A 121,896-nucleotide genomic window follows, 5' to 3' on the forward strand; every position below is an offset into this window, starting at 1 on the left:
CTGCATGAAACATTTAAATTTATACCAAACTCATACCAAAACACTACAAATTAAAAATGTGGATTTAAATGAGGTAATAGTTTAAAATCCATGGTACAAATTAATAGATGAAGTTATGTTTTGCCTTAACTAAAAACAGTAGAGACAAAAAAGAAGCAGATAAACTTCTAGTACATAGACTAAAACACAAATTTATGGTCAACTTCTGTTAATTCCTTCAAGGCTTTTCATATTAAAAATGCCTGGAAAGAGCACCTGGGAACCTGACTGAGTTTTGTAGAATTGGACCTAAAAGTGAGAAAAATGGTAAGTCCCAAAGCAGCAATGCATTTCCAGTAGAGTTTTATTTAAACTCTAACTAAATAACCTACAGGCTCTTCGATAAGCTTAATGAGGCCAAAAGAGCAGTATCTCACCTCTGACCAAGCAAGAGGTAACAGTATCTGTTACCCAGGCTAAGGAAAAGATCCTGCTGACTCTGCATGTTGGAAGCCCATTTCATTGATAAATTATGACATAATCATTCCTGCAAGAGCCTTACTCGTCAGCTGGAAGAAGTTATTGCTCAAATTATTCACATAAATCAGTCCAGATTCATTACATGTCAGCATTAGACAGACCACCCCAGGCCACTCATTGGTACAAGTATGATTTCACAGCACCCACAAGAACCTTTGGGGGCCTTTTTGCTAGAAACTTACCTTAGATTTGGCTGGGATATTCCCATCATTTCTTAATAGTCTGCAGTTTGGTGGCCACTGTTGATTAGAGTGGATTAAGCTGCTTTACACCTGTTCCTCTTGCCTGAGCGCTTACTTTCTTTGTTGTGAAGAAGCATCAGGCAGGACTGCTCCAGTCCTGCTGCTGCTGGCTCGGCACTGGTACCACTGAAATGAGCAGCCACGGGGCTTGGAGAGGGCAACGCAGAGTTCAAGCTGACCAAGTAAAATGACAGCAGTGGCAGACTGCATGTCTGGACCCATCTTGGTCTCCAGTCTCAGGTTCATAAAGCTCAGTGCCCAAAGTGTTGCACTACTTGGGTTCTCACCTGGAGATTGGATTGGGCTGGAAAAGGGACAGGCCTTTGGGGGGATTTCCAGTAGCTCTTCTGACTGAAGAAGCTATTTTGTACATCTAGGAATTAAAGTTTCTGGAAAATTAAAACATGTGCCTCACTTATCATACCAATCACTGATAAAAGAATTTTATCTCCGTAAAATTTCATAAAATCCTATTTAAGTGAAACTGTTGCCCAGACAGATCACATTTAAGCAACTCTACTACTGTGTTACACAGGCCAAGGCAGCCTTTCTCTTGTACTATGTTTTTCTTTTTGGGGAAAAACAAAAGAAAAAAAAAAAAAAAAGGAAAAAAAGAAGGGTAAGGAAGAGATCCTGCTACTGAAAGGACAACTGAAAGGCTGTGGACTAAGCATTAGATACAGTCCTCCAACCTCAAATCACCCTTTCTAGGGAAGAAAGCTTGCTCCCAGTGCCCATGGACCAACATCTTTCCAGAACAGGAAAATGTCCATATATCTTCATTTACAGAGACTATAACTACCAGCTAAGAAATGGCAGTTAAGATTCCCAGATATGAGGCAGCATTGTGGTGCCTGTGTAACTAGTTTGCTAGCTACACACTGCTTTCCAAGGACCTAGTCCTCTTAAGTCCCTGCTCCTAGTATTAGGTAAATATTGCAGCTTCAGACACAGCTTCAGCACACTGTGGAGATACATAATCTAGCTTTCACTTAACAGGTATGAATAGCAGAAGTAATAAACTCAACACAGTAACATGGAGGTCAGCATAGGCTATTCATTCTCACTGAATTGACTCCAACTCAAACTAGTTCTTCGGTGATAATGTATCAGATAGAGTCAATGAAACAGTGCTACTGCTAAATAAAGTCTGTATATAAATCCACATACCTTCATTCTCTCTGTCCTCATCCATTCTCCCCAGTCTCAGTCCTCTGTGTGGAGTTTGGGGCTGTGTCGATACTGAGATGTGTGGCTGTAGCACACACACCCTCACATGGGCCAGCCTGCATACGATGAGCTGGAAAAACACAGCAGGATGCACTTCAGCACAGTGTGCTTTCTGCTGCTTTGGGCTCAGTCCAGCTCAGGGGGCAACAGTCTATATTAAACACACCTGCACACACCCATGACACAGTTGAGCAGCCCACTGCATCCTCCCACCTCTGCCACCAGTGCCCTTTCCCTCTCCCTGTCAGCTGCTTCCTATTTCTGCAGCTGAAGCCACTGGGAACAATGAGAAACCAAGCACTGTACACACACTTTTCACCTTCTCTCATTTCTGATGCATAATATTTTGGCACTCAGAATTTGCTTGATTCAAAGTACTTGAACACATAATGTAGGAAAAAGCAAACAGAAATGAAATTGCTTCTTGGCTGAAAGTCCTGCAGTTTGTGAATCACTACAAGCTGACAGATACGTACAGAACTACCACAGTTTGCAGAGCACCATTTATCTGGAAGCAGATACTATCTTTATAACACAGTGTTCACAAACTTGTATCACACCTATGCAATTTCCTTAGAAATTTTTTCTCCTCTGCTATTTTTATCCATACTACTGCAGTTTATGTAAAAAGTTCTTTTTAAATACCTGCAGTTTGGGAAAAAAAAAAAAAAAAAAAAAAAAAAAAAAGGAGGAGGGAACCTCCATCGCCAAGGGCTTTGAGGGTGCTCCACCTACACCTTTAACTTGAGGTGAATTCCCCCCAAAATCTAAATGCCCTGCAAGCTTAAAACTTTATTTTAATTAGAGAATCAACAAAGCCAAACAACTTTCAAAGATACAGGAAACCAGGTATAAATTTGAACTTGTTAAGTGCACTTATCAAAACAATTGGTGCGACAGAAGAGAAATAAGAGGGCTGTAATCAAATCCCCACCACACTTGCTGCATCCTGAAGAGAGGTCCATGACTGCAGGCTTGCTTCCAGCCCAGCAGTACAGAGATGCAGACCATGCCCTCTGGTCCGCAGGGAATGCCTTTTTCTCTCAGTCACCTCTGAGCCCTGGCTCCATTGTCCCCTGCTCCTCCCCATGGATGTCCCAGCCCCCGGTACCCACCCCAGCCTCCAGAGTCCCTTGTCCCTAAGTAGGCTCACAGGAAGAAGCAGCCTTCTGCTCTCTCTGCCAAGGGTTTCCTCTGACCCTGTAAATCTCTTCATGCAGGACCATGACCCAACATAAAGCAAACACTCTATATACCAGCTTTGGTAACCCAGGTGCTGATCCTACAGGGCAAAAAGGCTCTGGGGCACAGTTGCAGTGACGGTTAAGAAGAGGAATGAAAAATATTATAAATGCTGTCAGATTATTTTCATTCTCTTTTCATTCCTCTGTTCCCTACTCATCTGCAGCTGGCAGCTCATAATACTGGGAGTAACAGACAACTCCCACAAATGGTAAAATTCATACACAGTTCAGTGGCAGAAGCGCTGAGCACCTCTGGTGAGCTTGATGCTTCTCCCACTTCAGAACAGAGCATGAACTTTTTCTGTTGAAGCTACAGCGAACTGAGAAAATTCATAATACCTGTAAAGTGCTCAGATATCATGGTGATAGCACCCATGCAAATAATTTGACAGATAGATTAATTCTCTTTTTCACAATTGAGATCCCCACTTAGCACACACTTCCTTTTACTCCAGTTGATAACGCTCAAATCACCCCTTTTAGCAGGCTCCTATCCTTAACCTCTCCACTTAAATTTATGTTTGGAAATAATAGAGCTGTATAAAAAAATATATTGCATTGTTCATCTTACTATAAGCCAGCTGGCATCCTACAGCCTGATTCCTCAGAGACCCCAGAGCAGGGGAACAGGGGCAGCATTTCTACATGTCCCACAAACAGGCAGCAGCCAGAAGAGAATGGCAGCTGCTGGAGTACTTTGCATGGTGCTTTTTGAGCAGATGCTGCCCCATCAAAGGGGCATTGCTAGATCCTCTTTTCTCTGCAGAGCAACCCTTCCAGCTGCACCACGGGCAGGAAGGGACCCGGGTAACCTTGTCGCCGCTGCACTGCTCTGCAGAAGTATGTGGAGTTGCATCTTCTCAACAACAAGGTTTTCTGTTTTACTTGCAACCTCACTCTCTGTTCCTGTACCTCTCCTACTAGGGATGGCCTGAACTGGTCCCTACCCTGTGGAGCTAGAAAAGCCTTGACATTCATTAAAAGTTTATTGCAGAATGGAAATGCCCTGGATGTGCCTCACACTTTCAGTGGTGGAGCAGAAGAGATGACAGAGTTGTCCTGGCAGATGACAGAAGAGTTTGTTAGTTGGGGGCCTCTCAGTCTCAGTGTTTTGGAAGAGTCTAATTTGCATAACTTCAGATTGTTCACGTCTTGTTACTTGGAATATATGTAGGCCTTTTAGGAGAATAACCAATTCTACTCATGCATACCAATATTAGAAAATGCTGTTGGTACAGTTAGCTTTGTTTCAATTCATAGGTGGAGATGAAAAAGGTAAGAACAAAGACAGCTTCCCATGGGCGTGTTATCGGGGCAGAGCCCTGACCTTTTTTGAAAACACAACTGGTGACAGCTGATGCAAGTTACAGTCTTTCAAACTATATTGTGAATAAAAGCAGAAATATGGCAGCTATATTTACAGAGGGGGCCTGGGTTTAAAGTGTTGTGGTTTTTTTTGTTTGTTTGTTTGTTTTAGATTTGAAGGCATCTACACAATATCAGTAGGAATTAATGCATACAAAGCAATGAGATGGATTTGCTCTTTACCAGTAAGCCTGTTCCAGAGAAAGCACATATTTCTGAAAAGAGTTAAGGTAATACAGAAGTACAGAAAGAATTTTTTTTTTTTTCTCTGCTACAAAGCAGTCATGACAACTTTTTTCTGTGTTCAGCAAGCCAATAACCCAAGTGTGTCTTGCAGCCCAAGAATACCTCCTAGTTGACCACAACAATGTGTCAGTAGCATGGATGGCTAGCAGTGTATCTACAACCTGCACAGTAGCAGAGGAAAAATCACTGAGGAGGAAAAAAAAATGGGTATCTAACTATTTCTGCACTTTCTAGTCAACCAAACATCCCATTAGGAAACGTTTCTGTTTTTCAGTTTTTGCCTGCTCCACACCATGTCTTTGATCCCACAAGTTGGATAACTCAGTGTTTGAAGGTGAAGACTAGAAAGTTGATGAGTTTATTCTGATTAAAAGACAACAAGGATCTGACTTCAGAGCTTCGCACGATTAAAATAAATGGAGTCACTGCACAAGATGACTGCCACCATGCTGGGCTTATGATTCTGGCAGTGACTTTCCTCCTATTAAGGAGGAAATAAGATGGCAGAGACCCTTCTATGCATACCAGACAGGCACTTTGAGCCTTTTGTTAACATTCAGGAAAGCTTCTGCATGGTACCAGAGGAGAGAACAAATGAGGATAGCATTATTTCTGTTGCAACTACATCAGTTGCTGCTAATAGCAGTGGCAGCGGAAAAGAAGAGTGACCTTACGCCTCTGCTTACTCAGCAGTTTAAAGGCCTAGAAAGGCTAAGATATAGCATGAGAAATCACATCACTATAGTCAGATCCAAAGGAAAGAAAGTACTATATTAGTATACGTCCCATTAGGCAAACTTTTATTAAACACTACTCATATGTGTTGTACATGAATTGTGGTGTGCTAATATGTATCAGCTAATATGAGTACATTTATTATTCCAGTTACTGTACCGCCAGAAGATACTAATTTGAGATCTAATAAGAATGGGATAAACAATTCTTTTGTTGAAATGATGATGAACCAAACTGGTGAACGTTGATTAAAATAAGCAGAAATAATTGCTTTTAAGTTTGGAGTTTTGTTTAATTCTTTGGGACAGCGAACACCCAGCTTACAGTCTTTCTAGCCCCAAGCAGAAGACATGAGAGAGAAAATCCTCAGCAGTTGTAATGCAACATGACCTTACTGGGGCTTTCCTACAGGGATGATAACACCAGTTTTTGATCATGACATGGCACCCTGCAAATATGCTAGTTAGCTAGGATCTGCTAAAAACTTTACATGTATGAGTGTGGCTTTTTTGTTATGGTGTTCCAATATCCCATGGAGTTGTTATTGAAATACTAGTGGGAGAATTGTAAAATATTTACTGGATCCCTGTAACACAAAACCTAGGCACAAAGAGAAAAAAAGAAAAAAGAAAAAAAAAAAAAGAAAAAAAAAAAGAAGAAAAAAAAAAAGAAAAAAGTACACATTGAATCCTGGGATTTTTTTTAAGGGAATAATGAACAGTTTAGCACCCAAATGCTGCTGAAAAGCAAAAGAAGTTTGGCATCCAAACCTGACTAGGTAGTTACAGGCTCTTTTAATTGCAGAGAAGCAGGAAGAGTCATAGATAAGCCTGAATCACAAATTAAATACCACAAGGATAATTTGCTCCACCTAGAGCTTTTGTTTTACTGTAAACAAACATCTCCCAGCCTGCTCTGCCTATTTTAAGACAAAGACTGTGCGGTGAGAAGTGCCAGTGTGACAGAGTGCTGTTCCTAAGATACTCATACCTCTGGGAGCAATGCTGCAAATATACACCATGTACATCAACTATGACAGGGAGGAACTGCCACAGAGCTCGAAACATGGTAGGGTCAGCACAGTGACCTGCACTGCTCGCAGGACACGCGGGAAAAGCCGGCAGCATTTGCTCCACATCATGTAAGCTCATCCGCAGGAGCTCTCAGTACTGCTACAGTAACAGATAAACTGTCAGACAAGTCAGGGAAATGATTTCAGGCCAGCTCTAGTGGCGTTTTTCTTTAGAAATTTGCCTACGGAGTGAAAGCGGCGACTGGCTGCTTTCTAACAGGCAGCTGATGCAACAAGTAGAGTTCAGCTGAAAGGGGCTTCTTGGGGAGGGAGCGCTGATGTGCTGTCACCCTAAAAGCCGTGCTGGGAGAGCAACTTTCCCATAAAAGGGAACACCGCAGCTCGGAGATTTTGCAGGGAGATTTTGTGACGTGCCTGGCACGGCTTCTGCAACGGTCCGTTCCCAGTGGCAAAGCAGCCCTGGTGGCTACCAGCACGGTCAAAATTCAGCTGGGTGGCTCAGAAGTAGCAGAACAGCCCCGCTCTCTAGCTCTTAGTTCAGTTCACCACACAGCCTGCACTTCGGAGAGATTACTTTGCACTTTAGAAGCAACTACCGAATACAGAAGCAGCATTCGCCTCCTTAATTGATGTGGAGCCTTTGTACATGTCATTTTTCATGGCAAGGTTTCGGATCCCTGAATAGAGCTCACCTCTTTTCACTGTAATATTCCTGATCTTCTCTTTTTCTATTGATTATGCCTCTACTCCTTGCAGATTTCAAAGAGGAGAAACGCACAGCCAGTTTTCCCCTTGTGAAGCATCTGAGAAAAGAAATGGAAGAATCTCGTAAATCCCAAACCAAGGCAGCATAAGCTAGTGAGTGCAAAGGGAGAAAAAAAAATAAAAAAAAGCTGTAATGTTCTGGAGATAAAATGCAAAGGTAAGAAAAGGCTCCTGTGTGTGTTCTGTCCTCCTAACGCACATAAGAGTCGTTGCAGCCTTTAATTGCTGGTGGAGGTGGAGAAAATAGAAGGGTTGAAGATGAGCACCAGGGAAAAAATAATGGAAACCTGACCAGTGACAGGAGCTGATTACTGTTGGCAGACCATCGAGGTTTCAGGCTCACGCTGTGACTTAGGAAATAAGTCCTGGCCGGGATGCATTTTTCTGGAATATCCCTAAGGAATATCTATCAGTGATTCATCTAAGCAGCCACTGGATATCATTACTGCTCTACCAAAAATGAAGATAAAATAACAATCTGGAAGAAATAAAAGAAACAAGTGCCCCAGATTTTCTCTCAAACTGTAGCAAAGAGATCATAAGGGTGGGTAAGGAAAGGAGGGGGGAAGGAAGAGAGGGCTGAACTTTTCATCTGTACGTCCTCAATTTGCCTTTAAGCTGTGCACATTGAGTTTACTCTTGTCAGAAGCTACCACCACTGTACTTTGTAGCTCTTAAAGAAAGAGATAATTGCCTTTTTCTCCAGTCACATGCTCACTAATATAGAACTTTATTTTTTTTCCCCAGCCCTACACAGTAGGACCTCCATCACTCAAAATAACATAAGCTTTGCTAGAGATGTTAATACACTATCCAAAGCAAACACAATGCAGAGGCTCTGACAGGTTCACATTTTGAAGTCCCTTTTGAACTCAGAATTTCTCTTTTTTGTCTGATGAACAGTAGCCAATTATAAATTATATCTCTTTCCTAATGCCCCACCCCAACAGTTCCTATGGGTGAAATTCCTACTGGGGTGTGTGCTGCATTAGGTTGTTTTTATATCTCTGAATAGTTGGGTATTTTCCCTATCATGTTGTTTAGCTGATACATAGCTACATAGCCAGTCATATGGGAGAAAAGAGAATTAATTCTAGAAAGAAAGAACATTATGAATCTATGAGCTTTTTTTTTTCCTTGTTTTTCCTTTCCTTTTTTTTTTTTTTTTTTTTTAACAAAGACAAGCCAAGAAACCTATTTTAAACTGTAGCATCAGATACTCAGCTGGACTTCTAACAATGGTTCACTAATTTACATCAGATGCCCCATAGGGTCTATTTGACTCGCAAGTTTAAATAGAAGATTGTTATTGAAATCAGTGTTCTTATATATAAACATATAGCCAATCCAAGGAGAATGTAAATATCTACCACAAACCAAACCCAGCCTAGATTCTCTGAACCTTGTAGGAATTAATTGCAAGAATTACACTTTGGAGCTTTTAAAGGAAGAGATAATTGCCTCTTTTTCTGTCATGGGCTTGCTAATACAGAACTTTAGTTTTTCCAAATCCTCCACAGTGGGACCTCCATAAGTCAAAGTAATGTAAACTGTGTGAGAGATGCTAATGTTAAGCACTAGAAAAATATTCAAATTGGCTATACAGTATTTCAAGTGTGAAAAAAAGCCTGTGGGTTCAGGAAATATTTCCTCACCCAGTTCAAGGAGAACATGTAAATAGGATTTTTTTAACCCTCCATCGTCCACAGGGGGCTTGCTGCAGTGCTAATCCCCATCACATCTCAACCCCTGATTCAAAGATGCAAACCAGACATCCCAGCCTCGGGGGAACTCAGGTGCCCAAAGTTCAGCCTGTTGCTAATTAACTTGCAGAGCTGCAACACGGGTCAATAAACCAACATTTCAGTCACAGATAAACTTATCATCCCTTGAGCATGGACATCTCACGCTTGCCAGGAATCCAAGAGCAGCAGCTGCCTTCCTCTGCTTTATCATGGGTGCTTGCTAGTCTACTCGTTTCCACTCAACTGCAAGATGGTCTGTTCTTACAAAAGCCCACTTGCATCGCTCTGATTCTTGCTGAAATGTTTCCCACCCTGCCAGAAGGCCCACTGAATAAGAAATTAGAAAGAGGATCAGGTAGAAGATGTTTAGCTCTCTCCTTTCAGTACAGTACCTATTAACAGGAACTAGGTAAAAACACTTCCTAAAATAGCTACAGGCAGAGGAGACAGTGAAATGCAGAAAACAGAGTGTTAATTCCCCCATGAATTACTATCACAGTTTGCTGCTAATTGAGAAAGTAAATAAAAAAGGTCCTGACAATACGATCTTTTCTAGTGGGGGCTATTCTCATTAAATGCAAAATAAAAGGTTGCCGCTTCTCCTCCTGACTGCAAATCCTTTACAGCGAAGCAAGTGTTTCTTCTCATTTAAGGAAAAAAGACCTAAAATTACATTAATACCAGGCTGAGAAGCCAGCTGCATTATGCAGTTTCAATATTTTCGTTGCACTTCATGGCAACCTGCAGCGAGATGCCACATCCATAGGGATTGTACTCTAAATGTCGCCTGTACATGTAGGTAGAGTTGTGCAATTCCGTATGAAAGGAGACATAAAATATTCTGCCAAGGGTTTGGATCCTTGTTCCTACAGGTTACCTGAAAGGAGCAGGGCTTGTGCAGAGAGAGAATGCAGGATGACTGGGCAACCACTTGTACAACCCAAAGGGTTAGAAGGAGGGAGTACAGGCAACCAGCATGGAAGCAGAAGAGATGGAAATTTTCAAAAGGCTGCAGCCTCCTAAGGAAACTATGTGTATTTACAAATGCTGCACAAGTATCCCTAGCCTTTTGGCTGCAATCACACCTTCATCTAAATTGTGGACATCTGCTTGAATTCACTATGTTCCTGCCTTCTTAAGATGCAGGCTCGGATTAGCGTCACCCTCTTACAGGAGCAAGACTTTTACACCCACAAGAGATAGGGACGAGGTATCTATTAAAATATACTGGTCACTGGACTCCAAAAACTGGGATCACTAGGAGGTCTCTGATGACTGGCTCATCTGGCGGCTTGAAGCCAGGCACAAGGAGCTGCAGTGTCCGTTCTTCAGATGAAGGTTCCTGGGAGGAAGCAGATGAGAGGAATTCCAAAAAAGAAGGAAGCAGAAGAAAGACCTATTGTGGAGAACAGTAAAACAGCCCACATAAACTTCATTGTTGAGAATCTTGCTAGCCCTTTGCCTTCAGCCAAACATCAGGAATACTGAGTTATAGCACTTATATAAAGTGTCATGCACAGGGCCCTCGTGGTGTACAGGGTGTTTGTTTTCGCTGGGATGACAATATCACTCGGCAAGCAGGAAGGGCGGCAGCAGATTTGCTGATTAGCTCACATAAATGCTCATGCAAACCTCTAGCTCATTTTGCAAATTCTGTACATAGCTAGCTATTCTAGAGAAGTATCTTGGGGACTTTTCATCATTTTCATTGCTATGCTGCTGTATAATTTCTCCTGAAAAGGAAATGTACCTTTTAATGTGCAATCTGACATTACTTTTTTTTTTTTTTCCAATGACATTGTCATTTAAGAAGTTCCCCAACCTCCGCATACACTTGAATGTATGTATGTATATATGTATATACGCATATATATGCATGCATGTACATGTATGTATGTACATGTGTGTATATACATACAGTTGTTCACCATTTCCTCATATTTTACACTGCAACAGATGACTCAAATATTTAAGCTAAAAATGACATTAGCCAAACTTAGTTTTCCAATGACACCAACTTCTGTGACTGATCATACAGCACATGCCACAGGTGGTTTTGGTGACAGAAGTCTGGAGAGAAGTGAATTGTGACAGGCAGGAGCAACTTGACCCTGGGTTGAAGAGGGAAAAGTGACATAAGCGACTTTGTTAATAAAAATATAATGTGGATTTAAAACCTCAGTGTAAGGTGTATGGTAGAGAATTCAGCTCTAGTGTAATCCCACAGATGACTGCGGTCAACCAAGGTTATAGGAATCAAAAAGTAGAGGAGTTGAGGGAAAGAAAAACACCACTTTTTAGAAAACTACTCCAAACTGACCCAGTACTGCCTGTGTGGATGAACTAACCACACACAAGCAGGTATACGAGTGAATAGTGTTATCAGGAGAGATGAAGATTTGGAATAAGTCATAATCCTGAGAAGGAAGAATTGATCAGCTGAGGAGGGAATGACCTGTGGTTTTCAGCAGGACTTATCTGAGACATGAGAAAGATATGTCTGGACTGAAACCTTTGGTAGGAGTCAGATGTGGCAGGCACTGTGAATAGGAGGATAAGACACTGGTGTGAGCTGGAGTGGAGCAGGAATCAGGTTTGGATTTCATCCCCAGATCTAAACCAACCTGCTGCGTGAAGCTTAACTCACTTCATCTCTTCATTTTCCTTTTCAGCACTTGCCTTTTGGCTCAATTTAGGTAACAAACCCTTTGGGCTGGGAAGTCTGTGAGTGGATGTGTGCGCGTGTGTACTACTGAAAAATACACATGGATTCTGATGTATTAATTATTTGCATCACCTTTTTAGTGCTTTTTGTCCCATTGTGCTAGGTGCTGTGCAAGCACAGACTGCAAAGACAGTCAATTCTCCAGAGGTTATTAAAATATAAAGTATGTTCATGGTAGACTCACAAGCAAGTTATTACTGCACAGCGAGTAGCCTGCATCAGCTGAAGCATAGACACTGTTCATATAGGCACACTTAGCCAGGAACAAATGGAAGATAATTTCTTTTAGCCGAGTCCACAGTGAACAGGAACAACAAAGTCAAATTATGTGGTGTTCCCTACCATCCGAGAGTACACACAGACAGCTACCGTGGCTCTGGCAGGGAGGAGAAACTGGTTAAGCCAGGGTAACTTACACAGAAAGTTTGATCCCTAGAAGAAGAGAGAATTGATGAATATAAACAGACTGGGGACTGCCAAGAATGCAAGCTTCACAGAAATAAATAATAGCATTCACAGCCCAAGTGGTGCACTTTCATAGCAAATGCAGCCCTGCAGACGCGTGCTGTGAGTTCCACAACAAATTAGAGGGAGTTTTCCAAGAAAATGAAGCATGTCTTGAAAAACGCTTCTGTGCATTTTTAAAAATATTCCCAAAACACCCAAAGCTTTGACAGAGCGGCCAAACAGCACTGGCTTCTAATATTACTGCTGTATCCTTGCATGTGGAAAGGAGTAATGTCTACAGACTTTGCCCAGTGCCCATGACTAACACCTCCTACGACAGCAGCATCAGAAGATCACTGATAACATTTCTTATCAGTTACAGGGAAGCCATCAAGATTCAGAGTGTGCCCAAATGACCTACAGTGAAACGTGGTCTTGAACTGATCTCACTGTGTAGCATTTGTTCAGCTGAAGGGACACAATCTGATTTTCCATTTGCTACTAGCCCATGCATGCAGATGTGCATTGGCTCCTCACTTATCCCAATCTGCAAGCTTTTGGTTTTAAAGACCATACTGGTTATGATGTATTTATTGCCATGGTGTTTCAAATGGAAGAAGTTTCTGCCCTTTCAGGCCTTTTCTATGGGAAGCAGAAGTGCTAACTGCTCGTGGGAGTGCTGATTAGAGCAATTATAACCTGTTGAGGCAACGAAACTCCCAATGCATTAGCTGCTATTTACATGTCCTATTTGTCTATGCTCACATTTTTATGCTTCTGTCAGGAATGATCAGTCAGGCATATTGGTAATGCTGAGGCGAAGGACTCCTTACCATCACGCTTAAAAGAGGAGTTTCCTTGTGGTTTGCAACGAATCTGGGCTGAACCCTGAAGTTGAATGGTTCAGTCCTGCTGAACAGAACTGAATTGGATATATGTGAGATGTATCTGCTATCCTTTAGCTTGTTGCTTTCACAACACAATTCTGTAATTACCGACTCCGTAAGCAACATAACAACAGCTGTTCTTGTGATATTTCAATACCACTGGAATTAGGAGAGGCAAGAAATTTGGAGGTGTGTGACAGCTTTGAAAATATCTGTTTCAGTATGAGTTTCACTGAAACAGAGCTTGTTTTTACCATCCACGGGCAAGAGACCAGAGGAAAAACTGGGGGAGGGCCATGATAGTCAGGACTATTCAATTTGAAAGTAATAGCCATTTCTTAAAGAAAAATTGTGTTGTTTTGTACAGTTCAGAGGTGCACAGAGCAGCAGAGAAATAGACAGCATGTTAGAAAATTGAATTTCCAGAACGCTTTTTAAAATAAATTCTCATCTTCAACTAAAAGTTCAACCAGAAGTTCCACGCTGTTAAAAGGAGAAAACAAAGGAGAAAAAAAAATTGTTATAATTTTCTAATTACCTTCATCTCCTGACTTTCACTACTGAAATTGCAAAAGACAGATGCTCAAGAAACCATCAAATTTGAGAACTCAGAGAATTTGGAGTTCCAGGTTCCCTACTTGGGTGGCAGCTGAGAGGTTCAGAGAACAAGCTACAAGAAACCAGGCAGATTTCATAATGTTTCCATGAAAAGAGCAAAGGATGATGAAAATTTTGTTTCTTTATTCATTTGTACCTTGCAATTGGAAGCTTTTTTGCTGTAAAATATCTATGGCATAGGTAGAAGTGGAGTACTTCCTTACATGGCTTATGAAGCCACAAATCAAGCTATCACATACTTTTCTTCACATACTTTACGCTTCTTGAAGGCAGTAAAAAATCCAACAAACTCAAATTAGAATGAGGAATTTAGATTTTTTGGAATAACCTCTTCTGTTTCGGGAGCCTGATTGGAAGAAGGATGTCATCAAGAACAAAACTATTCAAAGAAAAACATGCAACAGGTGGTTGTGTGCAATCACTGGGATTCATCTAGCAAACCATTACCTCTCCAGTGGTCCAGCAGACCATAGGTATGTGCAGAAGAGGACAGGAAAGTGGTTGAAACTAGCTGGTTTCCTTTGTATTTGCAAAGGATTGGGATTAGAAACACACACAGGGTCATGTTCAGTACTGTGAGAAGCTTGTATGGCTTGAGGGATCTTGGCCTCATACAATTGTCTGGCTGATCCTTGATCCCTGCACGTAGATCTACAGGACAGGGTATAGAGACTTAGAAAACATGTAGCATTCAACCTTGGGGAGGCAAAAAATGAAAACAATTTGGATTCTAGTAGCAAGAATAAATTGAAAAGAAAAAAAAAATACATGGTTTAAGCTATCCAGGAGCTCACTGTTTTCTTGATACTTAATATAAACTGACATTGCAATTAAAAGGCTATAAATACAAAGCAAACAAACATAAAAGACACATTTATACCTATATGGTTCACCTGTGGAACTCATTATCACAGAAGGTCAGAAGTGTTAAACTGTGGATTTTTAAAGATTTGCATGGTGACCATGCATTGCATCTGTAATGATGTGACACCAAGTTAATAATTTATTCTACCTTAAAATTTTTGGCATCAGCCTATTGCTTACCAGCTTAAATACAATTTTCTTTCCTGCTCTTGCAGTGAAGAAAAATTGTAATTTGGGGAGAGGGGGAGAGGGGGATTTTTTTTTGTCTTCATCTGGAAAATAAAAAGAAAAAGAAAGAGTGAGGAGAAGTTCTGTTACATTGAGGTTTCCCCTTCACCAAGTCAGAAGATCCCTTCACATTTTTGAAAAATAAATAGGGCTGTGAAAACTCTGAAGTGTCTTGTTCATGTGTGAATTTACAAAGTGAGACCTTCAGATTGTTTCACAGATACTGCAGCTTGTAGTGAACCGCAGGTAGCTTTTCAGTGGCTTCAGAAAGTTTCTTTCTAGTCCTTAAGCCCCACATAAAAATCTTCCATTGTTTAGAAATGGGATCTCTCCTGAATAGCTTAGAGGAAAATATCACATATTCCTAGCTCACACTGTATTTTGTTTTTTTGCACTGATGAGCCTCATAGACATTTTGGTCACAGTTTGGGTATTCCACAGAGACCACAGAGGCAGACGTCGCCACTTTGGATCTTCATTCTCACCAGTTCAGTGCTGTGTCTATCCATGGGCAGAAACAGTTGCTTCAGAAAACAGCCACAGGCGACGTGGGTGTGTGATGATATGTTTTACATGGAGTACTCATCCTTATTTCCAAATATTAGATGGGTTCAACAGCAGATAAAAATATGTTTAATCTACTTTCCAGTTTTGTGTTTTTGTTTTTTTTTGTTTTTTTTTTTTTTTTTGTTTTTATAAGTATTAAGTGTAACAACTCTGACCACTGCAAGCTGGACACATAGCCAGCCAGTCCTTCTTTGAACCTTCTTAAATTCTCCACCTCATGTCAGGGCAGAAGATTTCAACCGATGTTGATTTTGATTAATTTTCACATGCCTAGCTGAACATTTCACTCAGCTGACGTGTCAGGTACAGGACACTTCATGGCCTAATGGCTTGATCCAGTCTGGGAATTCTAATATCATTATAGCTGTCAACAGGAGAGGGTTGAAGAGGAAGGGCATCACCTTGACAATGTCCGTCAAAAATGAAAACAAGTCTTCTTCACACAGCTATGGACTTAAAATTGTCAACCGCAAATTGATATAATTAATGAGAAAACAAAAACCCCAAGCAGATGCTTTGGAGAACACAACAGTTCCCATGCTAATCTTCCCTTCTTGACGAAAATACAGAAGTCCATCTAGGACATAAATAGCCCTGTCCTGACTGAGGAAATAATGCCAAGAAAAAGAAAAAGAAAAAGAAAAAAAAAAAAAAGCCTGGAGCAGCCTTATTAAAGCTAACTAGAATGAGACACATCCAGGAATGAATAATGCCCAAGGAGACCTCAGGGTCAGAGTGGGCAGTGAATCAGACATTGACAATGCAATATGGCAGGGAAAAAGGAAGCCTGCAAATGTGGTCTGTCATAAGGGAGAGCGAGACAGTGTCCAGGAGGGACCCTCGGGAATACTCCACAAATACTCCTGACCCATCAATGCCAAAAAAACTGCTAATGAGAGGACCAGGGGAAGTTCAAAGAAGAGCCAGCAGAATGATCTGCACGCTGCAACAAGCCAGCCTCGTGGAAAGGCGACGTGGCCAGCAAGAGCCATGCCACCTCGGTGGCTTTTTGGGGCCATCTGCATTAGGAGGGCTTGCAACCAGACGGCAGGCAGAAAATGGCCTCTTTCCAGTGCCTTGGCGATGGGAGGCATCACGCGGAGTCCGATTTTGTGCTGAGGAAGGGCTCTGCCAGCACAGCCACTGCAGGGAACAGCTCGGGGGCAGCCTTAAGGAGCCCAGGCCCTATGTGGGGGATGAGGGCCGTGCTGCGGAGCTGCTGCAGCACCGCGGGAGGGACAGCACGGGCAGCAGGAGAGTTACCTGAACTCGTGGTGCTCGCAGCGCTTAAATCACGCTAAAAAGCCTTGAAACGGTCCAGGAGCGGGAGGACACAAAGGTGGCTTAGAGCCAGCGCAGAGCCATCCTTAAGACGTTCAGAGCCAGCGCAGATTGCGGGAGGTGGGATGAAGAAGGGAGGGAAAAAAAAAATATATACCCGAAGGCTTACGGTGGGCTAGCAAGGGAGGCGAGGAGACGATAAAGGTCAAACCTAAGGCCGGGGAGAGGCGCTGGGAGGCGAGGAGCGCAAAGCCGCACTTGGGGCGACATTTGCAGTGCGTCTTGCGGGGACCGAGCGCAGCTCAGCCGCCCGGGGCTCCTTTTTTTTTGGGTGCAAACGGTGCCGGCAGGCAGCCGCCACCCCGTCCTGCGACCCCTTTCTTCCAGCCCCCGGCGGCCGGGGTCCCCCTGCGCCCCCTGCCCGCCGCACTCGTCCCCGCGGGGGACCCGGAGCCGCTCGGGGGGCTGGAAAAAAGGGGGGGCGGCAGGGCAGGACCCCCTTGCGCCCCTCGCAGAGCCCGTCCCGCTCCGAGCACCCCGGCCCCGGGGCGGCGGCTCCGGCATCCGCAGCGCTGGGGGTGCGGGTGTGTGTGTCCGTGTGTCCGTGTGTCTGTGTGTGTGTGCATGCGGGTGTGCGCCTGCCGGGGAGGCAGGCAGGGAGGGAGGAGTTTGCCTTTTTTTTTTTTTTTTCTTTCCCTCCCATCCCTCTCCCCCTCCCTCCTCTCTCTCCCTCTCTCTCTCTCTCTTTTTTTTTTTTTTTTTTTTTTTTTTTTTTTTTTTTTTTTTTTATTAATCAGGAGCACTGAATGGAAACCAATCAGATGGAGAGCCCCCTCGGCTCGGGCTGCCTGCATGCTGGAGTTAAAAAGTGCTGCCGGCCGAGCGGCAGCCCCAGAGAGAGGCGGGCGGGCTGAGCGCCGCCGAGCAGGGGCCGGGGAGCCGCCGCCGCTGCGTGCCGGTAAGGAGCGGGGGCTCCGCGCAACTTTCCGCCCTCTCCTGCCAGCCGCCTTCCCCTTTTTCCTGCCCTTTCCCTGCGCTTATTGGGAACGCAAATTCAAGGATTTGGGGGGTGGGGAGGGGGGGAGCACTTATGCTGCAAAGTTGGCTGTAGGGTGGCGAGGGGCTCCTACCCCCACCCCCCATCCTCCATCCCAACCCCAACCCTCCATCCCAACCCCAACCTTCCATCCCAATCCCAATCCTCCATCCCAAACCCAATCGTCCATCCCAACCCCAACCCTCCATCCCAGCCCCGGGGCTGTGCCGGGTGGGCTGGGGGCGGGCGGGGGGCACGGCGCTGTCACCGCAAGCCGGGCGAAGGGATGCGGCGTGTCCCCGCTGGGCAGCGAGGGGCTGGGGGCGAGGGAAGGTGGGGAGGGCAGGAGGAGGGTGGCGTGCCTTTGGAACAATGGTGGGAACGCTAAAAACAAGAATAAGAGCACGAATAACGCCGGGAGAGGAGATGCGGTAGAAGAACTTAAAAAAAATTAAAAGAGAAGAAAAAAAAAAAAAAAAAAAAAAAAAGAAAAAACTGTCCTGGCTTTTTGGCACCGCCGAGTCGCAGGGAAATGGATACAGGGCAACTCCCCCCCCCTCCCCGGATCGGAAGCAAAAGGCGAGGCAAAGTGCGGAGCTGAACGGGGAGCCCGGCTGAAGCGAGGCGCTCCCTCGGTGCCAGGAAGGGGCCGAGGGGGCAGATGTGGGGACGCTGCCGGCACCCACAAACGTGAATGCCTGCCTTCATCTGAGGAAGGCACGGGCTGGGGAGCGATGGAGCTGGGGGAAGAGAGCGGGTAGGCGTAGCGGCGTTTTACAGGAGAGAAGTTGGATAATTACAGAAAGAAAGTGCTGAATCTGGTTGTTGTCAGTGTTTCTAAGGAGCTGGCAACATGCTTCGTGTGTCAGATAGATTGAACTGTTTCTATATTCATGTGCATGCAACACCCACATGCACGCACTCCGGCACACGGTGCGGATACTCTCTGCGTGTATTCTCGTGCAGAAGGTTGAGCCAAGAGATAAGCAGTAGCGGTAGAGGTCAGTGGCTGTGGGAAGAAGTCCTGTCACTGCTGCAATAAAATCCATATTTTATGGCGAGTTAAACGCAGTACTTTGTAAGTGCAAGTGGATGGTCACCTAAGTAACTCCTGATGACATTCAAGGATCAAGAAGCTTAATGACCAAAATTACTCCCAGTGTGATGGCACAGCTGCTACTTTTATACAAATCCAGAGGCTGGGGCATCTTTTTCCTTCTACTTCTGCACGATGTGAGGTTTCAAAGTTCGCTTAGCACTGCATGGGGAGGCTGTGCAGCAAAAATTACTTGCCGAGCGTAAGGTCAGTCCTCTCGCTGATTGACCCTTCTTCTGGCACAGCCAGAGCACAGGGGAAAGCTGTGCCCGGCTCCCCAGGAATCAGCGAGGGCAGCATACATGTCCACATGTGCACTTCACAGGCTGTGTGTGCAAACACATGTGCAAGGAGAATGGTACGACCAAGAGCAAGGTTATTTTCTTTGCCTTTTGTAATAGGGCCGTGTGTAATAGCACCCGGGAAATAAAATACTTCGGGGGGAAATAAAATTGCTCGAACGTGCAGACCTCTTTGGTTTTAAGCAAAATAGGCATAATTCTCCCTGTCAAGATAAAGGCTTATCTCATGTATGTGCTGGGCTGCAATCTCTATTACGCAGCCAGTTCTGTGCAGAAGTGCTTGCATATTACTTAAAGCATTCCATAAAATTGATTAACATCTGTTCCTGAGCAATATAATGCCATGGGTAATGGTGCAGCCCTATTCATTTCTTTTTTCTTTTTTCTTTTTTTTTTTTTTTTTCTAATTCCTGTTTAAAGGTAATAAGTTTGCATGTCACAGGAGAGCCGGGTCGGGCTTGGAGGCTTGTGATCAAGATCAAGTAGATTCCTTTATCATGGATATATACAGTTTTAGAGGCCTGGCAGCAATGGCACAATTGGATAGCTCCTTTAAACAGCCCAAACATGCTAATAAAGACTGCAGGGCTGAATCCCTTTTTCCTCTCCTCTCCTCTCAGATGTTATCTGACACGGCACCGGTAAATATATAATCTCATATGCTTCTGGCTTTCAGCTGCACCATAATCTTTCTGGACATATTTCTAGTGGCTTGCAGTTGACTTTTGAGGTGGAGGAGGCAGGGGGGCAGGCAGTCAGTCCTTGCAGAGCAATGTAATCAGAGGCAGCAATACATTTTTTATTTTTATTTTATTTATTTATTTTTTTTCAGGGCAAGTGGCATTGATTCAGTCCTGTTGTAGTTCTCTGCAATTATCCTTTGCAGCCGTTTAAGGACCTGGCAAACTGGGGTCCCCATGGGGACTTATTAGTCCCTCTAGGTATTTTAGCTTTCACACCAGTTCACAGCTCTTACATATTGCCATGCCAGCACTCCAAAGAGCACATTTATAGACATGGTCGTCATTTTCCAACCAAGTTGTTCTGCTAGAAATATGCATCTTAACTTCTGACTCCTTTCTCCCTCCCTCCCTTGCACAGCTTTCCCCTGCAAGCAGTAACCTGCCGCTCAAGGCAGCCTTCCCTTTCACAAAGTTTGCGTTTTGCCATCTGCTGTTTCAAAAATATTTAGCTGAGAGACTTCCTTGAAAGCAAAACACATGCATTAAAAAAAAAAATGCTTCCTCCCCCCGGCTCCTTTCTGCTGAAGATCTTGAACTCAATGTTAACTTGGTGGAAGTTGTGCTCGTGCCTGTGCTGCTCCCCAGCCGAGATCCGACCTGAGCTCCTCCGCTCGGCAACCCAAGGGCACGCAGGGTCCCTCGGGCAGGATCATCCCCCCCCGGGTCTGCTCCACGATTTTGGCTTTGGCAGAAGATTTCAGCTCACTGACCTGCTTGGCGTTGTAGACTCCAAAAATTGGGGTTGGGAAGGAATCGCTGTTGGGTTTCCAGCAGGTGCCCGTGCTTTTTGCAGTGGATGAACAGATCCGGAGGGCGTCGTCACTTCTCTGCAGTTAAATGGTGGCATCCATCTCTTGCTTAACTTTTTAGCATGCTGCCTGCCCTTCGTTGACTACTTTTAAACTCTGCTCAGTTGCTAGTGCAGTCTCGTAGCAGTATGGCTCAAGATGGGCAGGAAATTGCTTATGGATCTCCTTGGAAATGGTGGCTAATTACTGGAATGAAAGGTAGCTGAAATCTATAAGAACGAGTGGGTAAAATCCGCTGGAAACAGCAGGCCCCACTGCGATGGTGCCTCATCCTGCATAATGGTTGCAATTCCTCTGGTGGCTCCGCTGCAATTATACCAGAATAAAACAGAATTGGTTTTCAGTATCTTTTGATTATTGTGCACGTGTGGGAAATGCCACAGAGAGGCCCCGCGTTGGGAGCTAGGTGTCAGGGAGACTTCTTCATTAACCCCTTCAAGACACCGCTAGCCGCAGCAACCGTGCTGCTTTCTTCAAAGGCTTGGAGTCATTGGGGGTTTTGCTTCTTTCTGCTTTGTTTCTAAATAATTACTTCAGTTCCCAACTCTCAGAAACAAGGCAGATAACCGTAGCTGTGGTTATCCTCACCCCCGCCGGGGGCCAAATCCGGCTCCTTTCCAACAGAAACCTCAGAGGCAAGCCCCCCATCAGCAGACGGCTCCGCATGCTGCCGAACCCAATCTCTTCCGTGGACTCTATGCGGGGTTCAAGTTGCAGCCTAAGTGCCCGAATGTGCTCTGGTGGAGATAAAATCCGGCAGCAGCTGGCTTGCTGGTGCTGCTTGCTTAGTCATGGCAGCCCTTTCCAAGGGGGCTGGAGAAATGAGGAGAGGTGTCCTGACATCCCGGCTCCTTTCGTTCGGGATGGGGAGAGAAGAGATGCAGCAGGGACATTTAGCGTGATTAAACTCAGCTGCTTTCTGTCTCCGTTTGCTTAACAAAAGGTACAGGGCAGATCAGCAGTCCCTGTTTGAGTTTTAAAAACACCCTTGAAGAATGCATAATAAATGCAAAACACCAGCAGCCTTATGCTAACCAGGGAAGTGACAGAAAAAGTCATCCTCTCCGGGTCGCATTGTGAGTGACACTGCAGGAGAGCTAGGTGGAGAAAGTGCTGCATAAAAGTGTTTTTTAAGTCAGGGTTTTTCTGAGCGCTCCTCCTCACATCGGTGTGGGTTCTTCTTGCTGTACACCTCACCCTAAGAGCTTCTCTCACCCTTCCCAAACGACTGCCCCGTACCTGCTGGGGGCCCATCCAGCCTCAGGCTCCCTGGCTTCCCTAGGGCACTGCTGTGTGTCCCAATCCTCATCGCCCACCAGCGGCTTCCCCTCCCTAATTCAGGCAGCCTTCTCCAGCCTTGCACCCGTGATCGTCCCCGGTACTTACTCCAGGTGTGGCCGGCTGCCAACATTGTCTCTCACTTTAGTTATTTTCCTGGCCGTGTGCTTGGCGTTGAAAGGCCCGGACAAATATTGTGAATATTTGTATTTATGCTTTTGTTTGTTAACAGGGGCATTCCCTGAAGAAATCAGGATAACTGTAGTTCAGGACTCTTTTTAGAGCAATATGAATGAATGTGGCTGGTCAGTACGTCCCATCCCGTGGAGCTGCCCTTCCCTCTCAGTATTTCCCTCTTCTGAAGCAAACCAGAACAGTTTCCACAAGGCTGCAGCCCCCTTATAGCAGCAAGGGGCAATGCTGGTGGGGGAGAATGACTGTGCCTTTGTGGTGGGGAGCCCGTGTGCCCTGCCAGCATGGAAAAGGTGCATTTGGCATGGGGTTCCCCAGGAGTTATGGTGCTGGACCCCCAAAAAGAAGCTGGAAGCAATGCAGTGGTTGCTTAACTGTGACGGTGCCAGAGCCCTCAAAACTGCTGAGACGTCCACCATTGCACTGACAGGGCTTCATCTCACCCCAGCCACGAGAAGCAGTCCCTGTGCCGTCCTCTCCAACAAGTACACATGCAAAGAGCAGACACACTTCCCTCTGGTTGCGCTCAGGAACGGTGCCAACCTTGCTATGCTTTAAGTAACCTGCTCAATAACGGCATCATTCTGGCATTGCGGGCAGATATTTTATGGATTAATTAGCCTGCCTTGCCAGGATACACATATATATTTCTGTATATTCAGAAAGTGCTCAGTCATAGCCAGAATGTGACTATTTGATTTGATTTGCAACATAAACACCCATCGCGTCCCCACAGCCCTTCCCTGATGACACACCGCAGCACACAGAGGAGAGCACTTTATGAATGGGATCGGGTCCGTCCTATCTGGGTACCTTAATTCCTCCCAGCTAAACTAATTCCATTATCTTGCTGTAATGTTTACAGCCTCCTGCAAGATAATAGCTAGTGTTTCTTTCCCACTTCTGCATCTAATCACAGAACCAGAGCAGGAGCACCTAGGAGAAGGGTCAGCAGGAACTGGAAATTAGCACGGAAATTAAACACAAGTCGTTTCCCCAGGTACTGCAAGTGCGTGCTGGTCTGGGTGTGAGACAGAGCTGCCTTCTCCCTAACTGCTGCCTCTCAATTGTCAGCAAATAGCTCCTATAAGCAGAAAGGCTGCTCAAACAACACCATCATTAGCATCCAGCCCAGCTTTGGTGGGACCAGGCTCAAAGAAATACTTGCCTCTGATGGCAACCACGCACTGGGTCTTCAAAGGAGGTGGGAATCCAGCTCTGTTCTGCATGTGGGACAGGCAGCTGGTGGGAGACCACACGCCCCTGGGGGTCCCAGCAGGGCGAGGACACCGAGCAGCACAGGGACTGACCTCTGCACTGATGCTCTCACCCAAGGGAAAGCCCTCTCGCTTAGAAGGAAACCCACGTGTCCTCTTCCCCCCCAGTTCCACTACATTAACAAAAATAACAATTAAAAGCACGGTTGCTTTAAGTTTTGCCCTAAGCATTCAGGTGAAAACAGTTTCCTTGCTGAATTGATTCTCTTTGAGTGCTTGGTGGTTTGTAACTTTAGGGTGTCATTAGCCTGGCAATCATTATTTGACAAAAGCATCTTCACGGACAAAAAGAAAGCGAAATAGCTTATGGTATCATGTCACAAAAATAGCACTTTACCGTTGTGAGATGCTGTGTGGATGTCTGGTGGTCTTGCTCCACACAAGGGACAAGGCGTCGTCGATCTACATGGGGCCTTCACTCAGAAGCTATTTGAGTATTTCAGCGTCTCTAAAAATACACGTCTTCACCACGCGGCCCCCTGAGAGGCTGGCCTCTGCAGCTGGCCCTGTTTTACGGAGGGGGGAAGCAGAGCACAGCGGAGGTGAGTGGCTCGCCCAAGGTCATGCCAGGAGTCGGCAGCACAGCAGGGATGCTGAACCAGGATCTACAGCGAGTGCAGCTTGCAGTCAACCCTCCCGCTTCTCTGCTGCTCACTCAAGTCGTTGGAGCTGATCAAAGAATGGCTGGGGAAAAAAAAATCAGATTTGGGTCTCTTTTTTCATCCAGAAGAAAGCCAATTATTTTTCTCAAGGACTCCTTGCAGCCGCTTTGACGCTCTCTTCCCAAAGGACTTTCTGGATGTCTTTTGCTTGTTTGTTCAGTCGTGTTCTGCGCCGAGGGGAAGGGGGAGGCTGGGTAGCTCCGGAGCAGTCTGGGACAAGACTGAATATTTCATCCTCGGGGGACAGTAATCTGAGCTGTCCCTGAGCAAGGTGGAGATGACCTTCCTCTCCGCGTTGGCCTGGTTGGAGCAGCCACAGAGTTTCTTTGCCATTCCCTGCCTTGTCCATTCCCACCTACTTATGTGTGTGAGACAGGAGGGGATAAAGAAGTCTCATAAAAAGCTGCTTCTTCTGCATGCTGCTGCCTGTGGCTTGGGGCAGCCAGAGGTCACACTCCTCTCTCTTCTTCACCTCTGTGCCTGTAGGAATTCATTTCAAAGCACCCCTGCTTTGTAAACATCTAAGGAGCAGTATTCCTAGCGCATAGCTATGAAGGTGAGCCCAAGGAAAGCTACCTGAATAAGGACATGGCGTGCACCAACACCCCTGCCTTGGGTATTGATCCTGGAGTAAATAAATAGAGGGAGAGGCAGGAAGACATGCACACAAAAAAGACGCCTTGAATTTGCAAGTTATATGGTGGGGTCAGATCCAAAGAGCACCAGGCTCTGAGCTGCATGCAACCCACTGTGCCCTAATGCTTTTGGAGCTGGCCTTACAAACCGAGCGGCCACTGTAAGGATTCAAGAGAGCCTATTTCCTCATTTTCGCACTGCGAAGAGTGCTCTGGGAGATCACAGAGCAGGAATATATGGAGTTAGAATCCCTTTCAGAGAGCAAATTCCTTTTGTGAAATTGGTGCTCAATTTAGCTGTCACTGCTGAAAGGGAAAAAGATGCAGAAGCAACTTTTAAGTCCACCAGCCACATCCCTTTAAGCAATCCGTGCTGTGCCAACCAGTTTTATAAAAATCTGTATTTCATCTAAACTCCATTTAAGTCTAAATAATATGAATGTCCTGCTACTGTACTTCCCTTCTCACTGCTGATAATTGCCAAGTTATTTCTGCTATAAACAAGGCAGTGCTCTTCTCTCTCTCTGCCTTATCATACCTGGTCCCAGAGCAGAAAGCTGTTAAGGACATGTTTACTTTGAAACATACCACCACACTGCACTGAAGTCCACAAGACTGTTTGAATTCCTGAGTGCCTTCCTGGATCGAGATGTCAGGATCTTGCAAGGCAGTGTTTACAACTCCGCGATTAATTCAGTGCTGACCAAAGGGTGACCTCTGAAAATTTGTAAACTTGGTGTCCCTGAACAGAAGATGAGGAATAGTAGGAGTGGAAACCACTGAGTGGGGAATGATCATCATTTCCCACTGAACCCCTTCAGTAAGTAATATGGCCCTGGCTCGTTAGCACAGCATGGAGCTGGGTTCCCTGCTGTGCTGCTGCTTCCACCGGTGGCTAGGGGAAGTCGGGGAGGGATGCCAAGCAGGGCTGCTGAATGTGGCAGGAGCATCTTTCTTTTGCATGAGTGTTGCACCTCTAAAGCCAACACTTAGCTCAAACTCTTCCTTCAGGTGCCCGTGCCTTCAGGTTGTCTGTGCTTAAGAGAACATGCATGCACATCTGAAGCGAAAATGCTGGCCCAGTGCATCTTATTTATGAATATTTACAGCCATCAGCACAATTCCACAGACAATCTAATGTCAAGCAGCTTTGAAATTCAGCGCATTTCAGAGCAGCGTTTCCCGTCAGAAACAGAACGGCGTGCTCTGATTTGTAGAAAGGATTTCTCTTCCTCTTAACAAAAAAAAAAAAAAAAAAAAGCTCCCACTTTTCTCAGCACAGAATTTATATTGTTATTAAATGAAATGTATTATCATATTTTAACATTTTAGGCTGTCTTTTACAGGATTTCTAAAACGGCTCCCCATTAATCTCCTGCAATCCATTTGACAGATATCTCAAAGCTACTTGATATCACAGCTACTTTAAGGTATGATAGAGTTTTCCTTAGCAACAGGTTGTAATTTCAGCCAGGCTGGTAAATGTGAGGTCAGAAGCTGGTTGTTGCAAACCTAGGAGATTAAAATATACCGCACATCCTTGCTTCCTCTTGAAATACCATCCTGCATCTTGGAGGAGCAAAAGTAAATGCCGGGGTTACTGGGGGACAGCTTTTGTCCACTTGGAAAGGCTCGTTTAATTAAGCATATTTTGTATTTATTACAGAGGCATTTATGTTTGGCCAAACTGGCGTTAAAAGCAGCCTTCACGTGGTTCAGGCACTTCAGATGCAGATTTAGTTTCGAGCCCTCACCCCAGCAAGTATCAGTTACCTCTCTGGGTCACCGGGGACGGAGCTGCTGGAGCAGCAGTGCTGCCTGAAGAGGGAAAGGGATTTGTAGCAGCCCTCCTGACCCCAGCAGGCATCTGAGCTGCAGGAGACAACCAGAAAACTTTCTCCTGGAGGCTGAACCTAGGAACCGTGGGCACATAGACTGGAGGGCTACCAGAGGCCACAGCTTCAGTAAGTGGTTGGCCGGGGCCAGGTCAGCGTGATCCAAAACACTGGGGGTGTTTTGTTAACTCCCAAACTTAGTGGAGTTGGCTATGGTGGTGACAGAAGGCAGTATATTATGGCTGTGGCAACAGTTTTCAGCTCTGTGAATGGTGAGGTGAGCACGTGGAGGAGACGCTCAGCCAGCTGCTGCATAAAGTCCCATTCTTCACCTCCTTTGAAGGGGAAATGGATGAAGGTTTGTTGTGTTTTTTTATACATACCACTGATGGTAGTGTAAGACTCATGTTTATTCCAGCTCTGTTTATGGGATGTGCTGCATAAAGGGTGATGAGGACGTATTTCCAGGCACCACCCAACTTCCTATCTTCTCCTTCCCTTCCCTATTTCTGTTCTTCTCTCGGATTGTTTCATGCTCATCTGTAGTTCTATAACAAAATGATCCTTCGCCCAGCTCTCTGCATGTTGCCTCTGGGAAGACAAGACACATCAGGAAGCCAAAAGTTCAGGAGACATCAATGCGTTGGAAGTAGGTCTCTATCCTCACACGTTGTGTCACAGGGCTGGGCGAGCTTGCCCTGCACCTGCTGGTGTACCAATTGGGCTGTGACCGTCCGAGTGGAGCGGGGCCTAAGCAGGATTCAGCTGCAAGCTGGGATGGGATGAATTATTGTAAATAACTGAGCTGAGCCATTCAAAATAAGCTGCTAATGTAAGCAAGATTAACTTGATGTGCTGCCTGAAATGAGATATTAGAGATGATAGGGAGAGAGAGAAAACTTTTCATTTAGATGGAAACAGGACTGATTAATTAAGCAGTAACGAACAAGAAAGCTTGCCTTGAATTACTATGAGGCTTGCAGTGCTAATTTAACACAAAGTACAGCTCCCAATTTGTTATTAAATTAAAATGGCTTTTAAAATTGTTTACTTTTTTTTTTTCTTATCTGCTTCTGTGTGGCAAAATGATTATTCTGGCTAGTTAGAGAAACCAATCAGAGCAACAGAAAGTGCAGGTTGAAGGGGGAAAAGATTGTCCTGTTGTGTAATTAAGAAATATACACTAATATCCACGACATCATGAATAAGCACTTCAAAGTAGCATGTGTGCTCTGTGTTGCATATTAAACTAAACAATTAGCATGCTAACAAGCTGCTCTGGACATACAGGGAGAAAGCATCGCACTTAAGGATGTAACTGCTTTTTGCTTCTTTTTTTTTTGAGTCTAAAGATCTGTTCACCTGACTGACAAGTATTGATAAGGAGTAGAGAAGAAACGTTTCTCTTTCTTCTGCCTTTCCTCTTTCTTGTGATTTTCAGAATAGTTTTAATTTGGTAGACTTTGTGGTTACCCCGTACAAAGGAACTTTTGCTACCCCTATCAAAGTGTGTGATGGAAATGTGAAACACTGTGTGTGAGAGATCATGTGAAACAACAAGGGGAAGAACCTTCCAGTGACTTTGCTTTCTCAATCTCAGACAAGTTTTACTCTGACAGGAATGATTCCATGTAATTTATCATAGGATAGCTCAACAGTAGCAATTTGTCATCCATTGTGATGTAATTTGATGGGTTCATTTCTTAAGTGAATTATGGATTATGGATTACCTCTGTATATCAACAACAGAGCCGTATCTTTTATGTAAATATTCCCTCAACTTTTTCTTCCTCTTCCAATCCATTTTCCGTCATACAGAGATGGCTTCTCTTCCATCTAATCTTTCTACTAATAAGGTGTTTAATAATTGAGCAGCCTAAAAAATGAGCATATTTCAAAGGAGTTGGTATCAATAGTAGTATAAGAGCCTCAGGCTACAAAAATGTGGATGAAGCTACCAAAGTTTTAGAGTCAGGATCCCAACTGTCTTTGTGCTTCAGGCAGCTATTTTATTAAAGTTGGTATTAAACAACACCGCCTAGGGTCTGATTAACAATTTATGACTTCCTAAGAAGGATTAGCACAGGCCTATCATTTTTATATTTAAATCTTAATTTGCATCTAAGAGAAACCTTACCCAGGTTTACATTTTCATTATTAATTATTTTTATTATTACCATTGCTGGTTCAGAAACATTGCTTGTGTGAGCACCAGTTTGTTGTACTGATCTTTTCGTGCCTCATCCCCTCACACACGTCAGAGGAAAAGCTGGCCTCCTGTGTCATGTGATGGGTCTCATCCTGCAAAATGATGGATTTTGCCTCTCGCTGGGCTCATTTGCTTTTCACTGCTTTTCCTGAAGTCCATTGGGATGGAAGGGATTGGCACTTGGTAGAGTTAGGCTGAGATCTGCAAGCCTAAGAGCTGAACATTGTCCAGCTAATGCTACTTTAGAGGGTGAAATCCAGAGATACACGACTGAGGCTTGCCTGACATACCTTCTCAGAGAGAAGAATTTTCTTTTTTGACATTTATCTGATGCAACTAGTTGTATCTCTTTCTCAGTGATGTTTTTTGATGAGCCTCTCTGCCCTGCTTATTAGGTTACTGCTGGGCAGCCTCTGCTAGGAGAGAAGGCAGGGGGTGATCCTGCTGCTGTGTTCTGGGAAGCAGTGGAGCAGGAGCTGTCGATTTCTGCTGTAACAGAGGCAGCCCAGGAAGGAGGATGCCACCAGGTGGAAGGGAGTACATACCAGTATCTCTGCTGGCCAAACTTTGCTCACAAAGGCAGGCCAAAGACATGCACCTTAGTGGAACACAGTGGAATTCACTCCACCGCAGGCGAGGCTATTCTTATTTATTTATTTATTTTAATGTTCAAATAGAAAATAACAACAGCAGTCTGTTCTGTTATCTTTCTGTTTTCAAATTGACCTAATGTTCCCTTTGACTTTTTCCTCTCCAGGTTCGGCTGCTTCAGGAAATTGTATGGCATATCTTCTTCTTTTTCTTTTTTTTTTCTTTTTTTTTTTTTTTCCCTCTGTTTATTTCCATTTCTGTTACTCTTCAGCAGACTTAACACTCATTTCACCAAGGGTTAGATGTGGTGGTCATAGCCTGTAGAGCTAAGGGAAAAGATTGTCAACTAGGGGCTACGAGCTCCACTGGTTCACAGCAAGGAAGATGTGATTCTTGTCCTCTTGAGTTTCCCTAGTCAGTAAGACACTAAAAGGCTCAAAAGAAATGCTGATTATTTAAGCATCTTCATTGCTTTATTTGAACTCTCAACATCTCCATGGCTTTTCATTTAATCGATAGCTTAGTTTTTGTCTTGGACTCGAGGGCTTTAAGCTTTAAAATACTGGAGTCATAATCTGAAAAGAGCTGGTTCTTCAGAGCAAAAACGAGCACTAACACATTCAGAGGAAGATCTCTCATATGCCTGGCTTTTCAGGTTGTGACAAACTAACTTTCAGTTTTAGGGCTGTATTCACATTTCAAGGTGTTAGGAGAAGTGCAATCAGAACATTTTCCTGTGGCGCTTGCATTCAGCGTGTGCTTGTGGGCCATTACTGTCAGTGGGATTTAAGCAAATGCTCTAAAGATTGTGCTGAATCAGGGACTAAGCAGTATCTGTGAGGAGTAAGTCCCTTAGATTCGGGATTAGTGACACTCAAGGTTTCTATCCTTCATTTCTGGCTGAAATTTTAACTAGTCACATTCTCAGTCCAAAGAAGACAAATGAATATTATGCCTTTGACTTCTGGGGAGCTGTAATGATAAACATGAACTGAAAAACTGGTCCAAGAAAGCAAAAGAAAATCCATAAAAAATTATCAACAGTGGACATGCCCAGGAACAGAGAGCAGTGAGCTCCCTTCACTTTCTCCCATGAAAAATCCTCAACCATGCAGCCCAAGAGCAGAAGCAATGTCATGGGACTTCTGTGGGCAGTGACATAGCAAACAGCATGAGCAAACAGTTCATACTTAATCTGTGAAATTAATTATTTATCCAAAGTATTCTACAACAACATATTATTATTTATTGGTCTTACATTAGTCCCCACAGTTCTTAATTGCATGAAGCACTGCACTAACCTAATAGAGTCCCAGCTGGCAAATATGTTCGGAGAAATCAGTCTTGGTTGCAGGAGTATTTGACCAAACTGTGGCTAGCTTTGCAGCAAATCATATTAGAACAGAGTGGCTAAGCGAGTTCTACCCTGTTATAGGTGTGTAAATTAAACGTGTCAAATACGCTTTTGTCCAATTAAAGCACATTTATTATAAAAAAAAAAAAAAAAAAAAAAAAAAAAGAAAGAGCTGAATGCTTAGTATATCATTTATATATATTATGTGCTTAGTATATGTGAACCCTATAATCACTGGAATGATTTCAAAGTCTTCTGTGCATAGAATTTTCAGGTAAGATCAATGTGATTTTTTTCTCACAAAGATGGCTTCTTGGTTCCCTTATATGAATCAGACATGAAAAAAATGCAAGACATTGAAAGTAACACACAATAATATATTACATGAAGAAGCCTCAGTGGTCTTCTGGACAAATTCTGCCCTGTTTCACACATCTTTCTACTGTATTCACAGATGGAACTGTATCCAGAAAAAAAAAAAAAAAAAGAAAAAAAAAAAGCCCTTTGCTGTTTTATTTTGTTAATCGTCATTCCCCAGAGTGTATAAAACCCTATTTCATTCCTATTGTCTGTGTGCACAGTCTGAATTAGACAATAAAATGTCCAACCTCAGTCAGTAGGTATTTTATGGGTATACTGGGTTGCTTTCCACAGTAACAAAGTTTTGTAGGAAATGTTGACTTTGCTCTACGTCAATCTGCAGTAGAATGGCACAGTTTGCAGTCACAGACATGGTGTTTGGGTCAAAAGAACTGCTAGATGAAAAAAAAAAAAAAAAAAAAAGGAATGTTTCTTTTACACACCTCTCTAAATGTCTACTTTTAGATGCTGATTACTAATGAAGTTCTACCACACACCAGTGCACTTAAATTTTTCTCATGTGGATGTCATTTCCAGGAGAACATGTGGTTATCAGCCTGTGGTGGAGTGTCAGCTGGCCTGAATCCAAACCATAAAGTCAAATACCTTCAGACAATGAAGGTGTTTGGAGACTTGAACAGACGTCCATGTTGTGCAAGTGATTTCATCTTGACATGAATGAATGAATGAATGAATGAATGAATGAATGAATGAATGAATGAGGGAAATGCATGAAGTAGGTGACCTCTTAACATCTCCTCCTACCTTATTTTCTGAATCTCTTCAGAATGAGCATGGAGACAGCCCTGCATCCACACCCCAGCTTTAAATGGGTTACCGATACCCAGCTCTGCACTTTGCAGATTGAGTCTTTCTGCTGCTTCAAACCAGCTCTGAAATGTGTCCCTTCAGGTTAGCTTGCATAAACATAAAACCCCAAATTAGCATTGCAAGCAGTCATTGCCCTCAAAAACCAGTAGTTTGGCTGTGTTCAGTACATATTTGCCATCTGCTAATGCATTTAAAAAGACCAAAAAAACCCAAACCAATCTGGGCCAAGTCCTTAATTGGAGTAAATCCACGTGTATCTCAAGTAACTTTAAGGAACTGTCATCACCTTTACTATCTGATGAATTAGCCTCTGTGACCACAAGGCAGTGGATGCTTTGGAGCACTTGTGCTATGCGCTGCTTCTGCCTGGCTGAGCGGATGCCAAAGGCAGGAGTACATTTTCATGGAGGCAGCCTTCTGGTGGCTGTCTGCTGTGCAGAACAGGGTGCATACCTTCAAACTGCAAGCTTTCTGTCCTCCCGAGTACTTGGCTCTGGACACAACTCACATACCTTGCAATATAAATACTCAGCTTTGCTTTCTAAGCTCTAACCCTGATCATGCAAAGCCAGAAGCATGGATGCTGTGCTAAAAATAGGAGGCTGAACCCTAGGTCCTGCAGAAATGATCTCTTTAAAAGCCCTAAGCAAAGAGAGAAAAGGATGTGGAAGCATCTCTTACCAGAAGGGAAATTTTGATTGTGGGATTTTACCTCCATCAGGAAAAACAAAACAAAACAACAACAACAAACAGTTCTTTTGGGCACAGGAGTTTGCATTTTGACCTGTGTTCTGCTCAGGATGAGGAGCGTGTGACAGCCTGGCTCATGGTGCATGATTACCATGCAGGCCACTGGCACTTGAAAACAAAACAGGACTGTCAAGGAAAGAAATGTAGGATGAGACTGGTGGACCATATTAAATGGATTTATAAAGAATGTATTTCCTTCTAACAGCCTTTAAAATGCTTTCTTGCCTCTCTTTCTCTCTCTCTCTCTCTTTCTATTTCTTTCTTTCTTTCTTTCTTTCTTTCTTTCTTTCTTTCTTTCTTTCTTTCTTTCTTTCTTTCTTTCTTTCTTTCTTTCTTTCTTTCTTTCTTTCTTTCTTTCTTTCTTTCTTTCTTTCTTTCTTTCTTTCTTTCTTTCTTTCTTTCTTTCTTTCTTTCTTTCTTTCTTTCTTTCTTTCTTTCTTTCTTTCTTTCTTTCCTTCCTTCCTTCCTTCCTTCCTTCCTTCCTTCCTTCCTTTCCTTCCTTCCTTCCTTCCTTCCTTCCTTCCTTCCTTCCTTCCTTCCTTCCTTCCTTCCTTCCTTCCTTCCTTCCTTCCTTCTTCAAAAAGAAAGAGTCTGATAGCATTTATCCTTTCCCCTCAATGCTGTGGTTTAGTAGATGCCTCTGGGAGAGGGCTACAGGGGAACAGCACAGAACACTCTCCAAAAGCTTTTAACTAATGCTATTTGAAAAACATAATTCAGTGACAGTGTTTAAAAGGCCTTGCAAGAGAAATTTTGCATCTTTACTTCGCGGCTCACCCTCACATACCTGTCTCTTCCAATAAAACTATTACTCTGCCACTGGGAGCACCTGGCTTGCTGGCTGGTATCACACATCTTTCAGTATGTTGATATCAACATAGCTGGGATACCTCGGAGGATTGGCAAGCAAATGGGTTTTGAAAGCCCTCTACCTTCACGGCCCCTGCTCAAAACCCAGCTAGAACAGATGCCAGCAGTCTAAAGCACCATCAGTACCACCTAATGGCTCTTCAGAGGACTGTGTAAGCAAAACACGTAGTTTTCATTCCCTTTCATGGAGGGAAAATAAATAGGGGGGGTTGTATTAACAGCATAATCTCTTGCGACCTTCAGTGGCACTGGCCCATGAGCCAGTGGCAGAAGTGGCAGAGAGAGCAGCACTGGTAGCCAGCACACAGGCACGGTCCCTGCAGAACAGGTGTGAGGCTCCTTGTCGAGCTGCAGAACCTTTCTTTGCTGCTGTTTATCCACTATCTGTTCTCTGGATAAATAAAGGTCTTCAGCCTCCACAGCTGTCAAGTGTCTACACTGCAGAAGGACTGCATCAGTAACAAGATTGAAAAAAAAAAAAAAAAAAAAAGAAAAAGAATAAATGCTCATCCCAGAGTAACTCATCTGCCATGGAGTCAGGCAAGGAAAGGATTCCTGAACCTCTGGACCCCTGTACAATGCACTGAGTTACTCAGAGAGGCCATAGCTTTTGTTTTCTCATATCTGCAGAGAGCTACAGGCAGGGCAGCCTCTTATCTCAGGATGGAATTAACTTTTCGCACACTCTAGTCATGCACTGAAAGATCTGCAGTGATATACCCGATACATTCTGGCCACGTGCTTAAATTTTAAAACCTTGACTTGTGATATCTCCTGTGATGGAGGGGCAACAGAAAAGAGAGGACCGCATACATCCACAGTATCGCAACTACCCACTAGAGAATAGTTTCTGAAAAGGAACCGGATAACTTAAGCTTGAAGTATCAGTGTCCTTCTTTTCATAAGTAATTCTTACTCATGCTGAGTTCAATTTTTTTTTTTTTTACAAAGAGTATTGTATCACTAGCTTTTAAGGTCTTTGTACCCTGGAGCAGATCATTTGCTCAATTACAGTGGAGAAGTTATTTCATGAAGCCAATGATAACTCACTTAGATAGGAGTTTGCAGACCTGCACACTGGGGTTTGCAGAATCTGTATTTATGCTTTGTAGATGTGCACCTTAACAGAAACATAAGCTTGCAAAAGAGACCATGTGGCATACGTTCATAAACAGAATGGGTTTTATCCTCTTAGGAATAGATGTATACGAATCTAAAATGCATATAGCTGTTCATCTCACACAGACACCTCTTTCTTCCACTGAAGTCTAGGTTAGACATGAAATTCAGCCTGAAGTTTCATTTCATAAGACAGCCAAATCAGTATACCTCCAAGGGAAAAACAAAACAGAAACACGAAAATTATAACACCCGAGGACATGATCTAGTTTTCTGTCATTAAGACAGTCTGGTCAAATGACAGGTCCTACACTCGCTCTTATTTACATGGAAATGTTGCTCTTCCCTCTCCAGTGGAGAATCCTGGCAGCATTTTCAATGCAATCCCACGAGTTCGAGAAGCTGAGATTTTACCTGCAGATTTTAATGAAGTTATTCTTAGCTGATGTGAATGGTGGCAACGAATCAGACCCTTATATTTTAATTTTTGGTGGTGTTTGTTTCATTTCCAAATCCCCTGCATGCACCATTTCTTATTGTCCGCTCATTTTTCTTTAAGCTCTGACTTGGTAAGATAAAGATATTATTATACAGGGATTTTAATTTTCTCTAAAAAAAAAGTAAAAATTCTAACTCTTGGATATAAAGAAAGCTTTGAAAGCATAAACTCTACTGAGGGGAAAAGATAAAAGAATAATCATCTATTTTCAAGTCAATCCAACTCAAGATTTATTTGGAGACGTGGGATTGGCAATACAGTTAATTTAATCGCAATAATTTATTACTTTCTCATTAACTAGTAATTTATTAAATCACCAGAAAACTTACCTCTCAGCTTTCTGGAGCAAGGCAGATTTCAGGGCTCCGTCTCCCTGTTCCTGTGGTCTCACTGGCTTCATCCAGGTATAATCTGGCCAAAGACATGCCGACTCCTTGGTTGCAAGCAGCTAAATAAACCAGAAATGTATTAAGTAAAGGTGAATGGTAATGACTTAGCACTTACAGTGTTCCTTCGTGTCCAAGTGCTTCACAAGCAGAAACTAATTACGATACATTCAGTAGTAATGGTTCAGAGAGATACTAAATTGTGTTCTTACTGTAATAAATGGCTGGGCTGGGGTGGGAAATCACTAGATTACAAGACAGGAGGCAGCAGCTTTAGGATAATACCTGTGTAACCTCATGCACCCAGGTCCCTCACTGGAGACAGCACACATCTAGACTTCTGCACAAACACCTTGCTGTTTTTTTGCGGGGAGAGGTTTGCAGCTTGTCCATATTGTGCTTGCTTCAGCTCTACTGGTGCAAAAGGGCTGCAGGGCTGCCAGAACTTCTGCTGTTGTCTGTTCATGACCAGACACAGAAGAAGGGCTGGCAAAACACTTCTTAACTGCCACGGGTTTAAAGAAAGATGACTAACCCCTAAAGCATTTTCTGTTGAATATTGCAGAACAAGAAAGAAAAAAAAATCTCCTCTTTGCTGCTCTGCTGTAGCAGTCATCTTGTGTTTTCTCCTTGAAGTATGTGATGCCACAAAAAATTAATTACTTTAGCAAAAAGAAATAGGATTGTAGGGGAAAAACAGATTTGTAATATTATCCTGATTATAGCTACAGGTAAGAGATAATCTCCTGCTTTCGCTTGTGCAGGAAAAGATACTTTGTCTTAGGAACTTACTCAAAAAAATCCATTTTTTATGAGGTGTCTAGCTATAAAGAAAAGGAAAAGCATCATCTGTAGACTGCTGCATTTACTTATTTCTAGAAAAACTTTCAGGGGATAATTCACATTTTAATGTCTTGTAGCTTATTAGCTGCAGCCAATACCCCTTTCCAGGAATCCAGCTTGCTGCATGGTGGTGGCAAAAGCTCTGTAAGAGGCAAATTAATTGTGTAGGTTGTGCTTGTGCCTTGCTGAACTGAGCTCTCTCTGGACTCAGCGGGGCTGCCACAGAGCTGCTCCTCGGGACTGCCAGGATGCCGAGACTCAGTCTCTTTAAAACAGAATCGTTCTGGATGAGAGGGAGCTATTAACCAACAAAGTTTGAGACATTAAATGAACTTTGGAAACGAGCAGCTCATTCTGTTGATTTGGCCAAGCTCCCACACAACTAAAGTTCATGGCATTTCTGAGCTTGCCCAGCACACATCATTGAAGGTAATTTTGGCTGAAGCGATCTTACGCGGCTTTTCCTTGGGAGGAATGGCATACAGACCAGCTTCCCTCTCCTCCTTCAGGCAGAAGAGTTCATAAAAAGATATGTAGCTAATAAATGGCAGTGGTGGAAACCCTAGTTACTGGCAATGTTCAGGGTTATGGAACAACCCCCACCTCAACTTTAGTTTCTCAACATTAAAAATTTATAGTGAAATACCAGCCCTGTAAAATCCATTGATTACTTGTTCTAATGCAAGAGAGAGGGCATTTCTGAACCTCTTCAATGTTTATAATACAGATTTAATGACGGTGGATGCTGGCAGTTTCGTGGATGATAACAACCTGGGTTGTGTTCATTCGGCTGGTCAATGCGTAAGTGGCATTTGGTGGCAGTTTCCCCAGGCTAAGCTGCTGAACACCTTTTTTCTCCTCTCAGCTTTCTAAAAATTAAGTGTCATTCAACCCTTGTGAAACTTAGCCTGCAGATTACAAAACAGCCATAATTTCAGTTGGTGCTGATTTAAAGAGGGGATTATTCTTTTGTAAGAAATGCAAAATAAAAATTTGTTCCTTTCTTTTCTCCTCAACCTACTCTACATTCAGTAAATCCTATAAGGAGAATTCTGAAAGCAATTTTTACAGGTTTTAAAATGCAGTTTTACAACAGACAGACATGCTCATCCCTTCCCCTCTTCCTCACCCCCCCCCCCCCTTTTTTTTTTGGCAAAACCTTCCTATCACTATATCTCTTTGACCCAAGCTTTCATGGTTAGTAAAGCACCAAAAACATGGAAGATATAAGATTATTGGTAGAGTTCACATAGCCCATGAGGTATTTACCTAGAAGAGAGAGTTTATTTTCTAAAATGCTGTCTTAAGAAAACAATAGCAAACAGAAGGTGTTTACACTCAGAAGACTAGGGTAAAGCATTTATCAGAAGAAAAGCAACAAGACAGGGCTGAAAACAAACAAAGAAAAAAAAAAATCCCCAGCTATCCAAATAGGCTGTGGAAAATGGGAATGATTAAAAAAAAAAGTCTCTGATCAAAAAAACATCTGCATGCTAATCCTGGTGTTTTCAAGTGGAACAACAGAGTAAGAAGAAAAAAAACAACACATACATTTAAGAAGAAATATGAGAAGCAAACAAAAAATAATTATGAATGGAAAAAAATACATGAACAAGTTAGAAAAATATACAGAAAGAAACAGATTGAATCTGCGTGTTCTTTCACAATGGAGCTTTTGCTGGTGTGACTGCATATTCAGCAGTGTGAATATTATAATTAAAGAATGTTAGCTCAAGCAAAATGTTTTAAAACCTTCCTGTTAATAAACAGATAAACTGCCTAAAAGTACTGATTATTTTAGGAAAAAGTGAAGTGCTGGATTTTCGTGCCTCGATTCCTTTCATCTGATACAACCCATTTAGATAGCAGATGTCTCTCCCAGGCGGTGTTTGATAGCAGTGCTGTTGATTTCGATACCAAGGTGATGAGAATATCTTCACGGGGCGGTTTGGCACCATGCCACAGATCCCAGCGCTTGCTGGTTCCTGTGCCAGGGTCCAGCGTGGCACTGGGCAGGGGTCCCACCAAAGCAGCCGAGCAGCACCAGCCCCGTGCCACCTCCGGGCTGATGAACGCTGCCTATCAGCAGGATGAATTAGGCACGGTGCAGCACGGTGCTGGGGCAGCAGCTGGGAGGGCTGGGGGCTCTGCACGTTGCAGCCCGCTGCACAACCCCATGCTGCAGACAGAGCTTGACCCCCAGTGAAGGCAGGCAGCAAGCACTGAGCGCTGCTTTACGCCAGGCTCGGACCCCAGCAGGAGCTCGGGAGACAGCTCTCGAGCGCTGTCAAACCTGAGTGCTAGTTCAAGGCAAAGCTCCTTCTTCTCTGGTGTTTGGAAAAAAAAAAAAATCTCATTGAATTGCAACTAAACTTGCTGCTGCTTCTGGTAACAGCAAGACAAAGTTATCGGTATATTTAATAACAGTTGCAGTGGACTCCAGTTAGACCAGATGATCGCAATCCTGCAAATACTTATGCATGGGTGTATTTTTAGGGACACAAGTAGTCTCAAGCACTTACATGTGTAGCCACTCTGAGAATTTTGCTTATCATTCAGAAAGGCTTAAGGAAGATCCTATCATTGCGTGTAATGATCTTACGGAAGATTGTTACAACATACCTTGAAAACAACTCCTTTTTAGGTCTCTTTAAGATACTGTTCCAGCACAAATAACTCAAAGGTGGTTGAACCGTGAAAAATGGCAGCTGAAAAATAACCGTTGCTGTATATATTCATCCTGGGCTCCCAGGAAAACATTTGTCATTTGGAAAGCCACTCTGAGCTTGTTTTTTCAGCACCTGAAAGCATCAGAACATCTTAAGATTTTTGTCAGGCTTCGCCAGTGAGACTGCGGTGCACTTGTCCTCCCCATTACAGCCACGCTCTGCTTGGTGAGCAAGACAGTTTACCTGAGGTGTCATTACAAAGTGGGAGAAAATTGTGATCATAAATCATCAATGTGAAAAATAAATGCAGCCGTTGGGATTGCGGGATTTCGGCCAAAGTTTTTGCCTTGCTATGAGCTATCCTGTAATCTAGCGCTAGCTTTCTGTCTTTCTCAGTTGCTGAAGTGCTGCTGCACACTGCCAGGTTTCCAGAGGGTCACCATGGCAGTCAGACTGTCAACCCAACCCCGAAGAGCAAACAACAGCACAAGCAACAGTCTGGTTGTGAGTCTGTAAACATGACCTCATCTGTTTCAGAGAAATTTTAACTTTCTTCCCCATCCGAGGCGCAAACTTCCAGCTCCAACTGTTCAGACGTCAAAAACGCTAGACATTGTAAAATATAATTTCGAAAAATGTGGAGTAATAAAACACATAGCCGCGGCCTTTGTGAGACAGATGATTAGCTAATTTCGAGTCATTCAGAGACAAAACTGGATGCATTTCTCTCGCTGTATACATTCAGCTGTGCTCTCTATCGGAGCCTCGCAGAACACGACCAAACTTCCTAACGCGGCAGATGAGCAGGAAGGAGTCTGTCCCTCTGGGTTGCATGCCACAGGACCTGAGGCAGTATGAGGCACATCTAGACAAACAAAAGGCTTTGTGATTAGCAAACGGCACTTCAGGAGAGCAGCGTTTAATAGCGTTGATTCCCAATGTGATTTCATCCAGTTGTTGCCTCTTTGTGCTATAGCAGCTTTATGTTTTGCTGTCAGAGAATCATTCACCTCTGTGTTCGGGATCAGCCTCTCTTCGCTGCACAGCCCAGCTATAACCGTGCAGTTGCTATTTCTCGACGCACGTTATTTTGTTTTAGGCCACTTCATTGGAAATAGTTAATTGGCCTTGGTGTCTGATGGCAGGGAAAATAACGCTCTTAAACTGCGTTAAGCTCCCATAAATATTTCACTCCATGCTAATTTCCGTGCTTCCAGCTGAGCTGTTAAACGCACTCAAAAGAAATAGAAATAAAAATAATAATAATTAAAAAAAAAAAAAAAAGGAAAACTATTTATTTATTTATTTATTTTTGTAATTGTCACACTAAGCACATGCCTAGGAAGCGGTGAGGTGCTCGTAGCTTGCGGTAGCAGCAGCTTTGCGAAGCGTCTGCCAGCCACCGAGACCCTTTTCCCCCTCCCGGCCGCCGGGAGCCCGCCCAAGAGGTCGAGGCTGTGCCGTGCCCGGCCAGGCCGGGCCGGGCCGTGCCTCAGCCGAGCCTGCAGCGACCTCAAGCGGGGGCTGCCTGCAGCCGGGGCCACCGCCGGGAGCCGGGGCCCAGCCTTGGGCTGTTCCCCCCCGGCCGGGCACGGCCATGGGCCCCGGGGCTCCCCGCAGCCCGTGGGGCGCCGTGCAGGCCGCAGGCATGGGGGCCGTGCAAGCCCGGCCGTGCAGCCGGCACAAGGGCCGGTGGCAGCAAGTTTCTCCCAAGTTTTTCCTCATCCTTCTTTCCGTGTGGTTAATGAGGCTGCGTGCTTTTATCTGCTGCTTCCTGCAGCTCCCAGTTCATAGCCCGCTGATGGCGTGTCAAAAGCCCAGGTTCAACATCACACTCAAAAGCACAGCTCTTACTGACTCTCCCTCAGCATCCCACCCTTCCTTTACTTTTTACTATCCCCCAATAAAAGTCGTGAAGGAGCACGTTATCATACATTACACCCATGCTCAGAATCACAGGGCAGTAATTCAGGTACCATTTTGCTCATCTTCTCTCTAAGTTGCTTTCTAAATAGCTTGGTGAAGCACCCGTGCAGTTGAGTTGGTTACTGGAGACTGTAAATGGGTTAAGGTGTCGGCTTAATGAACAAAAACTCAGCTACCAAAAGCTCAGCCTCCAGACAGCTAGGTCACAAATATCAATCTTTAGCCTTAAATAAATCTGCTATTGTTAGTCCCTTTCCACGGCCTGACCCTATTTGCATTAGAGCAGATTGTCACTGTTCCTCCAGTATAAATCTGTCCTCAGCCTAAACTCAGCCCTGGAAAGCTTATCCCAAAATAGGTGAATTCACAGACTGAGTCAAGCTTTTCTAGCATTTATTTATTTAAATCACACTCTCTGCAGAGAATATAAGTCAGGGCTTGGTCTAAAATGTCCTTTATTGTCCTGGTGCATCCCTGCTGTGTTTAGCAGCTGGCACAACTTAAAATAGCCTTCAGGCTACTCTAAATATTGCCGAATTTCCTGGGAGCATAGCACTAAAAGGAATCATTTGGGGCACTGAGTCTAGTTTTCCCATAATCACAAGTCTCCCCATAATAGGCATCTAGTTTGCAGGAGTGCACAGCGCACTTCACCCTTTGCTACATCCTGTAGCCCACCTGAGACCCAGAGAACATGCAGAAGCAGCTTAAAAATGGCAAAACATTGCAGTAAGGGAAAGGAAGAGATCAAGGGTATGATCTGGCAGAAACTGAGTGAGGACTAGTGGTGTATGAGAAGGACTTAAAGCCACCTTTAACCTTACCTTTACTCCCCAAGCTGCTCTAAAGCCACTGCTTGGAATGAATCACACTCCCCTGCGCTCCCTTTGTGCAACGCCGACTTTGCAATCATTTCTAGAAGCACAAAGCATTGGCAGAAAGATTCGTGGCACTCATTTTAAAGCCCAAATGCTTTGCAACTCCGTAGGAGTTTGTACCATATGGTTTCTGCTGGATCATGTAACGTCATACTGAGGAGCTGAGAGATGCATGATAAAATAGTTTCACTTGATAGTGGCCAAAAGCAAGATATTGCTCATTGTGGTAATGTACTGCCCCAAGTCTTATGTCTTATGTCCCATCAATATATCCCCCTATAAAATACAGGCCTTTACAACTGAACGCTGCTCTACTATCGTTGTAATACACAAAAACAACAACTAAGGAATATATTGTCTCAAATTGGACCTTTTTTTTTTTTTCTTACTTTCTAATTACATTTCCACACTAAACCAAAACATAACAAAACAAACAAATGAGCAAAACCAGCAGAGTTAATATCTTGATTGCTTTTTAGGGCCCACTAAAAAGGATTGTGATCCTGTCAGTCATTCTGGTTTCTTTCGATGAATAATCAAAATCCTGAACGTGAAATAGACTCGGAAATGATTTTCAGGAGCTTGAATTTTATTAGCCACTCCTCACCCCTCCTGTTTTTTCTATTGTTTATTGGTTTGACAATTACAAGTTACTGCCCACCCAATAAATTTCTATGTGATACTGGACACCGTGGCAGGGCACCATGTTTCCCAAGAAAGGACTAATCTAAAAGCAATAATAATTGCTTTTCCTCAGAAGTCTATCTGTTTTCAGTAGTCTGGAAAACCCTAGCTATGTCCTAATTTCCCAGTGCATCTACAATTCTGTGCTGCAGCTGAGCCAAAAGAGGCATATCATGTTTAAGAGCACTAATAAGAATATGTCCAAGAAAACAGTCTTATCGGGGCACACATAGTTGTTAGAACAAGTGATAACAAGGGAAGGATCTTGAAGTCTTCTCATGTATGAAGCACAGCAGGCAGAAGGTCTTACGGAAAGAGTCAAAAAATCTGCTAACAGTATCTACGACATGCAAAAATCCTACCCCCGCTTCCATTTCCTCCTCTCCCTCACTCACATGCAATATGTTGCAAGGGTCCAAGTGTGAAAAAGCACCCATACACAGTTGCATGTAGGCAGCACAGAGATGCCTGTCATTTTTTCCTGCTGTGTATATTTATTTTTGATGGCCAAACATCATTATTTGTTATCATGGAATGAATTTTTGTACCTGGCATGTTACTGGTTGCCCTGAAATCTTGCAAAGGTATCAGAAATTAGGATATCACTTCAGACGGATAACAGGGACCCAATTTTACTTGTAATTTGAACTTAGTTTACCACCTTGCTTATATTACACTGAAAGCTTTTCTTATACATGTCCTAATATAGCCATATTCTGGCAATCACCATTCATTCAAACAAAACCTTGTAAAAATCTACTTTACATAAGGATATGAATCATTTCTGACTTGTTGACTTCTGTAATAAAGCAACAGATCTTGCATCGCATTGTTTGTTGGGAGGGGAGGCAGTAGGCTGGTGGGATTTTGTTTGGAGTATTCTGACAAGCGTACAATGTTTCACGTGTTTCATGGGCTTGACTTGTCTTGCATATTTGTGCAACACTGTGGGATCAGCAGAGACAAACATCCTTTGTCAGGTCTCTGTGATTTATCAGTCCTCATTCACGTTTGTTGTAATTCCCGCTACCTTCTGCCCTTCACAGTATGCCCCACAACACAAAGCTTTGTGGTCCACTCCCAGAGCCAATAAATACTGAGGAGAGGAAATGTTTTTTTCATGCAACATGAAACTGTTGTACTGCAGGAGCCACTGCAATACATAATTCTGCTAAACCCAATTTCAGTAACATCCAAAAGGGAACTGGAGATGTGTGTGGCCAGAAAAAATTGTCTGTGAATGAGAATGCTCTAAGGTCCCCACAGCTGCTTTTGGAAAGGCCGTAAACACCGCAGATCTTCAGAGTTCAGAGCAGTCTCTACCTCCACCAAACCAGGATCCCCACATGGAAGGCAGATCACCCCCACATCAGCCTGTTGCTGGAACCTGTGACCACTCCTTTACCCAGTGCGGGCCATCTTCAAAGGAGTGACACCAGTCTAGATCTGCCACCTGTTTGTTCTCATCCAACAAAATGGCTTTCATCCTATGTTCCACATCCTGGTGTTTGCATCGGGAGTTCGAATTCTGACTCAGGCTGAACTCTGCTATATTAAAAATACCTGTGGCCTGGCAGTGTGATGATGCCCAGCCTTTTAATGCACCAGCTAGAAGAGATGGAAGAACACAGATGTAGCAAATGCCACTGCACAGTATGCTCTCTCCAGTTACCTGGAGGCGTTGTGCTGTACAAAAGCATAATGTCATCAAGCACTTGGGTGATTCAGCTCCTCCCCATCCTCAGTACTACCTTGTAAGAGGTATAATTGAGCTCTTTTTTCTGTTCTTTTCAGATATTTTTTTTTTCTGTGTGTTTTTGTAAAGTCAAACAAATAGGAAAATTAATGACAGCACATGAGTGCACCACAGAATAATGCTACTTAAGGACTGCTGTGCCCTTGGCTCCAATTAACCTTAGTGTTCGTTATAGGTTGCATCCAGCTGCATCAATCACAGTTACTTTGGTTGGGGGAAAAATATAAAAAATCCATCATTATTGCAGCCACACACAGATAGATACATTATTTTCCTAAAGTATCATAATCCTCCACTTACCAAAGAGGGCCTGTGATAGCTGGGAGGAGATGAAACTCGATTTTCCTTCACATCTGCTTGATCCTTTCATATAATCAGCACCGCATGCACCAGGCAAGGTCACAAACTATGGCAATGTTCATCACAACATGCAATCTCCCCATTCTAGTGCCATTAACTGCTCAGCAACCTCTCCTTCTCCATCCCACTGTTTTTAATCTCCTAGAGCACTTCAGAGCAGGAATGGGAGAGCTCGCCTTGCAGACCCATTTCCAAGATCGCTGTCACAGACCACACTTTGAGAAAGAGTCAGCAGTGAACCACTATCCCATTTGTTTCAGTGCAATAAGATAAAGAACATCACAGTGAGATTTAATTTCAGGTTTGCTGGCCAGCACCTGCATCTAGGAAGTAATTCTGACACCATCACTGTTGTAGGACTGCAGTGTCTCTTCTGCGTAATATCCTGAAAGTTTGTAGACATCTGTAGCTGATCTAGAGGCAGTGGGACCAAAAGCATGGTTCATTTTCTTCCTTTTATTTTTTTTAAAGGGTAGAAACTCAGTAATGCCCTCTGTTATGAAGGCAATTATCTGCAGAAAGATATGGTCAACTTTACACTGCATTGCCTGAGGTGAGCGTGGGAGGATCTGGTGAACCCTACCTCGCACTATTTCACATGGCCCTTGTGTTGCTGCAGATGCTTCCTTTATAAAAGCAGACCTTTCCCAAGCCACCTCTCTGCAGACCAGCTGGGTCAGGCACACATCTCTTGGCTTTGTTGACTAAAAGGGCCTCTCTCCCTGACACTGGTCAGGCTCTCCTTCCCCACCCCACTCACAAGGCACCGTGTTCCCTCAGCATTCCCAGGGAAAGGTTTGCCTCCCACGAGGGTTAGGGCACCTGAATGTTAGCCACTTGCTACGAGGCTGCCCTCAGCTCAAATGAGGCGAGGTAAAAGCAAGAAGTCTTACGGCATAGACAAGGCAGGCCACAGGTGCACCAAAGAAAAAAGGTAACCGAGTCCCTGTCTTCCAAGCAGCAACATCGGCCCTAAATAGCTCACTCTGTATGCATTCAGCTGACAAGCTGACAGATACTTCACAGCCCTCTGGCTGAGGATTTGGTTCTTATGCAAACCTATGACTTCAGATTGCATTCATGCAAGAGGATCCAGGGTTTTTATAGAACCAGATGCATCTTTTGGCAGGAGGTGTGTATGCGTGCGTGTGTGCCGAGTGGGGGGCACATTCAAATTCAAATTCTCCCATCCCCTCTCTCTCCCTGCAAGGGAAATTGTTAACTAAGGAAGACATTTATGTTACCAGACGATTGTTTGCTTTTCCCAGTTTCACAAAGGCTCGGTACTTTGGGAAAGGCAAGGTGCAGGGGTCTCCAGCATCGACGATAAAGAGAGTCACTGCATGCCTGATCTGCCAGCACGCTGTAAGAGAAAATGTTCTTCTCCACTTGGCAAAGGGGAAGTCTCAGTGCGAAACTTCCTACACAGAGCCTTCCATCACACTTACAGATGTGTTGCTGGAGGAAAACTGAGGCTGCCCCAAACTTGCTAAACAATCAGAGGAGTTCATTCAACTTCTTGCCTACCCAAAATGCCTGTTTGGAAGGAGTAAGTTAAATAAACTTGCTGGAAACATAAAACCATTTATTTCAATGAGTGAGAGATAAGATGCAAAAATCCATTCCTCACCTGCCTGTAATCCCTACTGTTTTATGTGTATTGAAAAAGTACTTCCATCAGCATGATGCCAGCCCATCATTTCTTAGATAATGATCAAAATTTTCTCTGTAATGCTCTGCTGCTTAGGCCTCAATTCAGCAAAGCATTCAAGTACATCTTTATCTTTAGGTCTGGTAGCAGTCTTCAGTAAAAGTATACAGCTCGAAAGTAAAGTGCTCTGCTAAATTGGGTCCTTCACAGGACTAAAGCGAAAGCTCACACGAGAGCAAAGCAGCATTGCTTTCCTTCCAGTTACACTTGTTTTATTCACTTGCTCTTGCTGTGTACAGCTGTGGATTGCTGGCAGTGTGTTTGGATGGAATTTGAGGGATTCACAGCTTCAAAGATGAGATGTGCCAGCCTTTCAAACAAGCTTGTATAAACACAGGAAACAAAAGCATCCATGTAAACAAAGGGAGGCAATGCATATATTCACACCTGAGCAAACACACACACTTCTGCATGCAGCCCCTATCAGCAGTGCTCCAGCAGGTTAGATAGTGCTCCCTGTATCAGCAGACGTAGCTCTCATTTCTGCTGTTGCTTTTCTCTTTGCTTCGTGATCAGAGAAGCACTGGGGCCAAGCCTGCTGCTTTTGCAGCACACTGTAAAATGTATGAAGAGGTTTCAAAACAACTGACAGTGTCTCGTCTGCAGTGAACTTGCATTAGGTATATGCTCTGGGGATGTAGCAGTCTACGTATCATTCAATCTCTACCTTATACTTTCCCTTGTCTTGCTGATATTTTATGGGGAGGGAGATGTTGCTTCGGCTTTGAAAAGACAATAAGGTTTTAAAGCATATCCTCTAATTCAAAAGGCTTGTGTAATCACAGAGATCAAGGGATCGGGAAAAGAAGAAAGCCTTACATTGCAAATACTGAGCATTTCCGAACTGCCTGCCACAACAGAGCCACCAGATATCCCAGTAATTCAGGGGGAGCAGGCTGCTTCCCCGTAGCCTCTACTGCCTTGGCTCCTGCCCTGTCCTGCCCTTCCCCTACCTATGTCAAGAAGCAGCACCATCCCCATGGCTGCCCTGAATTGAGCCAGATTTTATCCCCGTTCCATTATGGATGGGCATGTGCATGGCCCCACAGAGGTGTTCACCTTCTGGGGGCTGTCCTGGGCCATTCTCAGTACCAGGTAAATAATGACGCTGGGCACACCTGTGGACCTCTCGTGTGTGAGCACACGCAGCTGGCTGGTACACTAGGATGGCAAGCCTCTGGGTTATTCAGGCTCGCTGTCAAACCCTCAGAGACGTACAGGGTTGCTTCTTCTACAGTCCCAAATCCCATTTGCTTCAACTCTATGAGAGGCAGAAATGTTCAGCACTAATCACAGTTGGCTCAGGCTTGACACAATCTTCTGAGATTTACAGAGATACAATGTTAGTTCAAGAGACTTGCAAAAGCCCCTGAGGGAGCTCATCCATGGGAGCGAGATGCCTTCTCGGGATGCACAGAAGTCAGCCTGGTGCCTAATTCCCATTAAGTTAACTCACGCAAGTATTTTTGTAAGTCCCTCTTGGCACTAATCCCTCTTGGCTTCCCTTCCCTCTTCTGCTTCCCCCTTCAATCTTTTAAATAAAGATAGCACTTAGCATAAAGAAGTGTTGCGAGGCTCCACTCAGTGCCTTTAAAGTGCTTTTCAACTCCTCTGGCAGAAGTGTCTAAGTGTGGAGTATGCAGTGAAACTGGAAAAAAAGTGAGGATTTTAATGGAGATGATGTGCAGGCTCCCTTCTATCAAATACATTCATCTCAAATTTCTCCGGTGTCAACGTCACACGGCTAAAAGAGGGTGCCGAATCCCTAGGGCTCTCCCTGCCTTTCGGCACCGTGATTAAATCCCCCAAGCCGATTCCCATTTCATCCATTTCTGCATGACTGAAGCAAGAGATGTGGTTTGAGGGATAAGAGGACAGGAGATATTTTAGCTAAAGCAACGTAGCTAAGTCTTAGTTATATTTTGTTATCTTCAAAGAGAAGAAAGATCATATATAAATCAGCTGCATTACAAGCAAAAAAAAAAAAAAAGCATGGAAAGCGAGTAGAGGAGGGTGGGAGCATACAAGTGACAGACCAGTCATTTGGTAATAGGGAGATGAAATACAACAACTGAGTTGTTTATCTGACCGTTCTATTAACCTCTAACACAACATTTCATCTTTTATAATTGAGCTTTCCATTTTGCTGTTAGACCTTAATAGCTAAATTGGCATCTTGCGGAACAGGCCAGAAAACAGAAGCGAGCACAGGGGCGTGGACGCACTTCAGTCCCTTCATCTATTCTGCACAGAGGCTGCACTGGCCCCGTTGCACGATGCAGCTGAGGTCTTGCTCCTCCGTGCTCCTCTTGCTGCATGCTGCGGGTGAAGGAGAGACCACTCCTCCATCTGCTGGCCATCGTACCAAATATCCCTCTTAGGATAGACCCCTCCTGAGTGCCCTCCTCACCTCCTTCAGGTCCAGATTGTAGGGGTTTGCATGAGATCTGCAAGATGCACTGAGTTTATTTCAGCTGAAATGTATCAAGGAGTAGTACAGCTAACGGGCTCCTCTCCTGGCAGGGTGTGCAGATGAGTGTCTGGTGACAAAAAAGCTCTTAAGCCAACACAGCTGCAGCAGAAAGAACATGTGGACGAGACCTCATTCCCCCGTCTGAGCCCGCTGGGTTGTGTAAGGCAGGGCTGCAACACAGTTTGTGCTCTACCCACTTAGGCAGGAGCGGGGAAGAGGGAAATAATCAGATGGGAGAAGGAACTTGAGCCAAAAGTTTCCTTTTGCTACTGGGCCAAAGCAAGATGGGAAAGGAGGCTTAGGTCTGGTGGATAGGAGTCAGGTGGACAGCCTGGGTGCTAATCTGTGCTGTGAATATTATGGCACATTACGCAGCCTCAGCACAGCGCATTGAAAAGGATCCAGCTCGGAGAGCCCCACCAGAGCATGGGGGCTGGAGGTGGGAAACAGGCTAGAAAGCTGTTCCGATTTGGTAGATGCATTTTGATGTCCCAGCTGGGGCTCCTGAGGGGAAATAGGAAAAGGAGGGTCTAGCTCGTGAATGGTGCCAAGCATTAGCTGCCACATTGCCTGCCTGCATCAGATTTGCATAATTTTGCCCTTTCTCAGTAGCAGAAGTGCACACACCTGGAGGGCTTTAATGGCAGAAACACAAGTGCCTGGGGAATTTTGGCACCTCTAGGGTCAGCTGGCAGCTGAATAAAGGTTCAAAGGCTCTAAATATTGAGCTTCAGGGCCCCAGTGCTCCTGTCCAGACTTCGTGAACTGATACTATTCCCTATCTTATTTCAGTGGTTGGACAAACATCGCTTCCATGATTTGGAAGTTGCTTTTGCAGTTTTCAACCCTCTTTGTCCCTCAAATGTCACTAATCTGTTAAAAGTCCCATGTAATAACCACTCTTACTACATTCCTTTTGCCTTTTTAATTTTATTTTTTTTATCTTCCTGATGTACTGGTCTTTTTAAAAGAGAACAAATGAATATAGCTTGTTACCCAAACTCTGCCAATTATATAAGTAGACACTTATCAGCCACATTTGGGAGAAAAAAGGCTTCAAATTACCTATGTTGCCAGCTTGTGCCTGAGCAGATTACATGTTCAACTGGATACATGCACACCAACAATTTGGTACACCAAAATAAGTCGGTCCACGGCCGCTGTTGTATGTGTAACATGGTATGGTTCATCAAGTGGGGAAGGAAGGAGAAATCACCATTTGCTAACTGGGTACGGATCCCACACCACTCTTCTGGAAACCCATGCAAGAATCCTCTGAATACATCAGAAAGAGTCAAAAAAACAGTAAAGAATAAAGTATCATTTGCTGACCCATAAGAGGCTTTTAGTAAACTACTGGCTAGTAGCAAACACACAAGCTACAAAATTGCACTTGACATGCATGTCTTTTTTTTTTTTTTTTTTTTTTTTTTAAGTAAACAGACATATTTGATTATTTGTAATCCAGTATAATCCCGTTTGTAATGTTAAATATTTTAAGAGAATTTTTCTTCCATTTGTTCTCAGCTTGCTTGGCCTGGAGCCAAAATGCTGTTATTTTTAAAGGCAACACTTCGCTACGGGTTTTGGATTTCTTTCACATTGGTTCTTTTTATAACAATTTAAAATTGATTGCGCATAGCAAATCCACAAACAGCAAAAAAACTATAGGAGAACATCTCGCTCATGCGGGTAGACTGCTGGTCTCATATCCCAGGGTTGTGCAGCAGGAGGGACCCTACAAAGTAGTTGCTAGGAGAAGTAAAATAGACCTGTATATGCAGAGGAACAATTAAAATGCTGCCTCCACACCTACAAAGCCAAATGACAACCAGCTCCTTTGCACCTCTGCCAGAGAAGAAGCAGCAGGTAGATTTCTTAAAACACTGCAGAGCTAAGGATGCCACAGGTGAAAGAAGTGGGCTGGGAGGTTAGGTCTGGAGAGAGTCCAGGTTGTGTACAGACTGGAACCAGGGCTCACACGTTATTGGCGGTATTGAATGCACTGTTCAATGGTATTTTGAAGACAAAAGATGGAGCAAATCAATCTCTAAGAAGATGTTTTCCTCAGTAGAAGGTAATACAGCAATTTTTCCCTGTTAGTTTCTCATTCTCTGGCAGAGAGCATGTCTTTGTTCCTCCTGGGGACGCAGCTAGCGGACAGAGTTTGCTGCAACTATTCTGTTCCTCCTGATCTCAGCAGGCATTTTGCATCCCTCTCCCCTCTTCACTCCACTCCAGGCTACCATGGCCCCTTCCTTCTGCTCTTCTCAGTCTCAGCATGTTTCAGATCTTCAGTTTAAATGCCCAGAGTTAACCATGCCATGCTTAAAAGCCTGGGGCCTGGCCCCAACATGAGCGAGTTGGGCTTTCAACACAGGAGGTATTTTGTCTCAAACAATGAAAAAACTTCATAAGGACAGATTTGCTTCCACTGCATTTAGCTTTTGGGTGGCTGGGACACAGGTTATACTTTCCAGTGTTATTTGGCAAACATCAGGCTAGAAACATGCTTTACTAAATGAAAACGAAGATTTGCACACAATAACCTATCTCCAGGAGCTGGGGCTTTAATTAAAATATTGATTATTGCAAGACTTGTAATGAAATTGCCAGTCAGCTGTGCTGAATGTCTCAGTTTCCTCTCCTACCAATACAGGTTTCTAAAAGAGGTAACATCCCCTTCTTCCTAAAACTATAGCAATGTAGAAAATAAGCAGCACGAGCAGTCCAATTCTCTTGTAAGATATTTGTGTAGGCCTATAACCTCTTTGAGGGATTTCGTCTTAATTTGTATTCATTCACAACCAGCAGAGAGAATGAAAAGTGTGGCAGGGAGAAACTCATTCCAGGAGTTCTGCAGCACCCTGCAGCTTAGCAAAGGTAATTTGTGTAGTTACAGCTCTTCCTTTATTGAACACATCTGCAGCAGTCATTGGATTGGGATGTTTCCTTTATGCCTCCTTGAGAGCTAGTACATGTCCTGGGTGGAAGGTTGCATTTGAAAAATGTTCATATAGCCTGTGACCAGCTATGGGAATACAAAAGCCAGACTGCTTTGATCCTATCAGCCACAGAAATGCTACAACACACATACACAAAAGAGAAACAACAGAGAGGACTCATGGGTAAACAGCTATTTATTTGTTATGATCTCACCCTAAAGATTTTCTCATTAAGACTTAATGTGGTTTGGTACAGAGGTGAGCTGGTGTGTGGGGTTGGAGATCAAGCCTATAAATAACCAGCAAGTAAGAAAAAAAAAGGTTTAAAAAAATTGTTCAGAGCTTTTTTCCTTGTCTCAAGTAAAATTTATAGATTTTACTCTACTGCTGCCACACAGTGTTCTTCACTGCGAGGATGAAAATAAAGTAAGAAACAATAGTTTTAGAGTGCAATTAAAAGCAAATTTGAAAAAAAAAAAAAAAAAAAGCTAACAATGACTAAAACAAGTGTAGTTGCAGGCAGAAAAGAGCCACAGGCACAAGGCTGACATTACCCAGCCAAAAGTATAAGGAGTAGGGTTATACACTCAAAGGGCTGACAGGGCTCCCCCTCACAGTGACTGGAAGACATGCAGTGCCAGCCTGTGCTCCCTTTTAAGCCCCAGGGGAAATTCTGTTTGCCCAAGCCACAGCTGTCTGCTGCTCCCTTCCTACCCCTCCCAGGCTGTGAAATGTTCAGCAGTTGGACAGTGACCCATTCTACTTCTGATTTTCTTCCTGCAGTTTCGCGTTTCAACATCCTTCCTGCCACAACCAGAACTGCGAGCATTACTTTCACATGTATCCAAGGAAAGAAAAGGAGTTTAGAAGTGTAGATGCAATCCTGCAGAAGTTTTTCCTCAAAGCTTTTCACAATAGACCAACTGACAATTAATCTTCCCTTCTCCCCCAGCCGCAGGCTGTGCTTACATCCCCCCATGTCAGAGACAAGCACATTCATCAGTTGTCTCTCTCCCATCCCACTCACCAAACAGCTGTAATAAAAAAAAAAAAAAAAAAAAAAAAGTCACTTCTAAATTACTTCGGAACACAAAGGGAAATCTCTCCATTTTGTAACAACTTTGCTAATTTTAACAGGGACAAGGATTTTTTTTTTCCCCCCCTCATGTTTCAAGCTAGCCTATACTTTCCAGGACATTGTATTTTGTTCTCAATTTACTGCAAGTACTCATCCAGGTTACTACAGGGTCCTCCAGCAAATGCAGATACAAATTGACATTAAGAAGACACACATTTCTTGTAGGGAGTCACCCTCTGTGAACCTTGCCTGCCCATAAGTATGCATAAAAGTGCACCTCCTTGAAGAAGATTGAATTCTTGTCCTGGGGGAACGGAGGAGGGAAGTTGTGCTATTAATAAATCCAAATGTTAGGCTTAACTGAATATGCAGAGTTGAGGCAGGGGTGATATATTTTACTCCCCTCTTTGAGAAAGAATGGTGAGGGAAGGCCAGACATTACCATTTTTCCTTGGAGATAGCTCATTTTCCTTTATATGCTTATCCAGGATGCGTGGCTCAGGTGCTTTTATCTGGGAGGCCCCATCCTGTCCCCTTCCCCACATCAGCTCTATGGGTGTGCGACACCACTGAAATGCCACACTCTGCTCCCTTTCTGTCTTCAGCATTCAACAGCAGTGAGGTATATGCGGTCTGGAGGGCTGTTTTGATTTTCTTTTTTTTTTTTCCCCCCCCATCTCATGACTGAGAAAACCAACTCGTGCGTCACATTGCACACCGCAACTGGGCATAAACAGGGAGCCATCCATCACTCTCCCAGGTTCCCCATGTTTGCTCAAGGGTCTGTTTAAGGAGGTGTTAAGGGAGCTTTAAAAGCCCCAGACTGAGCCAGGAAAGACATTCTCCCCATGTTTTCATCATTTGCATGGGAACTGAACCTCAGTGACTCTGCTCACGTACGTGTCAGCACAGGGAGCAGCACGACCAGGACGGCTTGGGCTGCAGCACCTAGATGCAGTGCTACAGACATTTTGGGAGGTGGAGACTGAGCAGCAGAGCACAGGCAGCTGCAGGGACTACAGAGCTCCCTCAGGACTGTGCAGGGTCACTTCAGGCCTCCAAAATGCCAGAAAATAAGGCTGCTTAAAGTCAGCCTCATCCACGCTTCCCTCAGGCCTCTAAATTACAGGTCGCATCTCAGAGAGGTGGCACCGACTTTTAGTCAGTCTCAACTAATAACTTGACGCTGCCGGTTCTGTCGCAGAGCTCGTGCCAGTGGTGTGAAACTGATAAGGACAGGGGGCTGCTTCAAGAGGAAAAAATTAAATAAATCGATGCTGTGAGCATTGATGGCAGCCTTTGTGACTGCACGCTGCCCAGCCTTGGGTGCAGCTCCCTGCAGACAGCATGCGGAGGGACACCTGCTGCACGTGCTCAGTGGGCTGGAGCCTCATAAAATACCTGACCCCTGGGCTGTCGGCATGTCTGAGAGCCACTGACATGGGCTTAATGCAGACGTGAAGAAAAGGAGCACCTGTGCCCTGAGCCTTCCTTGCCTGGCTGTGTCCCAGGCTTGCAGCTGGATAACCAGCTGTATCCCAGCCCTGAAGCGCTGCCAAGCGAGGAACCTCTCTGCTGCCACTCCTTTTCCTTCTCTGTGCTGCTACTTCTCATTAGTTTCCCTTTTTCCACACTTGTGCTGCACAAGTTACCCATCTGACATAGAGTGCTACAGTCAAAGTCTCATTATGGGCACAAGGGAACACACCTTGTATGTGGAGCCAACAATTAGCATTCATTGTTAGCCTAATTAACATTTCAGCAGTAAAATCAAAATGAAGCAAACAGCTATTTATCACCCAGTTACGTTGATACTAACACTTTCTGTCCATGTTATCTATTTTCTTTGCTAATTCCCATTAATAACCCAATTCAGTTTGCTAGTCAGTGATTCCTTGGTACCTCCCCCTTTCTGCCCCATTATGCTCACCTTTCTTCTGGGCAGTCACCGTGACTTATGATGCCCCAGGTTCCCCTCTGGGGGGAGGACGCCCTTGGGGGCCAGAGTTTCTTCCTCCTCGGTCTGAGGTCTGCTTGGGGTTTTCAGGCAGTTTGTTGCTAACACTTTTTTAATAGGTCCACGAGCTCAGTTACAGTAATTTCTTCAGGTTAAAACCATGCAATTTCACAGAGTTAAGGTAACACAAGAACTAAATTAGACATTACTCACCCGTTGGGCAATTGCTGGTTCAGCTACAACAAGCTTCAGACCAGACAAGGCCTGAAGTAGCCTGTGTGAAGTTAGAATAAAATCTGCAGTTTGTGGCTAACAAGGGCAGCATCATGCTTCCTAAGGCACAGGGCTGTAGGAGCTGTGTTCACACCGGCACTGCTGGTGCACACACACTCTCCTCCAAACAAGCATACGTACCAATTAGCTGTGCCATAAACACTTCTGTCAGTAGAACTCTGCTTACCTCATCTTTTTCCAGTTACAGTCAAATTAACTGCCAAAGTGTTAGATTTTATTCCCCAAAACACCTGAGGTTTTCTTTCAAGCTGAAGTTGCTCAGCTCTGTTCACATCTGACAAAGCCATGCTTTGATTTCAAGCAACAGCACCTTATGGTTTTAAGCCTCCATCCTATTCTGGTCACTAACATGCCAGAAACACGTTAACCACTCAGCACTGAAATCAAAGTTCAATTCCCACTGTTAACAATAGCATTACTATAGCCTTTAGTTGTATAAATAGTATACAGCACACAGATACAGGCATAATATATTTATATATACACACACGCGTAAGCTCAACACTTGGGACATGGTACTAAATGACAATATGTCACACTCTTATAGATTCATTAAGGTTGGAAATGACCTCCAAGATCACCTGGTGCAACCATCCCCCTACCACCAATGTCACTACTAAACCATGTCCCTAAGCACCACATCCAACCTTTCCTTGAACACCCCCAGGGATGGTGACTCCACCACCTCCCTGGGCAACCCATTCCAATACCTGACTGCTCTTTCTGAGAAGAAATGTCTCCTAATTTTTGACAATCAGGCATTTATAAACAGAAAAGAATGAAAATCTAAAATCATAAATCTCAGATTGCCCATTTAATGAAATACCATATTTTTTCCATAGACAGCCTGAACCTTGGATAATCCCTGCTGCTTTATATGTGCCCATGCTTGAAAATAAGTTCTCTTACAACCTGCAGTGTGAAATAACCTGCAGTAAATCAGAAGAAAGGGGTACTGGTTAGAGATTATGGGGAGGGAGCAGAGGCAGATAACTCCAGGGTAATCTTCCCCTGTATTACCAGCACGTACATAACTCTGTATTGTTGCTAAGTTGCAAAGGCTTTAAATAATAGAGAGAACCTAATTTCTGGTTAGAAGAGATAGACTATGGATTGCTTACATAACTGAAAATACAACATTTTGTTAAGACAAGTAGATGGTGTTAATAAACTGCTGGTGTAATTCTCATTTTGTTTTGAAACTATATTCATCCAGGAAGTGAAAAACATAAAACAGTAAATGTCTCAGAGCTTATGTAAGAAAAGATCATTAAAAACAAAATTTGTTAAGACCTGAGTAGAAACACATGAAATCTTACAGAGAAGTGAGGAAGATACACATGTGTATGTTTGAGTTTATCCATGCTCAAATGACAATGATTCCCCAGATTTTTTTGGTGGCCATATTATCTTCTGGTTTTTATTTAGTGCTAAAACATAATATGATAAGAGGCTTAAATTCCATTGACCTGATTGCAGTAAGTTAGGTTTCTAAATGCCTTTGAAGGTCTCATCTTTACATCTATTCAGTTTCCATCTCCAGAAATGCTAGCTTTGTAGTTCTCCCCAAATGACTCTGAGGATAAATACAATAAAGATTATTAAGTGATCGAACTCCTTGGTAATTGAGACTACGCGGATACCTTAGACAGGTGAATAAACACTCATGTTTGCCTTCAGGGCAATTTGACAATTTTCAGCTTACATCAGTTTGCCCCATAATTAGAGGTGAGAAGGAAACGGGAAAGCAGAAAGTGGGAGGACTTCGGGATCAAAGCTAAGTGACCTTGACAGGAAGGAGGCTTTTATCTCTCCAGAAGGAAGCCGCCTCAGTTGGCGACAGTCACAACTCATGCAATATTTAAGATTTTGGTGTGGGACATATCGTGGGTGCAAATAAGTGCAATTTTTAGGAAAGTCTGAGATTTAATTAAATGCATATTTTGTTGCAAAAGCATGGATTTCCCTAGGTACAGTCAGTAAACGTTTGATCACTTCATTTAATATTTAAGCTGCAGCATCTTCTGCTGTAGTCTTTAAAGTCAGGCTAACAGAAATTTTACCAATAAAACTGGAATAGCTGCTATTGAAAAAAGCAATTGTAGAACTAAAAATGTTTTTTTGTTGTTGTTTGTTTGTTTTGTTTTGTTTTTTAAAAAAAAAAAAGCAACAAACTGGCTCCAGTGATACAAAAATCAGGAAATTCTCATCATTTTCAGCAAGACCAAAGCCAGTTATTTCTGTACACTGCTATATTTAAAAGTATCAGAGAAGTTTATTTTTTTCTCAAGCCAAAACTGAAGACGTAGAGTACTCTTTGCAGTCATGGAAGAACAGCAGACTCACCCTTCTCTGATACAGAGCAGTGTCAGAGACTGCACTGACACTTCAGTTGGTCAACTTCCTTTTATAACTGGAATTACTTCTCCTGAACATTTACTGCTTTGGGGAATACCTTTTAGATGAAAAGGAATTTCAGAAATAAGAGGGCAGTCTCTCTTGTCCAGATTAGTATCTCATTGTTTTTTAAACAGAGACATCTGTTTACAGGCATGAAAGTAGAGATTATGCAGAAACAGATTCATTTAATTCTGCTCCTCCCAAACTGCTTATCCATTTCTCTCTTTGATCTTGGCTATCAATCCTGGCTACTCCATGGAGTTAATTCAGAATCAAAACTCCACTGAGCAACAAGGGCCAATTTTGCAGTCTTCAATGGCTTGCACAGAGCAATGTTCCTCTGAATCCTGGACCAAGAACAACCGCTTGCATTGCCCATTTTGTATATTTAGGATTAGCTTCTTTGGTTGCCTAAAACATAAGACAGAACTATCTTAGATGTTTCTAACCCCCAGCTTGCTGCATATACGATAACATAATTATTTAGCATTAATAGCATAATTAAGAGTTGCAGTATGACTCCCCAATCCGTTTCCTTGAAAATAGTAGCAGAGTCTGGCTGGAACAAATCTAAAAACAAAACACCATATTCAAGTCTCCATTACACAGGGGAAGTTTTCAGTAATCCCATTACAAACCTGACTTAAAAAAAAAAAATAATAATAATAAAAAAAAAAATATATATATATGTATATATATATTCGCCTTCTGTTCCAAAGGGATTCCACTTACAATTGCAAAGAACTTAACAACATTGTGAACACCCATTGTTTTAAGGCAGATCAAGTAATGTTACCCAGACTTCTTTACTCCTAAGAAGCAACATGCTTACAGGGATCTGATCATAAACCCCCAAGAGGTGTTTTCTCATGGGGTTCAATGCCCAGAGAAGCATGCCTGAATAACAGAAGCATGGGCTTAGTCACCCGCACAACATTTGATGTTAATGGTATATGCACACTGAGCTGTGTGCACCAAAAGAGAGAAAATAAATAAATAAATTTGTGATTCAAATTTCTTCAATATTCCTAATTAAACAACTCATTAAGGTTTTTCAAAGAACTAGTGACATAAGTGGCATTATGAAATACTTCAGAAGCTATTCAGTCACAAGTAACGTTATTCTTTCATACATTTTCATATTCTAAGAAACATGAAATTACTAGCAAAAACATATTAAAAGGCCCCTTTCAAAGAAGAAAGCCACCTCTCAGATTAGCGATTTGAAAAGCAAGTATGCATGTTTCCTATTCAGGGAACTTCAAGAGTTTCAGAAACATCACTCAGCGTTCACAAAACCTCAGTTAAGTAATGAGTCACCATGGCTGGATTGCAGTGAAGTGGTGAAGTTTCTTGCCCCACCTGAAGTCATGGGCTGATTTCCCATACGGGTTAGAGATACATCACAGATAGTTCCAGCTTAGAGCTGTACTATGAATAGAGATCATCTTGTTTGGACAAGAATATCCTAGAGAGCAGAGTCCTAGAAAATCCCTGCTGTAATGGCATGGTATTTATTCACCCTGGATGAACAGGGAGCATGCCTCATTCCCATTTAACAGTGATCATCCAGCCCTAGTAACTCTGAAATCACTCACAAAGGGCTCAATCCCCCTAAATGCTACAGCTTCTTTTGCCAGCTGTGAGGAGAACCCAGGACTCACCACAGGTGTTTCCACTCCTGGCCATCTAGTCTTGCTTGAGAAGATCTCCAAGCTCCTTAATGGGATCCCAGGGAGGATCAAGAGCTGTGAGAAGGGAGGCCGGCAGACCTACATTAGCTCTCCTGCCTTCTGCTACAGCTTCTTAAGCTGTGCAGTTAATAGGGGTAGCGTTAAGAGGCTTTTAAAGAAGCCATAGCCTTTTAGTGCAGCCTGTTACTGCCATGATCAAAGAAATAAGAGACTCTTTCATCAAAAAAAGAGACATGACCTACTAATCTACAGTTCTTTTAATAGCACATTTGTAATGAAATGAGTCTTAATGGGCATTCCTCTATTTTCCTGTTAATTGCTCCTGTTGGAGCGTATTTGCATAAATGGAGTTCACTTGCCCGCAATATGCTGAGCCTTACAGGGATTGCTGATTGGTAGCAGCCCACATCCATTTCTCCATGGTAAATGGCTGTGGAAGTCCACAAGAAATAAGAAAGCCCTTAATGATCACATACAAAGCTAAAGTTTAGCTATTTCTGCCCTTCCCAGGTCCAGTACATTATGCTCCACCTACCAATTGTTTTCTCCTAAGTTCAGAGTGGGAATTACCATATGTTACTGTCAAAAAAGCACAGACAACTAGAGAGAGCATCAAGCCTCTAGCAGAGAGAAAGAAGCAAACAGCAGCTGGTAACTAGAAAACTACTTAAGAAAGATAACTGCTTTGCTCTGCCACAGATGAAATGGGGCGTGCTGGCAACGGGGGTGGTGAGGAAAGTCCCTGTAAGGGAGAACTGCAAAAGGCAAGCCGAAGAGATTAGGGTCACTAAAAAAGACTAAAATGCAGCAGTCAAATGTGGGATTGGGGCTTTCCTAGAAATGTGAATTTACAGATGGCTGTAAATAAAAAAAAAAATAATAAAAATAATAATGACTCATTACATATGAGAAACGTATAAACTCCAACATGCCTAAATTGGAATCAGGCGAACTCTGCTTACCTGGTTTGCCTCAATTAGACCACTTGCTCTAATAATTCTGGTATCTCTGTCTGTGGGTTTCCTCTGTAGGAAACAAATTAGGACTTCAGCAATTAGTATCACACTTGACAACAATATATACTGCCCAAAGCAGAACCAAAATACTCTGTCAAAGAATTTTCTTCTATCCGTGTCTGTTATTGAACTGCCTAATTACTACTGTCAAAAATAGTCAGTCTTTGATAGGAAGATACGCTAGTGCCTGCTGAAAAAGAAGCTCCCCCCTGCTTGCTTTTATTCCTGGCTACGCATGTGGCAATATAGCCTCTGCCTTCACTGTCACACTGCAATGCTTTAAGAAGAACTGCAATGCCACTGAAACAGCTGCAAGCCCAGCTTTTTCTCTTTTCTCAAGCCAGGTTTTGGAGAGTATCTGTGACATCTTGGCTTAGAGTAATTGCTGATCAGCACAGAAAGGATCTGTTGCCTGTGGCTCTGTCTCATTTACAGGAGCTTGTGGATGACATCAGGGGCCTCTGATGGCATGGAGGCAGGTGCCTAATAAATGGTAGGTGGATGGAAAAAGCAAAACCCAGCATCTCATCTAGTTAAGAAAAAGATAATTTTCAGGGACAAGCTGACCAAGATTTCTTTAATGTGTCTAATAATTTGGATTAGTTCCCTTAGTAGAGATTTTTAGGTGCTGGCATCTCATATTATTCTAAGAATGGAGTCTTGTTTAAAATAGCTGTATATATTTTCTTTAAGAAGAAAGTCTAAGAAGTCACTGATCCCTTCTAAGAGCCTGTCTATGAGACTTTCAAGTACCTGAGTCTAGAAAGAAACAGAAGAAGAGATATTCACACTATACCTCTGTTTCAATGAAGAGACAAAATGCTTTAACTTAGGCACTTCAAGTCACCCAAGACCCTTCCTCTCTGGGTAGGAAGGCTAGGTTCCTTTTCAGACATCAAGTTTTGGTGCATAAGGCGGAGTGACTTTTTCTTTTATGACACTCCTGCTTTAAAGAACCTGATAATAAGAGAGAAAAAATATTTTGTAGGTTTAATAATAGCTTATTGCATGTATGAAAACCACAGTACATTTCATGAGGGGGTGGCAAAACTGGAGATTTCCAGCAAGTACTGTGATAAGGTTTTCCTACAGCATTTTAATGGCTTCAAGGATATTTTTTGGTACTGCTGAAAGCACTTTGGCTATCACTTCAGGCACATCTACTACTTTGCCATCAAGGTATTGATTAGGAATAAATGACCCATGTGCTAGATATGCCCAGGAGTGGAAGTGCTACCAAGTTGTTTTCCTACTAAATAGTTGTTTTCTTAGCTGTTTTTATCTCCCCTCCATCAAGAACCAGCTTAATATTATTTACAGTATTCTGCTGTATCACCTGCTAGTCACATACCTGTCCCCATTTTCAGGTTGTAACACAGTTTTAGCTGAATGCTTTTCTCTGCAGGGGAACAATGAAATGCCATGGATGCCTGTCCCCACATCACCTGCACGAAGCAGACGCAGCTGGAAGCCTTTGGCAAGATCAGTTCCTGCTTCCTGTTAAACTCACACAGAAGTAGCTCACAAAAAGAACAGGATCAACCCTTTCCATGCAGCTGCTGGCTTCAGAGGTGAACAGCCTGTGACACCTGTGTAGGGTTGCTGGAGTTCCTACTCTTGCCTGCAGACCCAGGCAACATCAGATGCTTTTCCAGGTGCTCCTGCTGCAATGTCACCTGCCCGCACGCCCTGTAGCATGCACCAGTGTGCAGCTGGTATGTGCAGCAAAGGTGCACGTGGTGATTAAAGCACAGGGACTATGTCTTGACTGGCACACCATCAGGAAGGAAAAAAATAACAATGTGATTAAAGTGCTGCTGTATGACTTAGGAAAGCCGAGTCCAGGTTACAGCCCTGCTACAGGTAGAACCATAAAATGGTTTGGGTTGGAACAGACCCTTAAAGGTCACTTGGTTCCAGACCCCTGCCATGGGCAGGGACACCTCCCGCCAGACCAGGTTGCCCAAAGCCCCATCCAGCCTGGCCTTGAACATCCCTCCAGGGATGGGGCATCCACAGCTTCTCTGGGCAACCTGCTCCAGTGCCTCACCACCCTTACTGTAAAAAAAAAAAAAAAAATACATATACATACATACATATATATATTCTTCCTTATATCGAAAATGTCTGATTTATATCTAAATCTTCCTTCTTTCAGTTTAAAACCATTGCTCCTTGTCCCTTCATACACACTGTGGTAAAAAGTCTTTTTCCATCTTCTGTATAAGTTTACGTAGTGAAAGGCCACAGTAAGGTCACCCCTGAGGCTTTCTCTTCTCCAGACTAAAGCCCCAGCCTTCTCAGCCTTTAGGAGAGGTGCTCCAGCCCTCTGATCATTTTTCTGTTCCTCCTCTAGACTTGCTCCAACAGGTCCACATCTTTCTTGTGTTGGGGGCCTCAGAGGTGAGCGCAGGGCTAACAAGAGCAGAGCAGAGGGAGAATCCCCTCCCTCACCCTGCTGGGCACGCTGCTTTTGGTGCAGCCCAGGGTACAATTGACTTTCTGGACTGTAAGCACACATTGCCAGCTCTTATCTGATTCTTCATCCACCAGCAGCCATAAGCCTTTCTCTGCAGGGCTCCTCTGTCAATTGATCCCTAGTCTGTGCTGATATTGGCAATTACCCCGACCCAGCTGAAGGACTTGGATATTCTTGAATGACCACGGATTAGTCACTTAGTGCAGCCAAACAGTGGAAACAAGATTTCCTCTTTTGTGACATGCCTCTATCTTGTGTGTTGAGACTGTTTATGCACAGCGGATATAAGACATGATTTCAGTGTTTCTAAATACAGAGACTTAGCATCGGCATCTCCGAAACAAGACAGTACTGAGGCTCTTTTCAAACGGCAGGTGAAAAAATCAAACTATCTGAAAGCAGATAAACCACATCATCAGTCCCCTCACCGGCTACTGAATAATCTTATAAAAGTCATGCAGTCATCTATTGCCATTACCTCCGAGGCACAAAAGGGAGAGAGATACCTCTCACTTTGCCTATTTTGTCAGCGTGTGCTTTTGTGAAGGCTGGTGTTTGTGTGCATTCAGGTTCACTGGGGTTAAAGCAGCTGCATTGTTCAAAAGGGCCATGCTAATAGATCCCAATGCAGGATGGAGGTAGTAGTTATCTTAACATTTCTGCTGCATTCAGTTATTTTTATAGTTCTGGACCTTTTCTCCTGCTGAGAGAACTGAAAAAAAAATGGTTTTCAAAGACACTATAATCAACCACTGCTGGCTGCAATTACATTGTGTACTTGATGTCTTCAGAAAGAACCTATGGTTAAAACTACAAATCTTTTGGTTTGAATTCTCCTGGCTCTGTTCTGTTTGGTATTTCAGAGGTGTATTTACAGAAACGATCGCTAGGGCATACGGGTTTATATAACAAAGATATCTATAAAAAAAAAAAAAAGTGAGCATCAGAAGATTAAAATTTCATCAGCTATCTTTTTCTCTGAAAAATTGACTTTTTTTTTTTTTTTTTCCCTTTTTCCTGTTTATGACTGATATTTACAAAGGAATACCCCATGGAGAATGAAGGAAAAAGGGCATTTGGATTTCAGAGCAGTAAAAGCTAATTCACACTTGAGAAAATTATTAGATGGAGACTTTCAGATCTAACTGGTCATAAGAGAGACATAATTGTAAAGTAAGCTCAAACTCAACTGCTTTTTAAGTCCAAGTCAATTATGGACAAGTCTGCAATGTTACAGCTTCTGAGTACATGAAACTTAGTTATTACTGGAAATACCAAGCAAGAAATTCTTTCCTATATATAAAAAATTATCAATATGATATATTTGAATATATGAATATGACACTGAAAATAAATGGATATGATAACTTTGGAAGCCTCTATTTCTCAAGGTTAGTTGGAATACTTTCTTTTCTTTGTGTAGCTATTGCTCCTTTAACCTTTCTCCCCATGATGAGAAAGTAATTTTTTTGCAGATTTTCCTTACAGCCTTAATCCTTTTCTTGCCGTCTTGCCTGCAGGGTAGCAGAACTTGATGTTTGTGAGGACAGCCCCAAGGACAGCTTGAGGTCCTGCCTCCTCTGGGTTGCTCAAATTCTGTTAGGGACTGGGATATTGCTTCTTCAGCATGGCTTTGCAGCAAGGTAAAAATCCAAGCAAATAACCATCAGATCCTCACCTAGCATACCTAGTTCGAAACTGGGGACTACCACATCCTACACACCAAATCTAGGACTCGGTATCCAGCTATTCTGCTTTCCCCCATTAATGCTCTACCTTCCTCTCTCTCAGGAAGGCCTGACAGGTTAAACACTTGCACCTGATGTCAGGGCCAGGGGAGGGTCCTTCTGACAGCAGATGGTGATTATGGAGAGCACCTCTGCCTGGACCCAGCACAGGACTGGCAGCTGAGCCTCTTGCATAGGATAGCTGCAAAGCTGCAACCTGTGGTCTGGCAGCCACAGCTGGCAGTTTGCTCTGTAGAACTGTTGGGGATTTCTGCAGGGTCATTCCACCTGGTAAACTCACTTGGTGTTGGCTGGGTAAACATCTAGAAGTTATTATATCAAAATACTTGTACCGCTTTCCCCCATCCTTCATCTTCTATAAAATTAAACATAAATTAAAGCTTTCAGGGCAGAACCCTCTTTTTCTTCTGAAGGTAGTGGTAGACACTTCAAGTGATATAGTTGTTGCTTAAGCCAGGGACTAGTTTCCACCTTTTCACCACTGCCCATAAAACAGGCTTGATTTTGAGGCAGTAGAGGCACATGCACAGGTGCATTCATAGTGTAATACTGCTAGAATTAAACAGCAGGGTCTGTTCTTTGCCTTTGTACATTTCTTTCCCAAGAACCTAAGCAATCTTGATGAGCATAGATACAGCTTACTTCTTCAAGGAAATATTTTATTTTTTTTTAAGTTAAACTAACTGTTCCTGTTAGTTGAATATTCATGGAGTATATCTGTATCATTCCCCATACTCCGTTTCCTCAATTATTATGACACATCAGCTATTAACACTCACCTCTTTTTCACTCTTCATGTGAGAATAACAGTAAATTACCAATTCTTGAATACAATCAATGTTAAACCAAATGTAGTAGTGGACCTTAATCCTAATGTGTGAAGCTTTGCACCCAATTCTCAAACAATGAAACTATACTTAGATGACTAAGGAATAAAAGATCTATTATAACGGTACTTCTTCTTGAATAAAGGTTATGTCAGAAATTTTAGAGACACTGATGATTGTTGACATATTTAGAGACTATTTAAATCTAATCATCAGCAGCCCATAATGTTCGACATTGATATGTATACAGAAACAGAACTGAATTCATGGGATTTGAAAAGAAATAATTCTCAAGTCTAGGTTCTAGGACAATTTACAAGTCATATTCCTTTGGGAGTCTATTGAGGAGGGAATACAATGGGGCTGAAGAGAAAGGAATGAAAAAAACAATGTTTTCCCTCTCCTTACCGGTGCCTCTGATGGGAAGGCTCCTTGCTAGTCTGGTTGATTTAACCACCACCTAGAAGGAGCACCACAACCCACAGCGCTGGGAGTGTAGGTGGGACCTCTCTGGGGTTCCTCCTGCCAAGAACCTGCACCTGATGGCTGTCACTGTGCTGGAAAGCCATCTCCAGGACTGTGCTCCCTCATACACTGGAGGAACCCTGATGGACATTTCCTCCGATTTCTACTTGCAGTAATGAAGTACTTCGCAGGAAGGGTGTAAATTCACACTGAGTTCTCACATCGGTGGCATGAAGACATCTACATTAATGAGATACTGGGGGAAAGGGCGAATAGAAAGGTTGACTATGAAAATCGTCACCTAGGGGAAATAATTTTGAAGTAAGCTGATATTTATAGTGATTAAGCAATTGTCTGAGGTTTTGATCCTTCAAAGAGGCATGAACATAAACTTTAAATCTGCGACTTGTCACATCGAAGACAGTTCTTTGACTGCAAGTGACATTGCTTTTATGTTAACAATCATCATACCTAAACTTAGACTGGGATTTTTTTTTTTAAGGTTGGGTATGCAGATTCCTCCTTCTCCCATAAAAAGCCCAGATTTGATATATATTTGAGCTGACGGAGCTAAGCCAGTTGTCTGAGATTGTTGTACAGTAAAATCGTTTTTCACTCTTGACATTTCAGTTGATTAACACAGTGCGTTCCCCAACCAGCTGACCAGCTGATGTTTGAGCAAAGTGAGATGTCTGAAGTGCTCTTTCTGTCTTTCTGCCTGTCTTTGTACAATGTCAAGAAAACAAAGAAATTTTAGCTCCTGTCCCTTGGTGTGGACCAAAGGAAATGTCCCATCAATTATATTTGCACACCTTCAGTTAGAGAAAAAAAAATGACTTGTTTTCAAACTGAAGATGGGAGTGAGCGCAGATTGCAGGCGAGGAACCATTACGGTGCAGAGACCTCTCTGGAGCATGAGGCATTGGGACTGAAGCACAAAATGTCATTTAAAAGCCACAGGAGCTCACTCTTTACTAAAGGCTCAGCTTGGAGTATGTCGTTCCTGTCCTTTTTATTCACCTCACTGCATTTATCATTATGACCCATAAAATAGTTATCAGCACCTATAGGGCAAAGACACCCTGGACTTCGGTGGGTACTTACCCTGACTGCATATTTAAGCCAAGGTCTGTAAAAGTGTCTCTGCTCTCTTGCCACTCACACAGAGGTTGTCAGGGCTTAGCTGCTCAGCCACTATGCAAAGACCACCCAGTCAAGAGGAACATTATGGGATCATGCCCTTATTTCAGCTTTTTGGACACATTTCTGCAGAGGAGAATAAAAGACTGTGTTTGACAGCTATGATATCATTTTCGTGAGCTATATTTCAGCATGAGCCACTATAAAACCTCTCCCATGACATCAGAGCTGTGAAATATAGCTGACTTCAAGTGCAGAAAATTCCTCCACAGGAATAACTGTTTCCTGGCAATTGGCATTTGAAGGACTGATCCTTTAAAAGGATGGCACAAATCCTATGCAGGTGACTCTGCTTTAGGCAACACTGCTCAGAAAACATCACATACAGGAGCAGAGGCATAGAGCCCCACTGAGGGATTTGGCCATAGAGGCAATGTGATGAGCACTAGGGGAGCCTGTCAAGTGATGATTTTCATTCCCTCATGCCTCAGCAATCCACGTAGACTTCACTAATTGCAAAATAATAGGTTTGCTTGTACACTGTGCTCCCTACCTCAGACCCTGCCTCCCCAGAGAAGCAAGCCACGTGTGTGCAGCCTGAACTTGCTTCTCCTTGTCCTTTCCCACCCACGCTCCATGCGAGCTTCATGCCAGGCGTGCTGCTAGAGGGCTCTCTCTGTGTATGAACATGTTTACACGGGGGTTGTGCCTACAGAGCCATGGGTCAGCATCTGCCTTATGGCACTCAGAGCCCCCAGACCTGCAGGGCTGATACTGCCTACAGAAGACTCACCCGTGCTAATAAGAGCTCACTAGGTGCCTTCCCTGCTCTCCGGAGGAAACTATACCACTTCAGAATTAACTGTGCCTTTTCCACTCCTCCTCTTAATGTTAAAAAAACAACTCCTTCCCAACCAGAAGTTACCTTCTTTTGCTATTTTACCTTGTGAAGCAGTAAAAAGATATTGTTTGAACAGCCCTGTTCCATTACGTACTATCCATTTAAAAGCTAAGTGGTATTTCTTTATAGAAAATGATTTACTAAGAGGAACCGTAAGAGACTTGAGGTTATTTTATACAATTTATTACTAAGAACAGTGACAACCAGAAGAGTGGCTAACCCGAGGCATTGTAAATGCTTTAACTCCATCAGTGTAGCTCAGAGGCTAAATTCTGCCTGATCTACACCTTTAAAAAAAAATTAAAAAAAAAAACAAAACACATAAAATATAGCTTAAAAATTATCTTTGATGTAGAATACGATCCAAATAGTGACACATTAAATACTTAGAAAATTAAACAAACCTCTTGTGATTTGATATGAAGTTAGATTGCTATTCAACAATTTTATTTACAAACATTGCGAGCTGTTATGTTGAATTTTGAGCTGGTTCAGAATGATCTATATTTTTTGATCAGAATATTGAAAAAACTTTTCCAAAAAGCATCTGTGCAAAACAAAATGAAAATCAAGCAAATGAGCCTTCTTTAAGAGTATGGATCTGTTTGGACTAAAAAATTGAACAAAGTGTTTATGAAAAGTACTCTTATATGTTGTAGAATGTTTCTGTCAACTAATTCTGATTTCTTCAGATTATAAAATGTTCCAGAGCTGATCATTAGGCATTTGGTTATCTGATATCATTTCTTCTTTGTGAATAAAAGCTTTCAACTGCTTTAAAACAGAACTGTCAACACCGAGCTGTAGTACTGCATGGATGGCTTTTTTCATGACGAAAATCATGCAGTCTTCTGAGATGGGGATCATTTTCACATTTATTTTGTAGCTGCACAGATATTTAATATTAATAATAGGAAACGGTAGCTAGTAAGAGCTCACAGATAGAGATGAACGAGCTATTTTTTGTAAGTAACTAATGAAAACATTTACATATATAACTATGTATTTAAAGATTCAAAACTCAACATAAAACTCAGGCAGTAGGTAAATAAGAAAACCGAAATGTCCACTTAATCTCCCATATAGTATTAAACAGGCCTAGTGTGTGGGACATATTGACAAATGCATACAGATATTTCACTAACTTGTTTACCTGATCCTTCTTAAATGAAGTTAAAGGCAACATTCCTTAAATTTTAGGGGAATATTCTGGAGTTATTTTCAGTCCATAACTATAGCAACCAAAATGCTTCCTGAGAAGAGTGTGCATTCTTGCTAGCCCTTCTTCAACATAGTGAATCCTACCAAGATCTCTGGTCAGAAATTAATCAGTTATATCCTGAAGTCCAGGTCATAAAAAAGGAAATGCCTTGTTTGCCTTAGTCCTTGAATGGAAGTAAATCGAGGCAAAGAAAACAAAAACAAAAACAAAAACAACAATAACACCACCAAAACACATCAAGACTACCTCTTCCAACTCAACATAGATTAACTCCAGTTACTTAAAGGACCACCTGCAATGTTCTGAACCAGGAGTAGCCCTACTTTTCAATGATCACTTTTACTCTTCTACTTTTTGGACTTGCTTGCTGTAATGATGGTTGTTGAATACCTTTGAAAATACTTAAAATGTTATTATTTTTCTTTTCAGAGATCCTTTGAGACTGCAAAAGCTGTTTAAAGGAGGAAGACGGCATGAGATTGGATTCAGTGCAGTAAAGTAGGTTAGTCTGAGGACAAGAAAAAAGTTGCTGTTTAGATCTTCTCGTGTTGCCGTGATGAGAACTTACCATTGCTTCTGGCTGCTGTTTTGGGCTGGTCAGCCCCACCAAAGTTTCTTAACTTCATTGTCAAAAAGGACTAGTGGCTTTCCAGAGAAGGGAAAGGTTTTGGTATTGTCTGGAAACAGCAGGAGAGAACTCAGTCGTTCCAAAAGGAGCTGGATGTGGAATCAGTTCTTTTTATTGGAGGAATACACAGGAACTGACTACCAATATGTTGGCAAGGTAAGATTCTTTTAGACACATCTGTGGTTTGATCTTAGAAGAGTCAGAAAGTCAGTAATAGCAAGTAGGTAAGAACAAAGCCTGCTACAGCTTGCACTTCTCATTCCTGTCTGCCCAGCTTCAGAGGACATTAATTCAGCAGAAAGGTTAGTACACTTCAGCTTCAAATTGTAATTCACAACAGAAAGTTCCCAGTTTAACTTGCAAGTCCTATGGCCAATCATACACAATTCTTTTAGAGTTGTTTTTTGTTTGTTTGTTTGTTTGTTTTTAATAATTTTTGTCCGGAAATAATGCAACTCAATTATAGGACAGCCTAGGCCAGTTATTAGCTTTAAAATTTAATACGTGTTTTCCTTCATTCTCTGCTCCTTAGCTTTGTAGTGTCAAACTATATATACCTGAAGAGGGTCTAGTCCAAGATATTTGGGATTCACAGTACTCATAATTTGGTGAGGATTTACTCTACCCAACAGACGGCAACCATTTCAGTGCTTATTCCGCACTGCACACACCAACGCTGCAGCCACTTTCTGATGAGGTTTCGTGGTGCTCTGTGACATGACCATCATACCACAAGCCATGCTATTACAAAGAGTTGAAGCACACTGTGCTTGTACACTAAGCAGTGACAAGCAGCTAAAAACTGCTAAGCTCAAAGCATGCTGACAGAAAAGGGTCTACAAAAAAAAACAACAAAACTTATACCACCCCAACTCTGAGAATATCCACCTCCCTGAGCCGCAGACCCCATGTAGGTAGCAACCTTTGTGTGAACTGTAGAGCGACTGCACTCGTGGTAAATCTAGAGAGTCTAGACTGCCCAAGGTGCCATAGTCTATAGGAGTCTCTCTTGCAGAATATAGAAATTATGCTATCGATGATGACATTCAAAGTAGAAACAACACAGCTTAGTTTTCCAAACTAAAACGGGATTGTGTCTGATCTAGTTTGATCTTTCAAGCCTCTCAGCAAAGGCTACAGATCACAGTGGTTTGACATTTTATCTCCCTCTACAAGCTTCTGAGCATCCCCATGAGAGATGGTGGCTGCTTTTCTTGCCTGCCAATCAGCTGTCACTCAAAGCTGGATGTGACACTCCTTTCCTACTAAATGGCTGCAAGGCATGATTCAAATGAAGAGCTACTCAGCTGGCGTAACACTCATAGAGCTCCAACCAGGATAATCAGCATTCACGAAGAGTACCATTGAGCCCAATCTACAGGAAAAAAGCCAAAGGCAGAAAGTCCTCAGAGAGAAGTAGAAGGGAAGATAAGAGGGTAGGAAAAAAAGCCAGAAGAGAGTAAGAGGGGAGAAGTAGAAAGACAGAGGTGGATGGAGAGGAAACTTTACAAAGAGGAATCAAAACAGAGCAGGGGCAAAGGAAAATCAAATGGGGATAGGAGTCAGGAAGAAAGGTTACCTAAAGAGAGCACAATAAAAACAGAAGACAAGACAGCAAACGAAGAGCAACAACAAAACCCAAACAGATGAGAAATATGGAGTCAAGGAAAAAGAAAGAGCACAAACTGGAAGACAGCACTCCTCCACGCACTCTTCTGTTCCACACATTACCTGGGGGGGTCGAGGCAGTGGGGTCTGTCTGCAGCACATCATTTCCACTGCAAATCCTGACGTTAAACCTTCCCAGTCCCAAGTCCCCCACACTTTCCACTGCAGAATTCAAGCAGAATCCATTGACTTCAGAGGGATTGATAGGGGAGCAAATATTCCTGCAGGATAAATTTGCTGAGACAGTTAAAAATGGTCTAGTTGGACCAGAAAATCAAGAAAGTTTGAAGTGGAGTCACTGAGAGAGAAAAGTGGATGTTAAAAAAAGTGTGGATGTTATTTTAAAAAGTTATTCTCCTGTCTATTGGTACTTTAATATAATACACTTACTGTTACAAAGCATAGAAATGACACATAATGTATAAATGTCATTGATTCTGTGTCCCTGGGCTGTTCACAAGTGGCCTTTCACACGTCTTTCAAATGCCAGAACTGCTCACACCCTTGTAATTGAACAATTAGCCAAAAGGCATGGAAGAGCAGCCATTTATTATTAGAGAAAGTTGAGTATTGGTGTGAGGATAAATGATAGAAACAGCTGAATGTCTCCAAATCGAGGTAACCAGGCAATTTAACTGAGCAATTAAACTTGATTGGTGTGGGCAAGTGAGGATAATGAACATGTTTATGAAGCATATTTTAGCTCAGAGGACAAAATGTTAACTTTAAATATGAACTGAAAATATTTGGCTATCTCCTTTTTATTCTTGTATCATAAGGAAATGTGAATTGGAAGGTCTTTGAAAACAGAAGCAATATAAAGTAAAGTAAAGGGGAATGGTACTTGTGTCTTTCTGTATAAGCAGTCATATCTAGCTGTTCTGTTTTTTTGTGTTCAGTGGTCGAAGCTAGTTGGAATTAACTTCAGAATTATAAAAAAGATGTACATAAGCTACAAGAAAAAGAAATCTTTAAGGCTGCTTTTGCTTTTGTCTTTTCTGTTCATTGTTCACATCTGTTTAATTCAGACTCCTGTACCAAAATTTGAGACGTAACATGTCTGCCGTAAAAGACTCCAGCAGCATTATTTCGATAACTGCCCAAATTACACTTGTGAAAGCCTGTAACTGTTTATGCTACAAACCCCACATTTATATCATAATAGTTTTGGAGAGAAGGGAAGGAATGCATTCAGGTCCGAGATAATAAAAAAGGTAAGCTCTGAGGATATCAAACAGCGGTAGAGCTCAGGGCAGTACTGAATGCAATGCTGAAGCATCATGAGTCACAGACCAGAGCACTACAGTGCTCTGTGGACTCTATATCCAACAAACCCAAATGCTTCCATCCTTTAGGAGACAATTGCCCAAGCATATACGAAACATTAGCCATTTTCTGGTACCCATGGTTACTGTGAACTGTTACAAAGAGGTCCCCAGTTTTGTTTGACGTGTATTTTACTGTCAACCCAAATATGCTGCCGTGTCACCTTGGACACAAGAAACTGCTGGTGTTATCAATACAAGTTGATCATAGGCTGTGGCACTGACACCAGGGCCACCATTTTGTCGTCCAGTGTTTGTATTCCTGCACTTCATTCCCGTATATTCACAAAATAAATCCTTTTAAAAAGAATAGAAATTCACACCTCCAGTCCTGGTTAGTCTCAGACACGACAATATAAGGAACTTGTACAGAAGTTCTAGGCTGGAATTATTCATTGCACTGCTGAATAACTTGTGAGCCACAGCTATTTGCTGAAGTGTGATTGATGGGCACGGTGACATTTTAACCTGAAGATATCTTTTCTTCTGGTTCAGGAATTATGGCACTTGGCAGGGACTCAATCCCAAAATAAAATAAAAAGATTACATGAGCATCAAAGTAGAGAAGTGCCAAGTACTACAACCCAGAAAAATCTGCAACACTTGAGTTAGGTTTTTACAAAGATCCAGTTGTACCAATGGTTGTTTTGTACAGTTTTAAAGGTCTGGGGTGAACATTGCTCTAAATCACAGGTAAACGATGAAGTGGTAGCACAGCTATATATGAAAATATATGCTATGTTCCCTAGAGGTCTTCAGATATTACTGGGCGACAGAGTGAAAAAAAATCTGCCCTGTTAAAATTGCAGGCTCTGAGGCGTAGGTGCCATTTGTATGCAGCTGATGTCTTTACACAGCTATTCCACTGGCTGCATAAAATCCATGTACTGGCATCCATCACCGAGTCATCTCGTCAGAGCACAAACCCACAAGTCATTGTTACATAAAGGGATAGGATGCTTCTTCCTTTTAGACTAAAGAAAGGTCTGAACAAACCTTAAATCTTACTCATTAACCCAGAAACTGCTTCTAGCAGCCTGCAGTAGAAAGAAGCAACTTGCCTTCCTGATAACAGCGAGCACAACTGTGGAGCGGTTCTGTCACACTCTGCCTCTCTGACAGTAAAAGGAAACTTCCAGACATACTTTTCATTTTCCCTGTGTCTTACTGATGTTCGTATAATTCAAGCAGTATGCTTGCCTGGAAGCTATCTGATGTTTCTACCTGTACCACCCATCATAAACAATCAACCTTTGCTGACAACTCCATTTTTCAAGGAAGATAAAGTCAAAGTCCTGCCGCTATGTGCCCTGGCAAAGCAGAAAGGAGACTGCAGCACTCTCAGCAGCACCAGACTCCTTTCAGTTGGTGTCAAATGAACACTGGGAAGGATGGGCTCCCCTCTGTCAGGAATGGTGTAGGCACCATTGATCCTGCTTCTGAGGAGGAGGGATGCACTGGATATTGCAGTATAATTTCCAGTACTGTTCTGCTTTCTTTTCCCTGATTTTACTTCTGGCTGCAGCTGTTCTGCAGGCAAGCACCATCAGAATCAAACCAAACCAAAGGCAGAGTCTCTTCAAACCACTCTGAGTTAGTGGGACTAAGTCACATACTAAATCACAAAACAAACAGGATTTACTTGCTCTACCTTGAAACGAATGCTGTAACATATTCCTGATGTCTTCAGTTTCCTGTTCCAAATGCAGTGACCATTTGTTATCTTTACATCGCCTAAAATTAAAACTTCTATTTGTGACTTCTACCTGTTGAGTGGGTCTACTCAAAACAGTTTTAGATTTCTTTTGATGTTGAGGGTATCATTTCTTTTGGACTAGATTCAACGCTCTGCTTCCAGGAGAAACGAGCCGGTCTCTGAATGGCCTCTTGGTGCTGAGCAGTTCCTGGTCTTCGAGGGGCTCACAGCAAAACTGTCCACCTCTTGGTTGCATCAGCTGAGCTGATGATTGCAGCGTAACCCAGAGCCCACACAGGGCTCCGTGCTGGATCCCTGTCCCTGGCAAGACCTCAGCATTGCTCTTTCACAGCCAGATGTGCACATGAAATTTGTGCACACCACGCAGGAGGAGGAGGATTAAAGCTTTGTTCCTTTCCAGATGCAGCCTCCCTCTGGCACAGCATCTGTGTGAGGGCACCAGGGTCCTCAGGGAGCACTAATGGCTGTCAGCACCATGCTCCGCAAAGCCACTTTTCTTTTAGCAGGGCACAGGGCGTTTGTGGACCATTTGTGAAACTCCTGCCCTTGCTGCTGACAAGAAAGTCACAAGGTCCTTCACGAAGACCAATATTAGTTACTTGCAATGGTATGTTAAACACTGTCATGAAAGAAGCACTAGCACCAGCACTTTATAAATGAGGAAAATGATGTACAGGGAGGTTAAGTGACCTATGCTAAAAATCAGAACTCTCTAAACCATGATCAAAAACAATAATAATAATAAAAAAAAATCAAGAGTTCTTAGCCCCCACCTGCCTCCTGCTTCAACAGGCTGAGTATGTGTCTTTCTTGTAAAAAGTGGAACAAATGCCGTAGCACATCTGCACTTCCTTATTCCTCATCCATCATTCATATTTTATGTTCCACCACTTGACTTTCCCAACTGCCCTTCGTTCCTATATTGAATTGCACACACACAAACACACACACACGCTTGTCTTATACTCCTCTTTGAAAGGTTTACTGGCGCTGATAGATGTTCTCTATACTCTCAGTCCCTGTGGAATGGAGATAATTCTGAAACGAGGGGCAGTTGAGAGGTTAGAGGCCCAGGACGTGAATCCAGAAACAGCTTGCAGATTTTAAGCCATCGTATGGGGACTAAGAAAGGAGATAATGAGAAATGGGTGGGATGCGCAAGGATGTTATTCAGAAAATGAAAGGGAGGAAACAAAGCATGTTTAATGTTTACGGTCCTCATAATTGTGAATCTGCTTGGCATCATCCTTATGCCCAAACACATTGCACAACATTAGAGCCTTACAACCATCTGTCTCAAACATACCACATTTCCTCCTTTATGGCACATGATGGTACTTACAATGTAACGGTACATAACCTCCTCCCCTTCTTCCCATTCTACCCAGAGAAGCCAAGGCAAGCACATCCTGGGACCCTCAAGCCAGTACTTCTCTCTGGCTTGAGAAACAAAAAGAAATGAAAAAACCTTATTTTTCATCTCTCGTGCCCTGAACTCCGTAAGTTTGTTTTCCGTATGCTAATGACCCAGTGCTTACATTTGAGGCCACCTCTTTTCACAGATCATCCTGTCCTCCCCTTGCCAGCAAGCTGCCTGTTTTCTTGAACTGTGTGCCCTTAGACTTCTAGCTACAGAAAAATAGCTCAACGCATTAATCTTTCTTCCCAAGGACAGGCTGCAGGTGAAGTTCACACAATTTGGAGGGTTACTTAGATCACTGGTCTTTGGAGCTGTGATTACCCTTTTCCTATTTGTTTATATAGCTGAGTAAAGTCCTCACTATAAAGCTGCAATGTCACGAATATGGAATTTGCAGGGCAGCAACAGCTAAAACCCCCCCTTTTCAGGCTCAAGACAAAGATCCATTGTTATTCCACCATTCATTATTTACAGTTGGCTCACCGACAATATTAAACCATAAAGCTTAGAGAAATCTCTTTATTAAATGAAACTCTTATCCTCTGTGACTCCCCTTGCTTCTGCTGCTGTTTCTCTTGCTGCTGAACAGAGGTTCACAGTGGGGCAGCAGCAGACTGAGAGCTGTGGCCAGTCAGCATAGCATTTCAAAACACAAAGTGAAAATGTGTTGTGATGTGAGTAGCTACTGCTGATCCGTATGCGTTAATGCAGACCATGTCTTGCTTTCACCATTAATGGGGTGAAACAAACCTTCGCATGCACTTGCAAATACTTCAGGGTTCAGTGAAGCTTATACTTAGTATCAAAGTCTGAGGCGGCAGATGAAGGAAAGGTAAGAATCACACTCTGGAAGGAGGGGAGAAAGGAAAAATATCAATCTTTTTTCTTTTTTTCTTCTAATTTCACTCCCCAAAAAGTATATACCACCACCAAGAAATTTTGTAGAGGAAATAACTGAGTCAGCTGAGAGCTAACCTGTACGTTACAGGAGAAGGGAAAAAGCTTACCAGCAAATGTTTATTCTGGATCTATCATTCCTACTGTTTTCTTTTCAGAGTTGTTTATTCTGGGGTTATATCATCCGAAGAAGACTGCAGCCCAGCTATCCCCAGCTGCCATATGCCATGTTGTACCGAGCAGGATTCTAGCAAAGCCCAGCTGGATTGGCACCTCTGTATAGCAATCCTGTCTACCTGGCACTATTTCTTCTGTCTCTCTGCGAAACATCAAGTGTTGTTTCACCACTAGACATCTATTTGAACAAAGAAGGTTTTACTGCCCTGCACAGCTTCATAATCACCATTCTGTCTTCTTTAGTGTGTTTGTCATCTTTGCACCTACTATATCTTCATGTTGGAAGGCTGCATCAGTCAAGTCAAGTAATGTGTGTAACTTCTGTGTTTAGAATCATCTCATAGTCAATAAAGGGTTAAAATCTCCCTAAAAGACAGAACCAAACCATATCACTGTACCTTTGGCTCTGTGACATGGTTCCTCCTACATAACAGCCCTTGTAATCCAGCTGACTCGGGCACCAACCCGAGGAGTTAAAGGGCATGCAAAGAGAGGTGTCAGAGTGTTCACAGCTTCTTTCCACTCCATGCTCTTTCTGTGGTTTTACACATTTCAGGTCAGTTGCTTAAAGCAGATTTAATGCTGCTTACAACTGCTAAAATCCCTCGCAGAATGTCCTGTACACGTAGGGAATAACAACCTCTAGGGGTGTTGCAGACAGAGAGTTAATGCCCTGTGCATAACAACTCTTGCATGGATATTCATAATTGTAAGCTGGTGTGAGCTTGAGCCTCATGCTACTTCCAGTGATAATGCCCTCAGGATCTACACAATGCACACTGACAAGCCCACCTCACGCAAATACCTCTGATTTACCTACAGAAAATATTTTCTGGAAAACTACTTTCAGATGATTTAGACTGATTGGATCATATCCATTACATGTTCTTAAGATATTTCTTTATTCCACAAATACTAGGTAGCAATTTGGAGAACACAGACACAAATATTCTCACCAAAAGAATTCCAGGCTCTCTACTCAAAATCAGCCCCTGTTCGTAGACAAGCTGTGTTGGATCTGAACTGCTGAGGACTGAATATCACTCTGACAGAATCACTGAATAATGCAGGTTGGAAGAAACCTTTAGAAGCCCTCCGGTTAAACCCCCTGCTCAAAGCAGGTCCATTTATAAGAGGTTGCTCAGGGCTTAGTCCAGTTCTGAGTATCTCCAAGGACAGAGATTCCACACCTTCTTCAGTGCTTAGCCTTCTCTCCTTTCATTTTTTTCTCCTAATATTTAATCACAGTTTCCCTCATCGTGGCTTCTGTCTACTGCCTTTCATCCTCCATCTTCTCTAGCTCCGTCTTCTCTACACTGCCCCATTATGTAGCTGTAAACAACAATACGCCTTCTCTTCTTAAATCTAAACAAAAACATTCCTTTCTCCTCTCTTCATACATCATACACTCCAACCTCCTAACCCTCTCGGTGACCCCTCTGTAGACTCCCTGCAGTGTGTCAATGTCTTTCTTTTACAGAGGAGGGACGACACTAGATGCAGCGCTCCACTTGCATTCTCACGAGCCCTGAATGGAGGAGAATGAACTATGCCCTCTATCAATGGGCCACACTACCTCTAAAAGAAACCAGTGTACAGCTGGCTTTCTTCTCAGCAAGGACATGCTGCTGATTCATTTTCAGATTTTTGAAACGAAACACCCGGATCCTTCAATGGAAAAATGTTTTCTATCCAGCCTGTACTGCTGCAAGAGATTAGTCCAGCACAGACACAGGACTTTTTGCCTTTGCCTGTGCTGATCTTCATGAAGCTTCTACCACTCCATTTCTCCAGGCTGCTGATGTCCTTCTGGATAGCAGCTCTTCCTTCCCAATACTGACAGCTCTCCATGCAACCAACCTCAAGTTTTTTGTGATTTGTAGAATTGCTGAGAGTGCATTCTATCATGCGAGGTGTTAATAAAACCATTAAGCAGTTCTGACCCCCAGTTAGTTCCTCCTCCGAGGAACACCACGAGTAATCAGCCGCCAGCTGGACTTCTAACCACAGATCTCAACCCTTTGAGCATGGCTATCCAGCCAATCTTCCACACGTTACTGTATCTCACCAATTTGTCCATCAAAATACTGTGACAAAGGCTTTACTGAAGTCATGCAATATCCTCTACTCCCTACTTGTCCACTGTGCCATCCATGTCATCATGGAAGGCAAACAGGTTGGTAAAGAGATTTGCCATTGCTCAATCCACACTGGTTCTTCCCAATCACCTTGGTTTTCTCCATGTTCCTAGATTTAGCTTCCAAGCAATTTGCTCCCTGGGACTGAGGTATAGCCGGCCAGCCTCTCATTCCAGCTCCTTCTCCTCCTCTTTTAGCATGGGTATCACTTTCCCTGTTTTCAGAAATTAGGAACCTTCCTCAATCACTATGGCTTTTCAAATATTACGGAAAGAAAACATTCCTTCACCATCCTTCGATGCATCCTATATTATCCCATGGACTTGATTTTATCTGATTTGTTTAAAAGGTCTTTATTCTTTTTTAATTTTTATTTATTTATTTTTATCTGCCATGTAATGCGTCATGTCACCAGCTTTTGCTGCCAGGCTCAAGGACCTTTGAGACTTGAGGGCAAATTGCACTTTCACATTCTCGAGCAGTTCACCTCTCTGCACACGTCCAACATAGTGCATCCTCTGGTCAACTCATCAATCACTTATGTGAAGAAATTGTCTTATGGCACTTTGCAGAAACCTGGGTTGCAAGACATCAGAATGATTAAAGTCCCTCACGAGTACCATAGCCTGCAATCACACACCTTCCACCATCTGTCTAAAGAAGCCTTCATATACTTGGTTTCTTTGAGTAGGCAGCCTGTAGTGGATGCCTACCATGATATCACTTGTGGTGGTCTGTCCTTTTATCTGCAAGCTCTTGAGTGATTTGTCACCTGTTATTCTTCTTGAAAGAAGAATCTACTCAGTGGCAACCTAGGCTCAGGTTTCCCATAAGTAAACTCTTGGTCTAGCAGCCTTCCTCAGGAGGGCCCTGTCAAGATTTATATATGAGGCCTTTTCAGTTGCCTCACACAACTTCTTAATTATCTGTTTACACAACACAAACATTAGAAACAAAGTTAGGAAACATGACAGCATGGAGAAATTTTTCCTTTCTTCACTTTACAGCCCTAGATGAGCCAGGCATGCAAACAGATTAAAGACTCTACTGAACCTGTGGATATGAATTTATTTCCTTCTTGTTAGATCTTCATTTAAATGAGAATGTGGCTTCTCCTTTGTTTGAGTGTTCGTCTATATTCTCGCTTCTCCACTCCCTACTTTCCACCCTGCCACGTACACTTTCACCTAGCATATAAAATTCATACACATACCTCTGGATTTGATTGGCAGCTTTAAGTACAGCTCAGAAAATCAAGGGGTCACCTTTGTCAGTAAGCAAAGGATGAGCATTTGCTTTCACGCACATCCATCAGGGAGTAGTAAGAAGCTGTTACTTACTGAAGAAGCCTGATGTTTTATTCAACTACATCCCAATAAAAACATTTCTGGATATTAGGCCAAGCATGATTTTTTTTTTTCTTCCATAGTTCATCATTAAGTGATATCTACTCACTCCTCCCCACCCCTCCCCAAAGAATAGAGATTTTTACTGCATTAAAAATGTATTTCTTCATCTAACTTTATGAATCCATGTTATTGCCACAAAAAAAGATCAAGGCTGATATAATATTAAAGTTAAGGTGTTGTATTTGCCAATGATTTAGAGATATTTTTTAAAGTTTGGAAGTCTGAGAAAAACACTTTTCAGTTAAATGGGTAATTTTGACCTCTTATAAAGAGTAAGCCCTGGGTAAATTTCCTGAGATACTGAAGGCAATCAAAGCTGGACGTATAATACAGACTGATTTCAGTAACTCTTCTAATCAAGTAATTTAGGTATTAAGGGACATATACTGAGACAAATTATTAGTTACCAAGGTGCACGTTTATAGAAAGTACTCTTTTTTTTTGAAGAAAAAAATCCTAATTTCAGTAAATACCTGTAGTCAGCTAGCATTATTTGAGTTCCCTTTCTGACTAAGTAATGCAGTGCAGGATAGAAGTCCCATAAAAGTCAGCTGGAGATCTTCAAAGATACGTGGATCAACCCACAAAAGTATTCTGCCATAAAATGACTACGTACACACACAAACTCTTATGATACCTTTTTCCTGTGTGATTTTAAAAAGACTGCATATATGTATGTATATATGTAGTAGATATCTGTATATATACATATATATATATATATGTCTTCTGGCTCAGTGAGTACCTTTTCTTGCAAAAATGGAAATGCAACATAGTCAATATCTTATTTAATAAAGTTAAAGAATGAAGGTACATTAACTATGCTGTAGGTATCTTTTCCTGTGCACATACCTGTCTTTGAGATATACAAGGATGTCAGGATATGGGAGCTATTTTGCTCTGACTTGAAAGAAAGCTACAAGGAAAGTAGGTGCTCTTGAATTGTATTTGCAATTCTCATTGAAAAAATGGGGATTTAGGCAAGAGACTTCCATGGAGGCTGCCTTTTCTTCAGGGACTCATTGCACTCCCACTGAAACTCATTACAAGTTAGGCACTTAATTTTCCTTAACTCCACAGCTCACCCAGCAGAAGAAAAACCACACATATATTTTCACTTTTGCACAAAGTCATAAGTTTTAAAACACCTCCAGATGTTATTTGAGCTCATATAGCCAGCTCCAGAGTGCAGAAACTCCCCCTTCTACCCCCTCCCTTAACTAACGTGTGATGACAGTGACTTTCAGATGGTAGAGAACAAGCACCTGAGAGCAATTACAGTTTGTAGTGTTGTAGCTGGATTAGGAATAGGACATCAACCCATCCGCTAAATGCAGCAGGCACTGGCAAAGCCACAGTATTTCCCTTGCTTTAATCCAGTTTCTTCAGTCTTTCTGCAAGCTAACATAGAGCAAATTATACCTGAGACTTTCAAATCATGTTATAATCATTATGTACTGAACTGAGCATTGTTAACAACCCACATTTGACTGCAGGAAGAACGCAGAAGCATCAAAAAGCGATCTAAGATCAGACAGTAAGACTGTGACAGAGACAATATTAAAACCTGCAAGTCCTGTATTTTCAACTACAAGCCTACCTTTCCCTTACATATCTTGTGTTTTTGTCAGAGACGCACTTGCATGCACTTTACTCCTTGCTGTTGTTATTTTTTTATACCAAGCACATCATCAGTTATGCCTCAAACTAACCTTCCAGTTTAGTCTTTAAGACACATTCTCGAATCCAATGACTGACTATTCAGTTATGGGAGGAAACCTGCAGTGAAGAGCAAGTCTGTCTCCTATAACAAAATGACTTGTGCAGCTCTTTATGGCTTTCAAAGCTTCAAAGGACTGAATTTTCATTGCTGACCACTGAAGTTCACACACTAGGTAATAAAATAATTTTTAATCTCTCCTAATGTTCTGCTTAGATATACATGCAAGAGAGTATTCTTCGTACCTGAGCTAGGGTAGGCAAGTTTGGTGGTGGCTAAGTCCTTCATGCTTTTCCCTAAGTGAATACTGATGCTCCTGCTAAAACCAGTCTACCAGGTACTGTTTCTAACCTTATGCACACTTAAAAAATAATGGCAAAAAGGGGCTGGTAGTCACTATGACAAAGAAATGCCAGACATTGACATGGACGGACCAAAAAGCATAAAAACATTTTTTTTAAACAACCTTGGCCTTCCATAAGGAATTGAGAACTGGTTAACAACCGTATCTTTTGTAAGGGTAATTCTTGAAGTCTGCTATTTTGTTATGATTGCTGCTGTTTAGCTGGAGAGGGCAACTGCATAATGAAACCCAACTGCTGTATCAGCTTATAACAAATTAGTTTACAACAAATATATATATGTATATTAAGTGAGAGAAATCAATTACTCAGAGATGTAATGGCTTTGAGTTCTTCAGTGCCTACAGAGTGAGACTGGATCTCTTTCTTCTGGTTATCAAGTAATTCAAAGAAAAGCAAGAAGTTTGGTGAAAACGTGAAATTCAAGGGCCCTTATGTATAGAGAAGATCAGGCTTGGACACAATCTGCCTTATTAACTAGAGACTTATTTGTCTGTCATAACTGTGGATTTATCATTTACAATTATAATTGTGGTTAGAGATAATAGCAAGAGGAACAAATAACACTGCATTACCACAGAAAAGCTGAGCAGCTCTCAGCTCAAGAGAATATGGAGACACCTTTACATAGTTTGCAGCCTTGTTAAATAGTCATTAAGATGTGATAACAAGTTGCTCCTAGAGGGAGCAACCGACAGAATAAGAGACCTTCGCAGTTTGATGTACTGCAGTGCAGGACAAAAGCTCGTGTGTCATTGTCCCTGTTTAATCCCATTGAAGAGCAGCAGCAGTTGGGGAACCCAAGAGGGAAAGAGTTGATAGGCCCTAGGCAACGTTGAAAGGACTGACACTTCCCAATTGATTTTCTGCAAAGCTGATTAGCTGTGGCTGCATGTTTGCACTTTGGGTTAGAAAACCCATTTGTGATTTTGAAGGGTGTGTAATAAAAGCATGAGTCACCACAGCACGGATCTTTAATCTTAGTTTTGCATGTTTTAAAGAGGACAGCAGGTTCCTGACTACTCTTTGGGCAGCCTGTCCCGTAAGCCAAGGATCACAACATCAGCCAAATTATCATCCAGGTCTGTCTCAGGCCATGCAGTCTCACGTACAGTCCTCACAAAAGCAGAATGAAAAGAGCCTTCCAACCTGCCTGGAGGATGCGAGTCCGGAGGGTCCAAAGTGAGAGCACTTCGTCTCTTGTCTCCAGTCAAATGATAAATTCTCATTCCAGTGCCCTTTATACTCTATTCCTTACTCCTTTTTCTTTTTCTTTTTTTTTTTTTTTTTTTTTTTTTTTTTTTTCACTCTATACTCTTTATCATAGGGCCTTCCCTGCATTTTGTTTGTTTGTTTTGAAATCAGATGCCATCTTTTGGTCTCAGTTTGCCTTTCAAGCACCTGTTTGCTTCCGAATCTTGAAATGTTCTTACTGCTTCTTGGTCCATTCATTTCCTGAAGCTGTTTGGAAGCACAATACTGTTTTTAGCTTCTCTCAGTGTCATTACAGAGAATGGATTGGCACTGTTGCTTTTGAAAGTGAATGAGAAATACCACTGACATTTTGATACTCTCAAGAAGCAGATAGATACCATTACCCTGGTGGTTTTTTTGTTATTATTGTTCTTGTTTTGTTTCTGTTTTTTTTTTTTTTTTTTTTTTTTTTTTTTTTTTGTCGGTGTCTTTTTGTTCCTCCTATTGTTCTCAGTCTCAGCACAATATTTTTGCAGATGATTCTACTGTTACTGAATGCTTCTATCCATCATCTAGCTTTTTTCCCCATTTGCTGTGGGTACAATCTTAGCATTTTTTTCCTCCTTTAAACTCATGGGATGTTTATCTTTTAAAATCCTCAGGGTTAGAGCTAAGGACCAGTACCTAGGTTAAAGGAGCACCTAGGGGGCATTTTTGTTTTACCTTTGCCTCTTGATAAAACTTTTCAGTTACATTTTGGACTTGAGTCCAAGTATTGGACTTTGAATCCTTTACAGAACTTTTGGTTTATATTTCAATTTTCACTTTTTTTTTAATTATTTTTTATTTTTTTTGCTAATCTACCTGATTCCATGCAACTAGGGCTGATATAGTTTCTTTGCACGAAGTAGGTTGCAGGTATGAACTTTATATAAAAACATAGCCCATTTTATATTATTTTATCAATAGCATTCCACAACTGAATATCTTGGGGTTTAAAGTATTTCTGGGTTTGCTATACTACCCTTTATAGCATTAAAAAAAAAAAAAAAAAAGAGGAGTAAGGACAATACAAATAAGACATTGTGTATTTTCAAATAACTCCAAAGAAACCAACATCCCCAGAAATCTCATATAACCTTAGCAATTCTTCAATTCTGTTTCATCAGTTTATTACAGGTTTTACAGGTTTAATATTTGCACACCTGATTTTAGTACTGTATCATATCCTTTACCACTGATCAGAATATCTCACAGAAAGAAAAAGATGATCTTAAAGATGGAAGGAATAGAAACAGGATAGAAATGCAATGTTCATGAAATAGGAGTTGGGAAAAAAAAAATCAAATACACAATGAATGGTCATAAATTAGAAACAGTAAGAAAAGGAGAAAAACCTGAGTGTTTTAGTCAGTTCTGGGATGACAGGAAGAAGCTAGCTCAATATGGCAATGAAAATGGCAAATGTACCTACTCATTTGTAATGAAGATAGGAAAATATTATCATCACTGTTTAAAAACCTGCATCCGCTCATACAGAAGGAAAGACTATAAAAATGGACCAATTACAGAAAAACTAGTGGGAACATCAGTCCTTCATATCTGGCCTTTTCTTCACTGACTGTTTTTGGAATCCACTTGACTCGAAAATGAGAGACTATGACTGTAAACAGGATTCCATCTGAGGACTGAAAAGTGCCCATTTTACAATAGAAGAATACATATAGGCTGTTAGCCTAGCAAAGAAAAGTACTGTAAGCATAAGGGATTATTATCTTTAAATGTTGGAAGAGGAAAAATACATGAAAGTGGGAGGAGGTCCTTAAAACAGAAAAACAATCTGGGCATGAGAACACAGCTAATCTGGGAAGCAAGACTTTTTCTAATCATCAGAGCAGTGATTTCTTCAAATAGGTACTGTGTACCTGTCATACCTTTTTCTTCACTAGGCCTGGTGGGAAGCAAGGAAATTAGAACTGCATTCACAAACTCAAACACTCTGGAATCAGTCACACTGAGCCGTATGAGGTTTATTGTATTAACTATAATATAGTAACTACACTTTCTATAGTAAACTAATCACTACAATAGACTAATTCAAGTACTCTGTAAAACTGCAACATCTGTAAGTCAAGAAAGTGAGGAACAATGAAGATCATAGAATCATAGAATGGCTTTGGTTGGAAGGGACCTTAAAGATCATCCAATCCCAACGCCCTGCCATGGGCAGGGATGCCACCCACTAGGTCAGGTTGTCCAGGGCCCCATCCAGCCTTGCCTTGAACACCTCTAGGGATGGGGAATCCACAGCTTCTCTGGGCAGCCTGTACCAGGGCCTCACTGCCCTCTGAGTGAAGAATTTCCTCCTAACCTCTAATCTAAATCTCCCCTCTTCCCGTTTAAAACCATTCCCCCTTGTCCTATCATTATCTGCATGAGCAAAAGCTTCTCTTCATCATTTTTATAAGCCCCCTTTAAGTACTGAAAAGCTGCAATGAGGTCTCCCTCTTCTCTTCTCCAGGCTGAACAGCCCCAGCACTCTCAGCCTTTCTTCATAGGGGAGGTGCTCCAGATTGCTGGATTGCTTAGGAAAGCAGATCTTGGGTTAGTGAAGAGATATAAAAAAGTGGTTATCTACTTCAAGCACCTGTCATAATAGTCTAAATAAAGCCCCTGCGTGTAGGAGCTCCTTCTGGCAGCTGCACATCTGGAAAGATGGTGCTGTGCTCTGGTAAGGTCAAGTCTGTTTGCATTTCTCTTTTCAGCTTGTCAATACTTCTAGTTTGGTTCGTTTATTTTCTTTGGAAATGACAGTGTTTGAATCTTACTTCAAACTGCTGTTCCCCCACCTCTTTTGAGGCTGTAGAGTATAAATGTTCATATAATCTTCAAATTGTTTTGTGTAAGAATGGAATCACTTCTTATAGCTCTCTAAACAGCTTCTCCTATTCTCTTCCAAATTCTTTTTTAGCATCCCCCCATTTTTACCAGAAATTTAAGTTAAATTTTTGAAATAATGATATAATTTAAAGGTAGGTACCTACATCTTAACGTAACAATCCAGATATGTGACCTCGGTAGACAAGTAGCCTCAGTGTTCTAGCCACAGTCTCTGTTCACTGTCCTCTTTCAATAATGTTAAGTCCATTAACCACTTCAAATTAAATTTTATAGAGCAATAAAAGTGTTGAAACTGTTCATTTCCTAAACAGTTTGGAAGAACAGTAGCTGCATGAAGCAAAGAAACCTACTTTGTGCCTTGACTGGTCAGCTGGCTGTACCGTAAGTAGGCATATAAGCCGTTGCCAAACACGGAACATTCTGACTCTTTCCCAGCCAGGATTTAGGGGATATGAGAAGGAGCTTAGCATTTTGCAGGCAAGAGGTTTTGAGGATATGGCTGGAGCAGGATGTATGAAATACCATGCAGTGGGGCTAACTGATAGGAGGAAGAGCAGGATGCTTTGCCTAAGGGGTGAGTCAGAAAGAGAGGTTATGTGAACCATGAAAGGAACCAGAGCTTTGCATAATTGAAGCCATAAGAACATGGCACACACATCCCCAGGAAATCTCTCATTTCTGGTGATGCTGGATCTCCCTGTGGATCTTGTGGATTATCTTTTTAGAAAAAAAATCTTTTACGTCTTAAAATAATTTATTTAGTTAAGTATTTGCCCTGATGATACGTGACACAGTGTATGAATTTGTAGGTATATAGCATACGTTCAGTGTTTGGCAGGTACTTTTTGGGGCATTAGGAAGCAAATAAGTAACTTTCAGCAAAATATACATAAGTAAATAAGTACTAATTACTTAGTACTAGTGCTAAGTACTAATGTACAAAAAAATGTTTTTTTCCTTTTAATACAGAGTCACCAAGCGGAGTAAAAGCTTTTGGGATGATTATTTCATGATATTAATGGTGTTGATTATGATATTAATTTACAGGGTTGGTTGACGTTACAGGAATAGAAAGCGTCAGGAGGGACAAGGAGGTTATTATTCTGAAATAGAAACTGTGTGCAATATTATAGTATTACGGTATTTTGAGTGCTTTAGTTTTTTCTGAATGCTGTAGAATCGCACTGTGTAACCTCAAGCAATACATGTCATTGAATTTGTTCAGTACTAGACAAGACTCTGCTGTTTGGATCTATTCAATTTGGAGTGAAATCATTGCTGTGAATGCTGCCAAGTGTAAACCAGTGATTCTCTTTGTTACCAACTGCCTACTTACTACTTTAATAATTGGTCTCTATTTCATTATTGTGCTGGGGGGAAAATGTGACCACAGCAACTCCAGAATAGCAAGTTCTTCTAATAAACACAAACAATAAGATATGAGGCAGTTTATTTCTAGATAATTGTAGGTTGATGGTTCAGTGTGTACATCCCAAGGTTAATTGGCTTGTGTCTTTGTAGAAGTCCAGGAACTGTTCTGAAATTCAGGGAGTTGGGGGTTATATTCACAACAGGAACCAGAACTTGGTCTGTAGGATGGATGGAAAGGCGCCTAGCCCACTGAATTGCCAGGTATCATAACCAGTGATATGACATTAGTGGGAGCTAAACTGCAATTTACAGCTGTCTTACATAACCTAAAGCCACTTCCTGAATGAGATTAACTACAATGTTTAAATCAGTGTTACAGAGTGAGGTAGAGGAGGGATGTTATTTCGCTCTGGAAAATATCCATGGCCTGCAATTTCAGTTTTTTGGAATTTAATTACCACAGCTATAAAAGTACATTCTCAGTGAAACCTCATTACAAATATGTGTGCTGGAAAGCTGCCTTTCTCTAATGCATTCCATTGTAACACACATAAAAAAAAAAAAAAAAAAAAAAAAAAAAAAAAAAAGCTTAATCTTAACCTATTATAATACATGGGACCTCACTTTCATTACAGGGTTTTGGTGCTGCTGTTTCATACAATTTTGTATCAAGGTGAATTTTGCGTGATTAGTAAAGGGCCCCAAAAGGGCCCCACCAGTCTCTGACCAGGCTGAGGCCCATCAGCAGCATTGTGGCCACCAGCCCCTGCCCCATAGAGGCCACAGCAGGGCCGGGCTCCTGCTCCCTGCAGCCCTGCCCTGCCTGCCCATGGCCCCCTCCCAGCTGGGCTCAGCCCGGCCTTGGCCCCATGGAGGTGCCTGGTGCTTGGTCTGCCCCAGTGCCCCCAGTGCCCGGCTGCTTGTGGGGCACTGGGAGGGGCCTTGCCTGGCCCTCACCTGTGCTAGAACACACTAACGCTGCTTCTTACAGGAGTACTGCCGACATTTTGGAGTACAGCTTTTGCACTTTGCAGTACCAAAGCCAGACATTAACAACTTAATGCCAATTTGATCTGCTGCTTTCATGCCATTTCAGTTTATAGTCTTATTACCAAAGTACATGAAAGACTCCCTTAAACTCTCCCCACATAGTTTGTTGAAGTAATTCCTATTTGTGCAGCATGTGTCTGATTCAACCTTTGAAAACCTGGTAAAATTTTCATGGATTTTTGCTTTAAAGTTAAGCAACCCAACGTATTGGAGATTAACACAAATACTGTAAATGTATTCAGTCAGAAAAAAAAAAATGCTCACAGTACAAATGCTTTGTGCACAGCTTTCACCTACCTTTTCCTTTCAGTCATGCTGAGGAGATGCTTGTCACTGCCCTTGCTGCTTTTGGGGGCCTCTGCCACTGTGACACTGGGGAGAGCAAGGCTGCTTCAGATTGTGGCTACATTCAACAAAAAATCCTCTTTTAAAATTACTTATGTATGTGACAATGAGCATGATGTCAAATACAGGTGGCTAACACTGCAGTCCTGCAAGCATTTTAAACATCTCTTTGTGTTTCTTGCTGGAGGAATTAGGCCCTGGCTGTTTTCAGAAGCAGCCATGTTGGTATTTGGGGCCAGGACACTTCGGGGGTGGAGAAGGGGGGAAGGAAAAAACTGGACAGTTTTTATTTGACTATAAATCATTAAAGGCAAACCAGATGGTTCACATAGCAGTGGCATTAAAGTACAATGAGTAAAAGTATGCCTAGGGCATAGTAAAATCTTTAATTTGTCGTTCATCCTCAGCCTTAGCCAGTGATTGATGGGTGATTTCACAAGTGTCCTGACAAGATTCTGAGTGAATCAATTTACAATAATATTAATACACCTCAATTGGTGATGCATTTGCTGTTTTGTTTTGTTTTGTTTTGTTTTGTTTTTTTTTCTTTGCAACAGCATAGACCTATTTCTTCACAATTTTGCTTACCTTTGGAGTATTGCTCAGTTCAGTGCCCCGCTGACATGAATGTCATTGAGTAACACTGAGTTCCTCAGGAAATAAAAACTCTGATTTTAAGTGGAGCACTAAAAACATTTGGCTGTTTTAACATCGTATTGAGGAACAGTAATACGATACAGTCCAGCTGACATGAGCACTGTGTCCCACAATGTATTATTCTATCCCATGACTATCTGCCATGGTCCATTTATCTGGCCTGTGACCAACTTTATGCAGAGGATAATGGACACTCTTTTGCAACACGGGTTAGCACCCAGAGTGAAGCTATAATGTCTTGTGTTGGCTACAATCTGCCCTGCTGAAAGCATCTGCAGTGTACTTTATATGCATATCTCATCACAGCAAACTTCCTGTGAAATGAGGTGTCTGGGTAGTGAAAAATAACCTCAGCTTAAAAGGAAAGCAGGGTTGTTACCACTACTCATTTCATCTTCATAACCTAACAATTGTGTTAAGTTTTATGTACAACACCATCAACTGCATTTTTAAGTGCATCTCTCCTCTGGGCCCTTCTTTTGGCCTAAGCTTGCACCATTAGTTTCGCCTTTGCATTTTATTCCTAATTTTTTTTTAACATGGTTAGAGCAGCAATCTCCCCTTTCATATAGGTCACACAGACAGAATATTGCTTCCAAGTAAACTGGCACTTAAGAAAAAATAGAAGAGATTGCTTTTGTCTGGATAAAATTTTATACCAAGCAAACAGCCAAACACAGATAAAGTAAAATCTAATAATAAATTGTTTTTCCAGATATTTGCCTCACATGTGAATGCTGCAAATTTAACATCTGTAAGAAACTTTCCTACATATCTGCAGGAATGTTATTTTCTGAAAAAGAAGGGCACAAAATCCAAACTATTTTGGCCTAGCTATTAAGCAGTCGATGCTGGTGCTGTGATATTGGCCTATCCCACCAAAAAGAAGAAACAAAACACCTGATGCTGAATGGTTAGAAAATCATCATAATTTACTGAAATCAAGCATTGTAATTATACCTTTTGAGAATCTTTATGAAGCAGGTTCTTGAGGCCATGTGTGGTGACACACTGTAAGGGCACTGTTGGTTTGAAGAGCAGGCACTCAGCCAGACTGAGCTCTGTGTAACATACACTAGTCACAAGATGTGACCTCCCTCAGATTTCATTCTTACAGTAAATATGCCATTTACTGTCTGACCAACTGAACACTTGGTTTGTTCTGTCATGTCTTAGGAAAGTTTTAAAACTGAAGGTAACAGAGTTGAAAAGTATCTTGTCATATGGAATATTTATTTTCAAAAGTTAGTGGTTTTGCTGAAGGGCTAGAGACTGAAGCTTTCTTTGATGAAGATCACCTCATTTTCAACATTAATGAGTTAGTACACTGAGATATACATTTTCTTGATACACAGAGTCACAATCCATCTTACACAGGTGGATTAGTTGTGGGGAAAGAATGGAAATTTCATAAACTATTGACTTGAAAAAAAAAATCACACATTTCTATTTTTAGCTCTTTAGGTGGTCTAGACTATGTAAAAATATTATAGAAAACAATTCCCAGGTGGTTCCAACACCTTTTCTAGCTTGACCTTTTTTGCTACCTTGTTCCTTGAAACCAGTTTTAATTAAAATGGTGATAAAAATTATTTTGGGAGTCAGCCTGTAATAAATCTCACAACAGCACTATTCCATGATTAATATGAATTAATGATGGTCTGTTACCAAGGGCTGTTTTTCTCCCAATATGATGCAGACAAAATTAAAGAGGCATTCAAGGCAAACAAAAAATTAAATTTTGGGGTGTGAAACAACCATAAGTAACACACATTTTTAAAGACAGAATTCTTTCCATGCCTTTTTTTTTTTTTTGTTGCAGGTTGCCTTTGAAAAAATTATATTCAAATATCCTATTATAATTACTTCCCACAGTAGACTTCTAGTCTAACTTCTTAACAAGCAGGTCTAACAGATATTCTTCAGAGGCTTAGGTTCTATCTAGTAGTATAATTTCTGTAGGCCTGATAGCCAACTGACTGGGACTCGGGAGATTTGAACTCTATTCCATGTACAGTTTTGGGAAACTTGAAGTTTCTATACTTTGTTATTCAAAAAACAGAGCAAGTGTTATTGACTGCTTTTGTGAAGGGTTTTGAAATGTGATGAAAAGTGTTGCATACAAGCGGGCTATTGGTATTCTTATTATCAAGAGAAAGGGCTCTGTGCAAAATTACACTGAATGCTCATTTTCTCGCTGAAGGAGAAAATGAAGGAACAGTGCCTCGGCACGTCTGCTAATGATTAAGCATGCTACAGTTCTGAGATTTTGTTTTATTGGACACTCTTTGCATGTATGGTGTCAAAAAGATTTGCCCTTGAAGTTGGAGTGGTTGCATGGAGCATGCTTTCTGTAGGGACCACAGGCACGTGGTGGAGCGCTGTGCCACCAAGGGTGTTGACAGTATGCTGCCAGCGTAGCACTGATCTGGGCAGAAGGTTGGAGGAAGCCCAAAACATTGACCATATGGTCATACTGGAGGCTGCCCTTCCAGTGTGGTTGGGGCATAGCCAAGCACTGGAAAAATCTACGTGAAGATCATAATATTCTATATTCTTCCAACTTACAAATCTTTCTGTTCTATGCAGCATGCTATCCAGCAATGCTAAATGCTTCACCACACATTCAGCTGGGTATATTTTTTGTTATTTGTATTCAGGAGGAGAAGCAATGAGCTGGTCAAGAAAGTCCATCTCTCCTGACTCATCAACATGTCTTTTTTATGAAATCAACCATCTGCAGAATCTGATACCTGATCTTTTTTCCCTCAAGAATTTTGTCATAAAATGATGAAACCAAACTTAGAATCCATTTTAATAAATATATATTTTTCCTCTGATGTATCAAGAAAATAAAATGTAGTTGATTAGCCTTGATTTTAAAGCCAGGGGAATAAATATGCCCTTATCAAAGGAAGATCCATCACAGTAGGATTTAATCGGTTGTACTTTCTGTGTGCTAAGCAGCATTTCAAGGGAAATGGAAGTCTCCTGGGATAAAAAGGTGATGGTTTGGGCAGTTCATGATTTGCATGCTATCATCATTCTCTTTCCCCTGCCCCCACCATGTTTCAGCTTGGTCCATGTCCCTTTGGATAAAGGGAACTGATGTCTTCATTGCCGGTGCTGGAATGGTCTGGAACACATGCCTGCCTTTGCTCTTAGTTTGCTGCATTTGTTAATACATGTATTTTCCTGTTAGTTGTGTACTTAGTAGTCCAGGGGACATAACAGCACAGAACACAGTATTTAAACTAAAGAAGTGACTGGCATGGCCACTTTTTAATTCTTTAATTCTTTAATTGCTTACTGCAATTCACGAGTCTGCTGTTTTTCCATCTGTAGGATCTCAGTATCCTATATATTCCTAGGATTTCACCTGAGCCACTGGCATTTAGATCAGATCGATGTATGCTTAGCTTGTGGAAGTGATCTACAGCTGCAGTTCGTGGTTTTTCTTAGTTTCTTATTATACAGCAAATGGTTTCAATTCAATTCAGACATGAAGACACAACTCTATCAATTCAGTGCTCCTACTGAGGTATCATCTCATTTCCTAAAAGCAGTGTACAGCCTTTTGGCTGGGCGTTAATAATAGTAAAGCCTGTATCATGATAACAAGATAAAGTACCTAGAATTGTGTTCCAATTATTTATTTTTCCTTTTTTTTTTTTTTTTTTTTTAATTCCCATTTCACCACCAGCTGCATTCAGACCAGGATAAAGGAGATGGATCACTTAAGTACATCCTTTCAGGAGATGGAGCAGGAGACCTCTTCATTATCAATGAAAACACTGGTGACATCCAGGCCACAAAGAGACTAGACAGGGAAGAAAAGCCTGTATACATACTTCGTGCCCAGGCTATAAACAGAAGGACTGGAAGACCAGTGGAACCAGAATCTGAGTTCATCATTAAGATCCATGATATCAATGACAATGAGCCAATGTTTACAAAGGACGTTTACAATGCCAGCATCCCTGAAATGTCAGACGTTGGTAGGTGCTAACTAACAGTTAATTTCAGTGTCTGATACGGGTTCTTTATGTGGATTTTATTAAGGCCCCAAAGTTTAGGGACATCTGTTGTTTGAGTTGAGTAAAGGTACCTCAGCCATTTTAAAAAATCTAACCCCAAGAGAATTAGCAACAGAAGCTTGCTGAAAACAGAAGTGTCCACTGAGTGCAACCCAATCTCTCTGTTGTGCCACAGAAAAAGAAAGTTCATGCAATCTTGTTTAGTTCACAGTGAAAGTAAGCTGAGCTTACCTCTGTTACATACCTTTAAAGTGATTTAGTTGCAGTTTAATAGTATGTTAAGCCATGGTCACCCATGTGTATCAACACAACCCCTAGAATTACTAAGCAAATCTTGCTTAGTTCAAGAAAGTACAAAAAAAAAAAAAAAAAAAAAGTGGAAAATGGCAAGCGCAGAAGTGAATGTACACACTTCAAGAGAGAAAACTATCAGCCAAGTCAACTCATCACTAATTCTTGATATGTCATTAACTTCCTATGACCCTTGTTGCTTTTTTTAGGCAACAAAAATGAGCTCCAAAGTCCACTGATGTCCACTGAAATCTTTCAATTGGTTTCAAATGTATCAAGCTGTAAGAATCAATCAACAAAAGAAAAGAAAATAATTTCCTTGAAATATGATTTTAAGATTGGATCTTTTTCACAGAAGTTGACAGGTTTTGATTTTTTCTCTGTGATTCTGAGGAAGGTCATTTTGATTTCTTTGTCAGAGAGCAATGGATGGTTGAACTGCAAGAAGCACATTTCTAATCTGAAATAATACCTAGGGAAAGAAACGTTAATTAATCATGATCAAGAATGAGATTAAAATAAAGCTCAGCCAATATGAAAATAAAGACTTTGGGGCATACTCTCTCCTCTCATTCATGGGGCTTGTCACATGGATGAAAACTCATCTTTTGAAGGAGAACCTAATATTCACATTTTAATATGTGAAGTGAATACTTTATTCACAAATCTGTTTTAAATGTTTTAAACCTAAGCTAATTTTTCATGTTTGTTAACACTTTGCCTAGGATTCAAAACCATTTCTTTCTCTAGAAGGTATTTGAAAAAACAGATTTACATTCCAATGTCAAGCACCTTCAAGTCTAAGATTGTTCAGATTGTAAATTTTAGTTTAACTCATTAATTAACTCATAATTAACTCATAAGCATGAGTAAATTTCTGAAAGTACATTTTTGACCGAGATTCAAATTCTAAATACCTTCAGGATGTGGGGAAAGGTGTGTTTCAGGTTTGTTCATAAGAACTATGGTAAGGGATCTACAAATACAGTCAATAACTGCATTTTAATGAACTGAGAAAAAGCCATCTATCATTTTGGTTTTGGATCTATGACCTTTATGGGCAGAGAAATTTCTGAAAAATAATATCTCCACTTTTTGCCCTAAGTTTGAATTGAACATGAGTTATGTTTTTTTCTACATCATAAACTGTCATGGACATGGAAAAAAAAATGCAGATCCTTATTTTGTTTAATTTATCATTGCAGGTACCTTTGTTGTGCAAGTCACTGCAACTGATGCCGATGATCCTACATATGGGAACAGTGCTAAAGTTGTCTACAGCATTCTCCAGGGACAGCCATATTTCTCTGTTGAATCTGAGACAGGTCAGGAGAGCTTATCTGTCATTCTGTGACAACGTCTGCAATTTAAAATGACATGCTAAGCCAAGCTAGGACATATTAGACAAAAACTTCAAAGAGATTACATCTTATTCAGTGCAAAATCTGACAAATCTAATAGAGCGATACATCTGTAAACATGACACCTACATTATTTTAATCTTACCAGCAAAGTCTAATAAATACAATTAGTACTGAATGAGAACCAGTTTTCAATCATTTTTAACAAGCAGTGGGTACAGAGACTGCTGTAGATGCTTAAATTAAACCAAATAGGTTGGCTTTTAGAAGAAAACGAGAAACAGGTGGGTGTAGAAAAAAAGTGCTTAATCCTCATAGATCTTCATAATGGTTAAATTAAGACTGAAGGTTTGCTCTTTTTTTTTTTTTTTCTCCTTGTGCTTCTTCAAAACTTGTTTAAAGTAATTATAATTTCTGTACATCTGCAACATATCACTTTAATGCTAATTTTATGAAAGAAATCTTAATTAAGAATAATGATAGAAGAGGTAAAATTGGCTGTTGCGCTACACTAGCAGATCACAAATAGAATCCCAAACTTCTGAGTTCTGTTTTTGGAAGATATTTAAATTAAATACAGTGACTGGAATTTTTTATGGGCTGAATAACAGACTGCTTTGGAACCCGTGCGTGTAACACATACGAATTCTGGTGGACCAAATCTGCTGTACCACTGACTATCTCACTACATAGGTATTCTCTTCCCAAGACTTATAAAAAACTTCTTCTACAAGAAACAAAGGATTTCAAGAAATTCTTTAAACGGAAACATCCATTTTGTTAGGTTGCTGGAAGCTAGAGAAGACATTCTCCTCAGCAACCTTACAGGAAAGGAATGGATTATCCCAGACAATTAATCGGGTTTTCACATTGTTTCTTAACTAAATCTTAGAGACTCAGGCAAAGTAAAGATTAGATGTCTCAGGGGAAAATGGAAGATGAAAAAAGCTTCCCTTCAAACATAAGGTATTAGATACTAAAATAAGAGGATTTTTGCACTGATGCACTCATTCTGACTTGGACAATATACTATGTATTCTTAGAGTACAAAAGGATAATTTACCTGGAAGTTCAGTATTAATAACCTTTTAGCAAGAGGGTTGTATGGGGAATGGAGGGAAAGCAAGGTAAACCACAAGCTTGATTCTGCAGCCATGGAAATCAATTGCAAAACTCCCAGAGTCGATTAAGTCTCTGTTGAAGCTGCTATGAATTTTCCCATGGATTTCAGTATGTGGATTTCACTCCTTTTGCCTACAAAGGAGTAATTTCTTAGCCTTGAGACATCCAGTAAGAATGCAAACATTTTGTTTCACGGTAAATCTAAATGACTGAATTTCAATAGGAGTTTTGCTTATAACTGACATTTGTTCTTTTGAAGAAGGAACAGACTGGCAAAATCATTTCAATCAATGTATAAATAGAAATATATATACTTGGGCATGCTTGGATGCTCACAATTTTCTTAATTAATTTCTCTTCTCCCATTTTAATGTTGTACTGCCTCTTTAATGATGTCTTGCTGAAGTTAGCTTTTTATTTATTTATTTATTTTGCCATGTCTGTCAAAATGAAAATATTGACAGAACAGGAGAGAAAAGATGGAGCACATTATAATGAACAATGAGCCTTCTTCCAGTTCAGTGAGAGACTTTAGCATGGAACTGAAAAGGGGTAAATAGTTATGTAAAATAATACTGCTCACAAATAGGTAGAACATCTTTCTGGGGATGCCACTGCTATTGTGTCTGTCATATAGGCAGAAGCCTGAGATCTGATATGACAAGTCTGTAATTTAATGTGCCATCTCATAACAGTAAATATTTGTACTGGGCAAAGTTTACTCATTACATAGAGATTGTTTTGTTCTTAAGGCTGTGGGTTTTTTTTTTTTGTTTTGTTTTGTTTTTTAAACAAGAATTTCCATCAAAGTGAGTACATTACTTGTGAATTTTGCCTCTTTAATTTTCATGTTTTCAGGCATTATTAAAACTGCTTTGCTAAACATGGACCGTGAAAACAGGGAGCAATATCAAGTGGTCATCCAGGCTAAGGACATGGGAGGCCAGATGGGCGGATTATCAGGAACCACCACTGTGAACATCACACTGACCGACGTAAACGACAATCCTCCTCGGTTCCCCCAGAGTATGAAACATTTACGTTCTATGTCTTTACAGTAAAATGGATTATTTTGACCTCAGATATTGTTTCTGCTGTTATGACTTTACTGAGTTTAAGACATCACTTAAGAAAGAAAAAGAGAACACACGAGCAAACAGTAGCATCATGCTAAGGCTAATTGCAATAATTGGGAAACATATCTTTAATATTTTTACCCCAGTTGCAGTAGATAGTTTGAGAAGTAAATTAACATACAGAAACAACTCCTATTTTTCCTACCCATTAATAGCTTTGACTGATACAATCTGTATTTTCTGATCAATATTATTTCTATAATAGACCTTGTGGTTGACTGTCTTTTAAGGTATCTGCTCTAATACAACATATTTAACTTTTGAAGCATTTATTTAAGTACGTAAAATGATCCCAAGAGCAATTCTGTTTAAGTTAATGCCTATACCCAGGAAACATTTGCCTCAATGGATTTTCTGACATTAATTGCAAACAGAAGCAAAGGCACATACATAAATATACCAGATTGTTCATGGTTATAAGTAATTCAGTGATGCAGTTTTCATCCACTTCCCTTTCTCTTCTTCCTTCCTTCCTTCCTTCCTTCCTCTCTCTCTCTCTCTCTCTTTTTTCTTCCTTCTTTTTTTGCTTTGTCTTACCAATACTCAGTGTGTGCATGTGTGTGTATCAGTGTGTCAGTGTGTGTCAAAGTCAAGAACAGCTGTTTGAGAAAATAATTGCAGATAGTATCAGACAAATCAGCAAGCTTTGGCGGTTAAGTCACTGGGAAAGTTATTGAAAGCAACTTGTCATTTGAGTTCAAAGTCTGTTCTTAGCTGTGGGCAAAGTGTTTCCATTTAAATTAGAGCAAGTTAAGAGGAAATATAGCACTCTGCCTCCAATGAGTTAATTATACATCTCTGGACATGAGTGTCTTCAATGTAAAAGCCAAAGATACAGGCTCATAATGCCAACATTCCCCAGGTAGGATTTTCTCAGAGGAGAAATTCAGTGTACCACATTAGTAATATGCATTTGGGCTGGATTTGCATTTAGTGATACTAAGCTGCATCGGCCTCTGGCAGCTCTTAATATTTTATTTGTCTTTTGACCTCAACACATTTTTCTTACCTAGTTTTAACATGGCCAACAGAGACTGTGATAGTGTCCAGAAAAAAACATATGTAGCTAATGATACATATATGTATCCTTCATACTAGAAAAAAAGGTAGAAGCAGTTATTTTTCTCCATATGAAAGTAAGGCAAAAGCTGAAGGCTCAGTAACTCATCTGTGCATGCCTAACATGGACAATGGGCTCAGAGATGTTGTCCAAGATACCCTAAGTCCAACTGACAGAAGTTTCCTCCTCTGTCTGCTGTAGGCACATACCAATTTAGAGCGCCTGAATCTACACCACCTGACTCACCAATCGGCAGGATAAAAGCTAATGATGCAGATGTGGACGAAAATGCAGAGATTGAATACAGCATCACTGAGGGGGATGGATATGACATGTTTGGAATTACCACAGACAAGGACACACAGGAAGGAATTATAACCGTCAAAAAGGTACACCTCTTAAACACACTCCGTCCCAGCCTCTGAAATACCAGCAAAAACTTTATCTACCGCATATTAGTTTGCCATTTTTAGCGTAACTTGTTTTGTTTATTATTTTGGATGCTGTCTATTAGGAACCTCTACAACATTACTTATGTAAAGTTTCTTTTATACAAGCAACTTGGATGCTTGCTGCTTTACTAGAACAATGCCCATGCTTTAAGGGATCTGAAAGAATAATAATCTATGGAGTGGGATAGGACTGCAAAAAAAATCTTGATTTTGAACATGTCTACAGGAAAACTCAAGAAAGCACTGTCCAACTGTGACTTTATCCCTAACATGCTTACAAGATTTGTTCACTTACTAGGAAGGTGCTGTGTTGACACCACAGAAATAAGCGGTATCACATTGCCTGCTTCACACTATCAGAAGGTATTAAGTTGCATAGCTAAAATGTATTAAAGTACATAGACAAACTTATTTTGACTCATATTGTAAAGATGTAATTAATAAATCCATCAACATGCTCTTACTTCAGAAAAAAAAAAATAATCATTGTGCCTTGTTGGATCACAACAGACATCATCTACTAGGTTGCACACTGGCTGTCAGAAAAGGTTTGAGAAATATTGTTTACAGTGGGTTATCAGGCAAGCTTGATAAGGTTACAGATATCATCCTCCATCAGTTCAAGTTCAGTCATCACTAAATAGACATTGTGTAGATTTTCTGAACATGCACTTGCTTGTTGATATCAGTACGACACCTGTCATTACTCGTTTTTTAAGAGATGCCTTCCAGGGGCTGATTACGATATCAGTCTAACTCTGTTTGCATTTCTGTCTGTTGGTGACAGAAGCTGTGAATTTTCTACAACTTAATGGAAAAGTGGGGTGACTAGTCTCTCCCCACATTTCCTTAAGTACTATAACAAACTGTCCCTAAATGCTTCTTCTTAATACTTTTATCAGTGTGTGGCGTAGTCATTGACTATCATAAAATCATATTTTCTGTGGGTGGTCCAGGATGTCCTCTGACACCAGATGACAGCGATTCATTTCAGGGATGGAATGCCAATATTTTAACAAGTAGCTCCTAGAAATCCCCACTCCCCCCACAAACGGGGGGAATCAAGAAAACATCCCTTCCCCCCCCAAAAAAAAAAAAGACATGAAAGAGCATGAAGAAAAAAGCATGAAGAGTTGAGACTATTTGAGAAGGTACAATTATTTGGAGTTCAGAAGTTCTGGGCACAGAATGCCCTGCAAAAGTGGTTGTTGTTTTTGTTTGTTTGTTTGTTTGTTATTTTTTTTTTTATTGGTGGCAAAGAGGCCAGTCTTTCTCCTTTCTGCTGGCATGTTAATCCCAGTTCAGGCTCCTGTTACATAGCATAGGCCTCTCCATGACACCCCCCATTCATTTAGCTCATATGGCTGGTAGCCACAGCAGTCCCCACACATCTCTCAAGCTTTTACTTTCTCTTCCCAGGCACTGGATTTCGAAAATAAAAACTTGTATATTCTGAAAGTGGAAGCTACCAACACTCATGTGGACCCTCGATTCCTCTACTTGGGGCCATTCAAGGACTCAGCTACAGTCAGAATTCAAGTGGAGGATGTAGATGAGCCACCCGTGTTCAGCAGACCAGCGTATATAATTGAAGTGAAAGAAGATGTTCCAATAAACAGTGTCATAGGAACAGTAACAGCTCAAGATCCAGATGCTGCCAAGAACCCTGTCAAGTAAGCATAGACTATTTCAGCTCATTATTACTTTCGTTGCTGTCTTGATTTTGCTTTTTTTTTTTTTTTTTTTATGTCAGCGCACACACAAAAAATCACTTTTAAAAATGAAATTGTTCAGATATGCTTGCATGTGCAGTAGCATAGATGGTAAATGATCTCTCTCGCTTTAGCTTATCTTTGTATGTGTGATGGTGTTTGCATGGCACTTGCATCTTGAATTACATACTAGCCTCTTCAGTAAGTAATGTTTGTGTATTTGTGTAATGTTCTTTTTACTTTGGGAGAGTGTACTGCAAAAGAACACTAAGTTGATGTTAGTGTTCTTCTTCCGCCTCTAACATTTTCCAGTGCAGTGCAGTGCATCCTCTTGGCTGTATGACAGGGGAGTGATTCAGCATCTCTTTCTTCTCCTGTCCATCCAGACCTGCTTAAGAGAGGTTGCATTTACCTTCTATACACCACAAGCAGAAGTGCCTTAAAAGCAGCTTGGCGTGTACACAGACTCTGTTCTCACTTGTATCAGTGTAAGTTTAGTAAGAAAAGAATCAGGCTTATGGACCTCATAAATTGCTCTAGCCATGAATCAATAAACTAGTCTTAGAGGAAGTAGAGGAAATGTTAAGGTTGGAGTAGCTAAACTAAAGCCTTCTTTTTTTTTTTTTTTTTTTGGTAAATTAATACATCCATTGTTTCAGTGGGTATTTGAAAACATACTTCAGTACTTATATCATATTGGATAGAACATGAAAGAACTTTTAAATATCTGTGTGCTTTAATTAGATTTCATTGATACTGACAAGGTAGTAAGAGATGGAAATAAAAAATACAGCAATATTAAATCCAGGTCAAATTTTAGCATGTCTCTGGACATCTTGGAAATGCAATAGTTAGTCTTAAGATCAAAATAGAACAATGCAGGTTTAATAAAAATCCAATACATCAATACTTTGCACTTCTGCAACAACCATCTTTCATCAAGATATCTTACAATGCTTATGAAGCATAAATAAGTTTTAAGCTCTCAGCTCATCTTGTGAGATGGGTAAATATTATCACCATAATTTCTTAGATGAAGAAACTAAGCCTAAAACCCTTTCTTGCAGAAACTGTTTTCGGTTCTCATGCAATGCACTGCACGTGAGTTCTTGTTCAGGATTAAGCCTTCTAATTTTAATTAAGGTTTGCTTTCATTTACATCATAGCATGCAAGAATTATAGGAAGTTCTGGATTAGCAGAGCATAGTAACATGAAGGGCAACATAGTACTTTGTTGACTGTGGTGAATCCCAGGGACAAAACAGATAACTTCTATAGCATGTCTTAGTGGGTATGCTACAATGAAAATGACAAAATTGGTTGAGGTGAAACCCAGGCCCCTTCCAGTCTTCATATGAAACTGCTTTTTTGTATCTAATGGCACTGGAGAATGAGGGGAATGCTTCCCTGCTTCCCTGTAGTGATAACTACAACCATTTGCATTTCACACCAACACCACCTCCTAATTGTTAAGTGATTTACAGTGGATAGGGATTGTGCTGTGCATTGTTGAGTGTTGCCTACTGGCTCTTTTCTATTAAATGAATGTGTGTGCTAAAACTTACCTATCTTTCAAAGGGCAGTGATTAAATGCTGTACAGGTACTCTGCATATTAAAGCATAATTACTGAACAAAATTTAGTAGAGATGTCAAAATTGATGCAGAGCAGCAGAAAACTTGTCTCCTTTATACACTAATAACAAGCAACAATCAAAGTGAAAGGAGTAGAGAAAGAAAAATGAGGAAGAGGTTAGAGTAACCGAAATAAACACAGCAAGAAGAAATATGAAAATCTTAAGAGAGGAATGAAATCAGCAGAGACTAGTAGCCTGTGAGATGTTATCTTGCAATATATGTAATTTTATGGTGCTAATATCTTGGGTATCTCCTAGAATTTAGGGTCAGGGGTTGAGTCTGCATCTTTTTGACAGGATGATTTTTTTCCGTCATGCAGTGGAGATGCTAAAACTGATTTTCACTCTGAGCTTCGGGGAAGATACAATTAGACTGTATATATATGACTTGTCACTTGCTTGTCAATTTTCCTTGACAGTTAAAAATAAGATCTTTAGACAGTTGATATTACAATGAAAACCTTTCATTTTCTCCTCTACTTGAGTGAAGATTTCTCTTTTTAAACAAAGTGAGCCCTAACTCTGTTAGATGAAAGCCCCTTTGATCTTCCATTAAAGGAAACCTTCACAATATCATTATGAAAATGCATTATGAAAAATTCACACACACATCCCTTCCTGACCCACAAATCTTCCTGACTTGTGGTTGCATTAGACAGCAAGCTGCTGAGCATCAGGGGACAATGAAGCAATAGCAGAATATGAGGCAGGCACCTGCCCTGGTTGTAAGAGTGCTTCATCATTCACAACCTGTGTTTTGGTAGAGAATCAGTCCAGGTCTTATAACTAAGCTTTGCTGCCACATGACATTAAAACAATACAAAAATACACCAATAGATGTTTGGCTATGTTTGAATAATCATCCATACATTGTGACATTAATACACTCACGAGTAACACACCACTGTCCAGCTGCATTGTAAAAAAAAAAGTTCTGCATTCTGCTTGTGCTCGATCTAAACAGAAATGATGTTAGGAACCACTGCATACTGGAAAAATAATGCTGCAGCTGGCACTGCTGTATTGTACATCAGATCTTTTTAAATTGCTAGTTGAGTTTTTTTGCTATAGTAACTCCTCAGAGGCATAATGAAGTTCATCAGTCACTGGAACTGTCTCCCTGCTGTGATTTGATTTACTAAAGTTTCCCAGATGAAAATGAACTGCAAACAAATGTAAGGCTTAATTTTGTTTGTGTATTTTACTGACAACATATTTGCATGTGTTTGAGTCTCTCTTTCACTCTCTCCTTTTTCCTGTTATGTACAAGGAGAGAATGGAATCTCTATAGATACCTTTAACTTCCTAGCTTGTCAATTCATAACCGTTTGTAAGGGACAATGTCTGAAATCTGACAAATATGCACGAGTAATTTCATTAAATAAATATAAAAACGAGTTTGATGTCTGCTTAATTCTTACTAGGTTATGATCCATAAGTCAGAATCACCACCAATTCAACATAATTAACGGTCCTTGATCAAAAGAGACTGGATTATACAAACTGGGAAACAGAAGTGACAGTCTAGCTTATTAAAATCATCCTTCTAGATCAGGGTTAATGGTATAATTAGACTATACTTTAACTGCAATGACCTTGTATGTATTTTCTCTTGAATATGAAGAAATAAAATTAACATTTCATTAAGAAGCTGCTCTCTGGTTCTTTTTATTTTTTATTTTTTGAGTTTAACTTTCCACTGCACAAATGACTAAATATACAAATTGTTTCATTGGGATTTACATGTTTTAATTCTTAACATCCTGAATAAATCCTCAATGTATACAGCTCTGGTAACCTTAGAAAAAGTCCAGAACATTTGCTTTTATTTTATTCAGAAACTTTACAACAGATGCAATTGAACTGGGCAATTTTACAAAGTAGTGATAGTGATTGCAATATGACAAAGCAATAAAATATGCTAAGGCTGTAAGAAATTTTAAGTTCATTCATAATATGAAGAATAAGTGATGGCATAATTGAAGAAAGAAAACAACAAATGGACAACTCATGCCTACAGCTAGATGCTTACTTAAATATCTTGCTGAATAAGAGCCTGAAACATACTATTGCAGTTTGCTGGAACAGATAATCTATGGAAAGTCCTGATATTTTCAGTTCAAATAAGAATGAAAAATCTAGATATACTGTGAAGTGGAAATACTGAAGTATTTCAGCTGAAAGGTATGGAAAAGATCTGAAGAATCTCTGAAAAAAAAAATTAATTCACAAAATACCAACATAATATCATATAAAAGCCTGAATGAAAGTTAAAATGAAATGTTTACCATATCAAATACTTACTTTGTCAAAATATAAGAGAGTCAGACTGCTTGGTGTAAACTAGTTTCCATCAAACATTTCAGCTAAGTCAACAAACTCATGTGTAATATTTAGATTTGGACACAATGACATGGTTTGCTGGAGCTGTCCCATCACTCAGCGCTGCCTATTACGTACCTTCTCACATGCTCTGTTCAAGCTGATGGTAATGCTATAATGCTGCATAAAGGAACTAGGTTGACACCACAGTTGACTTTGTGCAGCTAAAATTTTGACACTTTTAGTCAAATGACAGGAAGAATAAAGACTAAATCAACTAACAAGGCATGCCTATGCAAGTCCTACCAAAAAAAAAAAAAAAAAAGTTTGCTGTGCGAGTACCTTTGAATCTCATTTGGTTGCTTCCATAGGAACTTCATGTGTAAAAAGATAAAAGAATAATGAATACCTACAATAATTTTGTTTAGGAAGGTACTAGACACTAAGTTCTTATTTTAGAATAAGACCAGTCTAATTTGATGTGGATACTCTATCCCTTTTTCTGTATGTTTTATTTGAAAAGGGAAAACATGCAGTTACAAAATAATTAGCAAGTTATTTTTTTTAATATAAACCTTTCTTAAAATCACATTTCAGCTGGACTCTTCTATTCTCTTCTGCCTCCATACAAGATTATTCTCAGAAGTTAAGAAACGCTACACAGGCCCTGGGAAATCTGTGCAGAGTAAGGGACATGTCACACAGCTGCTCCTAGGGCAGAGCAGGGAGTGGAAATTTTTTTCACCCTCTGCCTTCCCCGCAGTTCTGTAGTGACAATGAACTCTGCCTGTCATTCTCCTGGCCCAGTTTTCATCTGACTGCATGCCAGCTCAGTCATGTCTTTATCCTGGACTAGACACAAGGGATAGCTGTAGCTTCCTTGCCTCCACCGATGTGGCCTGCAAGGAGACCAAGGGAGGACACTGGGCTTCATAAGGCTCTGCCCTGGACTGTGTCAGCACACATTCAAGCTAGAAACAAAAGCAGAATAATGCAGTTGTATTCTTGCTTTAGCAACATCATAATTTATGCAAGAATTTGCATGAGAGATGAAATGAAGCAAAAGCATCTGGATCAGGATAGTAGGACACTGTCTCATGAACTGGAGTGTTCACATTTAAAGTTGGATTCAGTTCATCAGGAAAAAAAAAAGTTCAGATTGAAAATTGCATCTGTATTTAAGCTCTGAGCTCCTCCAGAGCCTGTTAGCATTCATTTTCACATCTAGATACCATCAAGCGGGGCTGAGCACATTAGTTTTAATGAATTACTGCAAACCTGCATGTGAGAGGCACTATGGAATCTCTGTTCCATGCCAGCTTGTTTTTTTTGGGGGGCAGTCTTTTTAAACACTGGGAAGTGAAAGGCAGGAACGCGCCCCAGCTGTCAAATCTTAAATCAGAAATGATGTGGAACAGTTGAGATATCAAACCATGAAAAGAGGGTTTGATAATGGGAAAGACAACTCAGCCTCAAAATAAACTTCCTATCTTTCAGGGCACAGACTTCACATTTCTTACTAAAAACAAAGCTTTGATGATTCTCCGAGGTATGTAAATTCCACAGTAATTCATTTATTCAGTGACAATGCCCCACCTTCTAAATCAAACCTCCAATGTGCCATTATCCAGAAGCTCAGAACAAGCTCTTTGAGTGAATATATAACGATGCTGAAGACTGCGCTGAAAACAAAAGGCAACCCCATTTACTGGGTGTTTTATGTCTAGTCTTAGAAAATGGTTAAAGAAGATAGAAATTAAAAGGAAAGCATTCTCCTAACCCCTCTCTCTGTATTTGCAGATATTCTGTCGATCGACACACTGATATGGACAGAGTATTCAACATCGATTCAGGAAACGGTTCGATATTTACTTCAAAACCCCTTGACCGGGAAACACTGCTATGGCACAACATTACAGTAATAGCAGCAGAGATCAGTAAGTCAAACCTAAATACCACTGCTGTCCCTGATGTAATGAATTTAGCTTTCTAGCTGAGTGTGTGGAAAGCACGGCTGGACAGATGTCAGGTTATATGGATAGTCCACTCAATACTAATGAAGAAGCTGAAACTCTGGAGGAGGTGGTCTGCAGCTTTATGTTTACTAGGGACACCGCACATCAAGAGGTAACTTAGCTGAGCAGGGAGGAAGGCAACTATGCTATGTTTTCTGATCACTAATAGCCATTTTTTTAATGTCCTTTGAATTCACAACCCGTATCACAAATTTGTCTGTTGGTCTGTTGCTTAGTTTAGGACTGCTCAGAAAACAGTCATCTTGTGGTACTGCTAATAATCGCGTTTATTTTAAGAGCTGAATTGCCAGGGATCTAGATAAAGATGTGCATGCTAGCCGTTGCCTATGACTGTGAAGCATAGTGGAATGGTAGATCTAATGTTGCCACCAGTTCTGTGACTGTCCCAGAGTCTTTGTACAGTGCAGAAGCTAAATGACTTTCTTTTTTTAAACATGATCTGAGAGAAATACAAGTTCTACTTTCTCATTTTGCATGTACGTGTGTATGGCTCACTCAGCTGCAGTTCTCACTATGGCGAGAAGAGTGTAACGAAGGGGTATTTCACTCCAGTTTTCTTTGTTCTTTAGGTCTTTTTAAAGCTGAAAACTGAAGTGATACAAAACTAGTGAGGCAAGCAGATGGAGTTGTATGAGAGTAGTGCACTAGAGCCTACAGGAATTATGTTTTTTAAATAGTTTTCCCCTTCTTTTGAAAGCTTGCACCTTTTTATGCTAGGTATGTGGTTTTAGCATACCAAACACTCTGACTTCTGGCTGACTTAGCCAGTTGTTTGTGTTTCTGTTAAGTCTTTGAAGGAGTGATCTAGGGTCAAGAGTTGTGCAGTACAGACTGAGCTCATGGGTAGAAGAGAAGTGAAAAAATAAACACCTGAAAAGGACAGAATAGCAAGAATATTTAGCAAGCTCACTTGCTTTGATCCCAGTGGAATTGAAATAATATACACTACAGCAAACTGTATACTACCTGAAAACCAAGTTAGCATCTATATGAAATACCCATTTCAGTCCTTGACTCCTCCCCTAAGGGCAGACCTCCTGGGCCAAATGCTCTCAAATAAACCTTTTGTGTCTGACACAGGTTTATGTCTTAATTACAATTCCTCTTTAGTCTGAAACCTTCCAGGCTGCAACAAGCTGCTTCCCAGGCTGTGCATCACTGAGCCCAGACCGAATTTGGCGTAACTGGGGTAGATGCCTTCCAAAGGCAATTTTCTTGGCTGAAATTCAGCTACTCTTGAAATGAGCCTTGGTCTGATCCAGGCTACCACACTAATTTTAGTCTCAAGAGACTAGACTGGAAAATACCACTGCTTAATGCTCCTGGCTAAAACCAGTCACTTCTAGCAAAGCTAGCTACTTCCCATTCCACTAACTTAGAGCTAACCATTAATTGCACTCAGTGACACCCCATCACATCGAACTCCAGGTATATTTCACTGAAGTTAGCTAAAAGAAATAGCCAGTCAAGTTACAGGCAGTACACGCACTCAGAGAGATGTGTGCTCCCTTTTTTTTTTTTTAAAAAAAAAAAAAGTAAATAAATAAATAAATAATAATAATAGTAGTCATGAAGAGAAACATCTTTCAGTGCTGACTGTTCATAATTTCATTTGACAGTAGAAAATAAATGGAAATGCAGAAGTTGTTTTGCTTTGAATTTTCTGAAATTGCCAGTAAGCATAGCTAGCTGCATTTTTAATCTTCTCTGTTTTCACCAGCATGAGCTGCAGTTGCTCAGCAGCCCTAAGAATCATGCTCTTGGTGTTGCAAACAAATACTTGGTGAAAGACAGGCTCACTACATCTGCCACACTCTGAGGGAAACTGTTAATAAAGCTCAGATCCCAGGGCTTCTGACTCTCAGATGCCGAATCACAGCCAATTCGCCAGAGACAATTCTGAGAGCATTTTATAATAAATATTCTTTACTTAACACTTAAAGTTAAGTCAAACATTGGCAGGACGTTGAGGCTGCATTCAGAAAAAAAAAAAAAAAATCTTTAGTGGTGTGATTGCTGGCTAAACAAAACATAACACTACAGAGGAGAATAGATTTAAGCAGATGTGTCTCTTTCATATGGTGGACATTTTTGTTGGAGATGGAGCTCAGTAGTAATGAAAGGATAATGCAAACAAATTAATCTACACCAATTCATTTGCAAAAATAATTTGAAAGAAACAAAAAGAACTTAACGATGCATAAATATCTTTCAACCCATATTGCCATGAAATCATAAAAGAAGGCCCCTGTCCGTAGAGCATGTAGTATTTATACTGCTACTGTTTATTGTAGTATCATTTTCAATTGTAGGGATCTTAAGCACCTTGAAGAAGTAAAATGAAAATATGTAATGAACAGTTCCAAAAAAAAAAAAAAAAAGGCAGGAAAGAAAGAAATTGTAATTCTTGGGAGGAAAAGAAATGCATTTGGCTATATATTTAAATGCATTTGTTAGAAAGGTATACTCTTATAAATAGTCCTCCAAGTAGTCCTGCAAATTCAAATGAATACATTTGATTTCCACCTATTATAAAAATTCAACATTTATATTGATGTATTTTACCATAAAATTCAGCCTAGTCTATATTGTACATAAACTGATATTTTATACATTGAATGAATTTAGCCCGATGGTTTATATTAGAAAGTGTTTTATGCCTAATGGAATCATATTAACTTCAATGGGCCTGTGGAGCTTTAAAGTGCAGTATTTTGTCCAAATGACTGAGCTCTGTAATACAAATATACAGCGCCAATTTTGGAGAAGGCATTTTCAAATTTATAAAAGTTTGATAAATACAGTAATAGGGCTTTTATTAAGGCTTAACTCAACAAGTTACTATAATGAATGTTTGTAGAAGCATGTGGACTCACAGATCTGTACTTTATTCCACTATTTTTTCACTTGGATAATATGTTAAAATGTTTTAATAAACTATATTTACATGGGTTGGAAATGAATGTAGCAAAATGCAGTGCAAGTCCTCATGAAAGGAAGGGGCTAGGTATTTATTTTAAACAAAACTCATTTCAGTCCCATTCATTCCCTCCAATTTCACTCTTGCACTCCCACAGCCACTAAGGCGGGTATGTTATGTCTAGGTTAGCTGGTTTGGATCATATTTGTGTGATGTGGAGGACAAAGGACATTGATGTAAATTCCTGGAAAAAAAATCTCGTTTTCCTCTTGATTGGTGATGACCAATTGGTTTGTTGGCAGGTCTTACTCTTTTAGGAGCCACCGGTCACTGCAAAGTGTCCCTTTGCCTCAGAATCATGCCTATTTTCTCTTTCACGCCTCCCAGGCAAGGTTGCTGCCCATTGCCTTTCTTTCCTTATTTTGACTATTTTTTTGACAAAAACCTCTCTCCTCTGTAGTCCAACAGAAAGAGGAATGGTCTATACAATGTGCTGTATTTCCAAATGTTTCCATTTTTGTATGTGAAGTTAACAATATTTTTATCAGTATTTTACGGTCAGATATATCCTTGCCAGTTTCAATCTCCTGATCCTATCTAGTTCTTAAAGGTAAAAGAAAAGTTTACATATAGATACCTGCAGATTTTACATAGTGCTGGTGTTCTTCAGCTGGTACATTTTAATATCAACTCTAGAATAGTAGCCAAATCAATCCACGGCAGGTTAGAAAATACCTGTGATCACAACAGCAGTTATTATTTATTTATCATAAGAGTAGTGATGGTAGCTTAAGGAACTTTGTTGGGAGATTGCAGGGGAGGGAATATTGTCTATTATGCATGGAGAGGGAACAAAAACACAAGCCCATCTTTCATGACTGTTCAGTCGTCCCGTTTCAGAGATAAGGAAGTTAGTAAGTTCTGGGAAATTTGTTACCACCAAACTGTATCAGTTAGGCTAATACACAGATTTAATTTAATTCCATTATTAGGTTTGTATGTGTGTATATATATATGAAACATACATTCATAATCATACTTGGAATGTTCAAAAAAGGAATTTGCAAACCTTAAAATCCTATCCAATCTTAACTGTGTAGCTTACACAGAATCAGTGTGGTGATAGAGCATGATTTTGTCGAATTCACCCCATAATTCATTCCACAGGAATCAGGAGAATATAATGAATGAGAAAAGAATTAAGGCAATGAGGCCCCAAGTCTGTCCTTTTCTTCTCCTGCACTGGGTCAGTAGCTAGGCTAAATAAAATCTCTGTTCTTTCTGGTTTTATCATTTCAGACAACCCAAAACAAAGCAGCCGTGTCCCAGTGTTCATTAAGGTTTTGGATGTAAATGACAATGCTCCAGAGTTTGCCATGTTTTATGAGACCTTCGTCTGTGAAAATGCAAAGGCAGAACAGGTGTGTTGCGTGCTTGTACTAAGAAAATATTCCAAATGAATTGAGTTTTTCTACTACTCTTGCATCACCTCATCAGGAGATATACTTTGCATTGCATCAAACTGTCAGTTTTGCAAAATTAAACTAAACAGTGGCTGCACAGTACCTGATTACGCTTAGTATTCTTGCAGCTAATGTGACACTGTGTTTTACACCTGTTTTCCGTACTGTGCCTTGTTATCTCTGATTCATTTTCCCTCTGTGATTCTCTGTTATATTCAGGCACCTCCACTGTCTCCTTCAAAAACTGTTACAGGTCCTGTCTCTGAGATAATTATTTTCTGCCAGATAACTCTCACTCTACCAGTCCCATTACTAAATGGTTCAAAGTAGCAAATAATTTGAAAGAGTCAGCCAAACAGTTCCTGTGATGGGGGATTTGGTTAGATGAACACGTAGCCAGCTTGGACTGTCTCACCTGTCATTTCTGTTGCCTGTCACATGCAAAGATTTCCTACCCAGCTGGAGTGGCATCAACCCAAACCTGCTCTCTATGTCAATGCAATTTCCCTGCCAGCTTTCAGATTCATTATGTTACTGGCTAACGGTATGGGATACAATAGCCTGATGATCTGAAACAGCATCAGTAGCACATGGATCACTTTTGTTAAGGTCAACATGGCAACGTCAGCTGCCTTAAAGCAGGAAAACAAAACAAAACAAATAAAACAAACAAACAGACAAAAAAAAAAAAAAAACAGTTATATCACTTTACAATCCTACAGTAGATAAATAAATGTAAGGTCCACTGACTTCAAAGATAATTTTGTTCTTATTGTTTCAGCTGATACAAACATTAAGTGCTGTTGATAAAGATGACTCTTACAGTGGACACCAGTTTTCATTCTCCTTAGCTCCTGAGGCAGCCAGCAGCTCAAACTTTACACTCCAGGACAACAGAGGTGAATTTCTAGGAAGACCTTTCTTTATTATCTCACCCTTGCTTTCAGTCTTCAGATGAGTATAAAATGTGTGTTTTGTGTTTCCAGATAACACAGCAGGGATTTTCACCCGAAAAACCAGGTACAGCCGGCATGAAATGAGTACCTACCTCTTGCCAGTGGTAATATCAGACAATGACTACCCTATCCAGAGCAGCACTGAAACAGTGACTATTCGAGTATGTGCTTGTGACCATCGAGGAAAAATGCTGTCCTGTAATGCAGAAGCCTTGATTCATCCTACCGGTCTTAGCACTGGGGCTCTTATTGCCATTCTTCTCTGTATCATTATATTACTTGGTAAGTGGCTCAGTGGCATTTTGTTGCTTTCACAGTTGAATTGGGTTTGAGCATTTCACAAAACAATCAATCAAACAAACAAACAAAAAATGAAGGTTTCTCTTCTTAACACTTTCAGAACAAACAAGAAATTCAAAAGGCTCACCTCAAAAGAAATGGCACAAGGGGGAAGAGGGTAAGCCTGCCAGATCAAAGCAATCGGTGTCACAGATGACAGGGACTTATTTTGCATTGCTGCAAGTGGTTATACCAAGGCTAGGGCAAGAGCAAAGCAGAGGCATTTGTGTGTTATCCTGCATTTTTATTATTGTATGTCATCCTTTGAGGGATGCTGGATATGTGTGATATATTCTGTAGTGTGTACAGAATACATCCCACCTTATCTTCCCTGTCTAAAAGCTAGACATGTCCAATCAAAATGAGGTAGCTGAGCTCTACCCTCTGCTCAAGGGAAAGAGACAGGCACCTCTAGAAAGCCATCCATCCCATCCCGTTACTGGTATCTGAGGAGGACGAGACTAATTACCCTCTGCAGGGTGAATATGACTCTTACTGTTGACCATAGAAAGAGGCGAGATAGCTTGGTTTTAACCAATTAAGTTGCCCTGTCTAACGTAAGGGGAAACGAGTCACACTCAGTCTTTCTGGTCTTCTGGAAAAGGACGCTGAAATAAGGTGGCTACTAAGGCACACTCTCACATCTCAAGGATGTGCAGATATCTGGCCACAGCACTTACAGGTGGTCACCTTTTATTTTCTTTTTCTTTTTCTTTTTTTTTTTTTTAATTTAAAAAATAAGGCCAGTTTGCAACATCTCTCACATTCCTGTTAGGCAACTTCCATCCCTCTTGTTCAGCAAACGGAGAAGATCTATCCAACAGCCATTAGCCATAACCTGTTAGTCTGAGGAGAACCGTCCAACACACCACAGTCAGTCCTCAGGAAGACTTTATTAGTCACCAATAGCATCTGGCCAGGAAAGAAGGGAGTCAGACCAATTTTGTAGCAGTAGGGACAAGCAGAGGAGAAAATGTTTCCTCAGTGATTTCACTTGTTTCTGCCATGCTTGTATCTTCCTCAGACATGCTTATCACCACTGCAGAATCACCCTGATCATTAGTTACTGTTAACAAATGACTTCCCTCTCCAGTGATAAGCCAAAGACATGTTGTGACACTCAGGCTTTAACAACCTAGTCATGGCTTGCCCAAATAAGCACTATCACCTCTTCAGAACAGATTCCCACAATAACAATCGTGCTCTTAATTTGTCATTAAATTTATTTTTCAAAACGTTTTATCATTGCCTCTAAAGATAGAGCTCAATTTGCATCAAGTTCCTTTCCAGAAAAAGAAATCTAGTGCTGCAGATAGTCTTGCACTAGTTAATACAACTGTACTCATTAATATCAATCTGACATTAAACGATTTCCTGTTTTATGTCAATCGAAAATAATTGATTCTGTGTGCTAAGCAGCACTTTATGTCAATTACTGCTCACGCCACCATGCACCATAAGCAGATTTTCAATTAACTCAGCTATATAATTTTCTATTTTCAGGCTGGTTGCAGGGTTTGCATGTGCAACCACTACTGAGAGAAAAACAATACTCTGGGCAGACCTGAACCACAGTTTAAAGTTTAGCAGCAACAAAAAGTGCCTGTAAAGTGCTGGGTTTATTTTCAGATTGAGTAAGCCTAGCAGCTTATCAGGAGGCCTCAGATATTGCTAAAAACTGACATACAAATAAAGGTGATGTACTTTAACATATAACATCTTTTTTTTTTTTTTTCTTTTTTTTTTTCCCTGCAAGTTCCAGTTGCCTAGCATATTCTGTGTAACACCTTTTTTTTTTTTTTTTTTTTTTTTTTTTTTTTTTTTGCTAATGAGATACTTTAGAAACCCTTTCACATAAAAACTATCAATCCTATGCTTTCTCAGATAATTCTGCCCCTCACTGTTACAGGAGCCCATTCAAAATTGACTGTATTTTTCAAGTTCTCCAAAATTTTCCTCAGCTATCATTGTTCTCTCACATAGACCCAGTTTCCTGAGTAGGGTCAAAGGTTTATGCTCTTAAAGACAAGGCTTCTCCCTTACTGCACAGCAGCACAAAGAAGCATCGCTCAAGTTAGGGCATTTATGTGACCCCATAAGTAAATCGTCATCGCTGGGGTGAGAGTCTGAGGCTTTCACCATCTGAACCAGTCTTCCTCATTCTTCCAGTTTCACCACATTACTTATTTCCTTTTGACTTGTATTATACAACAGACAATTCTTGTGGTAAAGACATAGTAAGAATTAGACTATTTTACCTTATCATCTCAGGATCCCTCTACAGTCAACGTAGAGAAAGAGTATGAGGCACTTTCACAGCATGCTTGAGCACACCTGCAGAGAGCATGTAGATCTAAGCAATTCTCCAGGGAAGAGAATTAAATAAATAAATGAAAACAAACAAACAAACAAACAAACAAAAACAAACAAACTAAACATTAAAAAAAAAAGGGGGAGGGGGGGGCAACAGCCAGCTTTTTGTCTGTGAGGTGAAACTAAGTTTCTATGGAGTTAAATTTTGCATTGGGTATATCCTTAGTCCTTAGTATTGCCCTTAACAGAGTTACAAACAAGGAAGGGACTGCAGGCAGGGAAAAAAAAAAAAGTCTTAAAGTTACTGTGCTTTGACTCATACCATTTTAGAAATACAGTTTTAGAAATACAGCTGACATGAAAGATAACTTTGATCCACCTTATCGTCTCATATCAATGAGTTCAGGCGTTTTCTGATTTGCTTTGCTTTGCTCTGAAAGAACTATAAAGAGCAAGATTTGTCTTTTTTCTCAGAGTTTGCAAGCAGAGCTGAAAACTGGGCACTGTGGACCTCAGACTACCAAAGCAACAGTGATAGTAGTAATACATCCCTGCTTCTTGCTGCTGTTCATTTGTAAATATTCAGTCATTTACCATTTTAAGACAGAATCCAGCTAAGAAATTTGAAATTAGCTTCAAAAGGAAATAAAACATTGAACATAGCACAATTCTCCAACAGTACCATGGATCATTATTGAGTAAAAATACTTAAGTTTAAATCGGGGGCTTGGATAGAATTCCTGCCCTCTCTGTAATTTAAATGTATAAATTTACACAAACTAGAATGAAAAGCATAAGATATCTGTTTGAGAAATCTCATCCCTGTCAGATTAAACAAAACCATTGCTGTATGTTGGCAGGCTTTAAGATTTAAGCTATGTAATTTTTAAGGCAAGCTACAGACTTTTTAATGTGGCATCCATTGTAAAAGCATGCCAGGAAAGTTAATACAGCTTGGACTTTCTGCTGGCTGAGACTCCATATTCCAAACGTTTCCAGAGGAGGAAAGATTTACTGATCTTGAAGAGCAGCTTTGCTAACCTTTTATCATAGCCCAGTAGATACTAGCATAGTCCACAGCACAGGTTTCATTTCATCCCAGAGGTCCAAGATACATAGCACTGCAGGTTGGTTGTTTTGGGGAAGGTGTTTCTCCCTTCCCAGCTCTCCTGAAACTAATTCTGTTCCCCAAGCAATGAAGTTGCTGTTTGACTCCGGTAAAAACATGCCTACTGACAGAAAGACACTCCACTTCTTGCAAGCTTGACATCTCCTTTCATCTCGTACCCACCCATGCCACCCCATCTCTCACAGTACTCACAGACAGAACACAGTCTAAAAGTTGGATGTGTACGTCTGCAGTTTTGCTAAACATCTTAGAAAAACTTGAAATGTAAGCACTGGTGCAGCATTTCGCCTGGGTTTTAATGGAGTTGGGGATTAACTTTTCCCTTCCTCTCCCCCTGTTGGTTTATTTCTAGTTACAGTGGTGCTGTTTGCAGCACTGAGACGGCAGCGGAAAAAAGAGCCTTTGATTATTTCCAAAGAAGACATCAGAGACAACATTGTCAGTTATAATGATGAAGGTGGTGGAGAGGAAGACACCCAGGCATTCGATATCGGCACGCTGAGGAATCCCGAAGCCATAGACGATAATAAATTGCGCAGAGACATTGTGCCAGAAACGCTTTTTATGCCACGGCGGACTGCGACAGCACGAGATAACACGGATGTCAGAGATTTCATTAACCAAAGGTTAAAGGAAAACGATACAGATCCAGCGGCCCCCCCGTATGACTCGTTAGCAACCTACGCATACGAAGGTAATGGTTCTGTGGCAGAGTCTCTCAGCTCCTTGGAGTCGGTGACCACGGACGGAGATCAGGACTATGATTACCTCAGTGACTGGGGGCCACGGTTTAAAAAGCTGGCAGATATGTATGGCACGATGGACAGTGACAAAGACTCTTAATATGTTGCCTTTTTTTTTTTTTCCTCCCTCATTTTCAGAAACAGCATTGAGATATGTGAAGTGGCTATTTCTTTCTATTTCTCCACAGCTCTGTGAAAGGGTTCTCTATCCAACCGGTTCCAGTTGTCTAATGACTGCAGTCTGTGTGGATCAGCTGTCAGAAAACTTTTTCTAATATCATTTTATGAGCTTCCAAGAGGCAAACTTCTTATTTTTTAGTGCATCCGGTTTACTAAGCCAACCTTACAGGCACAGCAGTAGTGGAGGGGAAAAAAAAAGATCAGATGGGGAGCAATATTTTTACTTGTTCTGCTTATATTGTAAATTGGAGTATATTACTGTTTAAGCTCACTTGCTCTTTTTACTTGTATTCAGATTATTCAGCTCAGACGACTGCTCTGTCGATTGTGTATTGCACATCCCAATGTAATGAGGTACCCTAGTTTAACCTATGTATTATAGTCAAAAGTAGTGGTGATGGAATGAAGGTTTATTATACAAGTAGAGTCAGCTGAGAAAAAAACAAATGCATTTTACTCATGAGGAGGGTAGTGAGGCCTAATGGTCATTTAAATCCAAGTGTTTTTTTTCAGAACTTGCCATTGCCCCCAATGCACTGAATCATAGAAACACATATATATAGTTCATTGACTGCTATGTATATATTCTTCTGACCTAGCATTGCTGGAGAGATGTGTGTGCATATGTGTGTGGTCAGTAACCCCAATCCAGTTCTTAAGTGGTTTCCCAGTTCTGACCCAGACTTGCCTTGTGATATGGAACAAGTCATCTAATCCAACTCCAGATTGAACCACAATTTAGAGGAAGGAGCAGAACATAGCTGTGCTTTTCTTTGTACTTGTGATAGTTTCCACGTGCACCGCAGTTCAGTGGTGAAGGCCACTGTGCTGGGGAGGTAGGAGTCAGGCTTTTCATATCCATCTACTTCTGCCTGTTCCCACATGCAGGAGGGCAGCTGTAACCTCAAGGTGACTGCCACCCATTGAGTCAAAAGAAGCAAGCGCAAAGGAGGAAGGAGTGCTTTTATGTCCTAAACTCCCCTGCCAGGGTGTCTTCTGACTGATTCTCTGCCCAGTTTTGCTATCTGTAAAGTGGGGAAATAATGCCTACCTCATCAGGATGTTGCAAGAATTAGATAAGTCATTTGGAAAATACTTTACAGATGGACAATGCTGGTATTCTGCCAGAGGAAGTAATTTCTCATGCTTTTTTGGCTCCCTTCACCCCAACCCCCTTTCAGATTCAAGCCTTGAATGCAAAAATAAATGAAAATCAATTATCATTCTAATGGCCTGAAAAGTAGGGTTTATAACTTTTTTTTTTTTTCATAAACAACTCAACCAGGGTTGTTAAAGACATCACCAAAAGGTGACAGTTTAATCACGTCTTTCCATGGGTGTGCTTATCTTCTTTGCCAAGCGAAGTAATTTTTGTCCAAGGATGGGGGCAGGGAAGATGCCATAGTCTCAGGCCAGAACAATTTTCTCTACGTACGACTTATGCACCACTCACTCTTTCTGTTGGTTGTCAAACCTATACAGTGGCTACTCTTCAAATCCAGTGATCTAGGAGAGGCTAGTTAGAGAAAACTCTAAGGGGCAGCCATGGGACATACCCAATTCCAGGAGCTAGGAGCACCTCTTGGACCCAAAGTAGGGATATGGCCTATGGCACTGTGCCAAGGAAAGAAGAATTTTTATTTTTAATATACCTCATAAATAACTAATCTAATGTATTTTATTTTGAAACTGTATTTAATACTAGAATTACAGGCATGGATCTATTTCCTTCCTCCTCTCCCCTCGAATTTTTCGTGAATCAGTTTGAAAACTAAACAACGGCTCCAATTTACTTTAAAACATGAAGAGACAAGGGAAAAAAGTTAATAAACAGAAAATTAAAAGGGATTAAAAATTAATCCCTGGAATTCATTACTCCAAGAGAGTTAAATAAAGAGAGTAGTAAGATTCCAGAGCATGAGACACATATAAGCACGATGACATAAATGCAGGATTTGCGGTGTCCCGCAGCACTGGGAAGGACACCTTTGCAGTGGGGAGCACCACACGCTCGCAGGCTTAGGGCAAGGCAGCTAATGGTTTACAGGTGCCCAGCACTGCAGCTCAGATGGGTTTTCAGAGCAGAGGAGGCCAGAATTTCAGGGAGCGCTGATCCCCAGTGCCGCTGGTGGAGGCCTCTCAGGGGTCAGGTGCCCAACTCCACTGCATAGCAGGGCTGAGCCTGCACGGCAGCAGTGACACAGCCAGACCCTTCTCTTGTTCTCCTCAGGGCCTCTCTGCAATTTAAGATGATAATCTTTGAAAGCCTATCCCTTTGTAGCCTCCTAGAAATCAGTGTATCCAGGAGGCAACCTGCCTCAACCCCAGCCCTGGCACAGGAGCAGGCCGCCTGGTTTCTCAGTGGCTTTCAGACACATAGTAGGAAAAGGAGGTGCTCACACAGGCTCCTCGCTTGGGGCTACGCTCAATCCCTGGAGACAGCGTACACTGAGACAGCGTACCCTTCAGGGGCTCCTCGCCCTTTTTGTGAGGTCCACCTACAGCAAATTGCCTCAAAAACTCAGGGCAGAGCTGGATGCCGAGAGCGATCAGGCCAATCCTCCCCACACCTCAGACCAGTGAGCCACAGCAGAGGTGGCTGCCAAACCTTGCAGGCCAGGGGTTGCCCGAGCATATTCAGCCCCACAAAACCTCCCTGGCTCACCGGGGAGAGGGAACTGTGGCCATCTGGCTGGAGGCAGCCCGGCCGCAGCCCTGACAGTAGCAGGCACCCCGCCAGGCAGCGCCCATTACTTCCACAACAGGAGGACTGCTCACCTCCTTGTAACTACTTCCCTACCTTTGTATGGTGACTTTGTCGAATTTAGTGATTGTTAGTGGCAGTTCAAGCTCAAGTTCATTTTTTTTCTGTCCTCTTTTTTTATTATTATTATTATTTTTTATTATTATTTTTATTATTTTTTTATTGAAAGCTGGTTCTATCTTGTCCACTATGTGACACAGTAGATAACAGAGTGGCTTCTTGTGCCTGTTGTGTAAATATATTATATATAAAATTATACAGTGTCACCACAAATATGGTGCCTGAATAGCAAATGGATTCTCCTAGGAAAACTCAAGGCAAACTCCATTCAAATTCTTTATTATGCATCTAGGTTTTAAGGTCTATTTTTTCTTGCAAATTAGACAGACTTAGCATCCCTCTCACAGCAAGAAGAATTCAATTCTGTCTTTTCTTCTTGCTTGGCAGTACCACAAAGTGCAATTTATAAAATCAGTACTGCATATTAAATATTGAAAGTGCCATATTGCAGTGGATACAAAAATTCGCAGTAGTATTTCTTTGCACCTTGTTGCATGCCAGCGTGCTAGATGATAGAATTAGTATTTAACAATGCTTTCACACATCGCTAGAATTGTCATTTATAGATAAGCAAGTGTTAGATTAGGGGCTATAAAGTGGGTTTCAAGGCTGTTTTAAGCCTGCTGTTCTTACAACCACACCTATTTGAAGAGAAGAAACATTACTAGTAAATTTAGCTAAGCCAGGCAGAGATGAGCAACACAGTTGGCTTTTAATTTGGAAATGCATCTGATCTAACAATAGGGGAGCTATTAAAAGATACCGAGGAATTCACAGGGACCTGTTTACAAGGGAGACATTTCCAGCCTTGCTATTGCAGAACAATAACATCTCCACACTTGAAATAGAATAGCATTTCTAACACAGTGTATTCCATCCCAACTCCCAAATCAACCACTTTATTCCAGAAAAGGGATTTTTATTCCAGAAGAATGAATGTTTCAGGTTAAGAATCCCTCTATCCCTCAGCAGCAACAGTATGTGAAGATGCAGCAAACCAGCGCGCCTGCAGACGGTGCCGACACGATTGTGCCAGGACACCTCCCCATGCAGACCGGCCCTTGGAAGAGAGCTAAGGCAAAATCTTGCAGTGAGCTCTGAACAAAGGAATTTGGGATTTTCCAGACGGCTCGACTGGCAGTACCACAGGGCTGGAATATGTTCCCAGACCCGATATGGATGGATACACTATCTAATCATAAGGAAAAAAAAAATCTCCCACAAGAACAAGTTATCTATGTTTCAGCTATTGCTTATAAAAAATGTCTGGGAAAGATCCCAAGTAGAAGAGAAACACTCTACATGTAACAACAACAATATTTTTTAAATTTGTCCTAAGAAACAGATATATTTTTCTGATGATTGTTTATATTGTTAGCTGTCAGGTCTTAGTTCATTCTATGGAAAGGTATTTCATAGTTGTTAAACACGAATGGGAGAGGCAACTTTCAAATGATCCAGTTTTGGAAGTAAAAGGGCTGCATTATAAGGCACAACATTTTCATTTCTCTGTCACGAAATAAACTAACAAAAACCATTAACTGAATATTTCTAGTCCTACAGAAATACAGTGGTCATAAAGAAGTGGAACAGGGAGAAATGCCTTTGGGAATGTGTGCACATGTACAGTATGCATAAAAAGAAGGGAAATAATAAAGGGAACATTGGGAGCTAGGCATGTTTCAAAGTCAGACTTAACTGTGTTGAACAGGGAAAACAGTGCGCAGTCACTTCTACACTTCCAGACTGCGTACAACAGCCAGAGGGAGACTGGTGTGGACAGGAAGACAGACATCATCTTTTTCAGACCAAGTAAATTAAATCAAGGCCATTTCCATGCAAATT

General features: G+C 41.4%; 1 protein-coding gene across 1 annotated transcript; it reads left to right on the plus strand.

Moving 5' to 3' along the window:
* Positions 1 to 17,566: 17,566 nt before the first annotated feature.
* On the plus strand, positions 17,567 to 117,147 carry LOC309875758 (cadherin-6; the record flags this gene model as incomplete). Its single annotated transcript, XM_082755443.1, has 12 exons — positions 17,567 to 17,699; positions 69,471 to 69,825; positions 93,724 to 94,018; positions 95,554 to 95,673; positions 97,690 to 97,857; positions 99,229 to 99,416; positions 100,899 to 101,152; positions 106,949 to 107,085; positions 111,404 to 111,525; positions 112,349 to 112,466; positions 112,554 to 112,805; positions 116,657 to 117,147. The coding sequence occupies exons 2-12, from the start codon at positions 69,598 to 69,600 to the stop codon at positions 117,145 to 117,147; spliced, it is 2,373 nt and encodes a 790-aa protein (XP_082611569.1). The 5' UTR covers positions 17,567 to 17,699; positions 69,471 to 69,597.
* Between the last annotated feature and the right edge of the window lie 4,749 nt (positions 117,148 to 121,896).

Source organism: Aythya marila (assembly GCF_965140915.1).
Source record: "Aythya marila genome assembly, chromosome: 2".
Lineage (NCBI taxonomy): Eukaryota > Metazoa > Chordata > Aves > Anseriformes > Anatidae > Aythya > Aythya marila.